This window comes from Drosophila ficusphila, unplaced genomic scaffold, assembly GCF_018152265.1.
Source record: "Drosophila ficusphila isolate 14025-0441.05 unplaced genomic scaffold, ASM1815226v1 contig_127, whole genome shotgun sequence".
Lineage (NCBI taxonomy): Eukaryota > Metazoa > Arthropoda > Insecta > Diptera > Drosophilidae > Drosophila > Drosophila ficusphila.
Genome location: NW_025064016.1, coordinates 1,717,897 through 1,854,625, shown reverse-complemented (window position 1 = coordinate 1,854,625; position 136,729 = coordinate 1,717,897). Strand labels below are relative to the sequence as shown.

The following is a 136,729-nucleotide window of genomic DNA, read 5'->3' as shown; positions in this document are numbered from 1 at the left end:
CGATTTTCAATTTCGAATCCGCTGGCTTCCATTTAATTAAAAGTTTTATGAGAACTAATAAGTAGTTGTGTCCCCCGGCGGCCCCCTGTCGACTTTTCGTTCTCCGTCTGACCGACAATAGGCAAATTGAATTAAGACTTGCCCCGCTCGTCGGTCTGGCTCTGAAAATGTGGCTATGTGGCTTAGTGGCTATGTGGCTATATAGCTGTGTGGCTGCAAATGCAACTGCAACTCCGGATCGGTGGCCATAACGATGGCTGGCGGCCAAGTCAGGGCTGATATCGTTTCTGCACAGCTGTGCGACTCGTTTGGGCGTGTTCGCCGGCGGTCGTGGTGGTCCCCCAACCCCTTCTCCTTCTCCTTTCCCTTTACCAAACCCCAAACCCCCCACAAAACTCCAATCCAAAAAAGAGAAAAAAAAGTATCTAAAGGAACTGCAACTGCAATTGTTGAAATTGGGTGTAGCTGGGCGATTCTTGGGGAGGCGTGGAGCGTGGGGCTGGTCTATCAATGCCAAGTCAGCGGCTACTTTATAGACGTAATCTGTTATCTGGCCGACGAACGACGACGACGCATCATGAGCTGGAAAATACATATATATCGAAGCTAGGAACGGAACGGAAATTATATAGAGAACACGACCGGAGCGACGCATAAATAAATTAGAAAGTCCACGACGACCTCTAAACTTTGTCGGATCTCTCTTGCTATATTAATGCATATTTTATGAACTGCAGCCACAACAACAACAACAACAACAACAAAAGCAACAACAACAACAAATGCACAATTGCGAGCTTCGTAGTCAAGCGACCACGCCTGTAATTTAAATTAAATTTGTTTCGCTATATTAGGTGCCGCCGCATATATATTATACTTATGCACACACTATGTGATATATATAGTATAGGAATATCCGTAACTAGGCGTTGTTAGATCTGCTGACCGCTTCAATGATGAGTGGTTGTTGTAACACTGGAAGCGAAAAAATAAAATAAATGTCTTGCCATTGCTATTTCCATTTAATTTTTTTTCCGGCTTTACACCGACTTTGTTTTTATTTTATTTTTTTTGGTTTTTGTAGATCTATGGCAATTTATTTATGTAGAAATGCTTCATTTTAATGGGCAGTTGGACATGAAATCCGACAACGACAAATGATTTATATCGTTTTGCGTAAAGTGCGAAATCTCACAGCTGATGTAATGCAAGCCGAATTGATTGGATTGGCTTGGCTTGAGTTTTGTTGGGGGAGTTTTTAGCCGGAAAGTGATCGCTCAGATGGGGCTTTAAGATCCGGGGGATTCGGAAGGGTAGCAACTACTCTATATTCAGTATTTAGTATTGGATGTGGATGTGGGCGACCCTGTTGTCGGATCTAGACGGATGCAGGAACTTGACCACCGGTCCCAGTCAGAAATTAGCATAGAGAATGTGTTGACTGCTCGGCCCTATGACAATGAAAAATGGGTAATGTTTAGGTGGACAGGGGTCAGTAAGTCGCTTTGTTGTTAGCTTGTTCGGGGAAATTCAACATTAGCTGAGGAGGATGTTTAAGTCACTCAATATGTGCGGTTGATCTATATTTAACAGACCACTCATTGCTAACAGGGATGTGGAATAACATTAGTTTTTATTGGGAATTACTCTTATTTATTAATAGGAAATTTATTTATTTTCCCTACTGAAGGGCTACATTTATTATTAATTATTAAAAAACAGATTTTCTCGGGTATTTACATATCTTGGTCAAATAGGATCGCAGAACTAAAAGAATTGCAGATTTTTACAGCTGTCGACCTTAGCTAACGTTACATGTAACTTTTGGGCAAAGTTGAAAAATTCAATTTTTTGGCCAATTTTTGCATTTTTGGTAAGGGGTTACATCATCCTTTTTTGCCAAAAAAAATGTTGTTTTAGATTGGAATGGCAATCGATTGAAAATGTTTTTACGAGCTTAGAAAGGTGCCATAACACTCCATATTTGAACCACTTTTTCAACTAATATGGCCTAAATTCTGATTTTTCCAACTAGAATTCCACCATTTGTCAAAAATACGATAATTTTGTTAACGATTTTTCGTTGATAAATTGGTCAATAAGTGTACTACAAAATAATAGTGTGGTCTGCAACATGGTCTGCAATTGAAATGCCAAAAAAGGGCAATAATATTTATACCCCCCTAATTGTCTTTAAAGTTTATTCACATGATGTTGCATAATAAACCGCAGAATTCCAACCCAGATTTGCATGCAGAGATGAGAGGCAACCTTCATGTCGAATTTTCCGCCCAATCATTTACTGGCCACGTTCATTAGACCTTCAGATGGCTATTTTCCAATAAGAGCCATACCACTGCCTTTTCAGATCGGGAAAATAGAACTCGTAAATGCGACCCAATTGCATGGAAAAGGCATCGGGCGAAGAAGCCTCCAATTCAGAGTCCATTTTCCATTTTCCTCTATTTTTTTGTGGCCAGATCAGGGCAATCAGGAGGGGAGGGAACGGGGGGAAAAAGAGATCACCACGTAAATACATAGATACACACATACACACACACACAAAAGGAAAGCACAAATTGCCAATTCGATGCGATGCGATTTCAGGAATTTAGCATAGTTTGTGGCTTTCATTTGCATTCAATTTGGATTTGTTGTTGCTCGGCTTGCATTTTATTGTCATTTTACGTTGTCGGCCAGCAACAACAACAACAATAACAATAACAACAACTAAGGCAAAGGCAAAGGCAACAGCAACTTCAACGGCAACAGCCACAAAGACAACAATAATCGACAACAATAATGGTAACAACAACACACGAATGCCACGCGCCTACTTATGTTTGCCATGTGGCATGTGGAGTGTAGCTATATCCCAAGATCCCGTTGCCCTCACACAGGCTATATCCCCCCTGATCCCCTCCCAATACCCCTATCTCCCCCATCTCCTTTTTTCCTGGGCCAAAAGACGGATCCACATCCACGAAGTCGCAATGCTGAAGTTGAGTTTTCTGCCTCGGCGTTTGCCAGTTAAATTGCAAAACACCTTTGCAGCCACAGCTGAAGTTTTTTCTGTTTTTTTTTCGGTTGGTTTGTGGGGTTTTCGGGGGATAACTGAGAGTGGGTAAAAAGATATAGGCGATTCGGAGCGGGGAAATCGGCTCTCTGAGCCAGAAATTACATATGAGATGCGGGGCATGGTATCGCTGCCTTCTCTGCCTTGTGGGCCTTTTGATCCGTTTTACTTTGTTGCTGTTGTTGTGGGCTATATGGATAATGATAAGTGGGTGGATCGAAGAGTTAAGGAACCACAAAAGAGGAACTTGAAGTAATAAATCTTTGGTATAATATAGAATTTGATTTGTATATGCAACAATTAGTAAGTATTATAAAGTATCTTTGAAACACACTTTTATTTAACATAATATCTAAGCTTAAATTTAGAATATTAATATTGCACTACTTATTGTAGCTAAAATCCAAATTAAAATAAATCTACTAACATCTTTTTTGTGATCATTGGTTAAATGATCAACTTAGTGAACGTATTAACCTAGATAAACCCCATAATTAATGCATTATACTTTATTAAAAAATGCGTGTTACTTCTTAATCTTCCCCCGTTTCTATATGGATATGCCTAGATATTTCCACCTCCGTTCCCTTCGCCTGAACCTGGCTCATTGTCATCATCATCGTCGTCTGTTGTTTTTGGCCTGGCTTGCGATCCAAGCCCCCAAGAAACGGCAAGACTCCCAGTCGCTGGCCGCAATCTCCGCCAGATCTCAACTGATAGAGCAATGATGTGTTGCCTGGATGTGGATGTGGAGCTCCTCCATGGCAACGGCCAATTCGCATACTCCAGTTTTGGTTTCTTTTTCCATTTGCTTCGATCTCAGCCTGCTTTTGTCTGGAAAATAGCAAACTGCAAACAGCAAACTGAAAACTGCGAACTGCAAACTGTGAGCTGCAAAAGCGCGTTGCCATTTTTGGAGCTGGCAGACGTCCCGTCCACCGAAGGAGAGTGTGGCGTCTTTCAAGCTGGGGCACACAACATGTTGGTGGAAATTTATGTCATCCCTTGTTGTCGTGTTGAATCTTACGATGACATTTCCAACATAATTTAGGCCCACGCACTGGTAGATCGCCGGAGAGAGAGTGGAGATTGCAGATCGGAATGGCAGCTGGGGACTCGGAGTGGGGCAGAAATCTCGGGGGACATCCGCATCCTCATCCCAGGCATCATAAGCTTTTGGTAATGGGTGTTGAATGGCGGGCCATCTCCACAGACTGATGATATCCATTAAAATTTAGGGTATATATGGGACTTTTGTGATTTAGAGTGGAACAATTGAGTAATTATTAACAATAAGTTTATTATATAGAATAGTAAGAAATAAAATCCTAACATTTGGATAAAAATTAAAAAAATGCCATAAGTCAGAGATAATAATGGTGTATTTTTTTTTGATATGTGAAGAATCAGCAATAAATAAAAATAAAACTCATTTACCAAGTTACCAAACATAACCTTTAATATTCTTTTCGTTTTTATTTAAAGCTCTCAATTCTTTAAAGCTCCTATTAAACAATTACAACTGAAAACAGGACACAAATTGAATTGTATAAATGTCATCGGCAAATTGCGACTCCAGGTGGTGTCGGTAGAAAATTGATTAAAGGCAATTAAGCCATTTTAGACTTATGACAGCCAATAAAGACGTAAATACGTGAAGAGGTAAAGGAACCCGACTAGCGGGTATCGTATAGCCCAAAAAGCTGGCTATTTATCAGTTCGCCTCGATCGTGTCTCTTGTCTGCCGGTTGGCATTTTGGCAGCGTTGACGATGACACCAGCTACGACTTCAGCTTCAGCTCCGACTTCAGATCCCCAGCTTGGGATGCAGCTTTTGCTCCTCTGACATGGCGATAAATTTGTAGCGTGCGTGGATGGCTGAAGTCGGATGTCTGAAGACTCAAGTCTGAAGACTGAACACTGAAGACTGAAGACTGCGGCCTGAGCTCCAGGTGACGCTGAAGACGAGGCGTGGAGTCGTGTACAAATCGTTGGCATTGTAATTTAATGTATCAATTGCTTTGATTTGCCAATTTCGATGCTCGGCGAGTGCGTCGGAGGCGACGAAGGCGAGCGAAAATGGCACGAGCAGAGCGGCAAAGCGATTTGGGGTACACTGCAAAAATAAATGGGTACTTTCTAAAAGCTTAGTAATTCATATTCATTGTCTAGCATGAACCTATATTTTTTAATAATTACTTTCCCAACAATGTCTTTCATCTCAGCAACTTTATTGTATTTCTCATTGTTATTTGTGAATTTATACCTTGGTTTATTTTTTAGGCTGTTACATACATACAATTAGTATGTATTACCAATAAAAGCACATTTATCTAGCCATTTAACAACTGTCAGATTAGCATAAATCACTAAGCATTTTACTTTAAATAGTTTTAACTTTCAACAGCTGCGTTTTCTGTACAATTAAAATGTCATAATGCTCGTATCCGCTCATAAATTCAAATCCACTCCTCCAGTTTGCAATATTTGTAGGCCGCAAAAACTGTGATTAATTAAATGAATCATTAAGCACAATAATCGCTGGCAACAACTTTCCCATCTTCAGGACATTTTCGTCTCGATGCCTTTAAAAATGTTTATGGACTTGGCGCGTTTTTGGGCAGTAAAAAAATGTTTCGAGTGCAGACGAAAAGCAGCACTTGAGGCTTGATTAGTGTGATTTAGTTACAGGCCGTGTGCCAGGCGCATGACACAAGCTCTTCAGCTCCCAAAAAAAAAAAAAAAAAAAAAAAAAAAAACTATCAAAGCAGCCAGCTCGCCAAACTGCAGAGCTGTAAAGCTGCAGCGACTGAAGCGAGCGACTTTAAGATACAGATACAAATGCGGAGCTGACTCGTCTGACTTACATTCAACATCCCGTTGAACGTTCGATGCCCCTCGGATGCCTCTTGTAGTTTGCACAATATTTGATTCCATCAGTGGCAGTCGTGGCTGAAAAAGGGGGTGGGGGCGGGGGCGAGGGCGGGAATGGGCGCCCGAGGGGGTGGCGGGCGTTCGCTGGGCCCACTGTGCGCAATTTGCTACACGAAACTGTGCCAAACATCTGCGCCTTGAGTACCTTCGGCTGCATTTCGCCGCTTTTTTTTCTCGCTTTTTTAGTTTTTTAGTTTTCCCGCTGCCGATGCCGGAGTAGGAAATGAAAACATCTGCTGACTGATTGCCCCCTGGTCGCAGTTTTGTAGCCACAAAATCGCCAGGAAAGGAGGATCATCCGCCCCAAAACGAACACCCAATGCACTCGCCCAGTGATCAGCAGGGAATATTAAATTGATTATCGAAATGGAATAAGAAATATTATGTTTTTCGAATTGAGCAACAGATATTCTGATTCCCATTTACACATTACAAATGATTCTCTTAATAAACTTTAAATATTTATTTTTAGTATAAAGCTTATACCAATTCAAAAATCTCATTACTAATAAACAATATTCAGATGTTCACATTTCATTCCTTTTTTTTAGATTTTTTGTGGTAATGAACAGCTTTAAAAAATTCTTAGAATTTTAATTCCAATCATACTTAAACTAAAAAATATTTTTCTTTTATTTTTAAACCATTCCTATGATAAAACTTTATTTTATACTTTATTTATTATTGTTTATGCCATTTTTATTTAATGGCAATCATAAATGCTTATTTAATATTTAGTAGCGAACCAACTCGAGTGGTGAGTGCATTCGAAAGCCAAAAGTCTGCCCAATCAGTCAGCCGAGTTATGAACTACAGTTAGTCGGAGTTAGCCTGGCCGAGTGCCCGCCAATGTGGGTCTTCATGGATCAATGGGATACGCGTGATGTCCTTCGGCTAGATTCTGTTTGCTGCTCTGCGCTTTGCACGTCTTCCGTTTGCCCGATTTCGTTGGCCATAATTGTGCCATTAACGTGGCCGACTGTAGACGAACCCCTCCCTTACCCCCTCCCCCTTACTCTCCCTTACTCCCTCTACCACCACCACCCACCACCCCTTCCCCCCGGACAACTCCCCTTTTGGCTTGTGTCTACATTTGCATCCGTTTAGGCAGGCATTTTTCCTGCCTTTCGAAAGTCGCATTTAACGGTCCCTCCTAATGTGCCCACTGATGCTCTTTTCCACCCACACTACAAAATATTTGTTCATCCTCTAAAACTAGATCAGAATCTAGAAGCAGAGATTATCCTTTCCAAAAAAGAATTTATAAAATAAGCTCAAAATCAAGGAAGCACTTTAATAAAAATGTTATTTGTAGATAAAGCTGAATTTGTTAGAAATTATTTAAAAAGAACCCGACTATTCTAAATACCAAATATTCTCATAAGATAAATTTATCTGTTTCTAATATAATATAAGGTTATAAGCTCAAAATAATGTAATATACTAATTCGAGAACTAAAGTTAATATGAGATATACTTTATGTCAAGGCGATTAAAGTGATATCTTGCTTGTCAATATATCTTCTTATTATTACCAAATTCTGAAAAGGTCTAGATTTTTGTGAGTGCCGAATCACATTCGAGCCGAGAGGATACAGTACCGATTCGATCCGTTTTGGGGCGTGTAACTGGGGCGCAACAAAGGCCATTTGCGCAACTGGCACATAATAAACAGTTGCTTAGCCAGGGCGTTATGGATCGCGTTTCCCGAATTTCCACATTTCGATCCAGGGCAAAGTCAAGGTTTCCACCGCTTCACCGCTCCCCAGCTTTATCCATGCTCGTTATCATAATGTGTTGGCTCATTTGGACGGGCTGCCTCAGATTCAGATGCTCTGGACACTGGATTACTGGGTTGCTGGGTATTCTAGGGGATTCTGGGGGAATCTCGATGAGGTGGGTGGATCCATGTGCATCGGGAGCCGGCGACTCTGTAATCAGCGAGGTGTGAGTGACCTGGTTAAGGTTGCTCTGGAAAATTGCCGGGCCTCGCGAACCGCAAGAGATTGTTGCAAAATACTTCGGCAAAAAAAAAAAAAAAGCTACTTGATTCTCTCATATTAAAAAGCATTTCTTGCAGCCATAAACGGTTAGAAAGGTTGAAGCTGCTGGAAAACCACTTGCCATGCCCGTTGGGCGGTTGGATGGCATTCTTTGACCTCGCTGATTGCTGATTTCTTTTGGCTGGCGATCTGGTTTTCTGAGCCGCAAAAAATATCTGAAAAAGAAGAACTCCAGATAGAAGTCACTTGGTTGCTTGCCGTTAGATCTAGGCTGATCAGATATGGCACTTTTAAAGAAGAAGTTTTAAGTCCGTACATAATATGAAGCCAAGCTTCTATTTTTATGTTCAACCACCTAAATACTAATATAAAATGTAATAGAAACATTTAAAATAAATTAGACACCATAGAAATAACATTATTGATTCATTAGACCGACATTTTCAATTTTCTTTTTATTAAATGTTATGTTTCATTTTTTCTCTTCGATGATCGCTCTATAAAAAAATCCCATGACTTCATGAGTGACCCACTTGACTGAGTCTCCTTGAAAGGCATTGGAATCCACTCACTAATGATCACTCTCATATTCCTACAGCGATAATTGGCCAACAAGTTGCTCAAGAATTTGTTCATCTGGTCGAGTTGCTCCACTGCAAATTATGCCTTCTTCAATTAACGCCCCGAGATCAATTTTCGGTCGCCGACTGTGACCAAATAGCCAAATAACCGAATAACCGAATGCTCCCCGTCTAGATTCTTTCTGGCGGAGATCAGGGCGGGGCAGCACTGGATGTGAAACCAATTACCAATTATCTACTGTTTTCCACACAAATTTAACATAATTTGGCCAGTTTTGCGTTCAAATTTGTGGCACAATTTGTGGAAGTTGGCTGTGGTCAGGGCCAACAAATGCTCCATGGCTAAAAAAAAAGCAAGGGGCAGGGGGAACTGAAAGAGGCGGGAAGTTGACTCCGGCTGACTCCAATTGTGGCCGAAGATTATTATTTTGGCTACCGACTGCCAGGCATATTTCGCATAATCGAAAGTGACCGAACCGCAGCTATTTGACTGATCTTTTGTATGCCACTCGGGTAACGGTCGATCGTTGCTTATGCACAGGTTGAAAAAATATTAAAAAATTGTATATAAAACCAAAAAAAAAAAAAAATAAAAACTGAAAAGGCTTTGGCAAAAAAAAAAAAATGATTGATGCCAATGGCGAGCGCCCCGGCTAATACAATTTAAAATTCAGTTAAAAACAAAAGAGCAAACAGAAAAACGAACAAAGTATTTGGAGGATTGGAAAAATATAAAAGACAAAAAAAAAAAAAAAAATTGAAAAGTATTCATGGATAGATCGCATAGTTTTAACCGCATTTCGCCGAAGGCGTAACACACTCTAAACCGGAAGGGTAATTAACTCGCTTTGCCGATCACGCCTTTGCATTCAGATCGAAGTTTGGAGTTTGTAGTTTGTAGTTTGGTGTTTGGAGATCGGACTCGAGATGGATTGCTGGATGGATTGCTCGATGGATGGATGGATAGATGGATAGATGACTTGGGTCGGTTGCCCAGATGGATCGCTAGGTTGGGTATATTAAAAAGCTATAAGTTTCGGTATTCGGTTCGTTTGGTTTTTTTTTTTTTTTTATCTCTTTTTTATTTTTGCTCTGAGCCAATGATTAATAATCGGGCGAGTTGGTTTATAGGCAAATGCGTTCACAATTATGTTTTGGGTCTGCGGCCAGGATTGATGGGTGTATAAAGTCTTCTTTTATGCGGTAATTGAGTGTGGATGAACCAACCTCTTTCAATGGCTTTATTATGGCCACAAAGTTTGGCTTGGCTTGTGCGGTTTTTTTCCTGATTTCGGATTCAGGAAAGATGAGCCAATTATTTAAATGGGGCACTGGAAAATTTTACTGATAAGTGCTGATAAATCTGAAAACGGAATTTTCATGTTTGGTTTCGAAAGTGAAACCTGCCTTTACTTAGAAGATTTTTATATATATTTTTGTATGGCATTCCTTATCCCTTCATTATATAAAAACTCTCATATTTTATGCGATTGTTTCATTTATTGATTTTTCATTTTTCATAACGATCTTTTCTTGTTTTCCATATATATAATAATAATATAATTAAACGTTAAGTAAATGTTATAAAATTGATTTTGTTTTTCTGGTTTTTGTTTTGTTTTGTTTGAGAATTGCAATAATTAGCTCTATAAATATGTTAGACTTACCTTAAACGTTACAAATCGATTTACACATATAGATTTATGTATATATATAAAGCCTATACACGTACACAATCAAAATATCCCCACATATTTTATATATAATATATATGTATGTATATAATCCACAGAGTTCCAAAGTAGTTGAAATCGACTCACTAAGTTGAGACTTGCATAATGTCTATGTACAGATGTTTAAATTAGCTACACATTTAAGGTGGTTTTAGATTGGTTTTAAGTATTTATAGTATGTAGTTTATAAAGTTTTTTTTTCCCACTAAATTGTATTTATTTATTTCGTAGTTTAAGTTATGATGCTTCACCGTCTTTTTCCATTGATTGCATAGCTAATGTTTAGTGTTTAGTGTTGGTTTAGTACAAGTTCTGTGGAAATGGTAACTACTTATAGATAGGTTTTCCCTCTCGGAGGCACACTTAAGTAAGAGTTAAAGTAAGTTTTGTTTTTCTTCAGTTAACAACAAGGAAAGGTCTCTATTTCTTTTCCATTTTCTTTTTTTTTCCTTCCATTTTTCTTTTCTTTTAAGAGCTTATTGTTATGGCCTTGGGATTGTTGTTGCTGCTGCTGTTGTTGTTGTTGGTGATGTTGCTGCTGTTGTTGTTGTTGAGACTGCGAGTGTGCTTCTCCAGATTCACCGACTGATCATCGCTATTCGGATACTCCTCGGTATCCCCCTCGTTACCAGCCAAGCTATTTGGTGTATAAACCCGGGTCATGAAGGTGCGTATCTCATCGAAGTACTCCTCCCGTTCGGCCATTCCGCCGGAACTCGGGGAATCCCGGAAGTTGTTGCCCTCCGACTCGTGCTTCTTCACATGCCGATCGAGATTCGTCTGCTGGCCAAAGGACCGATCGCACAACTCACAGCGAAAGGGACGCTCCTTGTTGTGGATATTCCTCACGTGACGCTGCAGATTCGACGATATACTGAATGCCCGATCGCAATACTTGCACGGATATGGCTGTTCGCCCGTGTGAGTCCTCAGATGCCGGGTTAGGTTCGCCGATCTGGGGAACACCTTGCCGCAGAACTTGCAGCAGTAACGATCCTTGGTTTTCAGGCCGCTGCCCGTGGGAAATTTAACGGACGGAAGCGGCCGCTTTGGGGCAACTGCATTGGCGGCATTCGCCAGCAGCGCCTCAATGGCGGGCCGTCCGCCCGTTGGGCATAAAAAAGGTATCTGCCTTCGATACAGTTCCTCCAGCATCATCGGATGCGTCGTCTGGTGGAAGTGCGCCAGAGCGGCCTCCGCTGCTCCCGCCGCTGCCGCTGCCGCCGCCGCTGCTGCCGCTGCCGCCGAGGCTGAAGCCGCTGAAGCGGTAGTATTGGCTGCTGTGGATACCGCTCCGCCGTCGGACGTGCTGCTCAGCTCACCGCCCGCACTGGTGGGCGGCGATGGGGAGGGCGTTAATCCCGGCGAGGCGGTGGGCGTGGGACTGCTGCCCTTGAAGGATTTCTGCGACGTCGACGAGGCCGCCGAACTGTGCGACTTCATGAAGTTCATCAGCGGATCGACATCGTTATGCAGACTACTACTGTGCATGAACCGATTGTACAGGTAGTGCTCCGGCGGATTCAAGGCGCTGAGGTAATGCGACGCCGCCTTGCTCTTCCGGCAGATCGAGAGGTCCAAAGGTGCATCTCCTCCTCCGGATGGAGTGTCTGTTGGTGGCGGGGTGCTCACAATGTCAATGGATTTCTAAAGGAAAAAATAACAAATTAGTTTATGAGTAAATAGGAAAGGAAACAGTTCGGAATTACATATGCCTTTTTCTCTATAACTTTTTTAATCTGGAACAAGGATTCTTAAAAAGAAAAAAAAAAAAACCAAAAAAAATATATATATAAAAAACATTCTACTTTGTAGGAATTTGATTTTAGTACTTGAAACAAAAATATGGGAATCTTCAAATTTTAAAACCATTTAATTCCCAAAAATTTTTAAATGAATTTCACTTTATGTACATTTAAAGAAAACTAGCATTAATCAAAGCAACTATCTTAATATGTAAAATTTCTCTAATATTACAAATGTAGGATTGCATTTATATTCAAATTATTTTTAATTATTTCACCCCTAAAAATTTCTTGCCTTCTCTATATTTACAAACTATATATTTTTTTTGAACTTACCCTATCATCCTCGACCTGCTGTTGATCGGGACTGGTGGCCCTTTCGGACTCCTGCTCCTTCTGCTCAGATTCCTCGGATTCCATTTTATTGTTCGAGTCCTCCTCCTTCATCTTTACATCCAGCGAGTCGTGGCTCTCCTCGTCTTCGCCATCGGAGACATGCAGCACGGACTCCTCTTTGGGCTCCTCCTTCGGCTCCCCCGCCACCTCCGACTTGAAGGACAGCTCCTCGTCCTTGACCTTGTCGTAGGGAAAGGGCAGCTGGCCGAAGGAGGAGTTCGGCGAGGTGACCTCTTGCGCTGGGCCACCACCCAAGTCCATGGGAGGTTTCGAGAAGAACATGGGAATGTTCGGAGACAGAAGCGGGTTGAAGTTGGAAAATGCGTAGGGCGGGAAACCGGGAAAAAAGGGCGGGGCGGTGCGGAACATCAGGAAGGGATTCGGTGGCGTTGACATGGCGGCAACGGCGGCGGCACTCGACGAAGGCGACGACTCCGAGGATTCCCTTTTCGGTGCAGCACACGCGGACGTTGCTGTTGCAGGTAAATGCGGCTGCTGATGCGAATGCGAATGCTGATGCGGATGCGGATGCGAGTGCGGATGCGGATGCTGATACGGATGATGGCGATTCACGTGCTGGCTGCGATAGACGGGCCCGGTGGAATCACAGAACTTCTTGTGCTTCGTCAGCGAGGTGAGTGTGCTGAAGCTCTGGTTGCACTTGTCGCACTTGATTTGCGTTCGACAGGTGGCGTGCATCCGCTTGTGGCGGCACAGATTCGAGAATTGCGTATACGCCTTGGAGCACACCTCGCAAACGAACGGCTTCACCGAACTGTGGATGTGCTGGTGCTGCTTCAGCCCCGAAGAAGTTCCGAATGTTTTCCCGCACTCCGGACACGGATGACAGCGAGCTCCGACGTGGTAGGCGCGAATATGCCGCTGTAGATTCGAGGGGTCACGAAATACCTGCAAAACACACAGATCGCAGAGCAGAGCAAACGGTGTGAGTTACGATTGGTGGTTGTCGGCGATTGAATAAAAAATAGGTACATAGAAAAAAATATTTTAAACTAATTATATTACTTATAGAGTAAGAAATATAAAAGGGTAATGACCATACCTAATTTAGTTCAGTAGAAATTCACAAAATGATCTTAAATACAAATATTATGTGTGGTATTTAGTTTTTTAGGTTTGGTTTCCTTAAAACCTTAAAATATTTAGAAACAAATTCATAGGAAATGCTTGGCTAAAATACATAACTTTTAAGTATATTTGTAACTTTTTGTAAAAATAATTTAAAATAATTAATGTTTCTTGCTCTGTATAAAATATGGAATTGGTCGGGTGATCTGGTTCCAAATCGAAATGAAACGAAACTGAAATTAATCAATCATCTGGCGGTGCTGCCGTGTGGCTGCCTTTGCCGCTTAAACGGATCTCTTTTGGGCTAGACAATAACCGAAGCTCTCCGAGATTACGCAAAGGCAATCGCAGCACCAACAACAACAACAACAGAGCGAATGGCAACAACATCATCTCCACCCACAAACACCTTCGTCAATTATTAACATCAATTGCTACAATTGTCATTGCCTGGTTCGAAGCATCCATTTACCCCCGCAAAGGTCCAAAACCTGAGAAACAGGGTTGGACAATAGGAACTTGGCCCTGAATAAGGAAAGGGAAAAGGGAGCAAAGTGGGCTTAAAAAGAAAAGAGTGATCTTGTACTTAACAAAAGAACAATTTAAAATACTAGGATATATTCAAAAAAGTTTGATAAATTTAAAAGTTATATTTCAATGCAACACAAGAATATAATTTTATAGAAAAGTATATATTTAAAAATAAAATTAAAAGTATTGACTTGTTTCAGGAAATACTTTCTAAACATCTTTTAATTCTTTATAGTAATTTTCAACTAAATTATATTTTAAATAACCATATTTTGTATTGAAAACACTGTGACAAATTCTACAACCAGCCCTAAACCAAATATATTCCAGCTGAAGCTCGCACTTTCCGTTTTTTTTTTATTTTCTTGGAGGGGCGAAGGCAATGACAGATCGGGCTTTAAAATAGGATAAAGGGGGCAGTGGGGGATTAGAGGGGGTGTGTGTTCGTTGAGGCAGAGAGGGGGAATCCAGGCTGGCATCCAGTTTTGTGTACCCACTTCAAACTTGATTTCGGTCAGCCGCTTCGACTCCCCCGTCGCCTTTATTTTTTACGAAACTGTTATGCCTAATCATGCTGTCATAATGCGCTACGAATTCATATCAAACGATGATCGAGGCAGCCTTTTTTGTCTATCTCTATGAGCCGCACAAAAGGTGGAAAATCAGGGGGGGATTCAGGTGGGCAGAGGGGGGCGACATACAAGAATAGCTCGTGCTATAACTACATCAAATGGATTAGATTCAACTACTCTCCAAAAAGGCGAAAAACGCCACAAAAGACAACGACAACAACAACAACAAAAAGAAAATATATAACGACAACGACGATCACGGTGTTACAGCAATAACAACAACCACTGGGGAAATAACAACTTCAGGAATAGTGAAAAAAATTCTGAGCTTAAATGTTAAAAAAAAGAAAGGAGATATCAAAAAAAGTTTAATTTGTACCAAAAAACATTTTAAGATTGATTTCTGTATATATGTACTAATATCCTATATTATTTTTTTTATCTTAATAAAACACTTCTAATATTTTTCTCAGTGCCCTGAAAGATGAAAAGCAGTCGGAGCTTCAGTGGGTTGAGTGTAGGTGTTTTGGCATTCGGTGGTGCAGAAGCAAAGAAGTGGAGAAGTGGTGCAGAGTCTCCGACGAGATCTCTGTGTTTTTCTGTGGAATGCGACTTGGATGGGGGGTATTATCCAGTAGGTGGGAGTCAGCAGGGGGGAGGTGGGCGGTTTTGGGGGGTCAGTGCTGTAAGCCAAGAGATCTAGGAGCGTACGTGGGGTCAGCAAAAGGCATCGGTGCCTGTGGGTCCATGGCCTGAAGATGAGATCAGACTCTGGTAGCCTAATGGAGTTGAAACTTCTGGTTAAAGTTGCAGAATAGTTACGTTTTTTGGGCGAAGATGAAGGGGTATAATTCGACATTTACTTGGGAGCTTAAGAAAGTGCAATATATTTATATATGAGTTAGGTAAGAAAAGCTACTTAAGAATGATGTAGTTAAATTTAATGGAGCTACATGAGTTGGGATCCCTAAATTGGAAACTAATAAAATTGAATACTAGAACTTGGAGCTTAGAAGATAAAAGCTGTTTCAATTTGAGGCAACGTCAGTTAACCCCCAACGACTTCACAGTTATCCGCCCCCCTTAACACCATTGTGCACTCAATATACAACGACCAACTGCCTCATCACGGATTCCAAGCTGAGCCCTCGAACAAAGCCTTGTAGATCCGTGGCAAATCCCTTTGGAAACGCTTTAAGCCGGCTGCTTAAAACAAACAAAGCTGACAGCTGCAGAGCCAGCTTCAGCTCTTTTTTTTTTTTTTTTTTTGGTTTTTTGGCCCTGTCAGAGGGCCTAAAGAAGTGAAGGAAGAAGAAAACAACGGTCGAAAAGCTTGGACCCCAGCGAAAGTCTGGCCGAAAAGATCGATCATCATTTGTTTTGGGCCGAGTGGCTCCCGTTTAGGGATGGGTTTTTTTTAAACATTTTTTTTCTTTTTTTTTTTTTGGAGGAGATATGTGATTTGAGAGTTGGGGAACCGCAATGCGTGCTACTTACATGCCACCGAAACAATTACAGAGCGCTAAGTAAACCAAACTGTAATGCTCAGCAGACATTTGAAAATACCGTTCGATTTGGGAAATGGAAATCGGACGGGAAAAATGTGTGTGTGTGGGGAAAAAGCTAAGAGAAAAGGCCGAGGCTGCTGGGCTGCGACCACAAGATCGTAATCAACATGCCATTAAAACATCTTTGGAAGATGTCGAAGTCGCAGTGCGATGACAATGACGCATGAAACGAATCGTTCGATGGATGGATGATTTTCGATGGCTAGATGGATTGTGTTGGATGCTTCAATGGTTGGATGGATGGATGGATGGATTTCCAAGCCCTTTTGATTTCGCTTTGGCATTCAAATGCAGCCAGCGAAGATGGGATGAGCTTCAACTCAAAAAATAGGAGGCGGGGTTAAGGGGCTGCGACAGGGTTTCTTCATTACGGAACGCTTAAGTGTTTCTGCCTTTTGGATGAGTACACGCCCTGATTTCGTCTATTGCAAGTAAGCCGCTCAGCGCGTGCTTCAAGTGAGGGAAAAGGGGGGTAAAGGGGGGTAAAGAGGGGTAAAGGGGTTAAATGGGGAAAGGGAAGGGGGGTTGGCTACTCCTAAGAGCCAAGTTAGCAGCCCGCGGCTATTGATCCGCTTGAAATCAAAAGTCTTTTTGTGTTGCCAAGCCACCAGAGCACCACGAGCTGATACAATAATTAATGACGGCGTAACTTTTCGGACCGATCGAAGGTTGTCGGCAACAGAAGCTAATGCCTGGATGCTCTCTCTTTATCTAAATCTCAGTTGTACTAGTTGAAAATGTATTTAACGCTTATCTGTATTTATTTCCCCATAAAAAAGAGTTCAGTTCATGATATTTAGGGGAATAAGCCTTTTAGTAGGTACCATAATAGTTTATATTATTTAAATTTTTAATTTAAGCTTACCAGGCTGCAATTCTCGCAGGAATATTTCCGATAGGTTTTGTGGCAGATCGCCTCGTGTTTGATCACCAAAGGACGATGGCAGAATCGCAGAGTGCACTGTTTGCAGGGGAATTCGTCCTGCTTGAAATGATGAGTGCCCACCAGATGATCGTCCAAACTGCAAAGAACCAAAAATAAAAGAAGAAAATAAGCCAAGGAAAATTCAGGATAGTAAGGCCCTAAAATAAGTTCTCATTTTTCGTCCTTTTTTTCGTTCTTATCTGACTGGCTGTCATCGCAAATGAAATTAGCATTGTGACATTTCGTGGGGCTCTCTGCCAAATCGCCGCGGTTCAATCAAAGTCATGTGCGACAGTTCACACGCCTTTGTTTGCCGACCACCTGGGATAACGCCCCTGCCCCGCCCCCTCTTCGGAAAATCCCTCCCCCTTTCCACCGACGGGCGTCAATTAGTCAAATGATGTTCAATATTTAATATGCGCGGCCAGTTGATAAGGGATCTCTGCCCAAAAAAAAGGAAAAGGAAAACAGCTGTGGCCAATGAGCAAAGGCAAAGGCGTCCTTGCTGGCCGAGAATCGTGGCCAAAAGTGGTGCGTGGTGGTGCGATGCTTATCGCCTTTTACGTGGGTGGAGTAAAATCAGGCAAAAAAAAAAAAAAATCGAAAAAAAGAGAATATATGGCAAAAGCGATGTCGACAAGAGGCGGCAACGTTTTCATTTTTCTTTGTTTTGTCATCGTCATGGAAGAGTTGATAGTTTCGAGTCCCCCGCTCCCCAAAATCTCCTCTTTTTCCCTCTATTTTTTTCGTTACCTTCACTTGAAGTGTGGGCGTTTGTTTGGCTTACAGTCCATGCATGTTCAACATCAGATAAATGGCAAAAAAAAAGGAAAAAATAGAGAGACAGCCTGGACACGCAGACATTGCTCACATAGCTTCCCTTCCATCGAGAGCTCCTCATGTAAAATTCAATAAATCACCGCCACTGATAAGTGCACCCCAGGGGGGATTTCGGGGGGAAGGGTGGGAGGGGGCCACCCACTCTAGTAACGGTAAACATATACACTCGAAGCGCTCCACATCTCGGGCCAAACATCAAATCAAAGCTCGCTTTTAGCACTTCAACTTAAATATATGGCTATCTATGATTATAGCCATCGTATATACATCTATATATATATATATATATATATATATATATATATATATGTAGGAGGGATATAGAAATGTCATTTGCGTGTTGGCTCAATTGTTGCTCTTGCCTTAGTGGCTGCTTGTGGGTCATTTATTTGTTACAACGCAAAACATTTGTAAATATTGGGACAAAACTTTTGCATTAACCACTTGTGTGGTAGAATGATGGTCGTGTTTATTTTTGAAGAGGGAATTACTTGATGGAAAGATTGGTGATCAGTTAGTAAAGTGTTTAAGGGAAAGTCCAAAGCAAATGGGAAACATTAAACAGATTTATATTTATCTAATAAATCAATTACTTTAATTACTAAATGTTTCGTATTTGAATTCGGTAACAAAAATCATCAAAAACAGAAAAACAAATAAATAAATTTAATCCTTTGATTGATATATCGTGTTGTTTTTAAATTTGATCATAAAAAACCAAGTGAAAATTTCCTTTTTTTAATAACCAGCTAGCGGATCGTAAAGCCTAAACAAACTTTGAACCAAAGTTAAGCCAAATGAAATGGAAATGCCGAACCAATGCAGGAGGCATTAAGGCTCAGTTAACACCTACAGATTGCACATTTGGGCCCATAAAAAACCAATCGTGGTACGGGCCACAAACCGAAGTCTATGGCTAAAACCGTCAGTTGGCCAAAAGCGAACCGAAAGCCAGTCAAATCAAGACCAAGACCATTTCAATTTCAATTCCAATTCATTTCGGAGCTGGCAGTCGAAAAAACTCACTCTCACTTTCGAGCGAGCGTCTCTTGGATCTTTTAATGGCATTTTTATTGGCCGCACTATTATCGCCATCAACTTTTAATTAAGATCTAAGCCGGGGACCGGCATTAGACCGCATATCCACTTAGATGCAAAGCGTTTAGCAACATTTGCAGATACTTTGTATATCGCGGTCGGATTTCTCTTTCAACTTCTACACAGATTTTATTCGCTGCGCACCCATAATTCTTTTGGGTAAGTTGGAAGCTAATTGGTAGCTTGTTTTTTCGTTTTTTTTTCTGGTTTTTTATATGGCTCACAGCAACACAGAAAATTTGATATAGATTATCGGCGATGCTGCTTAAATGCCAAAGCAATTTCGGATGCAGACATTCACCTACGCGAAAATCGGGACTTAAAACACTTGAGAGGTTCAACCCGGGGGTCCGATTAATGGCAATTAAGTTGGCCAATACGGGTAGTACTTACAGTTCTAAATCCTCGTAGACTTTATCACAGACCTCACAGCGTATGTCGACACCGTTTTCGTCGTCTTTGTAATCGATATCTGCCTGGCTGATTAGCGAGGAGTTCTTCTTATCCTTGGGGAATTCGTCGCCACTGTACAAGGAGCCTGGAAAAAAGGAAAAGAAGATATGCATTAGATTAGCATTTATGTAAATAAATAGCTAACATTTTTACCACCTTATTAAAATTTATGATAATTTAAATTAGTACTAAGAAACTTTTAAGGAAAATTCAATGATATTTTATTGCATCGTTAAAAATCACAAAAAAGAAGCACAATTTGCAATGGTGATCTCAAATAAATCTCCTTATTTATTCTTCCGCCATAAACACTTCCTCGATCACTCACACAAGCGTACGCAATCTTCAGCTTCAACTCTAGATGTTCACTATATAGTATATCCCTTCGATCCTTGGGTTATCACTTTTACTGGCCACTTGACACACAACCGTTCGGCTTCGCGTTTGATGAACAAGTGTGTCGTTCGCGGAGCATAATGCCGACGAGCTAATGTTTTGTTTGCCCGCTAACAATCTGCGGCAGGTCCTTTTTTTTTTGTTCTGGCCAGGACGCACTGACATATGACCAACACACACACTCACACACACAGGGGCACACACTCGGGAGTAAACACGCAAACACTTAACACAAAATTGGTAGCGGAGACGAAATCGTGTGCACTCATATATGGCACTCGCATAGCTTGACGTTGAATAGATAATTGTCCGAAATGAAAGTAAGGTAAGGGCAAGACACCCCTACCCACCCCACCGCCTCTAAAGGCAATCCTCACCCCCCGCTCTTAACTTGGCCAACTCCCGACGAGTGCCAAGTGCACGGGTGCAGGGAGAGAAAAAAGATTGGCCATAGGTAAAATATGAATTATAAGGAGAAGTAATAGGAAATATTCTATAGGATAACTATTTTAAAGGATTTACAGAAATATTTCAAAATATATTTCAAAAAATCTTAAGGCTAAAACTTCTATATTTTCACACAAAATGAAAAGTAGAAAGGTATGAGTTAACAGTTGTTATTTAATTTTTTGGAAATTCTAAAGCCCTTTGCTTTGAGATGTGGCTCTAAGAATTTTTAAGAACTAGACACTTTTTTTTCCATGTTGTTATTTAAAAATAAACTATACTTTATTAAGAAATTTTAAAATATTTCTCTCTCTGCACCTTTAAACAATTCCTAGGGGAACTGAGTGTTGAATATGAGCAGAGCGGCTGAGGAGAAAGCTGAGGTGCTTCTAGGGGGTGGCTACTGGAGTGGGTAGGAAAGGGAAGAGGGGGTGGGGTATGCTACTAGCACTAGTTAGCAGGGGTGGTGGGCAGTGGACAACCACCAGGTGACACACACACACTAACACACACACGCATAAACACACCTGAGAGAGAGAGAAGCTAAGGGATGATGGCGATGACCAGAGATTATGCATGCAAGCACATCCAAAGGGTCAGCAGTCAACCCCTCAACCTCTGCCAACCTGCACCCTTCACCCACCCCACCCCCTCTCCCTCCCCCCTTTCCCCCTCCCACTTCTCTTCAATGCGGTTCCGTTGGACTGATTTCGTTTGAAAAGTCATATAGATATGGCACCTTACCGGCTTTTCGCCGCTTTTGGCCTCAAAACAGGTGTTGCCTCTCAAGGCAGCCCACCCCCTTCGTTTTTTTTGGCCTAGGGGTGATTACCCAACACCACCCCCTCTCTGCCCTAAACGTGCTCAGCACAGTGGTAATTGCTGTTTGGGTCAAAAGTTAATTTTCAGCGTGTGCAATATGGCCGCAAAGGGCAGCGAAGATTCCCACGTCAAGAGTTTTTCCTTGTGGGCTGCACTTGAACTTTGGCCGTAGTCCTTTTCTGTTTTTTAATGTTTGGTTTTTGGGTGGGCAAGCGTGGGATAGTAGGAGGTTGACAGTAGGGTAGGATCCGTTTCTAGGGGGTGGAGGTGGGCTGACATATGGTGTTCTGGGCGAAAAGGAGGGTAGGTGTAGGTTCCTTTTGAGCCTGAGAAGGCTTGGGAAAACTTGTGTTTGGATGGGTGGCTCTAAGTAGGGAGGAATCCTGGGAACTAAGTTTTCAGATAAGAAGAGCAGATGGTCTTGAAATAGCAAGAAAATGCAGAAGGACGTTTAATAATGTTTATAAAAAATTAAAAAAAGTAAAATAAAAGATATTAAGACTTGAGAAAATTAAACAAAAAAGAACTTAAAATTTTCAAACCGAAATGGAAAGACAGAAAATATTCATTATATAAATAATTATATCTGGCCAGGCTTTTTAGATATTCGAGTGACTGAATAACAATTAAAGATATTTTACTCTTTTTTTAACTGTTGAAGTGCCAAATCCAAGGCTCAATTTTTATTGCTTTTTTAACTCTTCATCTAGGCAATTAATCAAATGCCCAATTCATTATCCACAGACCCATCTCCGCTGTCTGCTCATCGATTCCTTATCATTAAGTCATTGCCCCGCCCCCTTGTCAGCATCTCCCTGGAAAATCCTGCTCAATCCTTTCACGCCTTTCACCATCTCTCTCTCTTTTCATTCTGCAACTCTTTTCCAGCAGCTGGATTCCCCCGATTCATCTGACAGATTGATTCGCTGGCCCAAAACAGAACTGACAATTCAATAGCTGCATTGTAAGGCTGCAGGATGTGGATTAAATAGAGGAGGGGCTGAAAGGCTGAAAGACCGAAAGGAGGCGGGGCAAAACTCTTTGACATGCCAATTACATATCACAGAATCCGCTGCTGGCTGCCAAAAGCCATCGGCTGACCCTGAATCGGTGGCTAAATCGCTAAACGGAAGCCGAAACTGTTGACAAATGATTGATTGAATTATTTACACCTTACAACTTGCTCACAGACAGCAACAAAAAAAAAAAGAACGAGCAAAATCAAAAGTTAGATCCGCCTGCTAATCGATTTGCCAGCAGCAGAAATAAAAAACCAAACAATCAATAAAAAAAAAAAAAAAAAAAGGGTTAGGTGGCACTCCTAATGATGCCCAAATTGACACACGATGATCATTTAGCCGAAGACGCGACACGAGCCTTCTATTCAACTTGGTTTTCCCTCTTTCCCTCTTTTGATTTTTTTCGACTTTGTTGTTGTTTTTGTTGTTTTCAGCTCATTAATCATCCATCAGCTTTGCCGGCGACAAAGTGTCAATCGTATCTGTATCTCGGTTTAGTTAGGATCTCGTTTATGAGCTTGGTCTATGTGGCGTGTGTTCTTTCTGCCAGTCGCCAGTTGGCCAACCGAATGTGTATCTAAATGTGCTTCGTGTATAGTTTGTTCCATTGTTTGATTGGTCGATTGAAGAGTTGCCGCGATTTAAGCCGAAAGCCATCTCAAAACTGTCTTGATTTCGTTTATATTTTTGTTGTTTTTTTTTTCTTTTTGGGAATGGTTTCGTTTTTGTTTTTGGGGACAAGGGTGGAGTCAAGGTGAAGGGGGTTTGCTTCGGGTTGACAACTTTGTGGGTTGGTTCTGTTTTTAAGTGATTGAAGGCATGTTTAAACAAAATAGTTGTCTTCATTAAAGTTGGAACACAAGTGTAATAACATCAATAACATTTTCAACAATTTAAGGCTTGGTAATTTAAGATTAGAAAATATTAAAAAAGGTATATCTATTATACCTATCTATTATAATATTTTAAGGTTAGCAAATATCAAGAAAGGTATATCTACCTTTATGTATTACTTTGCTTTTTTACGTTCTTTAACTTTTAAATAATTATTTTATGAATTAAAAAAAATGTTTTCGCTTGTGTTTATTGAATTCTTTGTTTTGTGTTTTTAACTTTCCCATGCTAAATATTGCACCCCTTGACATTTGCATTTTCCTAACTGAAAATTCTGTAAAAATTCCCAGCTCAAGTCAGCTCATTAAATATTCCTGGACAAAAGTAACGGTCGAAAGTTGGAACTCCCTCTCCTGGAAATTCAGCGATCTTTTGCCACCGTTTCAACCACACTTTCGATCGCTCCTTGTCACCTTTTCGCCGTTTTCCTTTCCGGGTTTTCGGGTCTGCGATCGTGTTGCCACCCCCCGTGCTGCACTGGTGGCATTCGTGGCCATATCCTTGAGGCCAGGACATCTGGGCCTTGTCTTCTGCCAGAAACTAAAAACGAAAGACTAAATTTCCCTGCTCAGCAGCGCGTGAACTGCGAGAAAAGTTGACCGAAAGTACGTTAAAAACGATATGCTAAAAAGTCAAGTCACAGGTGTCCTGTTTTTTTTTTCTGTCTGGGAAAGCGGGTTGATTTTCAAGCTTGGAAAACGGAAACTTTTTGACAGCTTGGCTTTAATTGAATAATTCAGAAATAAATGCAAGTCCATTGTAAGGCAACTATGATCCTGCAGATAAGCATATGGAATTAACCATTATATATTCAAATTTTAATCCGAATCGCTAGCGAAAACATTTCTCGTGGAGATTTTAATTTGTGATAATCAGAGAAGAGAGTGTGAAACGCCAAATGAGCTGTCCATAAATCCCACATGTTTATAATCAAACACGCCCCGACTTCCCATTTTATTTTTCTGGGGTCCTGGGATTCAAGGGATGCAGGATTAGGCTTAAATTGAGCGTGTGCCATTTTGACTGTCAGCAACATACACCGAGTACACCGAATACACCATATATATCGCTGACACAATCTCGGGCCCTTTGTTTGCTGATGGATCTCTAATGAAATTATCAAACATTTTAATAACAAATGAAAACATGTGCGGTCGCCGCAATATTGCATGGGCGCATGCGCAGCGCACAAATTGATCGCATTTAAGGGAGGCAAACCCGAAAAGGGTGCTAATATATCAAAAATACGAATAGGGATGTTGTGTGTGGACCCTCATAAGCTGTTCCCTATTCCCTGCTCCCTGTTCTCCGATCCCGAGATTTTATCTCGAAGGTCCGTCGCTCGTGCCAGGAACTCTGTCACGGGCATTGAGCCACCGGATTTCGGATTTCAGATCTCGGATTCTGTATCCCCTGTATTCTGACCTGACCCACAGTGGTTGCGTTGGGCGTTAATTGCCCGGCACCACAGCTGCACTTATTAGCCACACCAGCATGGACACAGCACACACACATAATATTATTATATTCTCTTTCAATGTCAAATCATGATGAAATTGTACAATTTTTTGTCAGGGGTCCTGGTAACTAATCAATGGAATGGGTTGTAATATCTTGATTAGTGTGTTTTGGGTCTCTTTTTATTGTATTGCGTATAAATTCCTACTAAAACTTTTAAGAAAAAAAGGAAACATCAAACAAAACAAATTCTATAAAAACCTTTCCTTGATTTTTAAATAAAAAATAAAATTCCTTTTAGTCATGATATTTTTTTTCTTTGAGATTATGATTTTATGATGATAAAACCTCTATTAAATATATCAAGTTGTATTGACTGGTAATTCTTAGATTTAAAAAATACCTTTTTTAATGGTTAGAAAACAGAACTATAAGCTTTTCTTAACAGTTTATTAATTCAGAAAATTTAGTTTATATTTCTGCTGTTTGTTTAATAATTTTTTTAAGGAAATTAATCTTTAAAACTCACCATTATCCCGATCGCTGCGACCATCGCTGGGCAGGGAGCTCCCCCCGCCCCCGCTGTTCGCTCCCGACGAGGATGCTGCGGCTACTGCTGCAGCGGCTGCTGCGGCGGCTGAGAAGACCTCGCTGCCGTTGATGAAACTCTTGTTCAGCTGAACAGGACTCTTGGGTCGGCCGTCGACCACCATTTCGCTGCCAGCATTCACATAACGATTCGTCTCGTACCACAGCTATTAAAAAAAGGGAAAATAATTGTAAAAAATAGTTGAAAATCGAGTGGCACGTGCCAAGGGGTTTCGGTGAGGGGTGGGGCGTATATACTCACATAACCGCCATCAATGTAACTCTCTAAATTAGCCTCGCCAATAATGCTCTCGTCCTGAACGGTTCGAATTTTTTTCAACCATGCGGACACATCGGATGTGGGCTCTAGCCATCCGGTATAATGTCCAGCATTGGCCTGCAAATATAACATAAGGGTAAATAATTTTTAATTATTTTTTTTAAAGTCTTTTCTCCTACTTTTCAATGCTTTTAATTAATGTTGTTTCAAATTATAAAGATGACTGCTGGCGCCATCTGTTGGCTCACCCCTTATAAGTGTGCTATATTTACACGATTGTCTTTGCTAAGCCAAGACACCAACCCACAAAAGTGTTATAATTGCAGGCACTGGGCTGCCACTTCGTCGATTTCTTAGCTCTAGTAATTAATTTGTAAGTAAAACAATTATTTGAGGTACGAAAGCACCGGAGTGGCATCCCTGCGTGCCAAATAACGCGCCCATTACCTAATTTAAATTTATTGCAAACTCTTTTTTTAGGTGAAATAAATGTAATTCTTTTAAAATCCCTAAAAAAGACAAGAAAATAATTTAAAAATTGTAATGTTTTTATTAAGAGTCAAGGCGCAAGGGAAAAAAAGTGACTCATTAAACCATTATCCATTATAAGAACACATTATATCTCAGCCAATTAATAACGCCCTTTAAGCACTCTAATAAAAAGCAAGCCAGCAAGACGCCGCCCACAAGTCTGCCCACCACATCAAGGTCACTGGCAGAAAGGGGAAACTGCAGCAACAGTGCGAAAAAAAACTCAAGAAGAAATACAACCGAGAACTAAACAAAAACCGCCGACAGTTTTTGTATACAAAATAAAAGCAGCCGGCGCCGCAGCTGAAATACGCATAATTTACACAAATCGTTAACGGCGGCTGCCACATTCGATTTTTTTTTTTTGGATTTGTAGTTGCGGCTGGAAATGGGGAAAACTGCCTTAGACTCTGCGACGCCGAAAGCTGGAGGCAACCACAAATTAAAATCGAAAAACCAACAAAAAAGCGAAAAAAAACAACGAGCTGAAATGAAATAAAATCAAAACTCAAGCGCTGCGGTTGACTGAATGACTTTGCGTATGCGCAACGTTGAAGTCGCCGACGTCAGGCTCTTGTCTATGAAGTCATTTGGAAAAACGGCATTTTACAGTTTTGCGATTAAGTGGTGTGTGTGTGTGCGTACGTACGTGTGTGTGTTCGCTGAGTGGGAGAGTCTGGAGAGCGCGCGCGAGAGAGAGGGAGAAAGGGAGGGAGAAAGGGAGAGAGAGTGAGAGCCATGTGTGCACGCTCCAAAAATTAAGTTAACAACGCCTCAAGTGGCTTCTTCTGCCCCGCGGCATTTGCAGAGCGCAAAATAAAATAAATACAAAATTATACGCGCTCATAAGTGAAATAAACTTTGCGTTTTCAGGACGAGGGAGGAGTTTTCCCGTTTCTCGAGTGCCCCCCTGCCAAACAAGTAGGTTGCAGTCTGTGTGTTTTGATACCGAGGGAGTCCGCCAAAGTTATAGTTGCAAAATGCATAATTGGAAGGGCTTAGATTTTCGAAACCCATGGGGGGAAATCGCAATTACAATAATTAGAGGAAGGAGGAGATACTCCAATGCACATAAATAGTGACAATTAATTAAAATTGGTACTTTGTAAAATCATAATTTTCTACAGAATCTTTAAAATAATGCTAAACATAGGTATCGCTGTTTAAAAATAGTTAACATTGTGGGTAATTTACTTTTTTACTTTTTTTTTGAAACACCTTACATAAATCTTATCTTTTCAAAAAAATATCAAAAAAACATTGGTGATAAGCTACTGTTTTTAGTTCACTTTAAGTTCCCACATGGTTTCATGTTTACGGCAAGGCAAAAGATCCCAAGATATAGAGTCGTTGGAATCTTTTTAGAAGACCTCTTCTCCGATTTTTCCTGGTTATTCAAGACGGAAAGGGAAACTGCAATCCGATGCAGCCACTAAAAAATGATAAGATCACCGGTAAATACAGGGATCCATGGCCAGCGATCAGAGTTTGGAATGGCAGTTTGCCAAACAGTTCCAGTTGCCGTGTTTTGTCCGTCGATAATCCCCGGACAGACATCACACATCACACATGTCCTCGCCTATTCATAACTTTATTAAAAAGGAGGCCACAACTCACAGCTCGCAGTGGAAAAACACGAAACAGTCAATGGGCAGGGAAAATATTTACGCGCCAGAGATAATCTCAAAGTGTTGGGTTCGCCGGCAGAACTGGCTTCGAATTGCCAGATCAGATCCTGCCGAAGGATCAGCCGGAGGAACGGTGGCAGATAGGGACAGATAGGGCCAATGTATCTGTCAAAACGGAAATGTGAACGATAAAAGTGCGCTTGATTTGAGGATCATCCAGGAATAAAGGGCCAAAGCAGTAGCAAACTAGAAAAAAGGATCCGAGCTCTGTTATTTTTGCAATTTTCGCTCGAGTGGCAGAAACAATATTTTTGTGGCAAATACCTGAGCTGTGTGTGTGTGTGTGTGTAGGTAAAAGGGATCTAGATCTTCTTGTGCGAATTGTCAACAGGACGAGGCGCGATAATTTGATTGGATTGTCTGTGCAGCCGAAAAGTGGAAAGTGGAGGGAGGTAGGGAAGTAGGAAAAAAGGGAGGGAGAAGGTAGGAAAAGTGTCATTTGACTGACTGACTGACTGACAACCGATCGAAGGGTTTGCCTCTGGATCCTCGCCACCCTAATTGGAATCATCAGCCGGCCTCGACTTAAGCCTCATTTGGGGTGCACTTTGTGGATTTTCGTCCTGGTTTCCCGGCCTTCCACTCCGGCGAAGGTAAATTAGCTCTGGCCAGGGATTAGGCCCATTTGACTGACAATCGATACCCTCGAGGTAGAGCTCTAATCAAATCTTTTTCCAATCGTTTGATTTTCCCTGCGAAAACCACCCAAAAAAAAGAAAACTAAAATTGGGATGACTCAATTCGGTTGCAATTTTCGCACATCAAAATTGGTACGGCTCTGATGGGATTAAATTTCCGGCGACCAGCGGAAAAAAATGCGGAAATTCGATATTTGCCAAAATGCACACACATGCGAAAGGCTTAAGGATCTAACTATTGCGAAACCATTTCCAGCGCTGATTGTTTGGGAAAACATTTTTGGTGGAAACTAACGACATTTTTGGGTGGAAATGGGAGAGTTCTGCCTGAAATTTGCCATTTAATTCCATACAGATATTCAAAGGATTAAATGGGAAGGGGATTAGAAGCGTAGTGGTTTTATTATTATTATTTGGCATCATTTTTAAACTGCAATTTTGAAGATTAAATATAGAAGAGATTAAAGTATATTTTTAGAATTATTCTCTGTACCAAATTGTGCAACGACTTTTTGTGGTAATTGGATATTAATGAAATGAATAAATATTAATGATATTAATGAAATGAATGTGAACTTTTGGGTATTTCTAGACAACTTTCGTGAGCAGTTTGAAAATACTGAACTTTGATTCATAACTTGTTGTTATGTATACAATCAAAATAATTATAAATAGAAAGAAATTTGAAAATTGTTTTTAATATTTGAGCAAATTAAACAACATTAGATGTTTCTAAATGATTCTAAGTTGTTCTGTACTTTTAGTACCTATATATTATTTTAATCTGGAATTAATTGCAGATTGACTCTTAATGTTTTTAATTTGCTCTGTACTTTTTGTATATGTTATTTTAATCTGGATTTTATTACAGATTGACTCACCTTCCAGGCCAGTTCCTTGTCGTTGGGCTGGTGGGTGAGCTTCATGGGGAAGGGGCCGTAGTGGGTGCCCCGTTGGAGCGGCGTCTTCGCGTAGACGCCGCCGCTATCACGGATGTCCAGATCACAGACGAGATCGCGCCGGCGCACCCACTGGTGCAGGATGTGCTCCTTGAAGAAGTGGTCCATGCCGTCGGCCCCGGAGGATTCCACGGCGAGTGGCAACGTGGGCGGCGGTGGTTGTTGGCCCTGCTCCTGATGATGCTGCTGCTGGAGGGGATCGGAGGAGAGATGATGCAGTAGCTCCGGATCCGGGAGATCCCTGTGATCCCTGTGATCCCTTCTCGTCGGCGATCCTTCCTCGCAATCCGGCAGTGACAAACGATGGCGGGTGGCGGCGGCAAAGGAATCCTCGAGCGGTTCGGTCAGCGGATTGAACCCTTGACTCCGGCCACTCAGATCCAAATGATGGTGGTGATGGTGGTGGTGGCGCACAACACTCGCACTCGGATCGAAGTCTTCGCCACTGGAGCCTGTCGAGAATCGAATCGAAATCGAAGGAGAAACAGAAACAGAAATAGATACCGATTAGAAATGACTTTTCCGACCGCTGGAAGGCACTCGAGAGGCACTAATCCTAATCAGTTGTTATTGGCTGTCAACTCACTACCAAATTCGAACAAAAATAGATAAAGTGCGATGACAATCGGTTGAACGGTTCCCGTTAAAGCAGTTAAAGGTATCTCTCTCACTTTCTGGGTGATTTTGCAATGCGCTGACATTTTGGACCGCCTATCACTCACCCACTCCACCAAATGTGGCTACTATCTACTATCTTTCCGGCAAGACAAGTGTCTTTTTGGCCACTACCCTTCCATCGGATTGGGCATATCTGTTACCTCGCCGCCTCTGTTTCCGCTTTCCGATTTTCGCCGAGCAGGCTGTGCAAATAAAATCTGGATAAATATCGCCGGTATTCAAGTATTTCAACTATTTTGTTGACACAATAATTCCGACATAAATTACTTTGATTTGTATTCACTTTCAAGTGATGTGACTCGACTGGCGTCTGCCGATATAAAACAGATAGGATATAAAACTTGACTGGTTATAAAACCATAACATTGACAGTTGGCACAGAGGTAACTTGGTTTGTTAATTAGTTAATAGAGTAGTAATTATTATGCAGTGCATTCCCTAGTTTCCACTACGAATATAACCTCTTTTCAAATACAGATAATCGGTGGGTTTGAAACATAAGTATACACGCACAAATTACCAGACGATTATTGGTATTTGCCCAACTACTAGTTGTTGTTTGCTGTTCGGTTTCTTGTCTTGTCCATCCGCCTTGTTCGAACACTTGAAACTAAATCGTAATTTGAGCTGTTAGACAAAATATGACAGCGCTTCCACAGATAACGAACGGAATGGTAACAGTAACAGTAACATTACCCCTGGCCCGATAAGTATCGGCCATATAAATATAGACCGCAAAGCAGGCAGACAAACAATGGTCAAACAAATATTGCGTTTAGAGTTCTCGAACTCGAACTCGAACCCGAGCAACCTGCTGCATTTCGCACATCCTGCGGCACACTCTGTTTGCCCAACATCCTTGCACTTCTACGATCACCTCAAAACCCGACGGCTTCACACCATTTAGCGAAATCTTTTTGAAGTAGGCCACTTCAAAGACCGCCCTCGAAAACCTCGAAACCAAAACACTCATCCCGCGTTTATCCTCGGCTCTATTTGACAACCCGATTGTTAATCACTTGCCAGTAGTTTTTTTCTTAGTTTTTCGCTTTTACTCAAGCGCAAGTGTTTTCCATTGTTAGTTGCAGGGACCTTCGGCTAATTTGTTTTTTAGGTAATCACATTTGGGACTGGCCTGCTGATAAAACTGGCCATAAATGGGCTGATTGCCGGCGTGTGGGGGGCTTGATAAGTGGGGATCGATTTTAATGGGTTTACTTAGGGCTTACTTCGGCTTTAGTTGGGCCATTAAAAGTTGGCGACACCTTTTGCGGAGGCAACTAGATTAAAAGATGTTTTTGGCTACTTTGGGAGACAGAGTTCTTGATAGAATTGCTTTGACTAATTTTGAGTGCACTTGGGTTTCGTGAAACTCATTATGAATGACTGCTTTCTAACTTGGTTTTTATCACCAAGTTTTTTTTTACTTAACATGTAAGGTTGTATTTACAGATAAAATTATATTTTAAGTAAGTTTTTCTATTTATTGGCTTTCACCTAAGAAATTTTATGTTCAAAGATAGTGTTATATATATCGTGAAAGGTTTTGAAAGAGATTTATAATAAATAGAACCAAAATTTCCCATTCGATCTGCGGAGATTTTTGTGATTTTTATTTGTTTCAGGCACTTAATGTTTTGACTCTTTTTTCACATTTCTTAGTCCACAGTCGATTAACCAATGAATAGTTCTGTTCAAATTGATTCACTTGACTTCTGTGTAAGTTAGTCCCATTGTAAGCTATTTTCGAGGCAACTGATTCAGTTCAGGGAACTGGGATTCCTTGTAAGTTGCGGCGCGAGATACCGATCCATTTGTTGTTATTTTGTTTATATTCACGGCGTGGAACCAACCTGATATGACAAAGCGATCGAACAGCATGATTCCGCTTTCAAACGTTACTTGTAATTATCACAATAAACAGATCGAATGTAAATATTTTCATAACACGCGACGCCACATTTTCTTGGCCAACACTGCGTATGCTTGATGTTTGCTGTTTTTCTTTTTTCGACCGATTCTACCGATTTAAGCGGACACTTTTGATGTGATTTTGGGTGTCGTCTCTATCTGCCGGTTGTCTTCGCAAGACTGCTGCCAGCCAGCAAAAGAAGCGGCGATAGCGCGCAAAAAAAAAGAAGCAGTGGAAAATATGTATGAAGAACACAATTGTTTGGCAGCGACGTCAACGTCAACGGCGGCTGAGACTGCGACGGCGGCAGCGGCGGTGGCAGCGAAGTAGCGGTTGTGATTTTCCGATTCCGATTGCCAGCACGCTCAGCAACGAACTGAATTGTCTGGAGGCGATGAGGATTCTCGGATGGCCGGGATTCTCGGCTGTTGAATGGGAATTTCTGTGTGTCGGGCGGCTGGTTGGTTGCCCATTCGCCATGGTGGTTGTTTCCGCTCCTCTCTCTCCCATCTCATCCCATGAGAAAAACAACAACAACAACACTAACAACAAAATCCCATACTCATCTCCCCAAAAGATCGCCCGATGTCCTTTCTATCTTCCCAGACCAAAAACGTTCTGGGGGATGAAACCGGAGAGCAAAATAAACCGAAGAGAAAGAGAGCATGCAGCAGCCTCCTGTATCTGCATCAGTATCTTTGTATGTGTGTGTATAGGTGTAGTCTCTCTCTCAGGGACTTTGCCTCTCTTTCGCGGCGAGAAGACTTCTCGCTCTCGCCCCTTGAAATCTGTGTCAGTTCGCAGTCATTATTATTATCTGAAAGTTGGTGATTCTGATTCGAATCCTCAGTGCCAGTGGCCACAGTAAAAGGATAACAGAGGGAGATGGCCGAACGGAGGACAGAGGGAGATAGAACCAGAGTGGAAGGGAGAGAGAGAGCCAAAGAGAGATGGTCTTATTTACCCCTCGATTTTTCCTATCAGAATGCGGCTATGTATCTTTGAGATACACAGACAGCCAGCTCGAGTTGAGGGAGGAGTCAGGATAATAGGGCGGGCACATCTTCGCATTCATTATGCACTCGACTATATATAGCTCGCTCTATATATATATATCTGTATACAGAAATGGAGATACTCATACAGATACAGATGCAGATGCAGATACAGATAGAGAACCAGATACAGATACAGATACAGATGCTGTTTTGCTCTCTTTTTCTGGCTGCCGTTGGTTTCTCTGTCTCTGTTGCGCTCTTGTGTTTGTTTGTTTGCGGTTGGCCCAGACAGCACCCACAGTCCCCCCACCTCTACGGCATCCCCCCCACCAGATTTTCCGCCACCTCCCACCTGCATTTTCCACCCCCCTCTTGTGCAGACAAAGTGGCAAGTTGCGGTTGCCATATCCTTAGCATCCATTTCGGTTGGGGTTTCGGGGGAGGGGGATTTTCGGGGGTTTGGGGATTGCGGGTTTCGTTTGCGATTTTCCCAACCCCCCTTCTACATCCCCGTGAATTTTCCCCCTAAATCAACCTGCGTCTGTTCCAAAGCGTGCGCAATAAGCACACATTAAGCTAATGGCTGTGTGTGGGTGTAGACTGTTCCCTTTCTGCAACAGTGTGTGTGTGTGTTTATGGCTTCCTGCCAACTGAATGTATAGGTGTGTGTGTATGTGTGTGTTTTGGCCGGACAGAGAAAACTCACGGCTATAATTGAAAGCGACGACGACTTTTAGCCTGCGGCTGAAAAGGCAAAGTGTGCCGGGCTGATTTCCTCGCCTTCCCCCCAATTTTCCCCTCGGTTTTCCTTCTGGTTGCTCTTTTTTTCGCTCCCCCCTGTTCAAACAACAACAATCCTGGGTTTCGTTGCCTTTTCCGGGGAGTTGGGGGTGACAAGTACATGGGCTTTTTGGTCTTTTGTTTGCAACTTAATTTTGTATCTGTCGTTCAACTTTTTTCGTGTTTCGCTGGGTAAGCCGGAATTTTGTTGGATTTTGGCTTTGTCTAAGTGGGTGGTAAATTATGGTGATGAGGGGGATTAGATGACTGGCTATTAAGTGGAGCTTTTGAGGGAAACTTAGTAGACTAGTTATTAAAGTCCTTTCTCTATTCATTATCATGAAAGAGGTAATGCATGTAATCACTTGTTCTGCTTAAATTTGCGTCAGTAAAGATATTCACTTAGTTTTAGATATAACAAGGTTTCTTGAATAATAAAAAGAAATGTAAAGAAAAACTTTTTAAATATAGAATCTTTTAAAAGTAATGCCAACTTTAAATTCTTTCTGTGTGGTTAATTGGATAAAGAAAATTATAAAATAAATTATGGAATTATCAAGTGCAAGTATTTATCTTCTCACTTTATTCCCAGCACGCGTCAGAATCATGTCACATTATCACATTATTATATGCGTACTTTATAAAGAACTTTATTTATAAATAATATAAACATTTCATATTACGGCATTTTTATACCCTTGCAGAGCAAAGGGTATTATAATTTTGGCCAGAAGTTTGCAACGCAGTGAAGGAGACACCTCAGACCCCATAAAGTATATATATTCTTGATAAGCATCACGATCTGAGTCGAAATACGTCTGTACGTCTGTCCGTCTGTCCGTCTGTCCGTCTGTCCGTCTGTCTGTCTGTCCGTCTGTCCTCCTGTCCGTTTCTGCCTAAACTAGTCTCTCAGTTTTAAAGCTATCTTGCTGAAACTGAGATGTGTAGTTATTGCACGCAGTATATAAGTCGGAACGAGCCGGATCGGCCGACTATATCGGATAGCTCCCATACAAGAGGTCAAAAAAAAAAGGATAAAAAATTATTACGCCGTTGTTTTTGATCAGATCGACTTGAATTCTTCAAGATGGCGTTTTCTAACGGTTATTAAATTTCGGATTAAATTTTATCAAAATCGAATAACCCTATCATATAGCTGCCATAGGAAAGATCAAAAAATATATATAGAAATAATGGCAAAATAATCATAACGTTGTTGTTTTTTATTCCACGAGCATGATTTTTACAACATCCACTTTATGAACTACCCTTGAACCGAGAAAAAAATTTCATTAAAATCGGACGACTATATCATATAGCTGCCATATGAACAATAGTCGAAAATATGGAAAACTAATAGAAAAGTCGTCATAGCTTCGATGTTGTCAGCCTTTATGTATTTTGTTCGATATGTTTGATGACTGCAAGGGTATATAAGCTTCGGCTTGCCGAAGCTAGCTTCCTTTCTTGTTATATTATCGCTTGCAAAAATTTTTCTTTCTTTTATTAAATGCTCTAAAAAACTTGATAAATTCGTTATAACAATATTGTTCAGTCGAATTCTGACTGTTTCCTGTTCTAGCGAAACATAATCCGAGATCGCTGAGATATGATTTTTTTTTCAAACTGTTACCAAGTGTCACTCCATTGGGATTGGGTCGTAAATTCCTTCACTTGTTATTTATTTGCATGAACACTTGAGGGAAAAGGTTCTTGGGCTTTGAATTTCGCAGCGAAGAGGTGCTAAAAAGGGCGCCCATAAAGTACACAAATTGCTATCTGTATCTCGGCGTGTTCGTGTATCTGTATCTGTATCTGTTTGCGTTTGTCAAACAGCAGCACTCAATTAGGACCTCACAACATACGGGTGAAATATTGGTGGAATGTGATCGCAGGGGAAAAAAATACAGGGGCGCCTAAGGGTTGAAAGGGTCTGACTTTCAGACTCTGACTCCACTGCTAATAGCGTTAAATTAAAACAACATAATCACCCCTTCCACGCCGCTGTCACATAATTTAACACACGCGAGAACCCGAAAGATACAAAAAGAAAGGATGTATCTCTATTTGCATTTCGCTCTGGTTGCGTTTGCTATTGCTTTTGTCGGCGGCTTGTTTCGCATATGATAGCCCATAATTCATTAGCCAACACGCCTCGGAAAAAGTCAATAATTTTTCAGGGAGAGGCGGAGCCCAATAAATTCATAACCATGAATAATCAGTTCAGATCAGACAATCCACTGTCAGTCGGTAAAAGGTGATAAAATTTCAATTAAAGGATTGCAGTTCATTGTGGCGGAAGAGAAAAAATTTTATTTATGGTTAATGCATCGTTTTGCTTTCGGATTGAATAAATAAGATCAAGGCTAAAAATTTATATATCTCAACCAAACAACATATTTCCGCCGAAAAAATTTTTATAAACTTTTTTAGAAGCAAACATGATAAAATGCGAGAGACATTAAAACTGAAACAATCTTTACAAAGCCTAACAAAAATCGTTCATAAAAAAACTTGAACATTTAAAAATTATCATTTTAGGTTCTGTTTTTCCTCATTGTGGCGGATAATAAACCCCCTTGAAACCCAGCTGAAATTTGAATGTTAACGCGCCAAAAATGAAGCTGAATATGCTTTTGAGATCGACTGAATGTCCCGAGGCTGGGATACTTCCTTTCTGGCGAAAAAGGACTCCATGTGAGTTCCATTCAGAGTCAGTGACTCCGGTTTGTCTCTGTGGAAGTTCTGTCGGCTGTAATTAACTCAGCTGGATGGCTGATCTTTGACTCTGACTGTCTGCGCCAAAGGACAAAGGACAAAGGACTTGCCCCGGCTTTTGTGACTGGCTTTTACAAGCTGCGGAGTGCAGGGAAATAAAGTTCTTGAGGGAATCAAAAGTCGTCTCGGTCCACATATCGCTGCCATTGTTCGAATCTCGAGTGGCGGACCGAATGTGTAGGAATGCCCTTCTTTTGGCACAACACAGCCCATGAGTGCTCCTGACATGCATGTGCCACTTGAACAGTCGCGGTCAGATAAATAAGTAGTTTGAGTGCTTAAATAAGGGAATTAATTTGAGGAGGAATCATATTTTAATATTATTTTAAATTTTATTTTAAACTTGCCAATGCTGATTAAAGATTTACTGCAGTTTAAATTTAAATACCTAATAAAACTAAACCATGTTTACTTTTAAATAAATTAAGGGTAACCATTTTTTGTATCTCTTCTTAACTAGCATATAAAATACATATTTTACATTTTTTTATTAATTCTTTTTTAATATTCAGTATAGAAATCTCTGTTATTATTTTACCCTCAGCTGTTAAAATTTGTATATCAGCCGCTGCTGATCTTGTAAACCTGGCAACTTCTGTTCTGTGTGTGTGTGTGTCTCATTGACAGGACTCACTGCGATTGCCGTTCCTTTGCGGATTCCGATTGCGATTCGGATTCTGATTGCTATTGCAAGGACCGCTGTTCCATTGTTCAGGCTTCGAGCGGAAGTCGCTCTTCTCTGCCGAAAAGGAGCCCAAAGAAAAAGTGAAGCAGGGCAAGTTCTCAAGTCAAAAAACAAAATAAGAATCCCGCGAGACAGACGACCGGGGTCAGGACTATAATTATGGCAAGGTCAAACCGTTAGAGATCGGGGGATCGCGGGAGGAGGCGTGAACGGATCGGGAGATCGTAACTTAATACGAGCCAAAGCTGCAAACTCAAACTCATCCTTGCAGCACGCGTCCTCGAAAATCGAGTTTACTATGAGTGCAATTTGCAATGTGCAACGGAAACGCTTCCTGTCTTGGCACACTTTCCACCAGGGAACACATCTGCCAGGATCCTCGATCCTGCAGGGTGGTTTCCTCAAGGATCAGACACGCTGTTGACCTCAAAGGATGCACAATTAATTGAAAAATGTCACTCACATGTAACCCTTCTTTTTTCGGTGGTTTTCTTCGTTATTTGCTCGGTTTTTACTTGGGTTTTTAATTGTTTTATTTTTGCACTGCACTCTTTAATTGGCGTGAGAATATCACTATCATAACTGGGTTAGTTTTTATTTGGGATTCTGCAGTTTCTTTTCATTTATCAGGCGAACTCGAGGGCTGGCAGTTTCCATTTTGACGACGCTTCGCAATCTCGATCGCCGCGGGACCAGCCTTTAATTTTCACTAACTTTGCCCGAAGCTGGCCGCCTCACAATTGATCGCTTTTCTCGGCGGTTGGCGCTTGGTAAACAAATCCCAAGAACGCCGAAGAGAATCGGAAAAGAGCGCGAGAGAGGCTGGTGACAACCCGTTAAAAATAGAATGAATTACGACGGGAGACCACCAAAAACCAAAAGGAACTAAACTTTTGATAAGTGTGTTTTATAAACTTCGTGTTTTGTGGATCGTGTGCGATCGTAAGTCCCACAAATCGGGCTGTGAAATATATAACTCACGCTCGTGTATTTTATATTTGTACTATGCACCCCGCGACTGATATCTGGAGTCTACTTACTTACTATCTATTCTTTAACTTGAACACAATTTGTAGAGCATGGAGAAGCGAACTAGAATCGGCACTGCTAGAAAAATGGGAGCGGAAAGGCGCTAGTTACTCATAGTAACTACCTCGGATATATGAATGAATGAATTATCAGAAATCGAAACGATAGGCCCTATCTTTATAACTGTCTATCAAAGCCATTGTAAACTTAATTACTAGTTAACAATAATGGCATAAATATGATCTAAGCCTTATTGAACTTTGGCTATAAATAATAAAGTGAAAGGTTACCTTAAAAAGGAAATTACCCAATCGAACGATATCCTGAAAAGATAATACAAGGTATCTTAATAACTAGTTGGGACCATTTAAATTTTCTTTTCATTATGATTATAAATACTTACGAGTTCCCCTTTCTCAAGAACCAACACATATTTGTTCTATACAAAATCACCACCTCCCGCATATCGGAACTATCTTCTGTGGTCAGTAGAAGTGTTTCGTTTCAAAACATAAACAAAGTTGTGGGAGAAGGTCCGCGCTCATAAACAATAGACTAGTGACAAGACACTGACAGTTACGCCGATAAAGGCAAGCCCACTCATATACCACATAGTGCCCACATACCCGATGGAAACGGGGTGTTGGTACACCCATAAATACCCCACTCGCTTTTCCGTTTAATTCGTCATCTAAATAGACGATCTCTAGCCACGGACCAGTGTAAATTTATCTGCAACAGAAGCCTTGACGTAACCTCGTAAACAAAAGACAGTGCGACTGAGTCTTTCAGATAAACTGGGTAATTGGAAAAAATCCCTCTGCGAAGGGAATTCAAAATAAAAGAAGGTGTAGAGACATTTGTAATTCACACGGAAGAATATAGATAGTCATGGCAAATGCCAATTGATAAGTTGGTAATTTAGTTTATGGTATCCTGCACTCAAAACTGGTTGTAGCTTAAAAAAATTTAAAGGGAATTTTTCCTATAAATAATAAAAAAATAATATAATTAACGTCAATATTATTTATTTATGTGATATCTATATATATATTTCATATATGCCTTTCATTGCAAATTGTAAGAAATATATGTTATATCCATTGTTAGTTAAATAATTTTAGAAAATGATCCGAGGGGAACACCGATCCCCTCTCCACCATTAAGAACTTAACTACGCCTCATTTCAAAGCCCCTTGTCATCGGCCATATAACGTATACGCAGGGTCTGCCCATGGCTATCATCGACCGCTTCTATCTAGACAACAAGGTTGGCTGGCTGGCGTGCAATCGAGTCGACAAGAAAACACTTTTGCTTTCGGACAGTAAAACGTCGAACTTGCTTGAGTCCGAAAACAAAACCAAAACCGAAACCGAATCGAAACGAATCGAATTGAATCGAATCGTAGGGAATTGAAACGAGCAAATAAATGTCAAAAGTGTGTATTCGGTAATAAATTGTCGAAATTGGAAGAATAATTCGGGTGTTGTAAATCCATAAAAATATCAGGTGCGATGCATGCGCCCGTATGCCCCACCCCCCAAATTCCCTGGCCCGCTCTCGATGATATTTCTCCTTCTTCTGCGATGAAGCAACGCAATCCAAAAAGAACAAATTGTGGAAGGGGCGAAGGAGAAGCGAGAACGCCCAAGTGCACAATAAAAGTGTAGGGAGACGTGCGCTCTGATAGATGATATCATCAGGAAATACACACATAGATTCTCTCTTTTTTTGTGGGGCGATTTCCCTGTGTGCTTAACCCATATTTTCCACTAGGCAGGAGGGAAAGTTTTAGATTAAACTTAAAACAAGGTTGGCAAATTGATACCAGATAGATAATATGTTAATAACAGATAGATAATAAAAATATTTAGAATATTTCAATATATTTCGAAGTTTTCAAAATGGAATAAAATGAAAAGGTTAAACATAAGAAAGATACGATTTATATTATAATATAACAAATGATATTATATTTTTTTTTGAGAGGACTGTAATTAAATTTTATTTAAAATTATTCAATATTTGTTAGGAGTGCGCAATATCTTGATACAATCACCGATTCAAAGTGGGTTAATCCACGCACTCCAAACAGGGAGACATTGGCAGCTCACTCGGGGAAAAGATGAGAACAAAAGTCAAGTAGCGCTGGGGGTAACTTCATAAATTACTGCTTTATAGAGTATCCAATAGCAGTGGCCATAAAGCGAGTCGAACTGATAACCCAGTGCACAAACACCAGCCGTTAGCATAATCTTGATCCCAATGCTTATCTGGCGTTTATCTCTGGCTCCGGAAAAGAACTTTCGGTGGGTGGAAACTTTGTCTACTGCGAATTCTATCTGGCACCGGCGATCTGACCAAGTTAACGCCCAAAATTTAAAACTCGAATGTCCAATTCGAGTCTCCTCCCATTATCTTCCAGCGAGCTGTAAATTCACCGAGCGCGACACTTTTATTTTGATGTATTTATGACGCCTTAATGTGTTGAGAAAGAACCACGGTGCGAGTGATTGGTGTTTGAGTCTTCCAGTCACTATCAGGCGACACCGAATGTTATGTTTTATGATCCTATATATAGCCGTTTCTTGCCTAATTGAATGATATGATAGCAGGTTTTAGAAAATATTTTAATAGCTCTTAATACAATCGATTCACAGGCCATAAAAGTGCTGATACTCGACGCCGATAAAGATTTTACCATCGGCCAGAGTCGATTCCAACTGACTGAGTAGCCGATCGTGATGGAAACGGTGATGGTTGATGGTTGATGATGGTTGGTTAGTGTCGATGATGATGGTCGCGATAATGATATGATGATGGTCACGATTGCCAGGAACTTTTGGCTATCGCTCATAGATTAGCATTATTTCTTTTTTTTCTGGGGGTTTTTGCCAAGTAGTTTTCGGGGAGACTCGTGTCAGATAGTGATTTCAAGGGGCAAACCGGTTTTTGGAGGGTAGGTTAATAATTTAACATGTCTACTGTTCAATAAAGGTTAGTAGGGCATTACTTAGAACATTTAGAACATAATAATTATATGGAAAATAGTATTATGTACATTGAAGAAATATATTCTGTTTCTTCTGACTGTCTGAAAGCCTAAGTTGATAAAACTCTTGCTATTAGTTTACATAATTATGAGCTCGAATCACAAACGTTTTGTCCCCTTTGGAATTAAATCTTTAATGAGCGTTGCTTGAATCATATTCACTTTGAACTATTATGATATAGAAAATTACAGTAGGAAATCCGGCCATCATTAAACGACAAATGTTTTCTCTTAGAGTCATCAATATGGGAGGTTTTATATAATACGTATATAGGCGATAAACCTAATAATGTTCAAATAAGGCAGGGCAAGAAAATCTTTTGATTGGATCCGAGTTTCTTCAGCACACCAATGAAGGGTTTTTTTTTTTGGAGTAAACTTTTTGAAGTAAACAAATTCGGAGAATAAATTAAATAATCCGATTTGGCTTCGGAAACCCCGCTTTCTTTATGATTGTGTCCCTGGGGATCGTTCTTTAATGCAATTCTTCCTTCGCGACAGTCGGCCAGAGATTATATTAAAGTATGGCCCCCCAGGGGGCTATGATATATATATTTTTGAGTGTTAAAAGGCATGATATATCAGCAAAAGCGAAACATTTTTTATACTTTTTCTTGTTCAGAAGTAACAAATCATAACTGCAAAAATGAATTCTGAAGTTTGTGTGTCTTATCACAAATAAACAGCCAAAGCCATACATTTGTGGTTATGGATAAACAATTAAAAAAGGCTAAATGGGTCCCCGTGGCTCAATTATTAGAAACCATTTCAGATTTTAAATTACTTCTCGTGTACAAGTAATTATTCCTAAGCGACACTTGTTTCATTTTAATAAAATAAATGGTTGTGGAATTTCAAAAATGGATAAGAACTGAACTGAGTAAAATCTAAGATTGTTTTTCATAATTCATAGAGGGATTTCCCCTAACTTACCCTGATTAAGTTTCCTAGCAATCGCTTTCGATCGCATGATAATCTCCAGTAGTGACGTCATTAAACTAGACTTTTTGAATATCCATGGCCAAAAACTCAAAAACTCGAAGACTCGGAGGAAATTCTTTTAACAAAACAGACGCACATGGGCCACTGACATTGACATACTCCGCTATGCTTTCTCTCCCTCCTTTTTTTTCTCCGTCTCACTCACTCTTTCACGGCCCTCTGTTTTTAGAGGCAAGTTAAGCCAAGAAGTCGAAACAATTAGAAATCACTTTTGCAAATCAAGAACACAAGTTTTTCCGGGGTGGACAACCGACACAACTGCATTCGCATTTGCATTTGCATACAACTCCGATGTGGTTGGGGTGCTGTTTATAAATTGTGTTTAAGCCAGCAAGAATCTTGCCAATGTCTGCCTTTTTTGTTTGTCATCTATTTTCTTTTCTGTTTGTTTTTTTCCTTTTTTTTGTTTGTTGCACACGCGTCTTGAAAAGTCGACTGGGGTTGTGGGAAAATATTGAGAAAAACCCCTTAAGAAGACCGTCGGAAAAAAGATGTTGTTATTGTTTGGCTCGAGTTGTTGTTGTTGTTGTGGAAAAGCAGTTTAAGGCACACACAGTTGGCAAATGCGAAATGCAAAATGCGAATTCGGAACTGGAGCTGGAACCGGTGGAACCTGGAGAGCAAAAACCACCTGAACACACCTGCCCCACAAAGCTCCTCGCAAGCGACTGACGATGGAACTCGAGGCGGAAAACAGAAAACGGAGAACAGAAACGGGAAAACTGAAAACGGAAAAATGAACTGAGAGGAGCAGAGAACGTCGACTATTTCGTCTATGCGCTATAGTTTCTTTTTCATTTCAGCTTTTCCACTCCCCCAGCTTTTCCCCCCCTTTGCTGTTTTCCATACCAAAAAAATTAAGGAAGTGGAAGGAGGGGGGAAGGGGAAAAAGGAAAACCCGCCAAGGCAAGGAAAAAAGGAGACTGACTACCGCGGTGGCAATTATGAAGGAACGGGTGGAGCTCCCGAAACTCAGCCGCACCACCAGCCAACCCAGCCAACCACACAGGCACGTGCTTCGCGTGGTGGTGGTAGTGGTGAATTCGGTTAACTCGCAGGTGATTTCAGGTGTTTCCACATCTTGCGGGTGTGTGTGTGTGTGTGTGAGCGGGCAGCCAAAGGACACTAACGACGGGGCACGAAAAACGCAACGTAATTCATGCAAATGAAGTCACGCAAGATTCCCCGCTCCACCCAAAAAGAGAGACAAGGCTCCCCAGGCTTCTGGCGCCCGGGGAAAAAAGGAAACCTCGACTTTTACCATTGCCCATCCAATGGGCTTTCACCTGGCGAAAGGGGAGTGGAGGTCGGGTGGAACCCTCATTGGCCGTAAGTTGGCAATCGTTTCAGGGAATCATAAAGGCGATGATTACCAGGGAAGATATTTCATATGGATGTGACACTTGCAAAAGTTGTGGTTTATGGCTTAAAGAAAAAGTTGTAATACCACAACTTTAAATATGAGTTGTGATAAAATCATATAATATATATAATTAAATATTTATTAGATAAAAAAAACACAAACAAAAAAAACAATGTTCCTTTAAAGAAACATTCTTTACAAAAAATAAATTAATACAACTACTTTATTTCTGTTATTATAAAAGTGTTATTTTCATTACTTAGGATACCAAAGTACAGCTTAAGCTACCCATTTCCCATTTTCCTGTAAAGGTAAGCGAAAAGACGTCGCCTAACCTTGTTATCTTGGCCATCTATCTATATGGCTGTTATTAAAGCCCAACAGGCCATGCACATGCCAAGTAAGTTTCAGGCCTAAGTCCTTTACAGGACCCCCTTTTTAGCTGGCTTGGGACCCCTCTTCGATCCCCCTCCGTTCCCCCTGAAAATCCCCCTTTTGACCCCGCTTATCACACACTGCGGAAATTTATGCAACACCCACTCTATTAACCCTCTTGAAATTCAAAGGACCAAAGGACCACCCTCTGACCAATGGGCAGGCAAAAGGCAAACGACTAAGCGAGGAGGGGAAAGGGGGTGGCTTCTGTCACCGAGGGGGTGGTGATGGGGGGTTGGGGTTGTGGGCCCGTTGGCTTAGATTTGTCGCCTGCTCAGTCCGCGTGTCAGTCGTTTGTCATATAGGAGCGACAATGTCGGACGTCTGACGTCGTCGTCTGGAACTCTTTTCAAGTACATGCAATCAATATTTCGCTTGCATTAATTATTCATGCTAGAAAAGAGCCACCCCCTAACTTTTCCGCTCCTCCCCTCCCCCCACTTTCCCATCCCCCTTTTACCGGCGCCCCTGACCAGTCTGGATAATAATATTTCTTTGGCTTTAGCTGCGTTCCAATTCCAGCGCATTGCTGGCATTTTTTCTTTATTACCAAGCCAGAGGCGAACAGGCCCAAAACGAAAGAGAAGGCGCTACACGCGATGAAAGAGAGGGAAGATGAAGGGGGTAGGGGTATAGAAGGCAGATCGGGTGGGCGGCAGAGCTATAATAAAAGTAAGTCAGCCGAGGGAAAAACATTTGTTTTTGTTCCATCTCGTAAAATAAATGCGAAGATTTCGCTGCAACGGCCAAATCTGTTAACGCTTGTTGCTGCCGTTCAGTTTGGGTCAGCTTTATGGAACGTATAATTGGCCCAAACGAATCTCGGCATCCAAATGCGCTGCGCCTTATTAATAATTGCAATTTTCATAGCTGTTTATCTAACTCTTTGTACGTCATTTGGGGCGCCAAATGTTTGCCTTTTTCCTCGGGAAAGGGAAAAACGAGGGGAAAACCAAGGGGTGTTTCTTGGTCCATTGTTCTATTTTTACACTGCACTTGATCTTGCCAAACAAATATAAATTTACATAGTACATGCACACTGGAGGGCAGAACTTTGTTGCGATTTTAGCCAATTATTCCAAGGTCGCCCACTTGTGTGGGAAATGCCACAAAAAAAAGGGGCGAGAGGATGTGCTGAAAGTACACAATGTCTATAAAAGGGCATGGCGAAAAGAAATTAAATCATGCTCCGGAAAGTCTATATCAACAGACACGATGCATTGCCTAACAAAAAGGGGAAGCCCACTGGAAGATAACTCGCAGTTCCCATGTGCTATAAAATGTGTTCTATATCCATTTGACGTAGTATGTTTTTTATCACAAAGTAAATTGCTGTAGGTTTTAATTTTCTATAGTATTTCAGTTTGTGCATTGTTTACAAAGAGTGACGCATATCAATTATCATTTAGTTACGATTTTTAACACGTAGTAAAAAAATTGAACAATGAAATTTTATTTTTCCTATTATTCTATTTTATGCAAAGACTATCTTAAAACATATGAATACAAATTCTAATAAAAAGAAAACGTATATAAAAAGAATAACGTAAGAAAATTAAATTCTATTTTCTTTAAAAATATATGCGAGTATATTTAAATATATATTAGTTTTATTAATTAAGATAAATCTGATAATAGTTACTTGAAGGCAATCCTTCTTTTTATTACAAACCCCAAATTGACCCCAATTGTAGGACTTCACGCTTTCTCATTAACAGCAAAATCCAAAATTACGGTTACATTAAGAGCCAAAGGCAAAAGTATCTAGGAAAGCCATTTCATTATCCCAATGGCGAGTTTCTCATTAATTTCTCCGCTGCCCGGAGAAAGGGGCAAGGAAAGTAGAGAGTGGCGAGTGGCCAGAGCAAAATGAAATAATTTCAGCGCGCTTTTAATTATCAGGAAATTACAAACACACATCGGTTGCATATATACATACATGTATTGAGAGGAGCATTTATTTTGTATATAGTTGGAGATGCAGTTTTCAGTATGAGGTAATCGTGCAATGGGGTTTTCCGCCCACCCACTCGCATATAGACAAACACGCACACACACACACACACACAATCTGTGGCTCCCACACACGCGCACGAATACAGCAAAACGAAGGCTTCTGACTGGCGGGCATTCAATGGAGTTGTTGCTGTTGTTGTCGCCATTTCGCTGTCGTCTCCCTTATCTCTTTGTCATTATCTCTCTCTCTGTTTGGGGTCGAGGGATGGGATGGGGGCAGGTGGAGAGCGAAGAGCGACTGTCATTCGTTTGTCATCGTTTGCTTTCGACTGAGCGGCGAAAACTTTGGCGTCGCAGCTGCAGCACACGCTCTCTTTTTCACTTTCCCCCTCTCTTTCTGCCGCGTCTGCGCTCTAATTCGCTTGGGGTGGAGCTTTGTTTTGGCCAAAAAGCGAGGAAGAGAGAGAGCGTCACGGCGAATTGACCAAGTTGCTTGTTGCTCTCTTGTTGCTGCTGGCATTTGATTAATGAAGTGTGTTAAGAGGTTACCAGCCAAGGACAAAGGCTCTCCAAGAGGTCCTTGACTGAGGCAGGAATATATATATATAAAGATATCTCGAAAAGAAAGACAACTGGGGGCGTGGTCTCTGCCAGAGCTGCTGCCTCTGTCGCTGCTTTAGCCGCTGCCGCTGCTGCTGCTGTTATCATATCTCTCAGTCGCTGCTCATTTGGCGCTCTCTATCTCATAGGATATGGCCATCTCGCTCGCTCATCTGTTGCTCCCGCTGCTGTTTTGCTGTTGCTCTTTCGCTTTTGCCCACGTTGCGTATACGTAATGTGCGCCAAATTGTGTCGCCACACTGTCGTTGGTCCATTGATGTGCGCTGATAGCGACAGTGGACAGAAGCAGCGACGCAGCAGCAGCAAAAGCAAAGCAGCAGTCACATCAAGCAACAACAACAATAGCTTTGCGCAAAATGGCGTTTGCAGGTACTCCTGTATATATATAACTACTAAAAGACAGAGAGCTCTACCATATAGATATACACCTTTCCGAACTGAACCCAAACCCTCTCAACCATAACTTCTCTTTATCATTCGCTGGCGATATCTCCGACTTGGCAGCGCAACTTTCTTGTGGCTGTAAAAATAAACAAAAGGCGAAAAAATAAAGCCCACAGCCAGGCAAGAACAAACAAAAACCCTGCCGCAAAAAGAGGCAACTCCTTGTTGTTGCTGTTCTCGCTGTTGTTATTGCTGTTGTTGCTGTTGTTGTTGCTGTTGTTGCTGCTGCTGCTGTTGATGTTTCTGCTGTGTTTATTGCCTTTAGCTGCCGTGGCAGCCGCAGCACTGAGTTTTATGTCTTCATTAACTGAAAAAGTTATGAGCCATGGCTGCGGGGATTGGGAAGAAAGGCAACTGGGTGGACAAATCAGGGAACGGAGGTGGAAAAGCGAAGGACAGACCTGACCACAGCATCCATCTGTAAAAGCCGTAATTGGACTTCGACTGATGGTTGACAATATGCCCTTTTTCCTCACTCGACAACAGCGAAAAGTATATAGCACTAAAGACATTTCTTGTGATCAGCGTCACGGTAATCAGTTTTAGTCATGTGCAGATTCTAGGTTTACAACGACCTTTTTTTCAGGGGTACAGTGGTAAAGGATGAGTAATAATTAATTTAAAATAGTAAACTATATAGTATAAACAAACATTTTTATATAGATGTCAACAATAAATAAAAGTAAACGCAACAACGCAACGAAGGACATGAATATGAAATAACAAAAATATTTTTAAAATTGAACTGTGTAAAGAACAAAATAATGAAAATATTTTATGGTTTTGTTTGATTTTATGAATTTAAGGAAAGACAGTACCAGCTTAGATCCCGAGAATTAAAATTTTTAAAATTATTCAAATCCCACTCTTAACTAATTTGTTCCACTGTCAACCGTTGATAACTCATTTCACGTGTCTAGATAGTATTACGAGAGCCAGAGAACGCGTAGCACCGAGCTCCACTTACCGCTCCAAACATCGTGCTGCTGACGTTCTGAGATATTGGTTTATTTTTTTACTGGTACTCGTAAAAGTCAGTCACAGTAGCCGTCGTCGTTGTTATTGTTGTTGTTTCTGTTGTTGTTGGCCCTCTGTTTTCGCTGCTGCTGCTGCTGGTCAAGTCATCAGAAAAGCGTCGTCGTTGTCGCCGTTGTCCAATATTGTATGGTTGATTCCACACAGGTCTCACCAGTTAACTTCGCTCCACTGATGCGCTTTTTTTCAATTTGTCACGTACGTTGGACTTTTTCGATTTTCATCTCATTACGTTTGGGAGACAGAGAGTGCGAGCGAGATAGCCGTAGTCTTTCCCTTCGAAGAGCGACAGAACGACCCACTTAATTAGTATTTATGAAATTCATAGAAAAATTTAGCTGGTGGCACCCCGGTTAATCGCGAGGAATTTGTAGAGTCCTTTTACTTTCGCTTGCATGTGCTTAGCCACTCAAATTATGCATTAAATGGCCATTACTTTTGGCTTATGAAAACAATGTTTATGGGTTAAGATTTAGGTATGAAGTAGAAAGATTTTGGTAAGAAGTGGAAATTTAAGTAAGGTTTGGGTTGTTCTTAATGGAAAGGTAAAGTGAGAATAAAAGTATATTAAACACCTGACGTAAGTGGGATTAATGGAAATTTATTGCTGAGCTTGAAGACCAAACCATAATTAAGGGAACTTCATTTTTTTTAGTAGTCTCAAGAACTGTGCTATAACCAATGCTGTGCTTTTAAAACCAAACCTTATTTAATTGGTTGTAAATGTATTAAAAATTGAAGGCAATTGAAAATAAACAAGTTAAACAAATTTTTGGCAAAGGTATTTTTAAATCTGTTAAACCGTTTGTTTAGTTTCTATTGGTCCTTCTTTTTGCCTCTTTATATACCTACCCATTATATGACACTTCTTTGAAAATTAGTGTATAGCTAAATTATGACGTTGCTTCCACCGCAAATTCCAAACAGCGATTTGGAAAACGTGAGCGTGGCACATTTATCATCACTATTACCCCATCCCCCAGACCCCACGAAATAGTATAAGCAATAATAACTTTATGTATTTGACCTGAGCCGCAGGAAGAGGGAAAAAGCAAAGGCGGCCAAAGGAACAACATCAAGTCGAGTCCTCGAGTGGCTTCTATGATAGAAAATTGTGTCACGACAGGAAGCGAGATAAGAGCGTAATTTTCTTTCAACGTGCACGGCCCGAAAGCTTTTCTTGGCGGTCTTTTATTTTTTTTTTTTTCCTTTTTTTTTGTACGTAAGCTTGTACGTGTGCATATGTATGTATGTATATATATTCAGGCCAGGACTTTTGGTCCGGATGTGAGCTATCGTGGTTACCGTTAGTCATTTTCAGTGATTGTTCAACGTCGGACGTTTCAACGTTGTCGTCGTCGTCGTCGCTTGACTTTTAATGATTGTCACGCTCCCGCTTTCTAACTAACCCCCCTCGAAATCCCCCCTCTAACCCCCTTTCCCTTCCCTCTCTAACCGCTGACCACAAAAGACAGGTGGAATCAGCCCACCTGGGAAAACCCGGGGGAGGGATGGGGTGAAGTCAGCCCCTGGACTAATTTGCATTTATATTCATAATCTTAGGCATTGCGTCATGAAATATTGCATGTCCCGAACTTGTGACACTTTAATTGCCCATTCGGTACTAAGCCTACACTGGGAGTTAATATTTTTGTGATAGAGCGGGGTGAGATAGTAGGGAAAACCCCTAACATATAATATAAAATATTTAAAAATACATGTTTCTAATAAATATCTTCAAAAACCTACTTAAATCAACACAAGAAATTTAGAGATTTTACAGATACACAAATCCACTACAAATTTATTTCAGTGCCGTCTGAAGTGGAGTCATTTCTTGGGCTTTTGCACCCACCTACTTGCCCAGATCAATGCCACGTGCAACCCCCCACCCCCCAACCCCCCACAGGCACCTACTGTACTCCCTTTCCCCCCTTGCTCCGATATACATAGTACTATATTCTCGTAAATCGTTGTCTATATGGTTTGTCTGTTTCGCTGACTACGTGACTTTTTCGCATTTTTGCGCATTCTGCCTGCGACGCGCAGATCGATTTTCAGCCGCAATCCGAAAGATCCATGCGGGTGCATAAGAAAAGATACAGATGCAGATGCAGAGAGAATACGAGTGATCTGAATGGAAAGGGCAGACAAGAAGCGAAGTTTGCGATGTTAGGTTGTTTGTTGTGTTTTGTTGTGGGTACTTGGGGATCGGTTCTGTTTGGATTGCTGATAAATGTCTAAAAATACGCAAGGCAACCAAGGCAATAATGAAGATACCAATACAATGTGTGCCGGAGTTGGAAGGGTTCCACGGAGTCTGCTCTTCGTCTGGCTTTATCTTAAGCAAAGTGTTTCTGAATTTTATCAGCAGCATAAACCAATTCAATTGCAGCATAAATCAGACGCAATAACCATGTGCTGAGAACTCGATGATAGTGGTGTGATGTTAGTATTTATATCCAAAGTAATAAGTCAATCATATCTGAGGCGGCCATTTTCCCCGGCGTTTTTCCCCCATTCCCCATTCCTTGTGCGCTGATTTTTCAATTCGCCCCCTTTGGCGGCCATAGTCAAGCGTAAAGAGATGTAAAGACATGCTCGAGAGTGCCACTCAATGTGGCAAGCCAGGGGGAAAATGGGGGGAAAGGGGCTGGGCTTTTCTGCCAGCAACAGGACAAAATGTTAACCAAGCGTAAACTGCCATTTTGCCATTTCAAGCATTAAGAATGCGAAAAAAAAATACATGAGAAAGGTATATGAAAATAAAAAGTACAAATAAAAATTCTCGAAAAGAAATCACAATTTTATTGTACGCATTTAATTCGGAGGAGGGGGAGCGGTTGGGCTAAGTGGCCTTTTCCCCACTGATAGAGCTTGGCAGTCCCACCCCCCCTCACTCAAATTGGCTTAATTAAAATGTATTAGTTCTGCCTGCCTTAATTCTTAAAAACAATATTTTCGCAAACAATTAAGTGGAGCCAAAAGGGAAATTTTGCAACATTTTATAGCAGGAAAGCGGGAGTCTCAAGCATAAAAATCTGTTTGTTTTCGTTAGGTAATTAGAGGAAACGCTGTTCTCAAAAGAAGCTTGTACAATTATCAAAACGATTCCTTTCCTTTGAAATCTTAAGTGCTCCCAAAATCAACTCTGAATTTAGCCCCTTTCATATTGAAACACCAACCACACATCCGTTTATTCTTCCTCCTTGAAGAAATTACGACTATGACCAATTGCCTCTGAACCAATCATAGTTTTTCCTTCCGTCCTTTGCCTTTGTGGAACGGAACCCTTGAAGTCCGTAGCAAATATGCTTGAAATGATTGCGGCGAGGGAAAAACCCGAAAGTCAGAGGGCAAACGACCAGAAAGGATAACAACCAATTGCCACATGTCTGAGGGGACTTATCAGAAAATCAGGAGGATTCATTTAAATAACGGAGAAGCCAACATCCGGAGCTGAACAAATTATAACTCAATTTATACGCTTGTTTGCCCAGCCAAACTCAAGCTCAAGTCCCGAGGAAGTAACGATGGCAATGGCCGTGTCCTGCCATCCTTACAAAGGTCCAACTGCCAGGACACGAAAAGAAAACTCATTTTTGTGCTGCGCAAACAGTTCTCGCCATCCCCATCCTTGGTTCCTCCATTTGATTCCCCCCATCTGAATGACTCCCCACACATTAGGACTTCCTTTCCTTCCGATTTCGTGTCCTGGCTGCGATTGTGCGCATTATACTCAGTCCGATTGTAGGTGGTTGTAGGTTGGTTGGTGGGCTGCTTCCGAGGACCTCGCCTGTCCCTTTGCCAGTGCAGAAATTTATGATTTATGTTGTTTTAAACCCGAGTCCAGAAGGGAGCAATCATCCTGGGAAGCCCTGGCTAACGAGCTATTTCCCAGGAACCCGGCAAAGTTCCAGATACGAAGTCGTGAGCTAATAGCGGGTAAGGTTTTCTATTTATTGTATTGTTTAAATATATTAAATATGAATACAAAATAAACCAAAAGATAGAAAATTTGAAATCTTTTAATTTAATCAATTTAACACACAAAGTATTTAAACTAGTTTTACAAACTGATACAACTATTCTAACAGATTTAACAATCTTTAAAATATGTTAGGAACGAGTTGAATTATTTTTTTTTGAAGATCTCCTCATAATCACCCATAAAAATCTCTTAACAAATCCATTTAATTTCCATCTCGTGAGTCACGCCCGCATCCCAACATTTGACATATCTATCCCTGATTTTTGTCCTCCGACTTCTGTCCTGCGGCGTTTGAATGTGTGCATGTGTGTGGTTTTCACAGATTACAAACACAAGGGAGCGCGGTTGTGTGTGAGAACGGGCACCGCCCACCACATGCAACCGCCCCTAACGAGTGTCCAAGGAGGAAATCACCAGCCCGAACAGAACTCAGAACTGAGCTGGGCCAAATGCGAGACCATTTAATTTGGCTCCGGAGGTAATGCGGCATATGCCAGCGGTTCGGAGGAGCCGCCTCAGATTGAGTGCTAAACAGGCCGAGCACCACCCAACCGCTCAGCCACAACCACACAGCCACTGAACCACACGACTACACAACCACTTGCAGCCCAAAATTACTGAGAGAGATGCACAGGAAAAAATAAGAAATTTAATTAAAGAACTATTAAATGAGTGTGTTATAAGATCTTCTTAGTTAAAAACCTTTTATTATTGAAAAGTTTAAGACTTTACAACTTTGTTTGACTAACTTAAGATGAGCTAATGAATCAAATTGGTATTTTTTAGGATCCTTGATGAATATAGATTTATACATATTATATACTTATAGTTGATATAGCTTGTGTTTCTTTCTGTGCGTAGGTAAAGCCCATGAGCGTGAGCTCGAAATTGACCCGCAGCCGTTGGCCATGCATCTGGAATTTATTACGCCCTGGCATTTGCATATTTATGAATAATGGAGGATAACCAGTATGGCCAAGAGCATGTCCAGAAATTAAGACTTACTGGTTGGGGGGTGGGGGAAAATCGGGAAATGCGACCCCCGACCTCGCAAGCTTTTCCACTTTTCCATTTCTATAACCTTTGCATGCCAACTGAGATCCGAAGAGTGTGCGAAACTGATACTCCAAAAACACCAACACACACACACTCCAGAACTAATACCCATACAGCTTGTAATTCTTGTAAGTGTGTGTGTGTGTGTGCACACTCCAAGACATTGGTCACGAAAAGCGGAAATGCTGATAAGGAACTTCAATGTTTTTTTATTTCGTTGTCGTGTTTAATGTCTTTTTGTCGTGCTTAGTGTCTTTAGTGTGTGCTCTACTCCCAATCGCCCTGGTGTTCGTGTTGGTTTGGGTGTGTGCGTAGTCCCGCCATATAATCTATATAGTATAATACTTAGTAGCGATTTAGTCAAGTCGGGGAGTTGGGGGTGGATCGCTCGGTGGTGGTCGCGCAGTCATAAGTCAAGTGGTTGGCCCTGGGAAAATGGGAATTTCATGTAAATCATTTTATTCAACAGGGGAATGGGTTGCAATGATGAAATTGGGCGGAGTGGAAAATTTGGAATATGTAATTGTTATAAACAGAATATTTTATTTCTTGTGATAAATTACAACAAATAGCGAAAGCTCACATTTAGATATAATATCCAAACAAGTAATTGCGTCTTGGGTTTTACAACATTAAGGTATAGTTTTTATACCCTTGCAGAGCAAAGGGTATTATAATTTTGGCCAGAAGTTTGCAACGCAGTGAAGGAGACACCTCAGACCCCATAAAGTATATATATTCTTGATCAGCATCACCATCTGAATCCAAATCCGTCTGTACGTCTGTCCGTCTGTCCGTCTGTCCGTCTGTCCGTCTGTCCGTCTGTCCGTTTCTGCCTAAACTAGTCTCTCAGTTTTAAAGCTATCTCGCTGAAACTTTCCCAAAATGTGTGTAGTTATTGCACGCAGTATATAAGTCGGAACGGGCCGGATCGGCCGACTATATCGGATAGCTCCCATACGAGAGAACGAAATAAAAAATTCTTACTCCGTTGTTTTTGATCAGATCGACTTGAATTCTTCAAGATGGCGTTTTCTAACTGTTATTGAATTTCGGATTAAATTTGATCAAAATCGGATAACTCTATCATATAGCTGCCATAGGAGAGATCGAAAATTATATATAGAATTAATGGAAATAAATTGATAACATCGTTGTTTTTATCCCACGAGCATGATTTTTGAATATAAAGTTTTTTAACAACGTTTATATTGAGAAAAAAGTTTCATAAAAATCGGTCATCTATATCTTATAGCTGCCATAGGAAAGATCGAAAAATCTATATAGAAATAATGGAAATAAAATTATAACATCGTTGTTTTTCATCAGACAAGTATGATTTTTGGAATATAGAGTTTTCTTACGACTCTTGAATTACGAATTAAATTTGATCAAAATCGGACAACTATATCGTATAGCTCCCATATGATCTATAGTCAAAAATATGGAAAATGAATAGAAAAATCGTTTTAGCTTCGATGTTGTCTAGCCTTTATGGGTTTTGTTCGACATATTTGATGACTGCAAGGGTATATAAGCTTCGGCTTGCCGAAGCTAGCTTCCTTTCTTGTTGTAATAAAATTCGAATGAAATTGATTTAAAAATAGTCTGCAATTAATCTGAAATTATTTTCGAACAGCTATTTAACTATTAAGCTTAACAAAAATATAAAGGAAAAGTTAAAAGACCTCTTTTTATTTGAGAAACACGAAACAAATTTGAATTGCCATCGTAAAAGTCACATAAAGTGGAGCGTAATTCATAATTCAGCCATAATAGTTTCGTATTTGTCGACTTTTCATGTTCGTAAACAAAATCCGGAGCCGAAGTGGCAGTTTGTGTTCGTCTGGCACTCAGACAATCCCAGCCACTTATCGAATTTCACACTCGATTTGTTCTTGGCGATGGCTGATGAGTTTCTCAAGAGCCCGAAGATGAAGACTTGGCGCAGCTTCCTTTGAAGAAGAAACCGATAAAATCGATGAACTCTGTGACAACCGCATAGTTGAAAAGAAATAAATGGGAATTTATGCGGTCATAACAATTAGGAGGAAGTCAAGTGTCGCCGAGAAAGGGCAAACTCCCACTCTGGATGGGAAAATTATCTTCTTGGGCTGAATAAACAATTATTCTCCGTTGGAGAAATGTTATCTCTATGCGGTATGCTGCAGTATTTGATAATTTCAAGCACGTGACTTGAGCAAACACTCACCTGCCTGGGAAACTCCCCCTGGATATCATCGTAATTGGATTTAAAGCCTAGGCCCGAGTCGCAATCCCTTTTGTGTTTGTGGAAGGGCAACCTGCAACGACATTTAACCGCGGGCATGTTTAATTTAATTTCTACGTATTTAACCCAAAGCCGAGTAAAACAAGTGGGGAGTTAGAAAAGGTAGTCGATTCTAGAGATACTCTGCTTAGGATTAAATAAACTAGAGCACTTTTTTGGTTAACAATTCTAAAAACAATTCTATATAACATTTTTAAATAAATAAATTCGTGAAGAAAAGTCCTCCATCTGCTAAAGAAATGTTTTATTTGATGGGTAAGTGAAACAATTATATATTATTTATTAACCTCTAATTTTAATTGGATTTTATTTAAAGTTGCCTCATTTTGGAATATGTATTCAAATCTTGTATTAAAATTAATTTAACCAGTGTGCCACCCTTGCTGAATGCCTGGCGAACCAAACCAATCCGTACTCAGCCGAAGCTGGCAAATGGGATCAGGGGTCAGAACAATGAGGGATTGCAGGTTGCACAGGCCTGAAACGCGTTTCGCTTTAAAAATTTATGCAATTATGAGCCGCAAATATTATTATGTAAACATACAAATACAAGCCGGTGGTGGGGTGGTCCTTAAATGAGCAATGTCCTGCCCACTCCGTTCTCGCTGTGGCAACATATTGATAGACAATAATTTGTCTTAATGAAATTTTGCCTTTATTTATGAGATGGCCGAAACGTGTAGGAAATCTTTCACAACCCGAGGCGACGGCGTTGCTACGAAAACAATCTGCTGCCGGAAATTTTCGAGGACCAAACCTTGAAGGCAATTAGTGGGTGGTGGCTGGGTGTTTGGGATTTTCCCGGAGATTGTTATTGTTGCCGTTCAATGCTTGCTGTCTTTCATGTCCCGTGCATAATTTATGGCTCCAGCCACCCACTTTGGATTCTGTCTGGCTCTCTGCCGTTCGACCAGCAGAAGCCCCATTCCAATTATCAACAAAAGTTTTGCGGAGAAAAGAACTGAAATCTGTGATGTAATTGCTTTTGGTTTTTCACCTTTTGTCGTCGAAGTGGGAACCGCAAAGTTGAAAGTCCAAGCGAGTTTTCCACAACTCGGGGAAACTGTTAATGGGGCTTCCCCGCTGCGTGTGGATAGGTTTTTCTCTTGCCAAAAAAAAAAAATTTGGAGGGGGAGAGGTGCTGAAAGATTTTCCAATATCAATTGAAATTAAATTGAATTTTAAATTGGCCAGCGTGGCCAGAAGACATTTCGGAAGTGTGCGAAGAAACCTGGGGAATACATGCGCAAAGTGGGCGTGTGTGGGCCAATGTGGGCGTGGCCTCAGGTTAGCCACACTTGTTTGTGACAGCCCAAGAAGGCAATAAAGCGAGTGAAAAATTGCCAATGGAGTGAGAGTGAAGAGATGGAAAAGTTTCATGTCAGACAAGTGTATTTGGGGATAAAGAAATGTGGAAAACAACATTCCTGATGGTCAGCAGAAAATATATATATTATATTTTCAGATGTTTCTTTGTGTAATCCAATTGCTAAAAGCTGTTTAAAAAATGAAACTACATTTAACTCAGAGTTTAAAAACGTATTTCGGGTAAATTATATGTGTTTTCCCTTCGATTTTCTTGTACAATATAAGTCATCAAATTGCAGGAATCCTTATAATACCATACAGCACTTTTCCCTACCATTCATCGGAGGGGTTTCCAACTGGCAGACTTGACAGCAAAACGCCTCCCGACCGCCTTCAGTTAGTTGCTCTGCGAACAAAAGTAAAAGTAGGCATTACAATGAGGACTCTGCAGTGCTCTGCTCTCTGCTCTGCTGCATCCCGACCAGGACTACACAGCGTATCCTATATCCTATGTTCCATATCCCATATAACGAGTATTCCGCATCCCATTCCGTTGCTTTTGTTGGCTCGCCATTGTCGACTTAAATGCACAATTTGCGCATGAAAAGCGCGGATTTCGAAAAAGAAGGGGGAGAGCTAGAGGTGCACTGTAAATAAAATATTTCGGTAGTTGAAAAAAAAAATCCAAACATTAAAAAAATCAAAATGTCCTTAAATTTTCAATTAGATATTTCAGAAAATCTAAAATACTTACAAACATACCTATAATATTTAGAATAGACCACAAGCTATATTAAGTTTTTTTCCGAGTGCAGCATATACCGATACATACACTCACACAGCGGCACATTCAATGTACTTCCGGTGGCGGAACAGGAACAGGAGCAACTGGATTCGGTTTTTGAAGTTGCTTTCGAGGTCCTTTGACAGACGCAGCGATGGATAATACACACTTAATTGCTCAAAATGATGCGATTGTGGAGCGTTGCATATGCCGCACACACTTACGCATATGTAAAGGCACTCACAGATACTCACACACACACACACACACTCTGTGGAAGAATCCCACCCATCTGCACCACCCGATTAGCGAATGGAAAGCTCAGCCAGGTTTTTTTTTTTTTTTTTTTGGCGCGCTCGATTTAAAGCAGGCTGCAAAATAAAGGAGGAAACTGGCGGAAAAGGGATGTCAAGGGGGTGGTGTGGGGTGTTTTTTAAGGAAGAGGGAGTTGCCCTGCTTATGTATTTCAGCCACAACAAAAGACACTCGAGAGCATATCATTGGCGTTTTGAGACGACCTCTCCGCACTTGAGCTCACATGAGCCACAGGCCATAATTGCATTTAAAGGTTTTGCACTCTGTTCGGGATTTCCATTCCCTTAACCTTTCCCACATGCGGTTGTGCGTATGAAAACATGCTAAATATGGCACTTTGAGGGGGGAATGCTCTAAGGAGCTTTGTAAAAGCAGTCACAGAATATTTACTATAGTTACAAAATGAAAGTACATTAAGCTGGAGAGATAAAAGCAATTTTTAAGAATGATAAGCAAAGATTCAGGTTGATAAATTAAACAATCATTTTGATTCTCTAAAATTCTTTAAAGTATAGTTTATTTTGCTTGGGTATTATTGTATTATAAAGGTAAAATAATTTTTGTTAATCAACTGTAAATCCCTTAGCTTAAACACCCATCCCAGTGGTTTTACCCACTCTCAAATTATCCCGAAACGACACACAAAAAAGCAACCGCATTTCTGCGTTTTACTCGAGAACCACTCCACTTTGGTTCACTTCTGTTCGGTTCGAGCCACTCCACTCTGGGGTTAGACCCCCACCCCATTCGAAAAACCCCTCCTCTCCACGCCCCTGGAGCATTGATTGCTACTCGCCTTGCCATTGTTTCAATTTCCATGTCGATTTGGTTGTTTTCGTTTTGATGACCTCGCCGCAGCAGCAGCCGCAGAAATTCTCGAAATCTATAAATACTGGCAATCATTACGGGGTCTCATATTTTTATTGCATATTTTATAAGGATCTCAATTGGATGCAGGAATGGAACAGAGGCAGCGGCTTCACAATTTCTGCTGCTGCTGCAATCCAATTGTCATTCATGACAGCTGTCGATCAGAAATGGCGGCTGAAAAATATATATTCGTATATCCGCAACAATGGGAAAAAGAGGGGGCAACGAGGTGGTTGCTTTTGATTCAGAATCCAGAAGTTCTCCCTCTGCGATTGAAACGAGTTCAGGTTCTCTGTTTTTATGTGTAATTGCCACCTTTTGTCAGAGGTAATGTTTGGCATATTTTGTAAATTATATTCTCCTGCAAATCTGTATTTGATTAGTCAATTTGCATAAGTTTACGATAAGTTATGTGATATGATATGATATATGTTTTGGAATTTATGCTAATCCGTGGACTTATAAAGATGTTTGCTATTGACAGAAGTAAATCAATTTTGATGGGATTACAATGGAAAGGATAATTATATGATAAGAAGACTTAGATGTAAAATTAATTAACTTGAGTTGGGTTTACAGATTCGAGTCCATCGGAAACTAGGAAATATTGAACAGAGGGTATAATAATTTCGGTCAGAAGTTTGCGAAGCAGTGAAGGAGACACTAAATTTCCAATAATTTTTTATATAAATGTGTATCCTTTTTTGGCAGATTTTTTTTTTATTTTTATGATACAGTTCTCGAGTCAGAGGTGAAATACAAAAAAGGAAATAACGCTTGAAGTATCTTTCCTTCAACATTACCCATGTATGATTCACTTATCCACTTTGTATCTGCCCCCATCAACCTACCAGCTGAATATGATCGAATATCGTGTAAAATCTGTCGGATTCCCCATCCTCTGGGCAATCAATTTCCAATGAGTCACACCTTGCCACCGAACTGGAATCGCTTGTGTGTGTCTGCCATTTGGCGATGACATTGCCATGTGCCAAACAGGAAGCCAAAACACCTTTGCGGAGATGTCAACGCCCGTACATTATCATCGTACGATACAACATTCAAATGTAATTCGCATCTGATTCGACTCTCTGTACCATACATATTTCAACTGCTGCTGGCGGAGACATCCGCGACAAGAAATGTGAAAATGTGCCGACAATTGTTTTGCAAGCGGGCGCAACTCCTGTGCAAAGTACTTCGAACCCCGGTTATCCTGTTGGCTGCAAAACATCTGTCGGATGTCATCGGAAGTTGTATCTGACGGCACGCCCCAAACAAATTTTACTTTACTTGCCAGATTTCGGAGTTCACAATTTTCAGAGGCGTTGGCCGGGATTGGGTTTGAAATTGAAATTGAAGTGTGGGCATGGCCGCCCCTCTTTCGCTTATTCAACGCAAGCTGCTCGGGAATATTTCACGGCGTTTCGGGCGTGTGTGTCTCGGCAGAAGTTACGGATATTATTCATAATTTTCCAACGTGCCATTGTGACATATGCCGTCAGTAAAATGAGTGGAGGGAGGGCTCTAAGGTGAGGAGGGTTGTCCTTCAACGGAAATCTGTTTTCAGCTGATAATATAGTCTTTAATCTGTCTTGACCATCAAAAGGGAGTTGCTTAAAGGATCAATGGCACGTGGTAAAGTTACAAATACTTATAGATACATCAATTAACATGTCAAAATAATAATATAATTGATATTTTGTACAGTGAATACCGAATGCCAAGCAATAACTTATTGAGACCTAAAACAAAAATCAAAACACCAACAGATTTTTGTGGGTTTTCCTTGATAATGACGTGATAATTGCTTCTGTCTGTTAAATCAGAGAGCGTTGTCCCGTTTCGGAAGCCTTGCAACTGACACATTCCACACCAACGAGCAAATATTGAGACACAGTTTGTAGTCGTGACAAAGTTCAAAGGACACCTGCGGAGCGGTTTTAATTGCATCGCACAACACCAAAAGTGACAAGGAATCTTTTGGGTGCTGAGGACCGCCTGGCGCTAGGAAACAAAGTAATTACAAGGTTCAGGAGAGACAGGAGCCGAGCGAAATGGGTTGAGTGGGTGGAAATCAGAGAGCTGGCTTCATCTAGATAGCATACACTGGAAAACAAATAGAGTTGAAAAGATACTTATTAATAGAAAAAAGATTTAAGGACCGAGATGAAGTAGAAACCGTAAAGTTCGAATTTGAATTACATTAAATTGAATATAAAATATAAATAAATGAAATAAAAATGTTTTTGAAACTTTCACATTTTTTTCTGATTACTTTTTTTTTTTAAAGGACATTGACAGCTGCCTCCCGGAAAAAGGAAACCCGAAAACGCCACAACATTTATTCTTAAACGCAGGGTTGGGATTTGCGGAGAGTGCTAGAATTCTATTAGCACCGTCAAGGAAATCGCTTTTCCTAATAGCCATGTGCCACGTGTCCTGTGAAGCTCGAGTCCCCTGCTCAGTCGTGTGTCACGACCGAAGGACAACCGCAGCATCCTTCTCACTCCCGTCACCGAATGAATACTTCCCATTTCGGGCAAACAACACAATTGAAAAATTATAAAAATTTCGCACTTTCCGAGAAATACAGTCGAACGAATCCTCGTAACGAAAACCGGACGTCGTCCTTTTGCGGCTGCTCTGGGAGATACACTTGTTCTCGGCGAAAGGACACGCGTCGGCGGAAAAGTGCGGGGAAATCGGAACGGAAAATGGGGATGGCCAGACATCATCAATATTGCAGGAATCGCTCGGCAGATTGAGGCTGTCAAATAAGCGTGGCTAATGCGTATTAAGTGCACTCCGTCCGGATTCATCGAGGGTTGTCCGTGGCCCAATCCAGAAGTTGGCTTAATCACGCTAATAGCCGCAATTCATGCAAATGCTGCAGACAATAAAATATGCGTTGGGTATCAGTCAAGTCAAGTCAAGTGGCAAGGTCAAATGGCAAGGGATATTGAATGGTTATCGGGGGTTGGGTGGCTCATGCAAAATCCATCAAAATTTCATGCTTTGGAAGTTACAAAAATTTCTAGAAGGCTCTGAATTTCAAATTTCCGTAAAGAAGACTTTTGTTGAAGATCTCCCAAACTTCAAATAAATGGATTTCAGTTTTTTTTTTGCGCATCTTTTTTCTGATTTAATTTGTTTTAACCAATTGGAGTATTATTTTTTCTTGTTCCGTATCACATAGCAATACTTAAGTCCATAAAAGTGCTTACAAAACTAATCTAAAACGAACCCAGCCAAACCAAATAGAAGTAGCAACAACAATCATCAGCTTCCCCATTTCCATTTGGGAATTATTCCTCCGATTTAGGAGAAATGCATGCCATTGAACTGCTGGCGATCGTTGTTCACCATGTTGTTGTACTTCCACTTTTCAGCACTCGAGGCCTGACTGCTCCAGGATCCTGATCCCGATCCGGAACCCGATCCCGATCCCGAGCCACTATTCGACTTGGAATTACTCTGGCTCTTCGAGGAATGGTTATCCTTGGTGGTGCTGCTCAGGCACTTGTCCGTACGTTCGGTGTAGACCATTTTGTCTTTAGATTTTCCTTGTGTTTCCTTTTGAATAAGTGAAATTTTCTGCCGATTTAATAAAGCTGCGCTTCCAATGCGTTCGTAGAGAGGTCAAAGTTCACGGTACAGTTTGCAAAAGGGTGAGTACTTTTAGTTCCTTATTGTTGGCGGAGTTTCCAGTGCGTGATCCTTTTTTCGATGACAAATGTTTGCCCAATCTATAAGAAATAAGATTAAAAAAGGGTTTAAAAATAAATAGCATTTCGAATTAAATAATACGTATTTCAAGAAATTGAAACCAATATTTTTTTCAACTTAAAGGAATTGTTGTGTTATTTTTACCCACCTTGCTTGCTTCAACAATTTCTGTTTAGAATCCGTGTGGCTAATTTTTGGCATTGACACAAAACTTTTGCAACTTGCACATTGGATAGGAAAGAAAGGGAATTTCACAGCTCACGCTCCGTACAGCTCAGCACCGATCTGCTCTGCTCTGGACTTTCTACTGAATCTTTGGCGCTTTGCACAACTGGTTTAAATACGCCGATCTGCTCCGTATCGTTCCGATATGATCCGATCCGATCTGAACCGATCCGTCGATTCGAGTGCAATGTCTGGCGGAGGAGCTGCGTCATCGTTCTACGAGTAAACATCGTTAGTATCGCAGCTGCAGGCACTGCCAAAACGCCAGAAACCACCCTCGCCCCCGCACCACTTCACCCCCCCGGGTGACCTCAAACTCAACTTCGGTCTGAGGCTAACCCGTTCCAAAAGACCACAATGCAAATTTAAGCGATCAAGCAGGCAACTGGTTTATCAGCGAAAACTTTGCAAACAACTTCGCCAAATAAAAAGAATCGAATTTTAAATACCACTAAAGTTTTAAAAAATCATTTAAAAGTACAAACATTTTTACTTTATTAGCTAAGTATTTATACTGTTTTGAAGCTCGAACTTCTTTAAATTCTTTCCCATCAAGTTAAGTTTTCTTAGCTCAATAACTTATCTTAATTGATAAACCAAACCAACCTCGCAATTAATGGGTATTATAACCACCCCAACCGAACCTGCTATTTATCACGTAGTTTTTTTCTTTGTCTGCTCTCCACAAACATAATCTTTATGATATTGTTTAGAGTTGCCGGCCGGTAGTTTTTTTGACACGTCACCAAAAACTTCCCCTAAATGGGGATATTTACTAACGCACAATTCCTTTGAAATCCTGGTATTCCTATAAAAAATAAATGTTTTTAAAAACCTGTCTATATGGGTCTATAATGAATATTTAGATCGTCTGATCACTACTGATATAGCGTGTTATTCATGAACCGATGGCTGATGAAAAGTCTTGGTTGCATTGCATCAGCCAATTCGATCAAGAAAACAACTCGAAAGCCTGTTGCGGATTTATAGTATTTTAATTTTTTCTTTTCAGATGTATAGTTAGCCGATCTGAATAATGCTGAAGTACAGATAAAAAAGGGTGCCACCCTTACTTAAATAAATTATTATACAAATTAATATTACATGCTAAACATTTTAAAAAGTTTATTGATTTTAAGGATTCCCAAAACAAGTTAAATAAATTTTGATATTTTTTTTTATTTTCTCTAAACAACTTCGCTTCTTATTATATTCCCAAAAGTGTTCAATTATAAAAAAAAAAAACGGACAAAAACAATTTAATTAGTTTATTGACATCCAGGACCCCTCTAACTTCTATGCGCTTCTTCTAGACTCTAGAGGTATTTCCCCAAAACTCGATTCCACAATCCAGATAAATACCAAACTCAACTTTGAACGTCTAACCCGGCGTTTTAAATGCCAAATTTTGCATTGTATTATATTGCCAATTTATATGTCTGCCAATATTCCGTTGAGACTGCGTTATTTGCATAATGCGCCAGACACATGGTTCAATAATTAAAAAAACGTGGCCCAGACACACAACAAAGAAAGAAAAAAATAAGTATATAGTATAGAGAGAGTTGGGTCCTAAAAAACTGTCCGGCTAAGAATTTATATAAAGTGCGGAGTGTTTGAAATTGAACACTTGGCATGATGCCTTTGAGAAGCATGTTTATCAGATCCTTAGAAAAACAACCTGCCATTTTTGGCACCAAAAAAATCCCCTTCCTTATTTGTTTATTTTAATTGTTTGTTGTTTGGGTTTGTTTACCCGTCTGACCGAAATGTTTACCGTTTTGGGCCATTAATGAAGGACCGCGTGGCTTCATTGACGTACTCCTCGAGTGGCGTAAACAAGAAATTTGGCACAAGTCTGCGCCGATGATTTTGCATCACAGCCACCGAAAAACTAGTTTAACTTTATCACGCTTTCAGCGCGTGATGAGATCAACAAAATCTAGGGGGCTTTCCGATATAAAAGCAGCTCTATGGGTTCGAAATCCAACAGACTAAAGTGTGAAGGCCTACAAGGCGATACCTAAACAGAGATTTTACAAAATATTTTCCCCAACGTGCATAAACAAATGTGTCAATGAAGACACCGGACACCAAAGCCAAGCTGCTGAATAATATAAGGTAAGGATGTGAAAAAAACTATGGAATTTTTAAAGTAAGGCTTTTAAAAAACCACGGAAATTTTAAACTCATTTGAATATTTTTTTGTTAATTTGTATATTCTGAAATATTTAATGAGTGGCATTAAAATCTATACAACTAATAAAAGATAACGACCTTATATAAGGTGAAACTTATATTACAAATTCTCAAATAATTTTGGTGGTTTATTTTATGAAAATCTTATGATGCCTATCTTTTTTTAAAAACCTTTAACTTATGTATTCTTTTTTTATTTTTTTATTTGCAGTCTTTCTAAACACCTGTCTTCTAAGAAAGGCGGCTCTCGCACTAGTAACTGCGGCAATTGTCTGGAATTCTCCGTGCTAACGCGTCTCTCCAGTGTGCCCTGAATCCCCCAATCCACCAAGCTCACCTTAGCTCCTGTTGAAACTCAAAAGAAATCCTTGAAAATGGTTCACCAAGTCCGTACGCCCAGCAAGGCCATTCCCGCCAAGCACCTGAGTCCCATGAGGACCGTGGAAGGATCCGGCGGAAAGTACGCCGTATCCAGCAGTCCGGCGGATAGTTTCCTGCGAAATACCAGACTTACGGTTCAGAGCAGCTCCCAGAACTCGGCGGCCTTCAAATACAACCAGATGATCACCAATAATCGGGAGCAGTTCAATAACCTGCACTTCTGCTAGAAATCGTAGGGGGATTTCCATAGCCACTGGAGAGACCGAACTGGAGGAGAAAAATATAACTATGATGGCGATTATTTGTCACACAACATAAATGCAATAAATTCATTTATAAAAATTTCCACAAATTAATCGAGTTTCATAAATCGCAGCAGTCACGTGCTGGATCCGGGGGCGAAATTTATTTATTGCGAAATGTCTTTTTTATTTTGCCAAATTAAATTACCCCAACTAAGCCTGCGAGCATTCGTCGTCGTCATTTTTCATTGTTTGCGGCTGTCTGCCTCACTTTGTCATATGCAAATGTGCCTCGGCGATTTTTGCACATTTTATATTCGGTTTTTTTCCACACGGGCGCCATATTTTCACATTAGCACCGAATCAAAAGCTTTAACGTTTTAACATTTGCTCGCCGGGATTTGCATAAATCTTCGTTGGCTTTTGCAGGTCTTGAAGGCGTCTCCAAAAGACAGGCATAGTGCGTAAAAAATCAATGGAAGAAAAGGTGTTTTCCAAAGAAAGTTAATCATTTTTCACCTTATAGCGAAAGTGGTTAGGAAAGGCTTAACCTACTTTAAAAAGACGGAAATATAAACTAGGTCAAAACTTTGGATAATATTTAATAAAGTTATATAAAACCACGTTACATATTTACGAAATATATTGGGAAATTATTTTAAATAAACATAAATTCATTTAGAAGAAGAATTCCAGCTTCAAAGGTCTATAAAAAAAATTTCCCTTTCCTTAAATTTAGCACATTCCCCAAACGAGACAAAACTTTCCGGAATTACACACGCCAGCTTAATACTGCCTAAGTTATGCACAAGTTCCGCAACAAACTGGAAATATCTGTAATCTCACTCAAAGTGACTTAATTAGTATTATATGCAAAGGCACCTCCTCCCTTTGGAGAATAATATAACCACCTGTCCCTTAAATAAGAGGAAGAAAGGCGAAAAGCACTCGAGTGTTCTGGCCCAATAATTTATGCAAATAACTGGACTGATATGCAAATGTAAACGTAAACAACTAACGTGTTTCAGATCGGATATACTAAACATGTGCTGAGCAGATCAGCTGACTGTTAAACTAGTTGAGCTGGAAAATGGTTATCAAATCATGATGACTAAACTGTTGCCAGGCTGATTAAATGAGAAGCCACAATTCCAGATCTCATAATTCCCACCCTGTGACATCAGAGATTTTCGGTTAGCACAGTTGGTTGAATCGAAGGCATTAAAAGACAATCTGTTACATCGAAAGTGCACAAATCATCGCCAGCCACAGATTTTTATGCCCCAAAAACATTTTTATTATTCCACTAAATTAAACGTTCAGTGAGGATTGAGTTATATAATATATATATATAAGGGGTGGGTGGCTGTGGCTATCCAGATACTGTGGGTGTGTGTCCTTGTGAGCGATGCGTCGACAGTCATTAAATTATCACACATTTTACTTCAAAAACAATTCAAAAATTGCGCCCAGAACAAAAGGCAACCCTCAACCCTTGAACCCCCCTCCCCCCAGCTCTGCCCCTTATTACACCCTCCTCCTCCTCATGAAATTTTCACCACCCCCTTGCCATGGGAACTTGACTTTCACCCCCCGCCAAAAGTGTTTTTGTGGCCCTGCCGCATTACAAGCTGAAAACATGGTTATTACATCAGTAAATTTCAGTCGTGAGGAAAAGGGAGTTCCATTGGAGGTTTGAAGGGGGACGGGGGGTCTGAAGGGGGGTTCGGGGGGTCAGAGGGTTACTTGTGGGCGTTGCAAAATGGGCGATGGATGGATTCTGTCTTGTGATGATTATGACAGCATGACGACTTATCTGAAACGACCTACTCACCAACCCCTCAAGCCAGCTATTATGTCTAATTTAGTTTTCGCTTCTGTTTTTGCAATATGTCGACCATTAGCAGGGGGTGGGGCTATGAAAAGGGGGAGGAGGGGAGAAGGGAGAGGGGACTGGAAGACTGGGAGACTGGGAGGATTGCCCATGACGCGGCAGTAAGTGACGATAAATCATAAACGAAACATCAATTCCAGCACTTGACCCTAAAAGGACTTCCCGTTGCTTCAAAATGGGCAGCATCTTGGCGCTCTTGTATCCATAATATTTTTTAAGAAACTAAGTAGTATATACATAGGAAAATACCATTTCAGCATCATCCTTTTCTTGGATCCTTTAATATGCCGTGTCCTGGTCACGTGTCCTCAGCTTTGTTGCAAATTAATTAATTGCCAAGGCGATGAAGACGCCAAAGCAGGAAGATTGATTAAGAGACAGCTTCTACGATAACCCTTCAATGCGGCTGTCAACTTATCTATCACGCCAACAGCCAGGAATTTACCACCCAAACTCTTTTTATTCGTGGTATAAACTGAGAAAAATAATTGGTAGGTACATATAAGTATAAGTAATAACTATATAGTTAATTTCAGAATAATTTATATTAATTTTCGTATTATTTTAAAATCGTTTTAATATAGGTACATTTACTGTTAAATAAAGATTAAATACGTGTGTTTTCATTGGATCCATTTAATATTTTGTTGCGTTTCTAATTAATTTTCCCTGTGCAACGCTCTTTCTCCGCTTTTCCTTCTGACTATTTCGTTCTGATGATTTATCGACATTTGTGCGGAAATCGCTGTGCCAAAAGCCAAAACGAAATGAAACGTTTTCCGAAGCAGACAAGAGAGAGTTTTCCGCAGCGAAAAACGGCGGAAGGGGAGAGTGGTGGGAAAATTGCAGACTTCAGGTTCGTCCATGTTCTTGGAGCGGAAACGCAATCGGCGCACTGCCAAAAATAAATTGATTACTGTCACGGAAATAGCTACAGCACACATATTCCGTGGGGCTCGGCTTCTCCAACTTTGTTTGTTAATCGATTTATTCGAAAGGGCACGAAGACGCGACTTACTCGAAAATGTCTTAGTAAGCGGCTTAAATCACAGGTAAAATACTGAAGGTGGGCGGAAAATTCAGGGGCTGTCTTCGGTTGGCGTCAGGTTTATAGATCACGTGACATGGCAATAAATAGTTTGGCCTGTCAATTAAAGACACCTGTGAAGTGGAGATGGGTAAGCTAGGTAAACCCCTGGAAAACATGGAAATGGGGAAAACTTGGGGAGGAAAAGTCTTATAAACTTTGGATGAAGAGAAGACAACCAAGCACGCAATGTTCACGCCTTCAATTTGTGCGTGAACTTGTAAGATAGTTTCTTCTGATAAGGTTATTGGATTTAGCAGTCTATTATTCATGCCATCGATGATAAGTAAATTTTAATCTGATAAGACATGTGATTAGAGCAATTAAAGTGGTGATTAGATAATTTGAAGGCATTAACTCAGATGGTGGTTTATACTTAATACTCAAAGAACCGTTTTGGATCATTAAAAATTGTTAACAATCTTAAGGAAAATTTAAGTAATCGAGTATGAAAATCACAATGAAGTCAATGAATAAAAATATTCTCTGTGAATATTAGTAGGTAAAACTAATTCTGTATTTAACATTTAATTTTAACACATATGAAACAGTCACTGGAATAATTAAAACTGAAAATATTGTCCGATTTTATTAGGTTCTTAGGAAACTTTTTATTAGCATACTTTCAGGTGTTTCTCCTACACTGCAGTTAAAAATTATTAGTCATGCTGCTAAACAAATGTCAGGTATAATAATTTTTACATAATTTAATTTAACATTCTTTTACAAGAAGTAAAATAACTTTAAAAGTAGATTTCAAACATTTTGTTAATTACAATCTGGGGCAAACTTAATTAACTAAAGGACAAGCCTTTAAACTCGAAAAGTCGTCGCAGATTCGACATGCTCTGTTTATTCCGGACCTCGTCAGTTGATTTTCACACTCAGTACTTGGAGTTCGCTAATTAAAATTCACTTTGACAATAACCGTAACTTCTGAGATACTAATTTCAAAATGTTGCACCGTATAAAATATCTGCCGAATGGGCTCGGTTCAACTTCCGTTTGAAGGAAGGTCGTTAAAATTTAGGGAAAATAATAAGCAAAAATTTTCACGTCTCGCCTAATTAGCGCAGCAGTCACAACAAAAACAAAGTCAGCCACTGGACGCTGTCAACAGCTGCAAGAGGGGGTGGAAAATCTCGGCGAGGGGGTTGGGCTTTTCCAAGGAAGTGTTCCGTTTTAATATTGGCGTCACGTCATTAAAAGTGTGACTTAATTGTGAGCGTTTCACACAAGTGAAAAGTTAGAATTTACGACAGATTATCAAATCAAGTGTGAATGGAAGAGGAAAACTCGAGACGTTCACAATTTTTCCGGGCAGCATCCGCAGCTGTTTCCACTCCCCCCGCCAATTTTCCTCAAGGTGTTGCCAAATTGATAAGCATCAGGGGAGCGGGCGGGAAAATCGCACTTGAAAAACTCTTAGCTGAATAGGAATTCGCCCGGTATCAATTTATTTTAACGTTCAGACATTTAAGCTTTTGACTTTCCCACTTTTCCCACTCTCTTACCCGGTCATTTATTTCGAGCTGGCCATAAAATCGAATTTAAAATGATAGGAAATCTTATTGAAAATTCGCAGATAAGCTGGCCAAATAAAAAGGGTTGTCCACGTGTCCATTTCAAATTGAGGGCGTGGCATGCGGCATTTTCCAGTCATTTACATTTAATAGAAGCGCATGAAAAGATAAGCGTGTGTGTAGTGTGTGAAATTTATAACAAATCAATAAAATGACAATAGGTGCAAACTTTATCGACACGCCACTGCGAAAAAGGGGCGGGGCTGAAAGGGGGATTTTTCAGCGAACGTCGTTCCATTCAGACTGTCTGAAAACGAAACTCCAGGGTTGCTGGCTAAAAAAGGTGGCTGAAAATCGAAACGAAAGTTTTCGATAAACAATTTTTCGCACGGAAGTGCAATTTGAAGTGAAGTACCCATATACCCGTGTCCGTTTCTCTTTGCAAATGCGGAAATTATACAGAGAAAGTTTCTAATACATTTGTTACCGCCAATCAATCGCTATGTCCTCTTTCTTGCGGAAAAAAGGGTGTGAGATTCTGGGTTTTGTCTGGGCATTCAATGGAAAACTTTGCCGTCAGATAGGTGAAAAATAAACTTAAGTAAAGTTCACTGTAGTAAAGAAATTGTAATAGATAAAGTTTAAGTGGAAGGGAGATCTCACATACATTTAATGGTAAATAGTGGAATTAATTATTAAATCATTATAGATCGAATTAAAACTAACACGTGCCCCTCACGGTATTGTGTTCTGACTATAATCAACTATATTCAGTATTCTCTAATATTTTCTCTCTGACGCTCCTAAGGTGATTAACACTTATATTTTAAGCACAAAACTAGTTACTACTTATTTTTCTCTTATTTTTTACTTTACTTTTAAATCTCGTTTCCATCTTCTAGCTCGTAAGATGCACAAACCTGCACAAAAAAAAAAAAATATTAATGAAAAAAAATATTCAGTCGGCCCTCTTAAGGTATAGATTGCTTCCCCTTCGCATATGCAATTTTGATTTGGCAATCTAATGGGCTACCGCAAATTGCTCATGACTTGCGGGGAGTGTGTGTCGGATTGTCTGAGTTGAGCGTTTGTATATATCGGAAAAGTCTGTCTCGGTTAGAATAAAGAAAACACAACAGGGCAGTTTGCAACTCACTGCAATTGCTTTAAGCCAAGTTGGCTCTGAGCCGCTATTACCTTGGCTTTCAGTCGATCGCAGATCGTGGCTGTGACAAGTTGCATTTTGTAATTTTAAAGGAACTCAAGAGGTGACAAAAAATACTGCCAGTAATTTAAAATGTTCCCCTTCAAAAACAAAAAAAAAAAAAGACAGGGGTTAACAAACGGAACACAATATTAAAAAAATTGCTGAAAAAAACTATTCACTGTTAAAAAAAATAAAATACCTGACCTAAAAAGAATAAATGTTCCAAGAATATAATTGTTAAGATAACCATTTAAATCTATTAAAATGTCAGTGAGCAAAAACTCGCCCTGCCAACAACTAATCCACAAATGCGATTCAAAAATTGCTAAATTAAGTTTCCAGCCAAAGCCAATAATTATTAAATTGGGTGGACACCTTTTAATGGTCACAGCTTTGTAAGAAAAACTAAAAAATTCCGTAGCTAAAAGGTCTTTTCAAAAGACAATTGCAGGTTAAATTCCGGTCACGATTTTATTAGATTCTGAGATAAAAGTGTTTAAGCCAAACGCTGCATATATGTAGATACAAAAGTATCTGAAACAACAAAGAGCAAAGGCAACCTTTTGTTTTCCGAGTTAACTTTGATCTTTGTGCAGACCCCAGAACAATTTGTGTTGCAGTTGGCCAATTTTTAAAATTGTGTATCATAGTTCCATTTTTGTGTCGTTTTAATTATGTTAAAAGGTTTGCGATGCTGCTGCTACCTCTGTTTTTGCTGGCTTTTTCATTGCGACCTAAACCCAATGAAGCGGCTCAAATTCTGGGCTTGTTCCAGCACCCCGGCAAGAGTCACTTTGACTTCTTTAGACCAATTTTCTTGGCCTTGGCGGAAAGGGGTCACAACGTCAGCGTGTATAGCTATTTTCCACTGGAGAAACCAAAACCAAACTACACGGATTACGTCTTCGAGGGAATTCCATTACTCACAGATGTAGTTGATTTAAAGGTAATAATACAAAATAAATAGAGATACAAATTATATACATATTTATATATTTTTTTTTAGAACTTTGAAAGGGAATGGAAACCTTTTGGTCTGCCCTTCAAGATACCCACCTACTTTATGCTCCACGATTGGGGTCTGCGATCCTGTAAGGTGGCATTGAACTCCCCTCTTATCGCCCAGATACTGGAGTCTCCCATTCGATACGACGTCATCTTGCTGGAGCACTTCTCCAACGACTGCATGGCATCGGTGGCTCACCTGCTGAACGCACCTGTTATCGCTCTGAGTAGCTGTGCGATAATGCCGTGGCATTATAAGCGAATGGGCAGTCCGTTCATTAACCCCATCATGCCCATGAACTTCCTGCCCTACACAGATGAAATGGGTCCCATTGATCGAATAAATAATTTCTTTCACTTTCACACCGTCAATACTCTGTACAAGTGGGTATTAAATGTATATGGCCTTCGAAATGCCTCTTATCGTCTTTGTTTTTCCTTGAAAAGTTTGATTACCCAACCAGCCACCGATGCGCTGATTGCTCAGAGATTCGGACCCGGACTGCCCTCGATCAATGAGATCGTAAAGAACACCAGTCTGATGCTGATCAATCAGTATTATGCCTTAACCGGTCCACGCCCCTATGCCCCAAATGTCGTGGAAGTGGGCGGGTTGCAAGTGGGACCCCCTAAAACCGCTGCCAAAAGTGAGTTGCTAACCATATTGCAGTATAATTAATTTAAACGCCAAGAGGAAATCTGAAAAATAATAACCAACCATTCTTTAAGGTGATCAATCTTGACTTGCATTTATGGGAACATTTCAAAACGCTTTATTAAGTTGTCTGTGTTTGCCGGTCACTGAACACTTTATCAAAAAGTACAGCCGTTTTTAATCATTAAATAAATAAAAACAGACGTCACAAAACCGGTGGATAAGGTTTGCAAAATCCAAAATCTTGTTTACATTTGGTATATATAAATATGTGAATCCCAAACTCACAAACTGTAAATCACGATGTAAGAGGCAGTGACTCCAAATTAATTCCATTAGTCTGCAGATTATCAAGTTTTTAATCCAAAATTCGCAATGAATTAAAACAAAGACAACATTTTTAATGATGATTTTAACGACATTTAAATGAGATTGACAAATGTTCCATTATTTAGGTCAACATATTGAGGCAAGTTTCGTTATAAAACAAATGCGTAAAAGAAAAAGCTTTCAACGTATTTTTAAATCGTAGACTTTGCGTCTACGTAGGTCTATATATAAATCATTTATATATCCAGACACGCAGTATTGTTTTTCCCTAGCTATCCGTTATCTTTTAAATATATCTTATAATCATTATATTCTTTTTTTCTCAGCATCTTTTAGAGCTCTTAGATCGGTCCCCCAATGGAATCATTTATATAAGTTGGGGATCAATGGTCAATGCTAATACACTACCTTCAGCCAAAAGAGATGCCCTTTTCCAAAGTATTTCCCAGCTGAAGGAGTACAACTTTGTGATGCGTTGGAAGAGTGAAAAGATTCTGGATAATGAAAAGCCATCCAATCTTTATACCTTTGATTGGTTGCCTCAAAGAGATTTATTGTGTCATCCGAAGGTGAAGAGTTTTATATCCCACGGAGGACTTTTGGGAACCACGGAGGCGGTTCATTGTGGTGTTCCCATGCTGGTGACTCCCTTCTATGGGGATCAGTTTCTAAATGCTGGCGCCATCAAACAGAGGGGCTTCGGAGTGATCGTTAGTTTCAGTGATTTTGATACGGATCACATAACCAAGGGACTGCGAATAATACTTGATAAGGGGTAAGCAATTGATAAGTGTGTGTTGATTGTTAGAATTTTTCTTAACTTCCTTTAAAATCATGTTAAACAATTTTATTAAATATTTGTTTATAATTTAAATACAGATTTTCCGAGAACGTGCGCCGCTCCACCGAAGCCTTTCGTCAACGTCCCATCCCCCCTCTTGAATTAGCGATCTGGTGGATCGAGTATGTGATTAAGTCGGGGGAGCTCCCCACATGCAAAATGAAGCCAGACATATCAACTGGATCGTCTACAACTCGATCGATGTTTACCTGTTCTGGCTGGGAATCGTATGGCTGCTGATTGTCGCCTTCTGGAAGCTCATTAAGAAGACAAAGTCCGCTTTTGGTCGGGGAAAAATCTCGGGACAAACAAAAACAAAACAACAATAAATAATTAGTTCAATGAACTAAGCATGCAAGAGAACATATTTAATTTTTGATATCATTCATTATTTTGTAAATAGAGAGCTTATGAAATGACTTTCAAATAAGGTTGATCCTAACACCATTAATTTAAAACCCCATTAAAATGTCACGAAAACATGCAATCGTTTAACTAATTCATTGAAAACTGTGTGGTCTATGCATAATTAAATTGTATCTGTGTATATCATTAAAGTTACATAATGGAGCTTTCGGTGAATGAAAAGTTCAATAAACCTAAACTGATACTGAGAATTGCTTTCACTTTTTAATTTATTATAATCAGCTCAATCAAAAGTGTCATTAACAACGTAATTTTCTAATGCCATTAAAAGCCTCTCGATTATTAAACACTCTTTCAAACAATTCTTGCATTAAAAAATAAATAATTTGTAGTTCTAAGCAAATAATGCCAAGAGTGCGTGTTACGCATCGACAATTTTTCAGGTTCCAAAAAAAAATTACGCATGCTGATCGCTAATAATTTCCGTAATCGTTTTGGAGCGCCGAAAATAAGCCCGTATCAATTAAATGTAAACAAGTGAGACGCCTTGAAAAACATGTGAGCGGCGGGTGATAAACATTTGCCAGACTCGTCTGTTGCTTTTTTGTTCAGTCGGCTTTCTACTGCCGGTAGTTGGGTCTCGTGCACAAGGGCACTTCATTCTACACTCTCGTTTTTTCAATTTCGTAACCCCACTCTCTAAAAAAATAGCCCCCAAGTGCTTTCTTTGTGTGAGAGTCTAGCGGATCGTGAGGCCGAAAAAGCTTTGAGAAATTAAATCGGTACTGTCTACTTTTTACTTTCAAATAGAAAAAATAGCTTACATCTAAGAGAGGAAAAGAAAATTCAATTTGAACTATCCTAACTTTAATTAAAAATAAAAAATATAAATCTTATCAGACTCAACCTGAAATGTTTTCTCAGTTAATTTTGTGTCATCTTGCTCTTAATAAATTCAAGGAATCACCTAACTAATTTAAAGGATAATATTAATGTGATTTTTATAAACTCATTATCTAAAATAATATATATATTAAAAATGTATAAAATATTAAAAATATCAAAGCTATAAAAAAAGCTATATCAGCAGCACCGCCGAAGACGGAGATTGATTTCCGATCGCTGACTGAGCAATTTCGGCCTGTGGCGACTTGGATGCAGCTCTTTGTGGAGCGTTGACCGAAGAGCTTTCCACTCGGCGGCATTTCACTGAATTTAGTCAGTCGCTCGTCGGCAGTCGAACAAGTAAGTAAGAGTGGGGAGCCGTTTAAAAACAGGATTCAAGTTCAAAACTGACGGTTCGGCATTTGGGCATTTTGTGTGTGTATCCAGTTCAAGCGGTTCAATTGCATTTCGGAGAAAATGGCCCCAAAAGGCCATAATTGTGAATTTGTTAACCGAGTGCAGTGGGCATTGTGATGCAATTGCCGTGGCTTTTGTTGTGCTTGCGATTTTCTTTGGTGCCTTCGCCTGCATTCTTTACATAATTTCCCTGCATTTCTCGCATTCGCGACATGCGCAATGCCACCCACCGCCCCACTCAAGGTCAATTGAAAATACTGCAAAACCAAGAAGTCAAAGATTCAACAAGTGTTTCTGCACATGGTGCAAGTGAAAAGTGAGGAAATAATGTGTTTTAGGAAGGATTTCTAACGAATTAAACACACCCGTGAATCAGCAAATTAAATAAAAAAAATGTATCTCAAATACTTTTATCGAATTTTAAAATTGAATCATGGGAATCGTATGTTTTTAAATAAATTGAGATGGAAGCAAAAACATTATGGTGAAAAACAAATACAAAAGTTTTAACAGCAATTAAATTGATCGAATAAATAGAAAGTAGAGTGTATACTTTATTTATATTTTTATTTTTTTGTGTTAATTTTTTTCAATGTATTTAATGGTTTTAAAAGCAAACAAAATACGAACTGTAAATTGTTGGGTTATTTCATTCTGAATAGGAATATTTAAGTTTAACGAATTCATTTTCTAGACTTGGTAAAAGTGTTTTTCTTTTCAGGGTACAAAATGTGGTCGCCGGTGGTTGCCTTACTGTTCCTGACCCTGGTTGTCAGCCAACCGGATGAGTTGGTGGAGGCCGCTGGCCCGCTGAAGGTGCTGGGTCTGTTCCCCCATCCCGGAGTCAGTCACTTCCACTTCTTCCACCCGATCATGAAGGGTCTGGCGGAGGTGGGACACGACGTGAGTGTGGTTTCCCACTTTCCGGACAAGAATCCGGTCGCCCGATACAAGGATTACCCACTGACCGGAATTGAAAAGCTCACGAACAGTGTGGATCTCAAGGTGAGTGAAAAGGGGAACCACGTCGGATGTTGAGCTATTGTTAATATTCAATTGCCTAACGACGAAGTCAGTCAAAATAGTCGTAAATCAGGGAAATACAAATCGGACCAATAATACTATATGTGTACCCAAAACAAAATTGAGGTTGGATACATGAACACTGCAATATTTTTTCATGACTCAGTTAATTTTTTTATTAAATAATCTAAATAAAATTAAATAACTAATTTAATTATTCTTTGTTCTTTTTTAGCTCTTTGAGAAACGCACATTCTACAATCACTTTTTGGAATTTTCCCTACTTCACGAGTGGGGAAAACAGGCCTGCAATTTGACCCTCCGTTCGGAGGCACTGCAGCAGATCCTGAAGCGACGACCAGGACACTTTGATGTCATCATAATGGAGCAATTTAATACAGACTGCATGATGGGCGTGGCACATCAGCTGCAGGCACCGGTGATCGCCTTAAGCAGCTGTGTGATGATGCCCTGGCATTATGAGAGAATGGGAGCTCCTTTGATTCCATCTCATGTGCCCATGCTTTTCATGGCCCAGTCGCAGGACATGAACTTCGGCGGTCGATTGGCCAATTGGTTCAGCACCCATGCCATGAACTGGATGTACAAGTAAGTAATTGCTTATAAACATAATAATTTAAATTTTATATCAATATTATTTCCCAATAGATTACTATCTGTACCCGCTGCCGATGCTTTGGTTCAATACAAATTCGGTCACGATGTTCCTTCGGTAGGAGAACTGGTGAAGAATACCTCCCTGTTCTTTGTGAACCAACACTACTCGCTCTCGGGACCCAAGCCAATGCCACCCAATGTGATCGAGTTGGGCGGCATCCACATCCAAAAATCCAATCCCTTACCGGCTGATCTTCAGCGTATTCTGGATAATGCCGAAGAGGGAGTGATCCTGATCAGTTGGGGTTCCATGATACGGGCCAACTCCCTCTCGGCTGCCAAGAGGGATGGAATCGTTAGGGCTGTGGCTCGGTTGAAGCAGAAGGTTATCTGGAAGTGGGAGAACGAAACTCTGCCCAATCAGCCGGCCAATATGATTATCATGAAGTGGCTGCCGCAACGCGATATCCTCTGTCATCCCAATGTAAAGGTCTTCATGTCGCATGGAGGACTCATGGGCACCTCGGAGGCGGCTTATTGTGGAGTTCCCGTGGTTGCCACGCCCATGTATGGCGATCAGTTTGTGAATTCTGCCGCCATGGTGAATCGAGGAATGGGAACCATCTTGAACTATGAGGATATAGCCGAGAATACGGTGATGAGGGCTTTGAAAAAGGCTTTGGACAAGAAGTAAATACATATTAATTTCCTGATATTTTATTGTACCTAATTAACTAATTATTTTTATAAATTTTAGGTACCACGATGCCGCCAAGGTCGTCTCCCACTCCTTCCACCACCGCCCACAGCAGGCTCTGCAAACCGCTATTTGGTGGGTGGAACACGTGGCCCACACGGGTGGAGCTCCCCTCATAAAACCAAGTGCCGTGTACATGAACCGCTTTGCCTACTACTCCCTGGACTGCTATGCCCTTGTGGCCGTAATCCTGGCCAGTATCATTGGCAGTTGGTTGTGGCTCATTCGACGCTTCTGCGGATCCAGTTCCGCTGAAAAGACTAAGAGGGATTAGCTGGGCTCATCCCGGCACATCTTCGTTTCGTGGTTGTATGTGATATTTTATATGTTCTGTGTAGAGAACTTTTAAATGTAAAAACACCTCCTCTCAAGGACTTCATCTAGATGTCTAGTGACGCCAAGTTAAATATAATGTTTAAAACAATTGGTATTTACCCACTTTAATCAAATGTTGTTTTTATTTTGAAAATATTTACGATTATTCTTTTTAATTTATAATGGAGTAGAATGTTAAAAACCTTTATACATTTTGCTGCATATTTTAGGGGATTTGTTATTAATATTTAAGCAATGTTTTATAATATGTGATGGGCAAATAAATGCTTGCAATTGATAAATTTAATATGTGTAGGTCAAGTGATATATAATATAATGGTATGTTAAATTTTGATTTTAATTATTCCCACCTGAGTGCCAGAACACAACCCTTTATAAATGGGTTCCAAATATTGTTTAAAACTGTGCTCAAAATTAGCAAACAGAAAAAATCAACAAAAATGTTATCAGTTTTGAGGTCTTTGGCTGATATGCGAAAAAAGAGAGGGTTCAAGATATGGGAGCTCTTAAAAACCGGTCTATCACTCTTAAGTTCCCTCTAGACGATTAGCTCCGGTGCGTATAAGTTTTTGTTGATGTGTATATTTTTTATAGAAATATTCGTACGTCTTGTCGAGCTCTTTTCGTGCCCGTCCGTGTCAGTTGATGCTCATCTTTCGGCCGTTCCGGATCTGTCTCCCTGGGAAAGGCGCACACCGGTGATTATTTTTTGTGTTTGCTAATTACATGTGAAAAAAGAAAGACGAAAGTATTTATAAGTTAATTTTAGCAAAGCATTCCGCGCACCTTCAAATGTTACAATGTTTAAATTCACACAATCATGAAAATCGATTTTATAAGGGCTTGTCACGCTGACTCAACTTGAACTTGACCCTTCCTAATTGTTTTCCAGTATCATGTTTGTGTGGAAGGGTTTCAGCCTGCTGGCGCTTCTTTCTTTGGTTGTTTCCACCGGGTCTCTGCGAATCCTGGGCATATTTCCCCACCCTGCCATGAGCCACTTTAAGTTCTTTCACCCAATTATGCGTGGATTGGCCAAGGCTGGTCACAATGTGGATGTCATCAGTCCCTTTGAGGACAAGGATCCACCACAAGGCTATAAGGATTATCTGCTGCCGCCCTCTACACTCACAGATACCATTCATTTGGAGGTACGTTTAAACAATGTTATAATAACATACTTATATGAAGATTATTTAAAATAATTTTCGTTGTCTACAAAGCAATTCCAAGTAGCGCGAAATGAACGTGTGATATGTCGTATACTTTTTATTATAGAAAATATGAACTTTAGAATATTTTAAAGTACCCCCTAGATGAAAAATAATATATTATTTAATACATCAACGAATTCGAAAACAAAATAATGTACACAAAGGTTTTCGAAACAATATTATTAAATATGATCTAAACATTTTACATTAAATTATAAATAACTTTTTGGCCAGGACTTCGAACTCCCTTTTGACTACTTATTCCACTACATCGAGCACTTTGTGCTGTACAACAAGGGAAAAGAGGACTGCAACATCACACTGCACAGCCAAGCCTTATCCGATGTCCTGAAACATCCTCCTGGTTACTACGATGTCATCCTTTTGGAGCAATTCAATACCGATTGTGCGATGAGTGTGGCCCATGTGCTCCAAGCTCCGGTTGTTGGCATGAGTAGTTGTGCCCTGATGCCATGGCACTACGAGCGTTTCGGAGCTCCTTTAATTCCTTCCTACATATCCGCTTTATTCCAAGGACAATCCCAGGAGATGTCGTTTGCGGGAAGACTGGGCAACTGGATTACTGTTCACTCGCTTAATTTCCTCTACAAGTAAGTAACGTTTTCGGCATTTAAAGTATTTAATAAATAGGTTAACAGCAACATCATAAATTAAAGCAACTGGTTTAACGACTTTTTTATGTGGTATAACCCACAGTGAGATTTATTTCTATTATCTTACGATGTTTATCTTTTTCTGCAGAATCTTCACGGTTCCCGCTACCAATGCTCTAATCCGTCAGAGATTCGGACCTGGATTGCCGTCCACGGAAGACATGGTCAGAAACACTTCCTTGATGCTGATCAATCAACACTTCTCACTGAGTGGTGCAAAACCTTTGCCACCAAGTATCATAGAAGTCGGTGGCGTGCACATAACTCCACCAAAACCTCTACCCTCTGATCTCCAACAAATAATGGATAATGCTTCCAAGGGAGTTATCCTCTTCAGCTGGGGATCTCAACTGAAAGCCAGCTCCCTTCCACCAGCTCGACGAGATGGGATTGTTCGCGCCTTCGGAAGATTGGAGCAGCAGGTGATCTGGAAGTATGAAAACGACACACTTCCGAATAAACCTAAAAATGTGCACATCAGAAAGTGGCTTCCTCAGCGTGATATCCTGGCACATCCAAATCTCAAGGTGTTTATGTCCCATGGAGGATTAATGGGCACCACGGAGGCGGTTTCCGAAGGAGTGCCCATTGTGGGTGTTCCCATTTATGGCGATCAGTCTCTCAATATTGCTGCTTTGGTTCAAAGAGGAATGGCCGTGCAGTTGGAGTTCAAGAAACTGGATGAAAAAACTGTCTTTGAAGCTTTAACCAAGGCCCTAGATCCCTCTTTCAGGGAAAGAGCTAAGCAAGTGGCTTCAGCCTATAATAATCGCATTCAGGATCCTTTGGAAACTGCCATTTGGTGGGTGGAACACGTGGCTGAGACGAAGGGAGCTCCTTTGATCCAATCACGTGCTGTACATCTATCCCGCTTTGTATACTACTCACTGGACGTCTATTTAGTGGTTGCTTTAATCCTGTTACTCCCTGTGATTACCTTGATGGGATTAATCCGTTTGTGTAGAAGGAGAAAGCCTAAAGCTAAAACTGCACCTAAGCTAAAACGCAAATGAGGCTATTCTTTAGACTATCGATTTCAATGTTTAATTAAAAAGAATAAAATAATAAATAAAAATAAATACTTTGTACTTTTACCCTTCCTTGAAAACATAAAAGATCGTAGTTAATTACATAAAAAACAGCTCACTTTTACTAAAAACATATACAAATTATCAGTTCTCATTCTTACAACTTTGCCTTGGAAGCACCCGGGAAACCCAGGCGATACAGAGCCACCACCACAGCTCCTCCCAATCCCAGATTGTGCTGCAGAGCCAACTGGGCATTGGGCACCTGGCGCTTCTCTGCCAATCCACGGAGCTGCCAGCAGAGCTCAGCACACTGGGCCAGTCCAGTGGCTCCCAAAGGATGACCCTTGGAGATCAGACCACCACTGGGGTTGACCACGAACTTTCCACCGTAGGTATTGTCTCCGGCATCGATGAATTCGCCAGCCTTGCCTTCTCCGCACAGTCCAAGTGCTTCATAAGTAACCAACTCGTTGGCTGAGAAGCAATCGTGCAGCTCCACCACCTGGACATCCTGCGGCTTGTAACCACTCTTGGCGAACAGACGCTGAGTAGCCAGACGGGTCATGTCGGTTCCCGCAATCTTCATGAGGCTCTTGTCGGCAAAGGTAGAAGCCGGATCACTGGCCATCTCCATGCCCACAATCTCCACGGCCTGCTTCTCCAGTCCATAACGTCGCACGAATGCCTCGGAGGCCAGAATGGCAGCTCCGGATCCATCGGATGTGGGACAGCACTGCAGCTTGGTCAGAACACCCTCCACAACCTGGGGCGACTTCATAATCTGCTCAAGGGTGTATTCATCGCGGAACTGCGAGTAGCTGAAAACAACAAATGGAAATAGATAAAAGCTTCGCGTGTGGATCAGCTGCATACAGCTTTGGAGTGGATGATGGTGTATGGATTGGTCTACTTATTCCTCGGTTTTGAGCGATAAGATAAGCGAATAGTGAGGTGAACTTTCGACTTAACTTACGGATTGTTAACCGAGTGTTTGTGGTTCTTCCAGGCGATTTTGCCAAAGTGTTCGGGCTTTGTGCCATACTTTTGCATGTGCTCCTTGCCAGCGTTACCAAAGATTTGGGCAGCCATAGGTCCAGCTCCGATCTCGGTCAGCTCTCCCATCTCGGTAATGTGCCGCTCCATGGGATTGGCGCGGTCAAAGTACTATAGGGAATAAGGTTATGGGTTATTAAGACGTTTGAATGGAATTTAAAAGATGTACCTTTGAGGACAGGGATCCACGCTCCATCTTCTCGAATCCCACAGCCAAGACGCAGTCGGAATTACCGCTCTCGACGATCTGTTTGGCCAAGTAAAGGGCACTCGATCCTGTGGAGCAGTTATTGTTCACGTTGTAGACCGGAATGCCGGTCATTCCCACTTCGTAGATGGCCCGCTGTCCGCAGGTGGAATCACCATAAACGTAGCCGGCCACCGCCTGCTGCACGTCCTCGAACTTGATGCCCGCATCCTGGAGAGCTTTGGTAATGGCCTCCTTTGCGAAGTCCGGGTAGCACACGTCAGCTCGGCGTCCCGGCTTCTCGAACTGCAGGAAATGGGGAACAAGAAGATCGGTTAGATATAAAAAAATCCAAGGCGGCACAAAGGTTAATCTCTTGCAAGCGAACCTTGGTCATGCCAACTCCGATAACGTAAACTCTGGTCTTGGTCATTTTCTGGCTGTTTGTACTCTGCGGGATCACGGATCGAACTTTCTACATCGACTAAGGTGCTATCAACAGGTTGCGGGTTTTTATACTAAGGATTGATAACAACAGAGCTGTCTGCTTAGCTTGTTTTTATAAACTTAACAAATTAATTATTTTTGAAAGGATAGTTTTAAAAAATATTTTTTGTTGTGTTTTTGTAAGTTTAAGTTTTAAAGCCTAATAATAATCTTGGTATTTTGCTAATATACATTTTTGTTTATATTTTTTATCCCGCTTTAAAGGGCAGCACTAATTGTATGGCTATGGGTTACAGTATTTTTTTCAACTCAATGCTTTTCAAACTGTAACATATTATTATGAATATGCAAAGACAAATATACAAAGGTAAATAAATTGTAATTTGCTTGTATTTGTATTTATTAAAATTTGGTTCTCTGATTATCTGCTGGGAAGAACAGGAATCACATATTTATAACTTTTATTTAAATATTTCAGGGCTTCAATCTTTTTAAATCAGGCGCACCTTTCGTGTTTTGACATTTGGAAGCTTGTTGTAATTTGGTCACACTACCTGCAGCTTCTAGCCCCCAACTAAATTTTAATTAATCGCACTTGAGCACTAGTTGGGGTATTACCTGATTTTTATTTAATATTCTGCAGCTACAAAATGACGAAGAGCCGTGTTTATGTTGTCGGTGTTGGAATGACCAAGGTATGTATCGCAAAAATTAACTAACATCTTCACAGGCTACAAAAAAAAAGATAAAAATAACAAAACAAAGACTTAAAAACCAGCTTTATTATTTGCAAGTAACTTCGATATTGAGCAATATTTAACGATTACCGGACTTTGAACTGGGTGCACTCCGTACGCTAATCTGCTCTCAAATGTTTGTGCCTCAACTCATTATCATTGTTATAATAACTATAATGGCTATCAGTATCGATCCTTTGGCCCCCTGAAGTGTCAAGATTAAAATTGAAATTTTAATCTGCATTTTGAGTTGCCCATGCTAATCTCTCATAATCTTGTCCAATAACTTTTATTTTTAAACTTTTCGTATTTGACATTCTGCAGTTCGAGAAGCCCGGACGCCGAGCTGATGTGTGCTATCCGGATTTCGCGAAGGAGGCCATTACAAAAGCTCTCCAGGATGCGGGCATCAAGTACGAGGAAGTGCAGCAGGCCGTGGCTGGATACGTTTATGGTGACTCCACCTGCGGGCAGCGAGCCATTTACGAGGTTGGAATGACCGGCATTCCGGTCTACAACGTGAACAACAATTGCTCCACAGGATCGAGTGCTCTTTACTTGGCCAAACAGATCGTCGAGAGTGGAAACGCGGAATGTGTTTTGGCGGTGGGATTCGAGAAGATGGAACGTGGATCTCTGTCCTCCAAAGTAAATAAAAAAAACTTTTACAAAAGCCTTCTATGACCAACTTTTTGTTTTCCCACAAAGTACTTTGACCGCGCCAATCCCATGGAGCGCCACATCAGCGAGATGAGTGAGCTGACCGAGATCGGAGCTGGACCCATGGCTGCACAGATCTTTGGCAACGCTGGCAAGGAGCACATGAAGAAATATGGCACCAAGCCTGAGCACTTTGGCAAAATCGCCTGGAAAAACCACAAGCACTCAGTTAATAATCCGTAAGATTTTACCATAAGTGTTTCAAAAATGGCTAATCTAATCTTTAGACTTATTGCCTCCGCTTAGCTACTCGCAGTTCCGCGATGAATACACCCTTGAGCAGATTATGAAGTCGCCCCAGGTTGTGGAGGGTGTTTTGACGAAACTGCAGTGCTGTCCTACATCCGATGGATCCGGAGCTGCCATCCTGGCCTCCGAGGCATTCGTGCATCGTCATGGACTGGAGAAGCAGGCCGTGGAGATTGTGGGCATGGAGATGGCCAGTGATCCGGCTTCCACCTTCGCCGACAAGAGCCTAATGAAGATTGCGGGAACCGACATGACCCGCCTGGCTACTCAGCGTCTGTTCGCCAAGAGCGGTTACAAGCCGCAGGATGTCCAGGTGGTGGAGCTGCACGATTGCTTCTCGGCCAACGAGTTGGTAACCTATGAAGCACTTGGACTGTGCGGAGAAGGCAAGGCTGGCGAATTCATCGATGCCGGAGACAATACCTACGGTGGAAAGTTCGTGGTCAACCCCAGTGGTGGTCTGATCTCCAAGGGTCATCCTTTGGGAGCCACTGGACTGGCCCAATGTGCTGAGCTCTGCTGGCAGCTCCGTGGATTGGCGGAGAAGCGCCAAGTACCCAATGCCCAGTTGGCTCTGCAGCACAACCTGGGACTGGGAGGAGCTGTGGTGGTGGCTCTGTACCGCCTGGGTTTCCCTGCTGCTAATAATGTAGTGCGCAATCTTACTGCTGCCGGTAAGGCTGCGACTAGCGAAGATGGCTTTAAGGTGGCTCCCTTACTGAAAATTCTGGAGCAAGCCATGCAGGAGGATAAGGACAATCTGATCGAGAAGGTCCGCGCCATTTACGGTTTTAAGGTGAACAATGGACCCAACGGTCAGACCGGATTCTGGGTCATTGATGCCAAGCAGGGCAAGGGAAAGATCATCTTTAATGGAACACGTAAGCATACCTTAAAAAAACATTAAATATGTACTTAATTAATATTTTCTTCCTTTAGAAAAATGTGATGTCACCTTTATCATCAGCGACGATGATGTCTTCGAACTGCTCACTGGAAAGTTGCCACCGCAGAAGGCCTTCTTCCAGGGCAAGATCAAGATCCAGGGCAACATGGGCTTTGCCATGAAACTGATGGATCTGCAACGATCCGCTCAAGGAAGGATTGAGGAGCTGCGCTCCAAGCTGTAAGAACCTCGAAGGATCTTTTTTTGCATTCCCAGTTGCAATATCTTGGTGGCCTTGGATCTGTTAATTATATTATTTTTGTATTATTTTCTAGAGATTAAAATGTTATACTTGTAATCCGATAATTTTTACTTTTGAGTATTTTATCTGCCGATATTAACTCGATTGAAAACATTTTGGAGTATTTTTGTACGATCCGAATCTTTATTGTTTCTTCAACGTGTAAGCTGGCTTATTTCTACAGTAATATATGGTGTATATATATTTATATGTATATGGTAATTATCAATGTGTGTATTGTTCTACGCACTTTCAAAACACTTTTCAAAAAAGTTGTTGAGAAGAAATTAAACTGGGACTTTTGCTAAGCCTTTCGGCTTTTAGGTTATACTTTTAACGAGCACAATTGTCTCTGGCCAATAACGTGCGTGCCATTAAAAAATACACACTATAACAGTTAAATGTACCTGCCTGCATTTAAAAAACGTTCAATTGTTGTATCTAAAAAGTGCTGCGGTGTGGTTGGTGGTGTAAATAAATTAAAAAACTACATCTCTATCAAGTGTCTCTCGTTTTGAGCTTACAAATCTACGTTTCGTTATCAAATATAGGGGTGTTTGTATGTGAGGTGTAAGACTACATATTAGCTTTTGGCTATATACAAAGAAAGATCTCTTGTCACTGAAATAGATTGGAAAAGCGCTTATAACTTATTTAGTAGTTGTTTTAATGCAATATAAATTATAACGTCATACTCGACGGATATTTTTGGGCCACTAAATACAAATTAAAAACTTGTTGCCATGATAATTTTGTAGTGAGTAAGCGATACTTTAACGTGCACAATTCTCTTTCAGCGTTTAGAGATCTTTCTGAAAAGGATTTAAGCTCTCGAAATCCGTTAAACGGAATTCCGAGAGGCTTCTTAATATACAAAATATATAGTTTCACATAAAGTCCAAATAGGAGCCTCTACTTCCGCTCTCCTGCTATTCCGTTTTCCATTTTCAGAAGCTGTTGTTGGAGTTGGCGTATGAGGAAAGCGAATTATTCGTTGTTGCCGAGGATGTCGATGATGAGGAGTTTAGATTGGAGCCACTCCCCGCTGGCTTGTCCATGCTGGCCATAATGGACCCCAGCAGGTCCACATTTTTCTTGGTCGTCCCTTTTGCAATTGAGACGCGATTTCCGCCCGTTGTCCCTGCGATTATGATCTTGTGCGAGGGCAAACTAATGGTTTTGTAGGTGGGTTTTAGTGGGGATGCTGTGGCCGCTATGGGCACTACGTTGCCACTACTATTGGTGTTTGGCGGCGGAGGTGGAGGTGGTGGTGCTGTTATCCGTGAAGGCGGCAATGGCGGCAAGGGTGGCAGAACCACTGACATTCTGTTGAGAGGATTCAAAGAGGCTGGGAGAACCACCTTTACTATTTGAGTGGGTGGTGGAGGAGGTGGAGCAGCTGCCAGCGGTAGCGGTGGTGGGTGGAGCACAGATAGTGGTATGGGAAGGGGAGCAGGTGTGGGTGGTGCAGGAGATGCAGAAGTTAAAAACGCATTCGAAGCAACAGCTGGGGTTGGTTCCTTGGGAATCGGTATGTCCATCTCCACAATCTCCTCCGCACACACTTCGGTCACCTCCTCCTCGTGATCCACGACCAGTTGCGGAGTGCTCTCCACAATCAGCTCGTTGGCGACATCCTGAATTGGATCTGGCGGTGGCGGCGGAGGCGGTGGTGGCGCTGCTGCCGATAAAACCGAACTGGAGGTACTGTTATCACTTTTGCAATCGGACACTATCTTCATTTGGATCTTTATCTCCGGTTCCTTTTGGTTGAGGCGATGAATGAATGGCGTCTGAGGCACAAGTGGCGGTGGCAGTCCGGACAAGATGGGTGGTGCAGCAGCAACAGGAAGAGTAGGAACAGGCAGTGGTGCAGGAGCAGATATGGGTGTAAGTATAGGTTTAGGTGTAGACGCAACTGAGTTAACAACAGATGGAGAACTTTGAGCCGTGTCATTGCTTAAACGGAGAATTTTAGCAGGCGAAGGCTCGCTTATGGAGGAAGTCTTCGCTGGTGCAGTATGCTTCTTCGGCGTTGCTTCACTCCTCCTTTCTTTTTCCTTGTCTTTGTCTCGTTCCTTTTCCTTTTCTCTACCTTTCTCCCTAATCTTTTCCTTATCCTTATCCTTTTTGGGCTTTTCCTTTTCCGGAGTTCCCACAACCGCCGCTTTGGTCAGCTTATATGTGTGCTCCAGCACCATTTTACGCATATCAATTTTGGAGTCATCCTTGTTGTTCTTTTTTTTGGGCGTACTAGCCCCACTGGAGCTGCTCTGACTGCTACTGTTGCTTTCCTGATTTTGATTTGGAGAGGCACTTCCTGCAGGTGGCTGATCGTCAATGCTGCTCTCGCTAGATCGCCGCTCCTTGCCATCGAGGTCAATAAGTTTCTTCTTTGTCCTGCCATCATGCGCCCGCTTTGAAGGCGTCTTCTTGCCACATTCATCGAGGCTAATTGGATTAGGCAAAATCGTTTGCTTCTCCTTATAGTGTGGCGTTTCGGCCAGTACAGGGTTATTCTTCTCGTTGATCACCTCTTGACCAGGATAATACTGTCGTAAGCGCAGGTGCCAAGCTGTAGAAAGCAAAATATTATTTTTAGATTTCAGCAACTTTATCTCATCTTACCTATGCTCGTCACCGCCGTCACAGTGCGAAACTGGTGGATAATGTTGCGGGGTAGGAAGTATATATCGTTGTCGCATAGTTGAATGCGAGCATAGCGGACGCCTTCGCGACGTAGCTGATTCAGTTTAGCGTCCTCGATCCACTGCACACACTGCGAGATCGGGGGCTCGTGCAGGTCCAGCTGCAGCATTTCCACCATTGTGTTGAAGTCCTGGGCGGCAAAAGCAACCACGTCCTTGGTTATGCGATTCTGCGAGTACGCTTGTCCACAGTGCACAGCTTTTAGTATGCCTGAAAAAAGAAAATATAACAGGAAAAGACGATTAGACAACTTCAAGGAAGCTTATTAAGCAGGGGCAGCTCACCAACTGCAGCGGTGGTGATGCGCTCGTGGCCATGGCCTACATGATCTGCATGCGCCTTGGTTCGATCCTCGATCATGGTCTCACGGGCCTCCGACAAGCGCGGTAGATATTGAAGATTTCGCAGCTCATTGATGCGAGTTCTAGTTGGAATACAACATTTTGAATTTAATGTTTATAATTAAATTTTTTACAAGGCTACTAACCTCTGTCTTTTAAGCGGAGTCTTGCTATTCAGCTCTGCAGTGGGCACTAGCTGTTCTCCAGCGCGTATCCAGAGGATGGGTCCATCGTTCGACTGACGTGGGTCCGTTTGGAGAATGGAATTACAAGCCCAAGGCATGGTCTGGAAAATAAATATAAAGTCAGGCTTGCACCTTTTGTTAAACCTTAGTAACAATACCTTTCGCAAAAATGGATTCATTTCAATGCGTCCCAAAAGATCCGGAAAGTAACCGCCCACTTCTTCATGAACTTTACCAACCAGACTGATCTGATGCAAAGGCCCATATCGAAAGGTTCCTTGGCAATAGTTACGAACCACCTAAAGAAAGGAACGAACAAACATTATATATCCAAGAATGATTTTTAAACTAGTTATGTTTGCTTACTTGCTCATTGTATTGCGACATCGTGCACGTCTCGATGTCCGAGTTCCGTCCAAGAACTCCGGCCTTAACTGTCAGCGTTGAGTAGTTCTCCGCCATGTGCTCGAGCAGGTCGGGCAGATATCGGGCCGAATCGTGGACTATGCCCATTACATGGTGAGCGTAGCCCTGTTCGTCCTCGGCAAAGCATACCTCAAAAAACTCGTCCACAAGCTCCTCCATTTCGTCCGCCGGCAATGCATCGATTTCATGCTGATACAGGTGAACAATGGATGCCCCACCGTTAGGATATTGCTCCACCTGGAAGTAGCAGCCGTACTTGAGATGCTCCAAGCCAGCTGGTGCTTTTCGGTTGGGCTTCGGCGGCAAGCTCTGAACAGTTTGCCAAGGACCAGATACCGGAGCATGTTGCAGGCACTGAACTCCCACACTGGTTCGCCGTATTTTTGAGCGCTTGTAGCACTTTGAGCAATCTCGAGATGAGGATGACGAGGACGAGTGGCGTGAGGATGACGACGAGGAACTCTTGTGATGATTGCTGGAAGATGAAGAGGATGATGATGACGTGTACGGCTTGCGGTTGCTGCTGCTCTGGCTGGAGGAATGATTGCTGAGAGAGTTTGATCCAGAACTAGTCTTCGGTGCCGGCGATGGCATTAGCTTGGAATTGGAGCTTTTGTCTCCGAAGTTTAGCTGTCTGGTGACTTCCTCGCGGGTTTTCCCTACCGCGTCGCCATTTACCAATGGCTTGGCTGGTTCTCCCTTCGATTCCGTTTTGATTTCCGCTTCAGTTTTGATGAGGTTACTAAGTACTGGTGATGGTTCTGCTTCCGTTTCTAGTTTAATTTCCACTGGTTCCTTTTTAATGGTCTCCTCCACTTTGATTTGCTGCTCGAGGGCGGCAGCCACCGCCTGAGGCAAAACCTGGTCTTGCCCTGGGTCCTTCGACTTGGTGGAGCTGTTTTGGCTGCTCCGGCTACTATCGGAACTCCGGCGCCGATGCGAGTGCGAGGAGGAACTGGATGACGAGGAGGTTATCTGTGAAGATAGAAAGGAAAAAGTTTAAAATGCTAGTTTGTTTTACCATAAACATGGATGAACAGCTGTGCAAACTTCTTTTTATTGAGTGCAACGGTTTGCTTTGCTCTATGTAAACAACTGCGGTCAGAATGTTTAACATATATGTAACAAGAAATAAACAGAAATGAGACTCTATATTTAAGATCTCGTCTCTCGTTATCAGTGTTTTCTTGGAAATGAAACAAGTGGTTCTTGGTATACCACTTTGGTGTTCAAGCGACACTTTGTAGGAAAAGTTTTATCAATAATTTTGCTAATCGTTTTCTTAAAACGAAAACACAAATATGGATGTGCTCTCCACTCTTGGAAATAGTTCAAGGTGGATACTACAAAATACTGTGATATGCTTTTGTAATCTACTAAGAATTATTCAGTAAATTATTGAGCAAATCGGAGATCTTATGGAATAGCTATGTATAATTATTCTGACCGTGGCAGGTTGCATTCTAAATTTCTGTAGCCTTTCCCATATCTCACCTTCTCCCGATCGCGTTCCCTTTCCCTGTCCCTATCACTGCGATGATACTTCTTCTCCTTGCTGCGCGATGAGCTGGACTTGAAGTCGCTCTCCTTGGAAGATTTGGAGCTGCTCTCGCGGTTCCTGTCTCGTTCTCTTTCTCTTTCTCGCTCCCGTTCCCGTTCCCTCTCCCGATCTCTCTCCTTGTCCCGATCCTTGCTAATGCTGCTGCTGTTGCTGATGCGACGATTCTTATCGTCATCCTTCTCCTTATCTTTCTTCTTCTTCTTGTGGTTGCGCTCTTCTGTGGGTGGTGGGTGGCATTGTAAATCACATTAGTTGGCATTGGGTTTGTTTTTTATGAATTTCGTTTTACTTTACCTGTCTTCTCGTCCGAGTTTGTGGTTGTTATTGTTGTCTCTGCCAAGACATTTGTTGTTGTTGGTGTTGGTGTAGCTTCTGCCTCTGCAGTTGTCGGTTTTGCTAGTACTACTACTGCTGCTGCTTCTTCTTCTTCTTTAGCTGCTGCTGGCTTTGTTATTGCATTTGTTGTGTTATTTGCATTCCCACCGCCTGACTGCAATTGTTGTAGCTGGTGTATGGGTATGCTGTTTGTGTTGCTGTTTGCAGTTGTAGTTGGTTTTGCTTCTGCTGGGGTATTTATTTTTGTTGCCGTCTCCTCTGCGCTTGTAGTTGTTGGAATGGCATTTCCGCGGGCATTTGCGTTGTTGTTTTCCACTGAAAGAGCCGCCGCCTCGTTGTTTACTCCCTTTCCAGGCGTTTCCCGCTCTTCCAGTCTTTTGCCTTCCAGTTTTTCGGCATTTTCCATCTGCTCCTTTGACTCCTTGGCCAAATCCTTACTGCCGTTGGCCAGTTCTACATTATTTTCCCCACCTCGAGTGTTCTCCATGTGTATGTGTGTGTGGTGGCTCACACAATCTCTCGTGTGCGTGTATGCTGCCTGCGCCTGTGTTGAATATCGATCAGTCGGCCGTCTACGTGACGCCTCTCAGCTAGCCGTGTTTTTTTTATCTTTCGCTTCCCGTTTGCAATTCACCCGCACTCTCCGCCGCGGGGATTTTCATTCGGCTAGCAGAATTTCCGCAGCGGCGTTTTCATCAATTCGCGAATTCGCGTTTTTTTTGTTCTAGAAGCTAGAGCTGAACACAAATCGATTTTATTTGACTCTATCGATGTTGGAAAAAGTGTCACATCGATATTTCCCCATCTTCTATCGATTGTTTTTTTTGGTATATTATTGTTCAATTGATTTCTTTGGGCGACATTATTTAAATCTTAATTTAAGGAATGCAAGCAAAAATTGCGTAAAATTAATTCTTTAGAACTAAATAAAAATATTTTAGAAGCTGGAATCCAAATTTTGATAATTATAAATACATGCTATTTAAATACTGAAAATATACCCGAAATTTCAAATCAAGGCGCGAAAAATTTAAATGTAAAAGAAAGCCTATTCCCTATTAACATTGTTTTTATTTCAAACAAATGTATAAACAATTAATAAAGTAAAAAATATATATATGCACAATTTCTATGCCTTTTTTGGCTTCTTTTCAGCCGCCTCCCGCTTGTAAACATCGCTTACTAATTTCGGCATCTTCCCCAAATAATCAATTATTTGCATTTCCTCCTTGAGAGTGTTCAGATACATGCGCTGAATTTTCCTTACAATAGGCTGAATTACTTTGGTGGAAACGATATCATCAGCACTGATACCAAGGTCAACGACTTCCATAATATCCAGGTCCTCAGAAGTCGTTCTAGTTGATAGGGGTTCTGCGGGAATTGCGTCTTCTTCTTCAGGATGAGAATTTGGTTTAGAATCTAGGCTCTTTTTCGGCTTATTTTTTCCACCAGATAAAATCTGCTCCTTTTTAACCTTTACTTCTACATCAAATTCATCCAAAGCCTCTTGGAGTTCAATTTGCGATCGAACTGCTGCTCTGAGATCGTCACCACTCTTAGAACTAATCACGGTTGTTTGGAAGGCTTTCGATTTCGAATCTCTGGAGGATAGATCGTTGCCAGAAAGCGGATACTGTTGCTTGAATCGATTTCCTACAGCCTCACACTGAGCCTTGACTGCTTCAAGGTAGTTATAGGGCTCTTTCTTATGAGGTACATGGATACATCGAGCTTTGACTTTCTTCTCTCCTCCCTCGCCGCTTCCGTGATCACTTCCACTAGATGGAGGCGCTTTAAAAGTCGGGTTTTTGTAAAAAAAGCTATCACCTCCGCCCTGCTCATTGAAAGGGATTTGAAAATCAGGTGCCTGCGGAGATTGTTTGTTAGGTTCCTTCACAACCCTCGAGTTTGTCAGCTGGCGAGGACTCTGCTGAGCATTTTAAATAAACAAACGTGGCAATAAAAAAATATGTTGTTAAAATATTTTTACCTTATTATAATTTAACTGCTGACAGTAACCATGGCAATATTTATTGGATAGGGGATCTTGAACACCTAAAATTCGGTGACCACAATTAATAGCGCAGTGATGATCTTGACGTTGATATCTTAAATGATCAAAATGGTTTTCAGGTTTTGCCTGATGCTTTTCCACTGGAATTGTTCTTTTGCAAGTCTGCGGTATGGTTTCGGTTGGACTTGTCCTCTCCACATGCAAACGACCATCGACCTCCCTATGACCAAATTGGCCATGCTTGTTGTTCTCTTTTAGTGGCTATTAAAATTAATTGTACATTTATGAGGCTTACGTTTTTATTTTAAAATCTTACCGATGGATATTTCGACCCATAGAAATGTTCACGAAGCTCCTTACGATATTTATTATCCCTATCCATCGATCGAGCGTAGAATTAAGTAATCTATTGAATCGCTGGTAGTTTATTTAGTAATGTTTCCATCTGACACCTATATCCCAGAATGAAAACGAACGAAATTTTTTAAGCAAACCCGCTGGATAAATAAATTTTATTTCGTACACATTATTCATGTAGATTTCTTTTCCCAAAAAATAAAGATGTTTTTTTAAAGAGTAACTGTTTCCATATATCGTTCAAAGGATCTCGTGATTATTGTGTGATCCGGTGCCAAATGTGTATCCGCCATTACAGCCAATCTATATTTGTCCCCAAAGCGATGCAGATTTAAGGAAAGACAGGTCTTTGACTGCGGAGGACGGAATAGTAGGACATCCTGCACTTTCTGACCCCAGGCAGATTGAAACTCGTCAGTGGCTCCATAAATCTCAGTAATTGTGATGGGGAAGTTGTACGAGAAAAAGTTTATAAAGATTTTCGTGATTACATGAGGTAGAAGGCAAGTAAGAAGACTGTGTTTCGTTTGTCCAATCGATGCTAGATATATCATAATCTGTTGCTTTCTGATTCTTTCAACTATCTGATGAAGTTCCTTGGCATGGTCTGCGTCGGGCTTTCTTAATGGCAACTGCAGAAACACAACCCCGCCGATATTTTCAGTTTTATCCCCACTGCGATCTGTAAAGTATCCTTTATCAATGGTTCTGCAAGTGGTGTTTAAGAAATTGGGGACTTTTAGATCTCCTGAAAATGTTTCGAAATAATCGTGAACAGCTCCTGCTAGGCAGGTTAAACTGAAATCGGATTCTCTGAGATCGTTGCTAAATTTACCCTGGTTTCGAGTCCTAAGTTGAACGCCACTTAATGATCTTCCAAAGGAGACAATTTTTCTGCCTGCATATGATTTTTTATGCAGAATATTCAACTCCTTTGTGGGCTGCTCAATAAGGACTTCGTAAATGTTCCTTGGAGCCTGGAAAAGCTCCCAGAGAATTTTGAAAAACTCCAATTGGGCGTAAAGCAAGAGGGGTACGTATAAATGAAGTCTGGCACAATAGGTTGAAGTATAGGAAGTATGTCCCTTAATCAAGACATCGCCGAAAGCGAAAAATTCACAGTAAACGTGGTAGGGTAAGAGTAAAACATGATTTAGATTTAGGCGCCAAAGGAATCGGGTCCACACCTTGGCCAAATTGGTTGGCTGCAAACTGTTATAGATGGCATTTCTGGCCACCCACCAACTGAGATTCCTCTGTTCTAGTTCACGATTTAAAAGCAATCGTATTGTTTGAAAACGACCGACTTCATTTCGATAGCTTACCGAACGCCTTTTGAGTTTCTTGAGCATGGAACGACTACGAATGTAACCCAAAATCACGTTTACCAGGACAATTACCACCAAGGAAGCCAACTGACTGAGGTTTCTCACTTGCACACTAGACGAAGAGCCATCGGGAGTTTCCAGAGATTCAAATTCGTAGATGAATTTCTGCCAGCGGCAGATGACCAAATGAATTATGTGATTTATCAGTCGGCTGATGTGTTCGGGTTTTCGTACAAAGTGAGACAGTTGTTGATTGGAACTCTGACCCAATCCGTCGTTTAGAGTCATTAAGGTTTTCTTTTGCGGCTCCTGGAGCAGCAGCATCTCACTCACATGCAGATCCTCCTCCTCAGCAATTATCAGGTGATGCAATTTGATGAGAATATAATAGGGTTGAGAGGTATCGGAGTTTGGGATCACAATAACCTGCCACTGGGGAAGATCCGAGGGAATATACTTGGTGGCCAGTTCACTGACATAATCCTGAATATTCGATTCGTTGACTGGGCGTCCTCGGTATTTGTGGGTGCTCAGTAGGACGTGATTGTTGATATTGAAGCCACTTCAGAGAAATCCAAGTTGTCAAATTAATATATAAACATGTGTTGTTTAACTGTATCACTTACCTACTATCATTTACCCACGCATAATGCCCCCAACAAGTGACGAGTTTCTGACGCAGTTTGGGAAACCTCAGCAACCCAGTCTTATCCCTCAGATCAGTCAGATTTTGGGAATAGGACATCTTGATCCTCTCGAAGTCGCAATTTCCCTCCACTTGGAGCAGAAAGTGAAATACACCCGCGTTCTTCGGCGTGTCGATTAAAGTCCGGATCTTCTTGGACTTTGAGATAGTGAGATTCGGGTACTTGATGCTCAGTACATAATTGGATAGTTCGTTGGTAAAGTGAGCGCCTGAAAACATTAAATGTTAATTCATGTTGAATTGATTTTATTTGCGTGTTAACTAAAGTGGACTTCTAAAATCTCGCTGTCAAAAACACCCCAATAAATGCTGCAATTTAGGAAATGAAAACAAAATAAAAAAAATATTATTAGAGGAATTCCCGAATATTATATACCTTTGAAAATTAAAGTAAATAAAACATGAATGAGATTTAATCTTTATACACTTTCTGTATACCAATTCCGGGAACATTCTGCTAAGTAAGTACAAATTACGTATACGCTCAATGTCTTACTACCCTGAGATTAAAAAATTTGATTTTGATGACTTTTTTTTGGGGGCCCCAAAATGTTTGCCTTTGGGCTGATTAAATTAATCAATCCACCAGTCTTCCCCACAGAAATATGCCATCATTCCCAGCGATTACCGGGTATCAAGAGGCAAAGACTGGCCTTATCACTGCCCATTTTTATGAGTAATTCAGTTGGTCAAGGTTCGCTGGTCCGCTTGTCTGGGTTCCGCAAAGGTGCAACAGGTAATCTGTATTATTTATAAACAAAAAGCTTATCTCTAGCACTTTCTCTCGTACTCTCGCGCTTTCTCTCCCAGAATCCCATCAATCTCATGGTTCTCCATTAATGGCCGATCCTTTGGCTGACTGCGAAACGGTTAATCAACCCATGGATCGTTTATTTATATAGCCGGCCCCTTTTGAAGTTAGTGATTTATGTGGCTTATCAGTGGGGCAGCGCGTGTCGCGGATCGGTGATTATCGATCACTGCTGGGGATATTTCGAACACTTACAGAGGAACGATAACAGCAATATAGGCACTAGCATCACAGCGATCACAAAGCAGAGCAGGGTCTTCAGCAGCGATTTCAATTCCTGCCAGAAACTATAGAATGCACAGTTAGTAGTAAGGAAACTTATTTTTTTTGTTGACCACTAAAAATCTGAATAACGTTACCTTTCCATTTTGTCTGATTCACAGAAAGCAATAGAAAGAAATTGATTTCTAAGTTATATTTAGTATAGCTGCACTATATAGTATGTACACCTCCGATTCTTTGATCTGTCTTTGTTTTTTTCGAGCAGCTCACACGTTCGATTCTCCCAATGTTTCCGACTCAACTGATCATTGTAGACGAAGCTTCATAATTGGCTTCGCTTTATTGAGCGGCTTATCAGCAAATCGAAGGCGGTCGCTCTTCATTTGCACTGCAATAAAAACTGATACGAAATTACCGACGTTATCAAAACAAAACAAAGCTTTAAAATCGAATCATCATTAGTTGCGTAAATATTGTAAAGATAATAAACCTTTATATAAAATGTCCTTATTCCTGCCTCTCAAATATTTCGAGTATAATAAATTTAACAAATTGAAAGTATGGGCATCAACTAGACATTTTTCTGCGTGCATTCTCTCACCTGTTTTGTGAGTATTAGTGACTCTCTGAGCCAGTTCCGTGAACTTTTGTCGCCTCTGCAAAGGATGTGCACGCAGTCTCTCACGCTCAGTCACTTTCTCTCCTTTCTCCGCTCACGAATTCATTTTTTTGGCTTTTCAGGCTCAGTCGTTTGCTGGCTTTCGACTCTGTCGGTTCGTCGGCTTTTCCGGACTTTCCCTGCTCTCACTTCTGTGTTGGTGTCGCGTTCTTTCGACGTCCGTTCTGCTGCTTTGCATTCAAGCGCCCCCCGACCAGCCACGCCCCCCAATCGCCCCAATATTATCTCCGACGTGCGACTGTGTGAGTGTTTTAGCAAATGTTGAAAGGCAGTAGAAACGGCAGTAAAGGCAGCATGGCCCAAATGGTAGGGCGAGGGGCGCGGTGGTTGGCAAATGAAAAGCCCGTGGAAAGCCGTGCATACTGAGTAATGATTTTCGTGCGAGTGTGTGAAAATGAAAATTGTTTTGCTGCGCGTGTTAAATAAAAAACGGAAAAATACATATAGCAACACAAAACAAAAGGTGCGTTAAAAAATAGTGCAAAATGCTTAAGGAAAACTAAAACCAAAAATTCGAAACGAAAATAAACCCAGGAAATCACGAATAAAATGCCAGCTTCCCGTTTCACACACACACAGTCGAAAGGAAAACTGAAACCAGATTTTGGCCCATGAATGAACTGACATTAAGTTGGGCAGAAGAGGAAGAAACATCATCACCACCCCCCACCACCCACACACACCAATACCAACAACATCATACACACTCATGTGCACACATAAAAAACAGGCAATTTTCAAAAGATTTTTGCTGGCCAAAAAATAAAAGAAAATAAAAACGTGCCGCGCATTTGGAGGAGAAAACTATACAGAAATACATATACCTGGGAAATAAAAGGTGGGTCAAGTGTAAATTTATTTAACTAGTTGTATACACGAACACACCAATACCGTCCCACCGAATTAACCATCCAACTCCCACAAAAAAATCGTAGCATGCTTTCCAGCGTTTGCCCTTCGCTTGCCCATAAAGTATATCTCTGGTTGTGAGTGTGTGCGTGTGATATAGTTGCCTCCTTCCTGTTGTTGTTGCCGCTGATGTTTGTACATAAAAATAAATTATGGGCATGCCCCTAAAAATAGCAGCAGGAATTACAAGGAGCAAGGATCGCTGGGCTCCTGCAGCAGCATAAATCATTATGTAGCCAAATGTCAATATAACACTTTAGGCCATACACACACACACACAGCCATAGAAAAAGGATACTATGAGAGCAGACTAGCCAAGAACATTTGTGTGTGTGTCAGTCTGCTTGTGTTGGTGCAAGGTTCACCATCTGAATTGGTTCAATTGAACCAAGTTCACTGCTAAATTAAAAATACATTTAGAGATTACTATTTTAATAAAATTTTTGTCAACTAGTGGGATTCATAAGATTTTTGAAAGATATTTGAATATTTCGACCAACTTCAATTTGTATTTCTTTATGGGTATTGTGACCGGTTTTTCATTATATAAAAATTGCCAACTAATTTACCCAAAAATTGATATTAAATTATTCGAAGTAATTAGCACTTCGATTTATGAGGACCAATAATAAGGGGCACTTATTTCAAATGAGAAATGAGAACCCTAATAGGTTTTACCTATAATTAAGCGTACCTACTTATTATTGGGTAGTAGTTTATTAGTTCACTGAACTTTTACTTGCAAACGTGCTTATTATAATTGAAAGTTGGTGAATACTTTATGTCCAATAATAATCCAATTTTTTTGTACGTTTATAAAATATTTACAAACTGTATAACTTATTATGTAAGTAGGAATATTAATTGTATGGTTTGTGGTCTCTTTAATAATTTTTTTTGAAAACATTTAAATAAGATGTAGTCTTGAAAAATCACTTTTGAACTCAAAGTGTTTTAAAACTTACACTGGCACGCTCTCACACACACACTGATACACAGGAAGTGACAGCTAGGAAAATCCTCCGAGAAGAAGAGGAGGAGTCCGAGGAAGAGGAAGCAGATAGGAAACTTTGTCTGTGAAAAATTCAGTCTGCAGCTATTTCACTTCCTTGAAATCCTTCGGCAGCCACAACAAAAACTTTGGTGGCTCTCTCGTTTTTCCGCTCTCCGCCAGTTTTTCCATTTTAATTCCCCCCTCTGTTTTCCTCTCCACGCAGGCGCTTTTCGGCAGCCTCAACTCGTTCTTTCTATTTTTTCCCGTGTTTTTGGCTTGGCTCATTTGTTTATTTTTAGTTTGCTGTCATAGAACCTCATTTTATCCCACCCACACATGTGGATTCTCGGTGTGCGTATGTGGCTGCGATTAAATGGCCGTTAGACGCTTTAAGCCTTATTAATATGCCGAGATATTTGCAAAAGTTCTAAGTTGGCAAAGTCTTCTAATGCTTCTCCCTTTCTAGTTCGCCCCCTTGACTTTTCCCTTTTGCTGGAAATTTTTTTAAAAATAAAACTGGTTCAAGGTCGTTGCTGCCAACGAAACGAGGTTGTTGCACCGCCCGTTTACTACCAATTGGGACACGGCTTAGGGATAATTAAATACAGCCAAGCTTTTAAATTTAAATTTAATTGCTGCAGTAAAAATTTGAAATTCTGGAGTCTGTATAATATTGAGACCTCTAATAGGTAATGGTTTATATCATTTCATTTTTACATAATAGATACTTTAATTTATCAAAAATTTGGTAAAACAAAATCTTCAGTAAATTACCTTTCAATTTTCACATTTTTTAGTTAACCTTATTATTTATTTTTGGTTAGGAAATATTTATTTAATCAATATTACATATTTGTGTTGTTATTAAGCAAGCTAATATTAATCAGTTTATAAACAATAGCTTAGGAATAATTGTTTTACTGAATTTGTACTGTAGTTGATAGCTAGCTGGCGAGTCGGTCAGCGTTTGGGGTCAGTTCGCATTTAATAGCTGTGTTTACGCAGCGGGGAAAAGCGAGGAATGAAAATCCGAACAAAAGTGAAAACGTTGACGGGGGGGAGGGGTGAAAACTAGGGGGTGGGAGCTTAGTAGAACGGGCTGGGGTTGGAGGACCCCTCGCGTGCTGCAACGTCCATGAAATGACGAGGCCTTCTTGCCTTTTTTATGGAGCTCACGTGTCAGGGGACGCCCCGAAAAGCCCAGGTAAAAATGGTTTTACTGGCAAAGCGGGGATGAGGGGGTGTTCGCTTTAGGAATCGCATAAACACATGATATGCTCAACAGACACTCGCACACAAACACACACAAAACACAAAACACATATATGTGTAAACGCTGCGGCCCAGATGGCTAAGTATCCCTGTAGGAGCTTACGTAATCCCGGAACGTGAGCCTTAATCACTTTCTGCTCAAGCTTTGTGGACGGGGGGTAAATCGGCGGCAAAACTGAAGTGGAGTTCGGGCAAGAGTTTCGCATAAGAGGATCATGAGCTGCCACTAGAAGGGGAATCCTTTTTCCATGCCCTGAACGCCTTCTAATTGAAATTTAAGCTGGGGAAGGCATGGTTTTGCATTAAATGGCTTAAATGCTTTATTTATAGCAGAAAGCTGATAATTTAAACAAATTTTTGTAAGAACTAAGTTGGATTTTGTTGGTAAAATATATATTAAATAGTTTAGTACTATATGCAGTTTTCCAAACCATTACATTCATCATGTTTTACCAAATTATTGTAAACTAAATTGAATATAACACATAAGGGGTTTTTCATTTTAAGCACAATATATTATAATAAGGAAATTCAACTGTAAAATCCACTTCCTCTTTCTTCTATTCGCATTTGAAATTCCGAACACTCCCGCCCGGCAAACATTTCATTTCTCCTGTGATTTGGCGTGCCATTACCGTTAGTCACGTGCTCGCACCACTGAACCACCTTACCGCCCATGTCCACCCACTTCCATGCCCATTCCAAAGGGAAGTCCCTGGAGCCAGGACCCGCATTCGGGACTCGTTGTCCTTTTTATGTGTGGCCTGGCAGCCAGGCGCTGCCTTAATTATCCTGGCATTGGTAATTATGCGACACAAAACAGAAGTGGGGACATACATTAAACAGCAGTTTAAAGAGGCGGAGCGAAAATAGGAAAAGAAATAGGAAGGAATTTGCAAGTCACACGGAAAAAAACCTTGGTAAACCTTGTAACCTTACAATGAGTCAAACTGATTTGGAATAAATTAACGCCTTTTCTTAGCGTTCACAATAATTTATTTTATGCAAATATCTCACTTGAACAACCAAAATTGGTTTCATATATTTTAGTATTTATTCTTTACACATTTTTTTTGTGTGCTGAAAAATGCTTGAAAAGTATGCTGCATTTTAATTGAAAATAGCACTCGGGTGTCGCGACCCGGAAACGGAACTTTTGCAGGCGACAGGTGCCGGGCACCTTGCTCCTTTACACCATTTCTCCACTCTTTCCAGGCCCCTTTCCCCTGATGAAATATTCATTTGTAATCGATAATTCCGCAAAAGAGCAAACATAGAGAAACATGCGGCGGCATAATAAGTAGGAAAAGGTCCCAATTTTTCGCTTTCCCCCCCAGTTTTCCCCTGCATTTTCCAGCCGCATTGAATGCCGCCACGAATCGAGGACGATAGTCAACTTGTCTGCATTCAGCAACAACACCACAAAATATAGCCGAAAAAAGCATGAAAAAAATTCCAATAATTTTAGCTAAAATGTATACGCAGCTCGCAAAGGTCCGAGGTCTGTTCGACTTTCGACCCAAGCCATGTTTTATTGTTACAGCTCACTTGGCCGATAAGTTTTCCTGGAAGACCAACTTCGGCTTTGCATTTTTTCAGTCTATAAATATTTCAGCTGGTAAACTTTCGTGCGGGCAAAAGTTAGTTTAAAATGCATAAAGTTTTCGATGTCTTTAAATAGAAATTGATAATATTTTAACCGCTGCTACAACTACAAGCTTATGTTCTTACGTGACCACTCCAATTAAAATAAATGTTATCTTCATTCTGACCGCAACCAAAGCCGTGTTTTGGCTTTAACCACACTTCAACTGGCCTCTTTGCATTGAGAAATCATTATTGTAATCTATATTAAAACCAAATTGCCGTACAACCAGCCCAGCGGCCATAAGCCGGCCGAACGAACCCCATTAAAAATTCTATTAAAAGTTATTTACGGCAACTTTGGTCCATTGAATGCGACAAAAGTTGCACACGACCAGCCAGAGTGTGTGTTTGTGTTTCGGGGGGGCACTCAACTCAAACAAAAAGCAACAAGAACCCCGAAAGCATTGTCTATGCACGTTCATAAATAAGAAATGCAGCCGAGCCCACGTCGAGTGTCCAACCCTTGGAGCGCACCTCTTTCACATCGTAAGCCCCTACTCGGTCGCCCCGAAGCCTGAACGCCAATTCCAATCCCCTTCATTGACAATAAATTTGCATACACAGCACTTGCACTTCCTGCAGACGACGCTGCCTCAAAAACCGGGGGGCGAAAGTCGGAGCCCAACAGGAAGCCAAGTCAGTTTACATGCAGATCAGCATAATTGATTTCAAATTGAGCACTGGCAAAAACGATAATTTATGGTATAAGTAACGAGTATAAGACCTCGTTTAACATAAAAGCTATTTACTACTCATTCTATGGCAATTTAAACAATAATTTATAGTAAGCTGTTTATAGCAATTCAATTTGCAACAAATCTAATAAATCTGTTGCCACTAGCTGAAATCCATTTAAAACCGTAAATTAATATATGTAATTGATAATTAAACTGAAACCAGATTTGTTTTCCAAACCAAATTAAATTAAATGTATCAATAAATTTATTAATTCAATTTAAGGCTAGATTGGTAGTTAAATTTTCAAAAGCAGTTGTTATTATTGGACTTAAAAGTAATCATTTAATTACAAATGTACTCCACAGAAAACACTAAAATGTATGCACTCTATTTAAAGACAACTCCCAAATCTGTCTAATATAAAACTAATATTATCAATTCTTTTGTTTCTGTGTGTGAAATTAAGCGTAAGAATGGGTAACAATGAAGGGGGACTGCAGGTGAAGAGTTTAATGCCTGGAAATCGATGGGCAAATTGGATAAGATAGGGCATGTCCTTTGCGAGAGATGTGCCGACGAGGACTCTCATTAGGCACTCGAGCAGCATCGGGAGATTATGTGCAGCGATAATAGACAGAGATAAGGGCGTAGATAGGGGGCGGGTGTGCTTACAAGGAGGCGTGGCAGAGAAGGGGTTGGGGAAGGGGCTGAAAACCCAGACAAGAGGCTGAGGACATTCGGGCGCTGAAACTAGAGCAAGGACAACACGAACAGCACAACCAACAAAAACTTCACACAAAACTAGAGTAAGAGAGAGGCAGATGGATGGAAGGATATTTGGCCAGAAAGAGAGAGAGCAAATTGTTACATTGCCTGTCCTGTGAGAGGAGCATACCTACACACACACACACAGATGTGATGTGTGCCATTGTGACCCCCATTCTCCGTGCTTCCTGTCCAGCTGCATTTCTCATGTCCCGCTGCTCGGAGTCCTTGTGCTGCTGCTGCTGCTGCTAAAACAACAAGGCGAACAGTGGGAATAGCAGCAGGACAACTGACAACAAGGAGCATAAGCTACCTTCTGCTATGTCCTGATTATGACAGCTCAAGGAAAATGCGGCCGGACAGCTGAAAATTGTTGAAATTCTCAGCGGAGTTGGGCTTTCATGTACCTCGCACATTTACACATTCCCCATGTCTGTGTTAATTGCCAGAGTATTAGTTTGAGTAAGTGTTTGTGTGAGTGACATAAAAAATGTTCAGCAAAATTTCATTGCATACACAAGGGGGCTAAGGGAAATCGAACTGCGAAAAGCGGGGAAAAGTGTAGCGAAGCACACAAAAACCAATTCGATTTAATTTTCAGTTGGTAGCCACATCATCTGGTAGGTAGACTATCGAAGCCTCGCATCAGACGCAATTGAAAATAATAAATTAAACAATGTGGGCTCAAACCTTTAGTTACCCTAATGGGAATTACTGTGATTAATGAATGAGATGAAATAGTTACAGGGGATTATAATGAATAGTATCGCCAATTGGCGCGATTGGATATACTAACACTTTATCTGATTTAACAAAAAAATAAAAAATTGTTAAATGGGAAAGGCACTTATATTGTTTGAAGTATTAAAGTTTTATTTGAATGTTTGTAGGATTAAAAACTTTTACTTCCTTTTCAATGTTTATACCGATTATCGTCATCGTTGTGATTTTTCTGCCTAGCTATTTTCTTATAACACAATAATGTTACCCTTTTCATTTCGTTTAGGCTTATTTTTCTTTATTTTCCCATAAACAAAATTCCTCGAAAAGTGGCCGAGTCCCGCGGACAGGGAAAGTGTATTCAGATTGGCAGCACCCTGGGGGATTTCTTCGCGGCGCGTTTTCACTGCGGCCCACATGGCGTATGAGTGACAGCCAGGCAGTGGCGACGTCAAAGTCGTCGACGACTCATATCAAATTACCGTTATGGTTATGCACAGGCGGGAGTAATGGAATGGAATAGGCAGAGGGTTAGGGGAATAGCGGGGGAAGAGGGGCAGGGGACAGGACATCTAATGAGCGTTGGGGGCAAACCGCTTGGCAGTTATCAATTTCAATAGCATAGCAAATGGAGCGAAGCATTCTGAACACCCATTTGCTTTCGGGTTCTTTTTACGCATGTGGGTATAAAAAAAATATATTTATCTTATGGAAAAAAATATCAGAGACCGAATAAAACTATTCCCCTTTTTTTCTCTTTTGAGAAAATATTAAATATAATATTTGCAAATGAATAAAAACATAATGAATAACTTTGTTTTTTCTTCTCTGCAGCTTCAAAGATAATTAAGAGAGAAAACGAGACAGCGAAGAAGGAGAGAAAGAGACCGAAATACCCGTGGAGAAGGAGAGATAACGAGGAGGAGGGCGCGCAGTTTTTGACAGTTGAGGGGCAACCATCGGTGATGTGGGACACATCCCGCCACGGGCAATGCAACAACCCCAACGTTATATACCGTCTGTATCTGATCTATATGGCACGGACGAGATAGAACTGCTGCTGGACGAGATTCGGGAGCTGGAGCTGGAGCCGGTCTGCTGTCAGCTGGACGATGAGCAGGACTTTGAGATAGCTGGCAGCAGGGCCGGCGAGCTCTCCCACTCGCACTCGCACTCGCTGTCCTTGGAATCCCCCCTCGGCACCTGCACCTCCTGGGACTCCCATGCCAACTACAAGCAGAGGGGCGGACACACCCCCTGCCATGGGGCGTCGCCCTCCACTGTGATCCGCAACACTTGAAATCGCCTACAGGGATTGTGCGCATACTATTGGTGGTAAGCTTGCGGCGGGTCTAATTTAAATGTGCTTCAAACATGTCTGTTTCACAAAAATATTTGTAAAATATTAGACCTCAAAAGTGGCATAAACTAACCTCCCAGTGCCTATATCAATTCCAATTTTAGTCCGATTCCAAAGTGGCACACCTCTAAACATTTCTGATCGCAAATTTGTTCACGTTTCCAGTAGAGTAGTTCAAAACTGATCTTCCATCGGCCCTATCTTTGCCAATTTCAAAGTTTGCCGTTTCCAGATTGTTTTCCAAGTTTCCGATGATGTGCAATAGAAAGCCAATTCTAATTTTAAGTTGAATGCCTCTAATTGTTTATCTTCGCATTTTAAACCGAACTGCCTTGAGTTTTTTAATTTTATGAAACGCATGAACATTTTTCAGAATATGATATTTATTCACCGATTCAAACAATATAAAAAGCACTTAACTATTTACCAGTTATCCTCGGCCGCCTGTCTGGCCTGCGAATGTTCCGCGGGCACCGTACAGGTGGGCCTCTTTCTACTGCCACTCATCGGGCGCCTGAGGCTGATGGTCTTCTGTGCGCTCTTTTCGCTACTCATCACATGTCTCATGCTGTTTCTGGATATATCGCATATAGCGCTCATGTTCCCATTCAATTGGACTAAAGTGGTAAGTGGCAAACATATTTACTTGAAAACCCAAATTAATAAATGTTTAATTCTTGAAACAGAATACGTGGATGTACCTGAGTATTGGTTTGATATTTATTTTGAGCTCCACGCTGCTTGTTCACATGGTGCTCTATGCCACAGAATACACATGGGTATCCAAGCATTCCAAGGACACGCTGCTGGCCACTGGCGTAGGTTCAAAATAAAAAAATTGAGATTAAATCTTAAATATAAATATGTTTCCCAATACAGATAATTGGGTATTTGTGCGCCCTGGAGGCATTTCTTTTGTCGGGCATCGCATCCTGGCCATGGACTCAGTACCGTCAGGTGCCCGACGATGCCAGCGAATTGTTTATCGAGGATCGCGAGATGACGCCGATGAGTCCCATTAATTGTAGCACCGATCTGCAGGCGACGCCATATCATCACAATGGCAATGCAGCCTCATCGGATCTATATAACCAACAACAATCGTCCTATAATCAAAAGCCTTATATACCTGGTGAGAGAAGTGTATATATAATTTGAGATATATGATTTAATTGCGGGAACCTTCTGCAGCCAAACGACCCAATGAGCTCAACAATCAGCGTCCAGCATTGGGTCACACACAAACCGCACGGTCGAAACCCAATCAGCGCTATAGAGAGGGCTACCACTATCACACATCCCGCCAGAGTCCCACTTTCGTGCTGGGCGATGATCAGGGTGCCGGTCCATCCACGTCCCGTTCCAATGATAATTCTAGTGCGTGATAGTTTTTAATTCCTCTGCCAGAAGATCAGCGATGAGAACTCTACCAGACGACCGGGAAAAAGGGAATAACTACAGAGATCTCTCATCAAAAAGAAATTGGAGAAAATTAATTGGAAAGCATGTTGAAGCATTTTGGTCAATGTAAGAAGTGAACAGAAAAACCAAATAAAACAAAATTGTTAATTAGTTTAAAAAACCACAAGCGAAACTCGTCGGGATTAGAAGTTGAGACACCAACAGAGAAAATATTTAAGCAGCCGAGCAAAGCAAACAATAATAAATTTAATATATTGTGTGTGTATGTGTACTAAAAGCCGAGAGAGAAATTTAAAGAATTTAAACCACAAGAAATTTGAAACGAAGATCAACCAGATCAACGCCCATTTGATTAGTTATACGAACACCAAACCTTTAAAGTTGGTCAATGTTGAGCTGTAACTATAGAAAAGAAAATTAAATTGGTAATAATACGGTATCAAGGTAAAGCGAAAATTGCAAGCAAAATTGAAGATTAGAAATTACAATGAGCATGGAAATGGAAATCAACTTGTTATAAACGTAGTTTTGCTTATTTTTTAATAAAAACAAATAATTCAAGAAAAACGAAACAAAAGTCATTTACAAAATGGAGAAGTTTTAGCTTTTCTTTACCAGTTGCTAGTTATTTGCGATATGAAAAACAAATTACTCTATCATAGCAACAAATTTATTGTTTATTTAGACCTTTAAAAATGCATCAAATCAGACTTAAATTTACTTCAGTCCCAGATCCTTTTCAATTGTGTGCGAACACACGGCCATCATCTGGTCCTTTACGCTGACAAAGTTGCGAATAGCAGCGGGCTTTGCTTCTGGCCAACCTGCCAGATCGCGATAGATGGGACGGCAGAACTTCATGCGGAAGTTGGAGTTAGCGAATTCGAGAATCTCGTCCAGACGCTCAATTATTTTGGCGCGAATAATCAAGCGATTCAGACGGAATCGAACTTCGGCGTTTTTGGAATTTTTCAAGTTGTATGTAGATTCCAGAAGTTCAATCTTGCGCTCGGTCAGGTCAACAATGTCCTTGCTCTCGATCAGTTTGCCCAGGAAATCAATAAGCTGGTGAATCGAAACATTCTTCTTGATCTCTTCGCTACCAGACAATTCAGCGACGCTCTTGGTGCTCCAAAGACTGGCCAACTCCTTGGTCACATTAGACAGGGACTCGTCGAATCTAAAATAGATTAAGAAAGTGTTAATAAGACAACACGTTCAGTGTTCAAATTTGTAAAATGTACTTCGGTATGATTGGCGGCATTCCCTCGGTGGTCAGCCACAAGTCCCAGTCGACCGCGCTTAGTTTATCCTTCTTGTCGGTATCAATGAAGTAATCATATAAAGCACTCTTGAAATCATTTGTCTCAATCGATTTGTAGGCGTATTTCTTCAGGTACTCCCTAAGGAAAGGCTCAAACACAGTCGGGCCACCAAACAAATCCTCCAAATACCGCAGGAATGTGGAGCCCTTGTAGTAAGGCACTGATGAGAAGGCATCATCGGGTCCACAATTAGAAAGATCCACCACCAGTTTGGTCAGTTCGGGTGTCTTGTTAAGTTGAGTTCGAAGCTGGACAAATAAAATATAATTTATTAGTGGGAGAGTAATGTAATGGTATTTTTATTGTAAATAGTACTCACACACTCCTGCAGATCAGTGAGATTGCTGAGCATTTTGAAGTCCAGCTCCTTAGCGCCCTGCATTCTACCGACTATCTTTGACTCCACAAAAACGGTGAAGCCTTCGTTCAACCAGAAATGTTCGAAGTTCTTGTTGGTCACCAGGTTTCCAGTCCAACTGTGAGCAATCTCGTGAGCCACAACGTCAGCCAGCGACTTGTCCCCGGCCAACAAAGTTGGGGTTACGAAGGTAAGGCAAGGATTTTCCATGCCACCGTAGGGAAACGATGGGGGCATCACCAGCAGATCGTACTGTTTCCAGACATAAGGACCGCACAATTCAGCGGCAGTTTTCAGCATGGTAGCTGTTTCCGAGAACTCCTCGGCACAGGCATCCACAATGGCTTCCTCTGCCCAAACATTGGAGTTCTCACCTAGCGGCCGCGAAACTAGCTTTCCAATGGCAATGGCTACCAGATAGGCTGGAATTGGAACCTCCTGCTTGAACTGGGTTTTTCCCGCCTCCTTCTTATTGATAAGAGCGCTCATCAAAGCCGTTAATTCACTGGGATGCTCAACTGTGGCGTCGTAGGTGAACTTAACAGCCGGGGTATCCTGGCACGGAATAACCGAGCGAGCATGGATCGCCTGGCACTGGGAGAACATGTAGGGGTGCTCCTTGCCCAAAGTTTGGGTGGGATTCAGCCACTGCAATCCACTGGCGCTGCTCGACGTCTCGTAATCGATGCGAACATTGAGGCTACAAGTGAAGTGTTTCAGATTATTTATGAGCTCCATATATAGATTAGATTATCTATCGCTGTGGTCTCACCTGCCCTTAGCCGTTCCAGATGGCAACTCCAGTGTTAGCTTCTGACCAATATCATCGACGGCATCGCTAATAAAGAAGTTAATCGGCAGCTCACTGCCTCCGGCCAGCAACGAGGCGTTGGTTACATTGATATCGCGCACATCCAGGAGCTTAATAAACAAACAAGAAATTTAAACCAAAAATCTCATGAGTTTGAGAAATTTTCACGACTCGGATTTTCCCTAATTACTCACAATCTTTTCAAGATTAGCAGTCAGCACTTTGAAGCGATGAAGCACACTTCCTTGAATCTTGGTGGCCGCAAAATCCACTTTCCAGTTGAGTACACTATGCTCCGTGGTGATCAAATCCGGTTGCGAATAAGAACTCGGATCTACGGTTCCCAAGCGACCCATATTGCGTTTTTGTATCTGGTAAATCGGGAGCAATTTGTGTGAAGAGCACAAGCCGCGAGTAGAGACTGAAAAATAATTAAAAGTACAAGTTTAAATAACTTCTCTTCTTTCAGCGATAAAGCTTATCGTTAAAGACAATAAAAATCAACCGCAGATAAGCCAAAAGCTGTGGTTTTAGTTTACCCGCAGTATTGTATTGTAATATTATTGTTTTAAATAATTTAGCCCAGTGATGACCGCACTTTTTATTTAGTATATATTTCGAGTCGTAGGCGTCGCCGCCAGAGATGGATACAAAATGAAGCAAAAACAAATGAGATGAATAAATTGCAATTCACTGCCACACAGCCGGTAAATACCAGGGTTGTCAGTAGTCATAAAGTTTGGAAAACAATATCACTGTTATTACCTTAAAAAATGTAAACTTGCATAAAAGGATTTTAATATATTTTTTTTTTATTTTCTAATAATTTTGTTGAAATAAATAAATCAATGCTTTTTATTGTATTTTGACATTTAGCCGCCTGGCATCCCTTTCTGGAAATCATTGCCAACCCAAAAAAGTTTCCTTCTCAAATCGAAGACGTCGACTTGTCGATACCATGTAATTATTTGCTTGATAAAATATTTGATAGTATGTGAAATCTTCCAAAAAAAAAAAAAAAATGAAACCACAATATGTTTTGATTCATATATTGTATTAAACTTAATTACAATGATTTTCAAACAACAAATCAACGCAATACGTAATCCTTTGGATAATCCATTATATTGGGGAAGTTCTCTAGCGTTTCCTTGTCGATATGATCCAGTCGCTGGGGAACTGTTCGCGGTGTGCGAATCTGGTTCGTGACATTCTGCAGGATTTCCTCAGGGACTTGATCATCTGCGAATAAATGCAGCCTTTGCATGGTGTGCCTGCGCTGCAGATTTCCACGCATTGAGTTGTAAACGGCCTTCTTCATCACCATCGTGGGATCCTTTTCGTGAAGCTGCCACGCCAGAGTCCATGAAGCTCCACCAGGATATCCAGTGTGGTGAAAATAAACCCTTTTAACCCACTCGTCTCCGGGTAAAGCGATTTCCCGGGTGTTAATAAGCACTACATGATCTCCGCAGTCATCTGGAAAATTACATTTACGGGTTTTAGTTGGATGACTTGGAGACAACTTGCTTAACCTAAAATTACAATAACCGCTGGTCAGAAAAGGTTTAAAGCTAAATTCTAAATCAGTTGCGATCAAAACAATGGATTTTGAAGGGCTTTTCAGGGAACGCCCACTTTTAGAAATTTAAAATCATTTTTCTGATGAAAAATACATTATTGGAGCCCAACTTTATTTTAATCGCAATCTGGATGGTGTAATAATTACCATTTTCAAATATTCTTTTATTTGTTTTCATTTTTTTACTCCGAGCAGCAACAACAACTAAGAAAACACGCCGGTGATGTAATGATACCCGAAATCACTCAAAAAAGCCGAATCTCGCATAATTTTTACATGTAATCTTAACCAAAAACTATGTCGTTTAATTATACTTACTCATAGGGTGATATATGGGCTTCTGAAGACCCATTAAATGGGTTTTAACCAATTGAGCGGACTCGAATGGATTCTGCCAAGTGCAATCGTAAATGTGCCAAGAGCGTGCGAACGTTGCCCATTGCTGAATTCAACAGAAAACCCTTTGTTAAACAGAAGCAGATTAATGTTTATAGTCTCACGAACCTGTACACGCTTAGCAATAGACATTTTGGTAGATTTTTAATTGAAAATTTTACTTCAAAATAAAATAAATAATTTCTCAGCTGGTGACCAGTCTGACCGTTGCTTGATAAAACAAAGTCGATGTTTATTAAATGTTATCGATGTTTTTGGACACCGGTCAATAATCGGTATATTCACTGCATTATTGATATCAACTATTTTTCCAAGGGTGGCAACGCTAAAGCGGGGAAATATTGGCGCCAACTTTAAAATAATTGTGGGAATCATTAATATTATTTGTTCACTGACCTTTGAGTTATTTTCCACAATAAAAAACACTTATTTTTTATTATTTTGTGTGTGTTTTTCTGTTGTTTTATTTTCGTTTGTAATTTCATTTAAACATTTTCTATAGTTACTAAAATTACTTATGCACTGTTTATTATTAATATTAGTTAAATATTATTGAAAATACATTAGTTGTTTTACGAAACAGTTTATAAACATCCTTGGTACATTTCGATTTCTCTCTCTTTACTTTCCGCTGCCGGTTTTGTTGTTTCCCTTTCTTATAATGCATTTCGGAAATGTTTAAAAGCTAACAAATAAGTCTAGATTTAGTTACAGTTTTTCTTTCTCACTTACACTTCTTTTCTTGCATTTATTTATTTATAATAATTTTGTGTTTCTTTTGCCATACAATTTACGAACTTAGACTTAGATGCTTTTGTTGTTGTTAATTCGATTTACAAGTTTGCCAAGTGCGTCTTTATAGTTTATAGCTACCCCTCGGATTTTTTATCCCATATAATACACACGAGTCAGATTCTCTGTTTTTGTTTTTGAATGCTTACAATCGCTTCTTCTTTTTTTTTGCATTTTGAATGAAAATATATTCGTTTATTATTTATATATAAAAGTTATTTACAAATTTTTGTTTAATGAAATTCCCTACTTGATGCGAAGTAACTGTTTTCCCTTTGTTATCATAATTTTCGTTTTCGTGTCAAAAATTATTGTAAAAACTTTTCAAGTGTGTGAGCATTTTTGTTTAGCTTAATTTAATTTTTTCATGTTTTCATTTTGGAACTCAACAGCAAAAGTGTATGTTACATAACAAAATGTGCAACTGAGCCGGAGAGCCAGAGCCAGATTATCCCCAAAAATGCCAACGGCCTACAGACTATTTTTTGGCACCGAATCAAACAGAATTAAATTAAATTTACACAATACAAATGAGTAGAATACAGAAACACGGGCAAAAAAAAAATTGCACAACCCCAAATACAGTCGAACTTCATTAACTGGACAAAATAACTGAACAAATTATTAAACATTTTCTGCAGGAACAAAAAAGAAAATGAAAAAAATATTTCGAATCAAAATCAAACATTTTTAATAAAAACTTTTTGGTTTAAAATATGATATTTGTGATTTCAAAAGGAAAATTTTTTATTATCAAGAAATATTTTCAAGGATATCGAAATTGTGGTTTGTCTGAATTTACTGTAACTTTTATTGAATGTTACATTTTCGAGTTAGTGAAGTTCGACTGTAGCTCCTACTGCCCTAGCTTCCCGTCACGCCCCCACTGCCACCTCTTTTTTTAGAGCACGGCATGCGAGGCGGGGGAAGCGGAGCCGGTAACCTTTTGGAGCATCTGCATGAGCTGCTCGGTGGCCGACTGATTGGCCACGACACCCACGCCCAGGCCAAGGACACCGGCAGCACCGCCCACTGAACCACCACCACCACCACCACAACCACCACCCCCTGCTCCAACACCCGATGGCGGCGAGGAGATCGATGTGCCCGCCGAGGCCGAGGAAGAGGACGACGGGGTCAGCGCCAGTTTGGATTCTGGGAGCAACAAAAGAAGCTGGATTAGATTCGGTTCGATTGTCTACGGACTGCCCTGCATACTGTCATCGCTCTCCAGGTAGGTCACATAGGAGTCGGTGCTGTCCGGATGGTGGTGCGAGGTGATCCCGGAGTCCAGGCTGCTGCCGCCCGGCTGCTGGTTCCCCGGCTGGTTCTGGTGGTTGTGCGGTCCGCCCGGGGGCGGTGGGTGCTGGTGGGGAGGTCCTTGCGCCGGATGCGAGTGCGGATGCGGCGGCAGGATGGGCATCCCGTTCAGGTCGTAGCCGTGCATCTATAAAAGACGGAGATAAACAAATGTACAAATTAATAGATGTCATTTATTTATTTTAATGAGTTTTATTGATCTCTAAGCTATTGCATCGAAGCGTAGTAAATTTAAATTTGATTTCTAAACAAAATGTCTTTAATGTTTTACTTTTGTGTTAACAACTCAACAACTTATTTGATTTCCATTCATCATCGTTTCACAAATTCATTGATATATACATGTTTCTATGCATATTTCCAATTATTTATTCCGCAGTTTTTATAATGAATCTAACCAGTTTTCAATTGTGTAAACCATTGGCATACAAAAAGCTATAAAAATCTAGTTTGTATATTTGTTTTAAGGCAAACTAAACCCGTTGCTGATTATTATTTAAAATATTGAGGTATGGTTTTCTTTCTCCCACCTTAGTTCTTTTTAATTTACAAATATATATGTTATTATGAAAACATACCTGATTGACCAGCTGCTGAAATGCGGGCGTGTGGGTATTGATCGCTCCATTGCTGTCGAGATCGGCGTGCAGGGCGAAGTCGCTTAAGGCTTTCCACGGCGGTTGATATGTCTGCACGTCCAGACCCTGCAGATTCAGAGGGGAGTCGTGTCGCACCGGCGAACTGGCGATCATGGGAATGCCCTGCATGGCGCCATAGCCCAACTTGCGACCCTCCTTTAAAAGCATAATTTATTTAGATTATTTTAACAATTTTAAGTGAAGGTATCTTTACCTTCTCCTGCTGCATTTGCAGCTTCATCTGAATGGTCTTCTTTTTGTCCTTGCAGCGCTTGTTTTGGAACCACACGCGGATGACTCGCGGGGAAAGGCTGGTCATCTCCACCAACTGCTCCTTCATGAGCGCATCAGGTCGCGGATTAGCATTGTAGCAGGTTCTAAAGGAATGGAATAAACAGGTCAATTTAGATATTATAATATTGTAATTATTATATTACATAATACTATTTATTTGAGTAATAACTCACCTGAGCGTATGCAGCTGTTTTTCATTGAGCACGGTCCGAACTCGCGTTGGCTTGCCATCCGATGGCCCCGAAGGCCGCTTTTCCCTAATACTTTTGTGTGAGCCCGATTCGCTGCCAGAGTCTGCATAAAAATAGGTAATAGAGAAATGCGGAGATATTCCATCAATTTGTTCGCTATTTTTTGACAAAAAGAACCTCTTTGAAGTGCCGCCGGGTTGATTGCTCGCTTGCTTTCGGTTTTCTTGCTCCTATTTATTTCTGTTCGACTTGAATTGCACCCAAAAATATCGCCAAATGCGGAGAATTTGGCATTGAGAGATCAAAGGCGCACGCTTCTCCCTATTTTCATCGATATCTGGTAATTAAGTCGTGTTTCACAACCCCCGAAACAAGGCGTTATCTATCTGTTGATCGCACAGATCGATCGCTGATTTCTATCTGGGCGGTGTGGTTCTTTTGAAGGAATTTGCCCCATTCTATTTCTACTGAGGGTTACAAATTGCCCAAAACAAACCTCTTACCAAAATTAGGCCAATAGACATATTTAGTTATTGTGGTAAAACTAAATAATTGAAGGAATTTATTTGGCAAAGGTATTTCGCATCTTTCCGCTTTGGAGGCTGGTAAATATTTTGCAAATCTCGCAGGGAAATTAACATATTTTTCCCAGTGCTGAACTTCAAAGCGTTGCGACCGCTGCGGTTTGGCAAACACTCGAGCAGACTGCATGCCGTTTTCGAGTTGAACACAAACAAACAATACGGCAAGTGGAACTATGAATGGTGCGCTAGCCAGGCTAACTGGCTGGCTGGCTGACTGGCTGATTGATCATACGACCCGTCGGCATCCGTCGATCGAAGTCAGTCAAACAAAAATCCAATTCCCAAGAAGTTGCTTGTCAATGTTTGCCCGCTTGAACGCTCCGATGCAATGTGGAGTTTTTGTTTGCCCAGGCAGCTAGTTTTTTCTTTTACTATTTTCTTATTTCAAACCCTTTGCAAAATGAGTGTGGAGAGAAGGGTGGAAGGGAGGGGAGGGAGCGAGGGGGTGGTGGAATACCGCCACACACGTTTGGCATCCATCGTTTGACATCGCCGCCCCATGTTGATAAGGTGCATTTCCGCCAGTTCTCCGCTTTTCTCCGCTCTGGTTAAACAATGAGATTATGTTGACGATATGGTTTGACAATTGTCGTACATTGTTTGACGTTTGCCGATTTCTATTGACTCGACTCGACTATCACTTACAAGGATGTAACACTGTTTTTCTAAGAACAAAACACGAGCCCAGCGCTTTTGTGCGATGCCGAACTGTGTGCTCTTATTTGTGGCCCCCAGTCGCAGCTCCATTCCCGTTTCCGATCACAGAACCAGACCAATTTGGGCTAATTAGGATTGGCAATCTTTTCGGTGGAAAGCGAGTGAAGAGGGAGGGGGGGAACTGCGGGCACAGAATGGGTTGACTTTTCCCCAGGGGAATTTAAATGGTCAACAGTGGGAATGGTTGGCGACTTTGTGGGTCCCATAAAATATGGGACAGTATTGCAGATGCTTGCAAATAAGAAGTCTTAAAGTTGCAGTGAAGAAAATATTAGATTTAATCTCATTTAAGAACTTAAATAAGATGTACAGATTTATATTTAAGCCGAGGTAAAAAGTTCCATTAAATGGAAACATGTTATGATTTCTAGCCTCACTTGCACTAAACATATTGAATTACTTTTTGTCACAACAAAACTGATGAATGACTCATAGATGTTGGCATCAAAGATAGCTATTTATACAAAAGCAACTCAAGAAATCTAACGAGAAAATATTTAGTTACACTGTCAACTGGAAGGGCAAACAAAAGAAGTACTTTCTGGCGAATGGAACATCCCCAACTTGAAGGGTCACAGATGAAGGGTTGTTCTGATAGTGAGTAAACAAATCCGAGACCCAGCGATATCGTGCCCCAAAGAGCAACCCCAACGCGAAGCACCTCTTGAGGGGCCAAATGGCTGTTTTAAGGGCCAGAAGCGACACTCACCTGACATTGAACCCAATTCGCTGGAATGGTTGTTATTGCTAAGGTTGGTGTTGTTGTTGTTACTACTGCTAATATTGTTGTTGCTCTCCACCGACGAAGAAGTGAGGCTGCTCTGCGACGATTTCTCCAGCACATCGTGATCCTCCTTGCAATACAAAGCTCCGGCATCGCGTAACGCGAATTCATCACCTAAAATTCCAGGTAAACATTTTCGTTTATATTTGATGAGTAAATAAGAATTGGGTGGAGAAGGGAGGAAGGAAGGGGGGATGAGGGGGATTGCTATTAAATAAATAATCAACTCACCTGGCAGCAATTGTCGCGCACACGCGGAGCAGCGAAAACACTCGATGTGAAAGATTTTCGTTTTGGCCCGCATCACAAAATCATTTTTGCTGAAGGAGTTGCCGCATTTATCACATTTTGTACCAAATAACCTGGATAAAATATTATTGATAGATAAATATTCATTATTTTTATGAAATAAATTAAATTAAATATTAAAACATGCATTTAAATTTTACCCAATAAACCAAACTAACATTTGAAGTTCCTGTACCTATTTAACCTCTGTAAATTATTATTTAATTTATATTGAACAAAATGATATGTCCAAAATCGAATAAAAATCCCATGGTTAGTGCTTGTAAAAAGCCTTGAATAGGTTCACCAACGGGAAAACTTCACAAAAGGCTGTTCGCGTAGCTTGTTTATGGCTATAAAATAAAATTCTTTTGTCAGTGCCGACATCGATGACTGTGGCGAGTGTGTTCATCAATCATCTGAGCGTGCAGTGTGTGTATGAGTGTGTGTGCTTGTGGAAAAGTGTTAATTTATAGCTTTGCACGTGTTAATCAATTATTCAAAGATTTGCATGGCAAATAGTTGCGACTTTGGTCGCCGGTCGCCGGCTTTACGATGGCAAAACAAAAAAGACCCAAACACAGATTTTATTGCACGTCATACATTTAGCGATGATGAAACCCAAAAGTCTCCGGCTACTGGACCAGCTGTTGATTAGAACATAGTGTATTTGCCTTCTCTGTGTTGGCATCAGCGGGCTAATTGGCTGGGCTAACAAGCCTGGCTAACAACGAAACCTAAACGTTTGCCGGACGCTACAATTGGAAATGAAAAGGCCAAGCGCATGACATGGAGTGTTTGCCTAGGGTTGAGCAAATAGCTTTCAAATCTGTGGGGTTGAGTGGAAATTAGATAATGTCTCGGCTGAAAACTGTTGGGGTTTCCTCAGCTAAACATATTCTGGTTTCAATGAGTTTGCTTTTTCCGCTACGTGAAAGTATACAGATTGAGACGTGGGGGTTTCGAAGTTAAGCAGTTACTAAATCAGTTTGTTTAGGTTCTCTCTTACGCTTTTAATTTATTTAAATATTTTTTGTGTTATTTTTTTTAGGCTCACCTAACATAATCACGCTTGCAGTAGGTTTTGCCATCGCGCACAAAACACGTACAGCTTTCGTCCAGGAACTGCCTGCACTCCTGGCACTTCAGACACGCCGCATGCCACTCGAGATCGGGGGCAACGCGCAAGATGTACTGATCGTGGATCTGGCCGCCACAGCCAACGCAGTGAGATAGGCGTTGTTTTTCTGCAAAAAATAATAAGGAAGATTATTAAATATATTTCAGGTACTATACCCTTCAAATTCAACTTAAAGGTAAAGAAAAAGATTCATGAAACCCACTCAACAACTTATACAAAATGATTTAGATATTCTTATTTAAGCGCATAAAGTTTTTGAGCTTAAATCGAATCATTGCAAATAAAAACTTATATTATTTAAATCCATCCTGAACCACATTCCAGCTCTAGGAATCATCCTATTTAATTAATTTCCCTTCTTTATTCATTATCCAGCATCCCACTAAAACCTTGATCTAAATATAAAACAATTTTGTATTCGCCGACGGCAACCAACGAACTTATTTCTTTAGTAACTTTTCCACCTTATTTTAATTTGCTTGACTCTGCAGTTACTATTTTTTTTTTGGCACAAACTTAAATTAATTTTGCCAATTATGCCTTTGGAAACGTAAACAAATAGCAAGTGAGACAGCAAAGACGGCGCTAATTAACAAACTGTTATCAAATAATCCGAGTTTTCCCTGTTTACCCAAGTGCCGCAAACTCGAAAGTCCGGAGCTGCGATGGCGAAACTTTTACTGCCAAAAAGTTTTTCCCTTTTTCGGATGGGTCTTTGGCGTTTTTCTGGGGGAAAACATTTGAAAAATTCATAAATCCTGGCCAAGCCAAGTGAAACGAGGCAACCATTTTCAAGTATTTAAGTTCAACATTTTCCCTCCGCTTCGTATCGTGCTTTATTTCTCATCTCCTTTTTTTTTTTTTTGGTGAAAACTTTAGCTGCCAAAGGAATGGGATGGAAAAAATCAATGCAATCATTGCCACATTATATACATGGCTCAACCTCCCCTTCCCCCCGCCCCCTATTTTCCGGCTATGTGCTGCTGTAATCCTTGGCAGAGGAAAAAAAAAACGAAAAAAAAAAAAAAGGAAAACTTTTTCCCGGCTGCTGTTGAAAAATTAAGAAAAACTTTGACGCGCGTTTAGCACGTTTTAAATGTTTCGTTGCCCCACACACACACACACACTTACACACAATCACACACATTGGGGAAACAGAAAAAAAATCGCAAGCACACACACTTGTGCACAGATAAAATCTGTATCTGTTGCCTTGCTTGTATCTTTGTATCTTTAAACGTGGCCGCGTATCTGTGTATTTCTTTTTTTTCGGGGAGTGGTTAGGGGCATAAGGTGGGGCGGCGGGGGGCGGCAAGGGGCCGAGGGGGGCGGGGCTGGGGGCCCAGGGTGTGTATATGTATCTTGCGTATCTTTCGCACTCGCTGTAGCTACACATGAATTATTTATAAAGGCGGAGCAGACAAGTTGCTGCTGCCGTTGTTGTTCTTATTGTTGCTGCTCGCTCTCTATATTCTTTTCCTTATTTTTTTCGCCAATTTTTGTAGGTTTATATTTTTCTTATACCCTTTGGTTGGACAATAAGATTTTAATGCCGAGGTTGGAAAAATAATTTTTATAATTGGTTGATATAAATGAATCTTTGATGAAACAAAAAGCTCAAAATGCGAAAATTATTATATTAAATTATTATTGAAGAACTTCCATCAAGTTTTATATTTATCAATATTTATTCATTCATTGAATTTATTGGTTTAAACTGTTCGGATTCCATTTTTAAAGACCAAGTTAGACATCTTCATTTTAATATTTTTGATAAAAGTAATCCCTTTTCTTGAAAAAATACAAGCAACCTATTTTAAAATATTTTTTCCAATTGTCTTAAACAGTTTGTTTTGTATAAAATTATAAAATTATTATAAAATTAACTTAAAATTAATGGTTTACTCCTTTTCAGGAAATCAGATACAAAGTAAGGGTATTTTTAAGCAGCTTCAAATCTCAGAAAATAAAGGCCACTGTACTTGGCGTGTATTTGTTGCTCTTCAAGCTCCAAGTACTTGGGACTCGGATTCGGATTCGGATTCAGACAGGCGGACAAACTGACAGCTGGACGGAATGAAAGACTGACAAACGGACGGACAGCCGGCATTTACTTCCATGTTTCAGCCTCCAATTGCTGCGAGTCTCTTTCTTTTCTTTTTCCTTAACTTGGGGGCATGTGCGCCTTTTCTTTGTATTTTATTTTTTTTCGCCTTCAAAATGCTGCTATATAATGCTACCCTATATGGACATGTGTGTGCTCGTGTTTTTGGGGAGCCACCATTTTTGCCAGCTTTTTTTTTTGGAGTATCTTTTGTTGTGCGTTCCTTGGACGAGTATTTGTGTTCCTTCTTCTTTTTTCGTTTGTATGAATTTCTGACATTTCGCATTTATTTGTGTGTGTCGCTGTGTGTGATTTTGGGATCTATGTATTGCTTGCTCCTGTGTGTTTTTTTTCAAGGGGGGGACAGGGATTGGGGCTCTTCGGCTGCCTTAATGATCCTGCGCAGTTCGTTTTCATTTTTCTTTTGGCACCCACACAGACCCACCCACACAGAAACACACACACATACACACACAGAGAGACGCACGCACACAGCCGCAGCCATTATGGCTGTAATGGGAATTTAAGCGCAACTCCTGCGCCTGTGTGTTGCTTTTCCGTTTGGGGAGTTTTTCCGCTTTTGTGGCGTATCTTTTGCATGTTATGTTGCCATTTTGTTGGCACCCCACCACCCACTCAACGACCCATCCCTCCCCTTTTTTCCTGGGGGTTGACGCGTCGCGGTTCTTTTATTTTTCCCCCTCGTTTATTTTTTTTTTTTTTTTGATTTTTCGGTGCGGCACACATTGGACCAAAATGCAATTTTGTCTCGTGTTGTCGTCTATGAATTTTTCGACTGTGTCGGCGGTTTCTCTTCGTGAGTGAAATGTGGGGAGTGGGCAGAAGGGGGAGGGGGTTCAGTTGGGGCACCGGGGGGTTAATACGTGGTAAAGGGGGCTGTGGCACATGCGGCAACTGCGGCTTTTTCACTTTTAACGAGGAAAACGCTTCGCAAGCTGCGTGTTTCCCATTTTTGCCTGTCACTTCGCCTCTGTTTTCTTCCTCATTCATTCAGTTTTTGCTTATTTTCCCCCGAACTCTATATCTTTTCCATTTAAATAACGAAACATTTTCCCTGACTCTGTGGCAGCACTTGATCTTGGTGGGCATGTTCACGTTTTTATGCTGAAAGCTGTTCAAGTTTTTAATGGCCGCACCTTTTTGGCCATTGCTCTTGACCTCCGCAACCTTAATGTGAGTTGCACATGATGTAATTGTTTGGCGATCGGAAAAACCGTGTTTTTCACTTTTGTGGGGGTGCTGTGGGAAGCCAAGCAGCTGGGATAAAAATGGGTTCCTTGGATTATGTCTGTCTTAAGGTTTGATCAAATAAAAGGGCATTTTAAATGGGGGTAAAATGATTTCTTTAAAGTTTTTAAGAATTTATAATGAAGGTGTATTTTAAAGAGAAGATAAGAACTTGTTATATAATATAACTTATTGTTATTTATAATTATTATTTTTTTGAGCCTGTCATTGTGTTTACTTGTTTTTTGTTTATGTATTTTTTTTTTATTTATTTCTATATTTTTTTTAAATTAAATCCTTCTTTATATTCAACATTTAATGCCCACTTACTTAGTTGTTTTTATTTGCTTGTATTTTAATTACATATTATTCTAATTGCCCCACCAACCCAAGAGTCTCAGTTTTGTTTACTTTCTTGCTAATAGCATCGTGACCAATTAAAAGTATCTCGAAGGCTCTTTTATCTAAAGTACACGAGTAAAGTTTCGTGTCGCTGATGGATTGACAGAAGTGGCTGGGCTTTGATTTGGACTTGATCTATTGATCTCCGGGAAATTGATGGCTGAGCAATAAACATATCAAGGAATTCGTGCCAAGAAACGCCCACCGAGAAGCGGACCGCAGATAGTCGATGTCCCGCCGTCCGTTGTCCGCCTCTCGTTCTCCGTCTCGCTCGCACCTTGTTAGCCGTCTCTCTTCCACTGGCCCTTATCAATGTCGGCAATCTTTCAAAGGCCACAAAAAAGAAGTAGAAGAAGAAGAAGAAGGGGGCTGCAAACGAGGGAACAAGTAAAATTGCAGTCAAATCAACTCGGGCTACTTCACAGATACAGATACAACGGCACGCACACTCGCAGATACAGATACATTGCAATGGCTGCCCAGCATCTTCGTTTTACTTCTTTTATTTTTTTTTTTTTTTGTTTTTATGGTTTTTTTTCTCCTTACTGTTGCTGTTGCTCGACAAGGGGCAACATGCAAAATGCAAAGCATCGATAAGATACGTTTTGGCCAGGCTCGCCACTCTTGGCCACAAACGCAAATGAGGGGCGCAAAAAAAATTATGGAAGCTCCGCCGGATATGGGCGCGATTTCAAAAGCCACTACTGTTTGTGTCTCTGCAAAAAGGGGGCGGGGAAAGGGGGAAGTGGGAGGGGGGGAGGGGCAGTTGGAGGGTTAAGGGCACCCTTTGATTTATGGCATATTTGTTATAAGGTAAATACAAAGCGCAGTCACACAGCGAGTATCGCTTTTCGGTGGGACAGCAAGTGCCGCTTCTTTTTTCGGAATTAACTAGGAATTTCACATGGCCATAAACAACGTGAGGATTACACAAAGAAAAAATAGGTCTACCTATTGAATTATTAGAGGGGAACATTTGATTTGCAATGTAAATTGATTTGCAACTTTCATAAGAATTAAAAAAATTATTTAAGGTACAATAATATTATAGATATCATATTAAAAATATTAATAAGATCCTACCCACTTTTATTTCTAACAATCCCTAACTATTTTCCTGATTAAAGAACCCAACGAGGAGTTAACATAAGAGGGACGACAGCTCGTGACTTCTAGGAAAATTTGTCATTTTTCCTGGAAGCCGTTGCGGAATTCTTAAACGAGTTGAAGCCGAGGTCCATTCATTGCTGGCTTCTCTTTTTTTGTTTTGGTTTACCTGTGAAGCGATTTAAAAAATTAATGATGACAGGCGGCGAGGACGAAACTTCGGAACACGTGCCCCTCCGAATGTTCCTTTATTTTTTCCTCTTTTTCTCGGTTTTGCCCCTCTGGCTGGACAATTCGAATTCACATTTTGACAGACTCATCAATTTTGTAGATACGAAAGCGAGAGCAGGACAGGGATTTCGAGTGAGATAGAGAGAGAGGATGGAGCGGGGCTTTTGGCCACTGATTAGGCCATGTTTTGTTGGCCAGGCTATTGTCTTTCGAGCGTGGGCTGGACAATCCCTGGTTTCCACCGCCAACTCACTCCCTTCGACTTCAAAGGAAGTTTTGCGGTCTGTGATTTGTTTGTACCGGAGACTTTGATACCTTCAATTGTGTCTGCAGTTTTGGGCATTTTGCATCTCCGGCTCTGACTTAAGTTGGCTTAATTAAGTGCAGTTGTGCAGTTGCTTTGACAATGGACAACATTATCTTAATTTAGCCGGTGGCCCAGAGTTGGTCGGGGGGAAAAGACCCGAAAAACCCGCTCTCTGTATTCCCAATCGATATTTTGTGTGTCTATCTTTCCCTTTCTGTCTGGGCACGAATTTGCCTAATTAATTACACAAAAACACAATACCAAAAGGGGTTAATAGCAGCTGGATTTCGGATTTGCTTTGGGGAGGTCAAAAATAAGGGAGCAAATTTAGCTTACAGCAGATTGTTAAAGGAAGATATTGGATGGCAAAAACTTTGCCGATTTTGTGAAGCGATTAAATTAGAGTTTACAAAGCAAGTATCTAAAATAGCTGCAGTAAATATTGCAAGTCAGGTTTATTGGTTTAGAGGAATATTAATTATGGAAGTTGATTTGATGTTTGACGTTAGGAAGGCAAATGAAAATGATTGTTACGTATTGAAAAGGTTCGAAATAAGGTAAGTTAAATAATATATCTATCTGCTTGTTTGCTAATTTGCTTTATGTTTTATTTTACCAACATATTAGGCTTCCTTGCAATTATATCTTAGGTATTTTATTTTCGTAAAAATATATTTTCAATTGATTATACCCCTTTCGTGTCACGCAGCCATCTCGATTTGGGGTATGTGTAACCCAGCAAGCGCAGCCAATAACTGATCAATGCAAACTGACTCTTCTGCTCAAATATGCATATATGAAAAAGAATCAACAATGGGGAGATGGAGGGACGGAGGGGGTGGGGTTGTTCAGAAAACACACAACCAAAAGATGCCGCCGCCAGGCAATCACTTTGAAGTGTTTGATTTTCGAATTGGCCGTCGCAGTTAACCCTTTCATGCCCAAATTAATCTGGGGACACATAGAAAATTTTTAACGCCATAAATGATTAATAGGAACCCCAAGTAACGTTCATATCGATTTTCGATACTCTAAGTCCTTTGGTATGTCCTTACTGCAAGGTTGCCTTTAGGCCTTTGAAAAGATCCACACTCTTTATAAAACAATTTTCAAGCCCAACTTTATACTTTTATCATAGTCTTACCTGTTTTAAAGATATGTACGTACTTATTTTATTAGTATTTGTCACTAATTTTAGTTAATCGCACTATTTGCACGGACACTTTTTGGTAAAATTTTTCGGCAGCTGTGGTCGCTTCGAATCATAAGTGATAACTCAGCACACGCTGCAGCTGCATTCGCCAAAATTACCAAAAATTAAACAACATTAATAAGGGGAATCGCCTATAAAAAAAATCCACAAAAATTTTGAATCGTAACCGATTTAAACTTCAAAAGTCAATGTTGCCTGTAGGCAACAGTGGGCATGAAAGGGTTAACTGAATACGTCTGTTGTGGTTGTTTTTTTTCTGTATTTTCCGTTGCTGCTGCTGCTTCTGAAGCCGCTGATGCCGATGATGCCGCTGCTATTGGCGGTGGTGTTGGCTGTCGCTTTATTGAAGCCAAATTTGAATACCCGACAAGGGGAGATGCCATCGGCTGGCTGGCTGCTGAAGGCGCGACATCAAAGAGTGCCTGGACTCAAAATGGACATGGGCCTGCAACAATTTATGCCACATCCCCACTTCAGCGAGGAAGGCACCTCGATGTTGCCGCCGTGCCTCTCGATGTTGCTGTTGGTGTTGCTCTTGCTTTTACTGTTGCTGTTGCTGTTGGTGTTGCTGTTGGTGTTGCTGTTGCTGCTGTGTGCTGTTGCATGTTGCAAGCCGGCTGAAGAACGGAAATGACCTTTTTTGTGTGTCGGCGGCTGAAAACAAAATGCCGATGTGCCCGAGAATCGAAACTCGTATCTTGGTTCTCTTCTATGCACTTAGAAAAATATAATATATGAATAGCATAGGAAATTCCATAATTGTGTTACCACTTTGTTTTAAGAGATTATACAAATCTATAATGAAGTGTTGCTAAAGTAATTTACTAAACTCCATTTGGTCAAGAATTGTATTTACTGTAATTGTTTTACATATATGAGGGGTTATGCTAAACTTTTTCACCGCAATGTTTTCTAAATATTTTATTTAGATTTATTTAAATTATATGGTTTCGTATGCTTTTTTCATTCACTTTATTTTCAGAATTTATTTTATTTTTGAGTCGTTATGTAAATATAAATTTTGTAGTATTTCAAACTATTTCTATTTTCTGAACCCTGATTTTTCCAGAGTGCACTCTCCTCCGGGTTTTCCCATCTCCTTGCCCCTCTTTTGCTGCATGTCGCCGACAGATGACAAGAACCGATAGTGTCTTTTTTTCGTTTGAGCCTCGGCTGCAGCCAGAATCGCAGCGTCTGGGGCTTCTCTTCGGGCCCGGTTAAGTGATGATCATGATGGGTTATTAGGCAGGTTGCGTTGACAACGCATTTGTCTTTCAATGGGGACGCCGACGCAGGATTCTCGGCCAGCGATAAGCGGGCGACATTTATTTATGGTGTTTTAACACAAGGCGCCCCTCTCGAGAAATACAAAGTAAGGCAAGGTACAAAATAAAAACAAAAATAAAAAGGCAACAGCCAACCAACCAAACCGCACCTCAGTCAACTGGGGAGAAAGCCCAGCCGAAACGTCATTCCAAAGTGTCAAATTAATGTCAGTAATGAACAAAAAAATCTCCTCAAAAATCTGACTTTGATTTGACTGCAATTAAAGAGAGCCGCACACAAAGGAAAATCACTGACAAATAACGGCTTAAAAGAAAATGCTGTTTAGCCTTTTTCGGACGAAACGGGTTTGTGGTAACAAATTTGTTAATTCATTTGATTGTTGATTTTCCTACTGACCATTTTAGTTTGTTTCGCCAGCTGCAGTTTTGCATTTTTTGTTTGAATTTTTCCCCATTTGCATTTTGCATATATCCATATTTTGCCATTTTAATTTGTCTAATTTTTTATGGCTTTCGGTTTATCATAAATTGCTTTCGGCTTTTGGCTAATTAGAATGTGTGCGATTTGACCACATTTTTGCATTGCCGATGTTGTTGTTTTTGGCTCGCTTTTGTTGTTGCCTACGGCTGTTGGCTCTTCTCGATTGTTTTTGTGTAAATATTTGACCTGATGCGTGTGAACTTTAACAGTTTTTATGCTTTATTTGTCGCAAATATTGCGCAAACACGACAACACCAAAAGGTGGACCTCTGCCCCTCCATTCTACTGCCCCCACTTCACCTCCTTTTTTTCAGCTCCTTGCCCGGACATTCTGGTTCTGTTTGCCTTTTGGCCAAGTTCTCACTGCTTTTTTTTGGTTGTAACTGCGCATGCGTGCACCTTTTGCACTCGAACATTGTCGCTGGTTGTTCTTGTTGTTCTTGTAGTTGTTGGAGGTGTTGTTTTGGCAGTTGTACTTGTTCCTGAAACACCTATTTCTTCTCTTTTTTTGTTGCCGCTTTGGATTTGTAAAATTTCAATGGGGACGCCGACGCAGGATTCTCGGCCAGCGATAAGCGGGCCGCTTTGGATTTGTAAAATGCCGCAGTTATAGGGGATTTCGGCGAGTAAAAAATTGGTTAAGGGGAAATGAATTCTATACAAGTTATTCTGTTCATTTTGAGTTTTATTAACAATTATTTTACTTATGAATCAGAAAGTATTGGAATCAGTTTTAGTTTAAATTAAATTTTTAATCAGAAATTTAATGGTAATTTTGTTGTAAATGCATATCCTTTTTATGACTTTATAACTTGACCATACCCTTTTAGGAATTCCTGCCTTAAACTCCCACATTTGAGGTGTGTCCCCGAGTCAGAACCAAATGCAATGCCACCTCAGCATAAATCTCTAGGTGGAGCAACCATTCCTCACCGTTATAAAAACTTAAGACCTCATTAAAAGACGCCGCCTGCTTTATGGCACCCGAAGATCGAGTTGCCCATTTAACGCGTTGCCTGGACTTTTCCCCCCTTATTCCCCTCCGAATTGTTGGAGTCCTGTTGCCATAGAGTATTTAAAACCCCGGCCGATTACGCACACGCAACTCCAACAACTCCAAAACAAAAACAACTACAGACAAAAAAAAACAAGAAGAAAATAAAAGAAATATCGAAGACCGCCGACCGCCAAAGGCTTCGAGCCCGTGTTCATGCAAATTTTTAACTTCATTTCGGCTTCGTTTTGTTAATTAATTTATATTATTTTATTTGGGTGTCGTATACGCAGACAAACACCAACACACACAGCCTGCATCTCAGTTTCTCAGTTTCTCTGTCTCTGTTCCAGTTGGAGAGACTCGGACTCGGACTCGAACGACAAATTTATATTTAATGAGCTTCATAAAATTTGAATTTCAAAGGAGTCTTGCACCGCAGCGGCATGTTTCGATACCAGAGTCGAGTGGCCACGGAGAGCTGAACTGAAGACCGGAGATCAACGCGGACTGCAATCAACGTGATTGCAGGTCCGAAATGGTGGATTGAGGGGATTCCGATTCTGATTCGGAATACGAAGACGATTCCTGACGACCTGGCTGCGTTCCAATAAATTGCTCGGTTTTATGGCATTTTAAGTAGGCTGCTTTATGGCCCTCCATCCCTCTTATTCTCACATTCCCCGACTAGTTGCGAATCGGGTTCTGGATCGAGATCTCCATCTCCATCTGGATCTCCATCTCGATCTGGATCTTCATCTCTATCTGCATCTCCATCTACTGGAACCGCATGATTCACTTGCTGATCTGTGTGGTCGTCTTAAGAAGATGTATTACCCGTGGTCTACCCACTTTTAGGCGGCGACAAAACGCTCGCCGCCAACTTCCTCATAAATTAAGGAGGAATACAACTTAAAGGCGGGCAGTCATTGAGAGATCTGCAAACTCTTTAACTTGTTTGGTTGGTTTTTCAACTCAACTCAACTCCACTTGGTTGGTAGGCAACAATTCAATTTGACATAATGAGCTACATTTTGTTTACAGCAGAATACGCATGGGTGCCACTTTAAGTTTTGTAGTGGGAGGAATTAAGATATGATTGGCTAACTTATTATATGATGGGATAGTTCCCTAAATAAGCATAAATGTAAGCATAACAATAAATTACTGATAAATTTAAAAAAAATGTGATATTGCATAAATATTCATTTCCTTTTAAAAGAAATATATGTATTTGTATAACATTTATTGGTAATTTCTACTGAATATAAAATTGCATATTTTTATATTTTTATATTTATATTTCCTTTTTTCTGTGGCAAGTTTGTAATAATTTATCTGTAGTAAAATCTGTAGTGTTGGCAATTAACTTTATATCCTTCCCACTCAGAAAAATCTGAGTTTTAGATGCGATCCAATTTGAGTAGCATTATGATTTCCTCTGTTTGTGGCAACGGTGTTTTGGCCATAAAATAGAGGCTGCAACTTGTTTGGCCTGTTTCCGAGGTTCTTCGCTCTCCATCCCCCTCCCTCTCTCGCCTCAGTTGAGTCTGTCTCTTTCTGTCTGGCCGTGTGGCAACATTTCAATTTGACATAATGAGCCGCAAGCCCGAGTTGCAGGTAGATTTGGCTTAGTCGGGCCCACATAGCCACACTACCAAACACCACGAACCATATTCATATGTATATATATATATATATACCGACCATATCCAGCAGGATACGATATCCCGTCAAAATATTGTCAGGTAACTAACGGTAATTGCGGCTGCGGCTACCGTCTGGCGACGAGTCTGCCTCCAGTCCCAATCCCTAATATCTATATATAATAACTGAACTGAATGCTGAATGCTGAATGCTGAATGAGTCGCCCCGTGGCGCGACAATCGAAATTGGTCTCGCTTTTCGGGACTGAGGTTTATATTTTTTTTCGTATTTTTTTTTTGGGTTCATAAGTCTGGAGCTCGACGGGCGGTCCAACCTGTTGAAGCGGCCACTTGACATTGAGTGGAGTGGCCCTAAATGAACAAACAAGATGGATTTGGTGCCACCCTGCGCTACAAATGTAATGGGATATGGGCACTACTGCTCTTCAATTTGATCTCGATTTAGTAGTTTTTTTTTTTTAACTTCTCGGCTTGTCGCTTGGATTATGCAATCTGCTCAAGTGGCGTCTGGGATTCTCCACTTCCAACTGACGCCAGCGGCAAGTATTTGAAGTCCCGGCTTTATAGATCGCACATAAAAGTTTGTTTTTCTAGCCAGCCTCCACCGATGCTCAATGCGTTCTTTCCCGAAAAAAAACCAAAAAAAAGGGGTCTTACCTAAGGCTCCTCGTTTATTGTCTTTCATGCTTAATTAGTCATTAAAACAAGGGTTATAAAAGTGACACTCATAAAGTCAGCAGCTAGAGTGGCAACACACACACACACACACTAATAAAGAGTAAAGCTTTAAAAACGACGCCATTAAAGTGGCCACCGCATTGCATGCAACACGCCAAAATGCCACACGGGGGATATATCCCCCTTGGTTGCACCTGAGTTGCTCCTCACACTCGGGGATACTATATATGCGAGCATATATATATATATGTATGGGTTATATCCGAATTATATATGTATTTGGCCAGGTGTCATTCGGCGCAGCGGGTGCTCCACCGAAAATCCCAGCGGGAAATGCAAAACGCTCGCCACACTTAATGAGCGCCTGGAGAGAATGGGGCACGAGCTTTCCCCTTTCCCCCCTCGGCTTTCCCCCTTTTCCCGCACACTTGGTGGATATTTCCCTGGTTCCTCTTGGCTTTTCAGGTAACTCACGCGATAAACGGGCGTGGCGCATCAGTTGTTCTTTTATCCTCTGTTTGGTTAACTCCCAACTAATTTTTTGAACTGCACATTTATCAGCTCTCCGCTTCTCTGGTTTCCCTCGGCCATTTCCCCAGTTGAAATTTAATATTTTTCCCTCCAGCCGACCAAACAGTAGCCGCCTCTCACCTTGACAAGCTGCTGACACCTTGAATGAACTTACAAAAAAAAAAGGAAAAAAAACAAGGCAAGAGAGGAAAAAAAGCAACACGGAGAATTTAAAAAAAATTTTAATTGCACTTTAATAGGCTGGCGGCTGCTTTAATATGCCCAATTCCATGGGCCGGGGTGTTTTAAGAATATCTTGAAGTGCATTAATTAGGTTAGAGAGCTTCGACGGAGTCACTGGTCTTTAAAACATTTCAGTTAAAAATAACACAAAATGGAGTATTTTGCATTAAGCGATGAGCCTGTACTTTAATCAGGTCGAGGCTTCTGCAATCACATCGATACTTAAAGTGCTTAAATTTTCCTTAAATTGTTCATAAAGAGATGAATTTAAGGCTTTGTTTTTTGGGGTCATACAAAGGGTAACATTATTTTAAAAACTTAATAGGTTTTTTGGAGTAGGTAAATGTACCATACTACATTTGAATTTGTATTTTAGATCTTTATATTAAATATTGCAAATTCAAAATGTTTTCAACGAACTTGCTTCTCCATTATTATCACCCCATCTTCATTATCTTCCGAGACGCTTTCCTGGCTAATCAGCTAATCAGACCCCCAATAAAGCTGTTTTTATTTGTCTCATCTGCGAACGGAAATTCCAGGCATAATTCTCTAATTTCTCAACTCAGCGAGTTGTTAATTAATGCAAAAAAAGAGGCGAAAACTGCGAGCTGAATTGGGAATATACCTGGAGTGATTTTGATATCTGGCAACTGTCTTCTAGACCAGGCTGTGTCTCTGGCATACAGACACAGATTTCAAATGCTGCGATGCTGGGAACATCGAGGGGTTGGGGGGAAAAGTGGAGGTGACACAAGGCGCAGGCGCACAGCTGTCTTGGGTCCGAAATCCCAGGTACGGCCCAAAAATCCGGCCATAACATATTGATCTAGTGCCGGGGACCGAAGTGCAAAATCAGATAAGCTTTGGGATTTACGTTTCTGTCTGCTCGGCTCTGCCTTTTGGGTCTCTCTGGGTTCAGGCTCGGGAATTTATGGATTGCGCCTAAATAACTTTATCACACCCCAAGCAGCAGCAGCAGCAGGGATTCCGAATCCGAAATAAAACCCACCGGAAACGGGAAGGCAAAATACAAAAAATGTCAGCCAGGGACAACAGGAATTTGGATAGGAACTCGTAAAATATAGATAACGTCTGTCTGCCATTGCCACACTAATGGGAGTGGCCCTCTTTTTTGACGTCAGCATTGCAGAAGGTATTTTTGGATAATATTTAAAGTTGAAATTCAGTAATAGAATATTTTTCTAATATGAAATTAAATTTAAATAATTTGTTTAGTGGCTCGAGAAATAGAAAATCTTTCTATCTTATAAAAAGTACAAAATTTAAACATAATTTAATTAATAGCTTTGGTACAAAAGCAAACCCTTTGCTATGACGATTCAAACAAATATTCAATCAATTTTTAACCTTAACCCAGTGCTTTAGTACCATACAACTAAAATACTACCCAAAAACAATACCGAATTCCATAAAAATTCGTTCGAAGCACGTTTAGAATGGTCATATAATTAATTTTATGGCACTCTAAACCAAATCTCGTTACGTATACAAAAAACCTCTATTCCTTTCACTGACGTTTCGGCAACTCTATAAATAAACCAGAGATCTGTGATCTATGGCTAACTAACGCGCTTCATCTATAAGGCTGGTTCCATTCTCTTCTCTTCGATCGCCGACAAGTTAACCTTATTTGGCCCAAGATTGACACTTAACAAATTGTTCCGAAAATTATTTCAACTCTTTTCGTGCATTGGCTAAACATTTGCCCAATCAATTTTTCACAATTAACTTTCGAAAGGTTTTTGTTTTCATTTTTGTGTTTATTCATCGAAAATCCAAATTAGCATACGATGATTTAGGCTGGCGAGCAGTTTAAATGGAGTTAATATAAATTAGATTGGGGGCATGTACAAGGCAAAAATCCGTGCGTTCCCCCCACTGATTTTTATTCAAATTTTTAGCTAATTGGTAAACTATAAAAATAAAAATCGTTTGAATTTTATGGCCGCAAATAATTGTCAATTTTTTATGGTCTTCAACATAAAGTTGTACAACTTTATGGCCAGCGCGAACATGAAAAAGTGAAACTAGTTCAACGCCATAATGTATGCAACGATTTTCGATTTCCGATTTCCGATTTAATTTCCTAAAGAGCGTAGAGAGCAAACAAAAGCTCGGATATTTCAGTTGGGAATTTCGTTTTGTTTCTACGATATTTAATTAATTTAACGACTACTTGAGAAGTTAGCAACGACATGTTGACTGGAGGCCTGCGTCTGTGACATGAAAAACTCATTAAAATGTTTACAGCGCTCAAAAAATCAACAAACAAACAAAACTCGCCTCGGAACTCAGAAAACTAACAAAAGAGAGAGGAGCTCACAGATACTAGAAGGGAAAACAAAAATTACAAAAATTGTTTTCATTTCAAATATCAACTTGAAACTACAAAAACTCGAACTTAAAGTTTTGTCAGCCAACTCACACACACACATAAACACAAACTAAACACTGATGGAGAGGAAAACTTTGTGAAAAGTTTTCAAATTAAAATGTTCGGGCATTAAATATTTACCAGCGTTTCACGGCCGACAACTAATTTGAATTTAAATTACAATTACAAAATTGCAATGCAATTTAAATGTTTTGCAGTTCGCTGCAAATACGTGTACTGCATTATCCTGGCTTATTTATAATTCAATTTATCCCAAACCATTGTGTTTGTGCTTACGATTATGATTTTTCATGTTTTCCTCTTTTTTGCCCATTTTTTGTTTGGCTTTTTTGTGTTCTGCGGTCGCTCGTTTGGTTAGACAACTGTCAGCCAAAACATTTGTCACAATTTAGCATACGAAATAAAATTTGAATAAAATATATTCCTCTTTCTGTCACACGCAGACGACATTTTTTAATGACACTCTTGGTTTATGAATTCATAAAATGCATTTTTGGTTAACAAACATTTGCCTAGTTAAAAATTTGTCACATTATCGCATGAGATACATTTTTGATTATTTGTTGCTGGCTTTTTTCGTGCAATTGCTTGGACGCGCTTAATTGCTTAACATTAAAATGTCATTCAACCGTTAATTGGCCTTTATATTATATGTAAAGTGTGCTTAAAATAAAATACGGCTATAATTTAAAAGTTATTGCCATACAAAAGCAACAAATGACAGGTCGAGATTGGGTCTAAGCCAATTACAAAAGTTGCAGTGATAAGTCGGCTAACGACTGTCACTCAAAAAGATCCGATCTTTAAGATAGAACCTCAGAAAGTCTTTCAATATACAAAAATTATCGCCCAATTTGACAACGGAATTGCATACTAAAAATTATTTATGGATTTATAATTCTTATTTTTATTTTAGTCTTAAATTTTCGTTTTTAATTGCATTTCTTTTGTATTTCATTGCAAGGTTTTTTCTTCAACCTTGTCCTCATCGCATCCATTGGCAAAATTAAAAAAGTTTCAAGGCAGAAAAGAGTTCAACGCGTGCCTAACCTTTTTAATGGTTTTTGTATAAAAATAACTTTAACCTTCATTACAAATAAACTTGGCCAGCAGTTCAAGATTTTTCAGCCCTCTGAGTTTCGAGCCTTGATCTCTGATATCTGCTGTCGGGGAGTTTTAAAATTTTAAGAAAACTAACAAAAATACTTTAAAACTAGATGTTTAAAAAATTTACGAACATTAAACAACGATTGTTGTAAAATAATTTTACGAACATTTGAAGTCCAAAAATAGCTTTATTAATGTTTTTCTATTTTTACGATTCGAGAAAGTTACAGTTCAGTGACTACTTTATGCTTCGCTCTGTTTTAATGACAGTTTAATTTTGCCAATTTTTATTTGGGGACTGCGACAATAGTCATAAATAAGTCATTAACTGCTTTAAATAGCTTTATTAGAGGTAAATGACTCGACAATCAAGCGATTGCTATGTAATGATATTAATGGGATTTGAAATGGATAGACTATTATTTGAATAAGTTATTGTTAGCATGAAATAGTTTAAAATTAGCTGACAACCAGTTAAAAACGGCCTCTTTATTTATAAATTAAAATCACATTTACCTACATTTTATTTTTGTCTGGCTTACTATTTTTAGTCTAGATTTTATAAAGCTGATTGTAAATGGGTAAAGGTAATCATAATTAACTAAGAGTAGAACGCGGAAAAAAATACAACAGAGAATTGTACACACACAAAAGTATTTAAAGCAAACAATTGTATCTAAAGGATTTATCTCCATAATATAGAAAGGCAACCTATTGTTCTTTTAGAAGGATACCCCCGGTAAATGCACGTGTTATCTGAGGGATTAATATCCTATCTCTTCCCATTCAAATTCTGAATATAAACCCTTGGTTTTCGGTACTCACTTATCACATCGTGTCCATGGCAATCCAAATCCAGGTGATGGTTCATCACCAGCGATGGCTGTAATCCAGTTTGATTGTGGTTGTGATTGTGCAACGGTAGCTGGTGAGCCAAATGGCCACCAATCTCTGCCATTACCATATATTTGGCTGACAGGACACTCGGCGAAGCACACTCGAGATATTTATTTCTGGGGCTGGGGATCTTTGCGAGAGCTAGCGCTTTTGGAGCCAGACTCAAGAAGTTTCCGGCATTGAGCGGTTGTGATTTATATATTTCTATTTAGTATTGGTAAGGCACTTGTAGGGTTATTTATTCCATTTAAGTTTTGGCTTGAATTACACTGGCTTTTCCAAGGGAAAATCTATGGATTTACAGATAGATGGATAGAGAGATGGATAGATCCCTGGGCGGTGCACACACGCGATTCAACAAGAGTCTCGTTCCGGATCGGAAAAAGGCGACGGCAACGGCAGCGAAACGATGGATGTTCGCGAAACGACGGCTATATAGTAGCGATGACGACAACCGACCGATGACGACGATGTCTGGCGTACAAACATGCTCACTGCACGGAGTTTGCTGAACGACTAAACCGGTCGTCGTTTTCCGTGCCACTCGCTTCAGGCACTCACCCCGAAATGTATCTTTCAGATACGAAAGTTGGCCAGAGCAGTGCGACTAGATGTTTTTCGTTTTCGTTCGATTTCGCTGCAGCTGCAACCGGTTCCGATGTTCTTGTTCTTGTTGTTGTTTTTGTTTTTTTTTCTGTCCGTCGCTTTGGTTTTTCGGATCTCTGGCGTTTTCGAAACAGGAACAGGTGTTTTTGTCGCACTCGCTCTCTGGGCATTTGGTTGGGGTTTTTCATCTCTTTCACACGGTGTTTGCCTCTCTTTCGCTTCGGTTTGGAGGGCCGTTTTCTAAATGGCGGCGAAGCGGGCCAATCGGTTGAGTGGAGTGCGCATGATCGACTCCAGCTGTTGGATCCACAATCCACAAATGGAGGCAGTCAGAAGGTGGACTCCTTTTCTCCCCACCTCCCCCTCTCCCCTTTCCATCCCCTTTTACCCCTCCACTGTCTCTTTGTTTTGCCAATTTCGCTTTTGGTTTTCGAAGTTTGTACTACAAAATGGTTGCACTTGTAAGCAAGCGCGCACCTCGCTCTCTTTTACCCTTTATTTTGCCATCCCCTTTTGGAATTGTTGTAATGCGCTTGTCGAACTTTTCGGCTATAACACCCCCAAGCCCCTTGGAGTCCCGCCCCCCCACCTGTCTCACCTGGTCCCATCTTGACTTGGTTCGGTTCTTGCGGTCTGAAGGCGTCTCGTTTTTGGGGTGTGCTGCAACATCATAATAATTATTGATCTTTTGATTTTG

The 136,729-nt window shown here is 40.7% G+C and overlaps 16 protein-coding genes across 23 annotated transcripts; 7 read left to right on the top strand and 9 right to left on the bottom strand.

The window, feature by feature from the left end:
• Window positions 1-10,782: 10,782 nt before the first annotated feature.
• On the bottom strand, window positions 10,783-42,853 carry LOC108096073 (transcription factor hamlet). Of its 3 annotated transcripts, none has more exons than XM_017197434.2 (8): window positions 42,111-42,853; window positions 29,187-29,716; window positions 25,431-25,565; window positions 25,110-25,335; window positions 19,485-19,629; window positions 17,094-17,250; window positions 12,409-13,377; window positions 10,783-11,974 (listed from the first exon to the last, which is right to left on the bottom strand). In XM_017197434.2, the coding sequence occupies exons 1-8, from the start codon at window positions 42,169-42,171 to the stop codon at window positions 10,796-10,798; spliced, it is 3,402 nt and encodes a 1,133-aa protein (XP_017052923.2). In that variant the 5' UTR covers window positions 42,172-42,853; the 3' UTR covers window positions 10,783-10,795. The 3 variants fall into 3 exon arrangements, with proteins under 3 accessions (XP_017052923.2, XP_043065363.1, XP_043065362.1); XM_043209428.1 differs by lacking the exon at window positions 42,111-42,853 and adding an exon at window positions 37,559-37,677; XM_043209427.1 differs by lacking the exon at window positions 42,111-42,853 and adding an exon at window positions 31,796-32,234.
• Window positions 42,854-61,764: 18,911 nt separating this feature from the next.
• LOC108096038 (serglycin) lies at window positions 61,765-62,196 on the bottom strand. The gene has a single exon (XM_017197385.2). The coding sequence runs from the start codon at window positions 62,194-62,196 to the stop codon at window positions 61,969-61,971; it is 228 nt and encodes a 75-aa protein (XP_017052874.1). The 3' UTR covers window positions 61,765-61,968.
• An 83-nt stretch (window positions 62,197-62,279) lies between these two features.
• LOC108096039 lies at window positions 62,280-62,688 on the bottom strand. Its single transcript, XM_017197386.2, has 2 exons — window positions 62,525-62,688; window positions 62,280-62,396 (listed from the first exon to the last, which is right to left on the bottom strand). Exons 1-2 carry the CDS (start codon window positions 62,575-62,577, stop codon window positions 62,297-62,299), a joined length of 153 nt encoding a protein of 50 aa, XP_017052875.1. The 5' UTR covers window positions 62,578-62,688; the 3' UTR covers window positions 62,280-62,296.
• Window positions 62,689-64,585: 1,897 nt separating this feature from the next.
• On the top strand, window positions 64,586-65,229 carry LOC108096041. The gene is made up of 2 exons (XM_017197388.2): window positions 64,586-64,722; window positions 65,012-65,229. Exons 1-2 carry the CDS (start codon window positions 64,679-64,681, stop codon window positions 65,112-65,114), a joined length of 147 nt encoding a protein of 48 aa, XP_017052877.1. The 5' UTR covers window positions 64,586-64,678; the 3' UTR covers window positions 65,115-65,229.
• LOC108096040 lies at window positions 65,175-65,533 on the top strand. Its single transcript, XM_017197387.2, has one exon. It carries the CDS (start codon window positions 65,175-65,177, stop codon window positions 65,406-65,408), a length of 234 nt encoding a protein of 77 aa, XP_017052876.1. The 3' UTR covers window positions 65,409-65,533.
• A 5,580-nt stretch (window positions 65,534-71,113) lies between these two features.
• LOC108096043 (UDP-glucosyltransferase 2) lies at window positions 71,114-74,582 on the top strand. Its single transcript, XM_017197390.2, is given in 8 exon segments — window positions 71,114-71,195; window positions 71,819-72,080; window positions 72,141-72,523; window positions 72,587-72,764; window positions 72,766-72,786; window positions 73,451-73,899; window positions 74,004-74,098; window positions 74,101-74,582. Coding segments are annotated over 7 exon segments (1,575 nt in total). The 5' UTR covers window positions 71,114-71,195; window positions 71,819-71,825; the 3' UTR covers window positions 74,295-74,582.
• Window positions 74,583-75,568: 986 nt separating this feature from the next.
• Window positions 75,569-78,475, top strand: LOC108096095 (UDP-glucosyltransferase 2). Its single transcript, XM_017197468.2, has 5 exons — window positions 75,569-75,580; window positions 76,355-76,638; window positions 76,892-77,265; window positions 77,326-77,964; window positions 78,032-78,475. The coding sequence occupies exons 2-5, from the start codon at window positions 76,363-76,365 to the stop codon at window positions 78,303-78,305; spliced, it is 1,563 nt and encodes a 520-aa protein (XP_017052957.2). The 5' UTR covers window positions 75,569-75,580; window positions 76,355-76,362; the 3' UTR covers window positions 78,306-78,475.
• Window positions 78,476-79,028: 553 nt separating this feature from the next.
• LOC108096088 (UDP-glycosyltransferase UGT5) lies at window positions 79,029-81,392 on the top strand. Its single transcript, XM_017197456.2, has 4 exons — window positions 79,029-79,065; window positions 79,260-79,518; window positions 79,816-80,192; window positions 80,344-81,392. The coding sequence occupies exons 2-4, from the start codon at window positions 79,264-79,266 to the stop codon at window positions 81,266-81,268; spliced, it is 1,557 nt and encodes a 518-aa protein (XP_017052945.1). The 5' UTR covers window positions 79,029-79,065; window positions 79,260-79,263; the 3' UTR covers window positions 81,269-81,392.
• LOC108096089 (sterol carrier protein 2) lies at window positions 81,383-83,048 on the bottom strand. The gene is made up of 4 exons (XM_017197457.2): window positions 82,915-83,048; window positions 82,509-82,832; window positions 82,260-82,450; window positions 81,383-82,104 (listed from the first exon to the last, which is right to left on the bottom strand). The coding sequence occupies exons 1-4, from the start codon at window positions 82,957-82,959 to the stop codon at window positions 81,441-81,443; spliced, it is 1,224 nt and encodes a 407-aa protein (XP_017052946.1). The 5' UTR covers window positions 82,960-83,048; the 3' UTR covers window positions 81,383-81,440.
• A 471-nt stretch (window positions 83,049-83,519) lies between these two features.
• Window positions 83,520-85,931, top strand: LOC108096070 (sterol carrier protein 2). The gene is made up of 5 exons (XM_017197431.2): window positions 83,520-83,668; window positions 84,035-84,358; window positions 84,419-84,609; window positions 84,677-85,560; window positions 85,619-85,931. Exons 1-5 carry the CDS (start codon window positions 83,624-83,626, stop codon window positions 85,807-85,809), a joined length of 1,635 nt encoding a protein of 544 aa, XP_017052920.1. The 5' UTR covers window positions 83,520-83,623; the 3' UTR covers window positions 85,810-85,931.
• Window positions 85,932-85,988: 57 nt separating this feature from the next.
• LOC108096069 lies at window positions 85,989-92,178 on the bottom strand. Its single transcript, XM_017197430.2, has 8 exons — window positions 91,383-92,178; window positions 91,022-91,305; window positions 89,468-90,502; window positions 89,260-89,400; window positions 89,063-89,202; window positions 88,860-88,999; window positions 88,495-88,785; window positions 85,989-88,441 (listed from the first exon to the last, which is right to left on the bottom strand). Exons 1-8 carry the CDS (start codon window positions 91,909-91,911, stop codon window positions 86,814-86,816), a joined length of 4,188 nt encoding a protein of 1,395 aa, XP_017052919.2. The 5' UTR covers window positions 91,912-92,178; the 3' UTR covers window positions 85,989-86,813.
• A 297-nt stretch (window positions 92,179-92,475) lies between these two features.
• LOC108096098 lies at window positions 92,476-93,924 on the bottom strand. 2 transcript variants are annotated; one of them, XM_017197473.2, is made up of 3 exons: window positions 93,758-93,924; window positions 93,418-93,702; window positions 92,476-93,357 (listed from the first exon to the last, which is right to left on the bottom strand). In XM_017197473.2, the coding sequence occupies exons 1-3, from the start codon at window positions 93,821-93,823 to the stop codon at window positions 92,554-92,556; spliced, it is 1,155 nt and encodes a 384-aa protein (XP_017052962.2). In that variant the 5' UTR covers window positions 93,824-93,924; the 3' UTR covers window positions 92,476-92,553. The 2 variants fall into 2 exon arrangements, with proteins under 2 accessions (XP_017052962.2, XP_017052963.2); XM_017197474.2 differs by having other exon boundaries at window positions 92,476-93,354; window positions 93,758-93,923.
• Window positions 93,922-97,143, bottom strand: LOC108096097. The gene is made up of 4 exons (XM_017197471.2): window positions 97,003-97,143; window positions 96,839-96,930; window positions 95,753-96,041; window positions 93,922-95,688 (listed from the first exon to the last, which is right to left on the bottom strand). The coding sequence occupies exons 1-4, from the start codon at window positions 97,008-97,010 to the stop codon at window positions 94,011-94,013; spliced, it is 2,067 nt and encodes a 688-aa protein (XP_017052960.2). The 5' UTR covers window positions 97,011-97,143; the 3' UTR covers window positions 93,922-94,010.
• An 8,045-nt stretch (window positions 97,144-105,188) lies between these two features.
• Window positions 105,189-107,869, top strand: LOC108096083. Its single transcript, XM_017197448.2, is given in 7 exon segments — window positions 105,189-105,209; window positions 105,364-105,785; window positions 105,788-105,864; window positions 106,320-106,514; window positions 106,576-106,707; window positions 106,769-107,021; window positions 107,081-107,869. Coding segments are annotated over 6 exon segments (1,116 nt in total). The 5' UTR covers window positions 105,189-105,209; window positions 105,364-105,520; the 3' UTR covers window positions 107,275-107,869.
• A 96-nt stretch (window positions 107,870-107,965) lies between these two features.
• Window positions 107,966-112,004, bottom strand: LOC108096081 (39S ribosomal protein L13, mitochondrial). 5 transcript variants are annotated; one of them, XM_017197442.2, is made up of 7 exons: window positions 111,892-112,004; window positions 111,706-111,829; window positions 110,000-110,226; window positions 109,767-109,915; window positions 108,956-109,694; window positions 108,556-108,884; window positions 107,966-108,491 (listed from the first exon to the last, which is right to left on the bottom strand). In XM_017197442.2, the coding sequence occupies exons 1-7, from the start codon at window positions 111,913-111,915 to the stop codon at window positions 108,029-108,031; spliced, it is 2,055 nt and encodes a 684-aa protein (XP_017052931.1). In that variant the 5' UTR covers window positions 111,916-112,004; the 3' UTR covers window positions 107,966-108,028. The 5 variants fall into 5 exon arrangements, with proteins under 5 accessions (XP_017052931.1, XP_017052934.1, XP_017052933.1 ...); XM_017197445.2 differs by lacking the exons at window positions 111,706-111,829; window positions 111,892-112,004 and adding an exon at window positions 110,571-110,589; XM_017197444.2 differs by lacking the exons at window positions 111,706-111,829; window positions 111,892-112,004 and adding an exon at window positions 110,404-110,507.
• Window positions 112,005-112,209: 205 nt separating this feature from the next.
• On the bottom strand, window positions 112,210-135,956 carry LOC108096071 (insulin gene enhancer protein isl-1). The gene is made up of 9 exons (XM_017197432.2): window positions 135,355-135,956; window positions 118,449-118,638; window positions 117,335-117,465; window positions 117,029-117,217; window positions 115,001-115,121; window positions 114,748-114,910; window positions 114,474-114,689; window positions 113,794-114,022; window positions 112,210-113,730 (listed from the first exon to the last, which is right to left on the bottom strand). Exons 1-9 carry the CDS (start codon window positions 135,491-135,493, stop codon window positions 113,477-113,479), a joined length of 1,632 nt encoding a protein of 543 aa, XP_017052921.1. The 5' UTR covers window positions 135,494-135,956; the 3' UTR covers window positions 112,210-113,476.
• Between the last annotated feature and the right edge of the window lie 773 nt (window positions 135,957-136,729).

Coding starts and splice junctions, on each gene's coding strand:
- LOC108096073 (XM_017197434.2), bottom strand. CDS start 42,171: ATGACGTCACTACTGGAGATTATCATGCGATCGAAAGCGATTGCTAGG. Junction 25,566..29,186: donor ACAAGGAACTGGCCTGGAAG/GTGAGTCAATCT, acceptor TTATATTTGCAG/GCCAATGCTGGACATTATAC. Junction 13,378..17,093: donor CCTGCGAGAATTGCAGCCTG/GTAAGCTTAAAT, acceptor TGTGTTTTGCAG/GTATTTCGTGACCCCTCGAA.
- LOC108096038 (XM_017197385.2), bottom strand. CDS start 62,196: ATGGTCTACACCGAACGTACGGACAAGTGCCTGAGCAGCACCACCAAG.
- LOC108096039 (XM_017197386.2), bottom strand. CDS start 62,577: ATGCCAAAAATTAGCCACACGGATTCTAAACAGAAATTGTTGAAGCAA. Junction 62,397..62,524: donor AAATTGTTGAAGCAAGCAAG/GTGGGTAAAAAT, acceptor TATTTCTTATAG/ATTGGGCAAACATTTGTCAT.
- LOC108096041 (XM_017197388.2), top strand. CDS start 64,679: ATGAAGACACCGGACACCAAAGCCAAGCTGCTGAATAATATAAG. Junction 64,723..65,011: donor AAGCTGCTGAATAATATAAG/GTAAGGATGTGA, acceptor TTTTATTTGCAG/TCTTTCTAAACACCTGTCTT.
- LOC108096040 (XM_017197387.2), top strand. CDS start 65,175: ATGGTTCACCAAGTCCGTACGCCCAGCAAGGCCATTCCCGCCAAGCAC.
- LOC108096095 (XM_017197468.2), top strand. CDS start 76,363: ATGTGGTCGCCGGTGGTTGCCTTACTGTTCCTGACCCTGGTTGTCAGC. Junction 77,266..77,325: donor GCCATGAACTGGATGTACAA/GTAAGTAATTGC, acceptor ATTTCCCAATAG/ATTACTATCTGTACCCGCTG. Junction 77,965..78,031: donor AAAAAGGCTTTGGACAAGAA/GTAAATACATAT, acceptor TATAAATTTTAG/GTACCACGATGCCGCCAAGG.
- LOC108096088 (XM_017197456.2), top strand. CDS start 79,264: ATGTTTGTGTGGAAGGGTTTCAGCCTGCTGGCGCTTCTTTCTTTGGTT. Junction 79,519..79,815: donor CAGATACCATTCATTTGGAG/GTACGTTTAAAC, acceptor CTTTTTGGCCAG/GACTTCGAACTCCCTTTTGA. Junction 80,193..80,343: donor TCGCTTAATTTCCTCTACAA/GTAAGTAACGTT, acceptor CTTTTTCTGCAG/AATCTTCACGGTTCCCGCTA.
- LOC108096089 (XM_017197457.2), bottom strand. CDS start 82,959: ATGACCAAGACCAGAGTTTACGTTATCGGAGTTGGCATGACCAAG. Junction 82,833..82,914: donor TCGGAGTTGGCATGACCAAG/GTTCGCTTGCAA, acceptor CATTTCCTGCAG/TTCGAGAAGCCGGGACGCCG. Junction 82,451..82,508: donor GTGGATCCCTGTCCTCAAAG/GTACATCTTTTA, acceptor TATTCCCTATAG/TACTTTGACCGCGCCAATCC.
- LOC108096070 (XM_017197431.2), top strand. CDS start 83,624: ATGACGAAGAGCCGTGTTTATGTTGTCGGTGTTGGAATGACCAAG. Junction 83,669..84,034: donor TCGGTGTTGGAATGACCAAG/GTATGTATCGCA, acceptor GACATTCTGCAG/TTCGAGAAGCCCGGACGCCG. Junction 85,561..85,618: donor GATCATCTTTAATGGAACAC/GTAAGCATACCT, acceptor TTCTTCCTTTAG/AAAAATGTGATGTCACCTTT.
- LOC108096069 (XM_017197430.2), bottom strand. CDS start 91,911: ATGGAGAACACTCGAGGTGGGGAAAATAATGTAGAACTGGCCAACGGC. Junction 89,401..89,467: donor TGTCGCAATACAATGAGCAA/GTAAGCAAACAT, acceptor TCCTTTCTTTAG/GTGGTTCGTAACTATTGCCA. Junction 88,442..88,494: donor GACGGCGGTGACGAGCATAG/GTAAGATGAGAT, acceptor TGCTTTCTACAG/CTTGGCACCTGCGCTTACGA.
- LOC108096098 (XM_017197473.2), bottom strand. CDS start 93,823: ATGGATAGGGATAATAAATATCGTAAGGAGCTTCGTGAACATTTCTAT. Junction 93,703..93,757: donor ATGGGTCGAAATATCCATCG/GTAAGATTTTAA, acceptor TAATTTTAATAG/CCACTAAAAGAGAACAACAA. Junction 93,358..93,417: donor AGCAGTTAAATTATAATAAG/GTAAAAATATTT, acceptor TAAAATGCTCAG/CAGAGTCCTCGCCAGCTGAC.
- LOC108096097 (XM_017197471.2), bottom strand. Junction 96,042..96,838: donor ATTGCTGTTATCGTTCCTCT/GTAAGTGTTCGA, acceptor TAATGTTTTCAG/GCGCTCACTTTACCAACGAA. Junction 95,689..95,752: donor GCGTGGGTAAATGATAGTAG/GTAAGTGATACA, acceptor ATTTCTCTGAAG/TGGCTTCAATATCAACAATC.
- LOC108096081 (XM_017197442.2), bottom strand. CDS start 111,915: ATGTCTATTGCTAAGCGTGTACAG. Junction 109,695..109,766: donor TCTGGAACGGCTAAGGGCAG/GTGAGACCACAG, acceptor CTTCACTTGTAG/CCTCAATGTTCGCATCGATT. Junction 108,492..108,555: donor ATGCCGCCAATCATACCGAA/GTACATTTTACA, acceptor AATCTATTTTAG/ATTCGACGAGTCCCTGTCTA.
- LOC108096071 (XM_017197432.2), bottom strand. CDS start 135,493: ATGGTAATGGCAGAGATTGGTGGCCATTTGGCTCACCAGCTACCGTTG. Junction 117,218..117,334: donor TGCGCGACAATTGCTGCCAG/GTGAGTTGATTA, acceptor CTGGAATTTTAG/GTGATGAATTCGCGTTACGC. Junction 114,690..114,747: donor TGCAAATGCAGCAGGAGAAG/GTAAAGATACCT, acceptor ATGCTTTTAAAG/GAGGGTCGCAAGTTGGGCTA.